The sequence below is a fragment of the Leiobunum rupestre genome, chromosome 8, assembly GCF_980474605.1.
Source record: "Leiobunum rupestre chromosome 8, qqLeiRupe1.1.hap1, whole genome shotgun sequence".
NCBI lineage: Eukaryota > Metazoa > Arthropoda > Arachnida > Opiliones > Sclerosomatidae > Leiobunum > Leiobunum rupestre.
Genome location: NC_143391.1, coordinates 34,825,486 through 34,969,664, shown reverse-complemented (window position 1 = coordinate 34,969,664; position 144,179 = coordinate 34,825,486). Strand labels below are relative to the sequence as shown.

At 37.4% G+C, this 144,179-nt stretch overlaps 3 protein-coding genes across 3 annotated transcripts; 2 read left to right on the top strand and 1 right to left on the bottom strand.

Moving 5' to 3' along the window:
- The first annotated feature begins 1,895 nt into the window (after positions 1 to 1,895).
- On the top strand, positions 1,896 to 18,769 carry LOC149933279 (uncharacterized). Its single transcript, XM_090156471.1, has 11 exons — positions 1,896 to 2,470; positions 11,296 to 11,347; positions 11,427 to 11,501; positions 11,581 to 11,720; positions 11,801 to 11,942; positions 11,996 to 12,084; positions 13,468 to 13,516; positions 14,535 to 14,606; positions 15,446 to 15,594; positions 15,667 to 15,824; positions 17,539 to 18,769. Exons 1-11 carry the CDS (start codon positions 2,408 to 2,410, stop codon positions 17,582 to 17,584), a joined length of 1,035 nt encoding a protein of 344 aa, XP_090012597.1. The 5' UTR covers positions 1,896 to 2,407; the 3' UTR covers positions 17,585 to 18,769.
- Positions 18,770 to 29,337: 10,568 nt separating this feature from the next.
- On the bottom strand, positions 29,338 to 135,429 carry LOC149933277 (midasin). Its single transcript, XM_090156633.1, has 71 exons — positions 135,282 to 135,429; positions 131,443 to 131,702; positions 131,115 to 131,363; positions 129,771 to 129,875; positions 128,344 to 128,548; positions 117,712 to 118,169; positions 117,395 to 117,625; positions 117,143 to 117,320; positions 116,072 to 116,336; positions 115,927 to 115,987; positions 115,506 to 115,620; positions 111,976 to 112,066; positions 111,089 to 111,353; positions 110,231 to 110,518; positions 108,811 to 109,170; positions 105,837 to 106,015; positions 104,690 to 104,898; positions 104,478 to 104,624; positions 104,244 to 104,391; positions 103,829 to 104,138; positions 103,611 to 103,740; positions 103,085 to 103,536; positions 102,461 to 102,753; positions 102,186 to 102,388; positions 101,743 to 102,110; positions 101,442 to 101,676; positions 101,148 to 101,378; positions 98,123 to 98,251; positions 48,874 to 49,165; positions 44,349 to 44,523; positions 44,166 to 44,282; positions 43,899 to 43,983; positions 43,658 to 43,778; positions 43,429 to 43,586; positions 42,666 to 43,203; positions 42,414 to 42,540; positions 41,897 to 42,328; positions 41,664 to 41,834; positions 41,464 to 41,597; positions 41,034 to 41,392; positions 40,601 to 40,977; positions 40,183 to 40,412; positions 39,959 to 40,113; positions 37,699 to 37,890; positions 37,391 to 37,633; positions 37,254 to 37,325; positions 36,725 to 37,195; positions 36,183 to 36,656; positions 36,017 to 36,112; positions 35,849 to 35,943; positions 35,477 to 35,742; positions 35,287 to 35,396; positions 34,977 to 35,210; positions 34,749 to 34,917; positions 34,631 to 34,686; positions 34,476 to 34,572; positions 34,285 to 34,387; positions 34,114 to 34,222; positions 33,936 to 34,051; positions 33,513 to 33,880; positions 32,768 to 33,453; positions 32,375 to 32,593; positions 32,134 to 32,304; positions 31,547 to 32,066; positions 31,297 to 31,470; positions 30,896 to 31,228; positions 30,369 to 30,829; positions 29,992 to 30,305; positions 29,697 to 29,916; positions 29,583 to 29,621; positions 29,338 to 29,512 (listed from the first exon to the last, which is right to left on the bottom strand). Exons 1-71 carry the CDS (start codon positions 135,378 to 135,380, stop codon positions 29,369 to 29,371), a joined length of 16,287 nt encoding a protein of 5,428 aa, XP_090012759.1. The 5' UTR covers positions 135,381 to 135,429; the 3' UTR covers positions 29,338 to 29,368.
- On the top strand, positions 65,620 to 90,027 carry LOC149933278 (uncharacterized). Its single transcript, XM_090156634.1, has 5 exons — positions 65,620 to 65,785; positions 80,253 to 80,663; positions 80,873 to 82,441; positions 89,521 to 89,609; positions 89,905 to 90,027. The coding sequence occupies exons 2-4, from the start codon at positions 80,485 to 80,487 to the stop codon at positions 89,534 to 89,536; spliced, it is 1,764 nt and encodes a 587-aa protein (XP_090012760.1). The 5' UTR covers positions 65,620 to 65,785; positions 80,253 to 80,484; the 3' UTR covers positions 89,537 to 89,609; positions 89,905 to 90,027.
- Positions 135,430 to 144,179: the final 8,750 nt, after the last annotated feature.

The window sequence follows — 144,179 nt, the reverse complement described above, 5'->3', positions numbered from 1 at the left end:
GTCCTTTTAAAATGTTTTATAACGTATTTTCGCAATGCTGTCGCATTTTTAACGTCTCTTTCATTTGGTTTTCAAATTGTTCTTTCAATAAATTAACTTGACCTTCTGGTTTTAATGTTTCTTTTACGTCACCGTCTCTTAGTTTTACAAGGCTACTACGCGTGATGAAGTCACGAGGAATTTCGGATTTTTACTAATAAAGCTCTGTTTTGTGACGCAACAGCAACATATTTTCTTTGTTTTTGTTAATTTTTTTAATTATATTTTATAGAAACATCTATTATTCGATCTCAAAATTACGTTTCACGCGTGACACTACCTCTACATGTTTGGGCTTAGCAGGCTTTTTTATCCAAACATGCATCGGTAATTTCAAGCGCAATAAATTTTAGAATCGTAAAATTGTTTCGTTTTGTAAATTTATTTCCCGTAAGAAAGGTAAAACAGGCGACGAACCCCACTTTTCCCCCATTGAACCCCAAAGTTATTGGTCTTTTGTAAATAGCTCTTTCTGTAAAATAATATATACGCATACATGTATAAAAAGTGTTATTTTTGGAGCGCGCGCTTCCTAATATTTCCGTGTAGAGTGTCTCGTGCGTTTTCGCGTGAGCTCGACAAAATCAAAAATATGCGCGCGCTCTCTATAACTTTAACTGCATGATGAATCTAACGTAATCATGTGACCTCTCGTATTTTATATAAAGAGCTATTTCAAAGTCCTCCCTTTGGAGACCAGCGGTGGCTCTCTTTCTTGTAATTTAGTACTCAAAGGTCCACAGAATCGTTTGGAAATTTCGGGGCGAATTACAGCTAGCTAACCCCCTTTAGTGACCTGACCCGGGCCCCACCCTCAATATTCAAACGACTCTGCTCAACCTTTGAAACTGGAAATTTGACCAATTTGGGGCGTATTTACGAAGATAAAACGCGAACTTTCCGTTACGTGAATAACCTTACCGTCGCATTGAATTAAAATTATGATACTTCCAACCAAGCACGAAATCGCGTGACAACATACCGACGCAACACATGAAATTACTAAGGTAATCCATCCGCTGATATAACAGCGCGTGTCTAGAAAAAATGTTTTCCCTTTGCGTCAAACAAATCGAGGTATTTCCCGGAGATCATGAAAAAAACATCCGAGAATAGACGATACGAAGGGCCAAACATTCGCCGACTTTCCGGGAATCGATAAAATAACCTTTTAAGTATGCGTTATTCGAGATTGGCCGCAAAACGCGACTGTAATCCATTTGTTTATTCGAAAATCGATAGAAACGGAATGGGTCAAGGGTAAAAGCCTTCATCGCGGCTGACATGTTATTTTCCAATCAATAGCCTGCAGACCATCGGAATCTAAACGGAGTAAGATGGAGATCAATATTTCCAATATTTCGAAGGACGACGGTGCTAAATTGAAAACGCAATGTTTAAATGAATACGATCACAACGAAGCGATCGATACCAAAAAGTGGAAGAAACGATACGAAACATGGAAATGATTTTTAAATCTTGTTCAAAATCCTTTCTCCTTAACCACATAATGTTACAACTGCTATAACCTCATTTCATCCATGTTCACGCCCGGGGGGGGGTAAATTCTTCCGCCGCGGATTCGTTGGTCCGAGAATGGAGTTTCCAAAAGGGCGCTGGCATCCTAAAGACCTTGAGGATGATTACGAGGCGAAATTCGAAAGAAAAATCTGAAAAAGGGTCTCCGGCTAGCCGAATCATTTCCGGGAAATGCGCAGACAGCTCAGCGAAGCTTCGTTCGGCGAACACTGCGACGCCGCGAACCGATGTTTGAAGAGAATGGAAAAAACTTTTGTCAATTCACGCCAAAAGACATACACGATTGATATATGGTAAAATTAATATATTTCAATCGTAGGATAGTGATAATTTTATACGCGAAACGGGTGACTGCCGATATTTTTTCCCATACGTCATTGGAGCGCGCTCGTACGAATAACGAGTGTCACGCGAAATTGGCATCGTAATTTCGGTGGAAGCGCGCGCAAAAATCAATAAAGTCCGTGGTGGTGGCAAAAAGGGGTGGTTTACTGCGCCACTATCGGCTTCCTTCCTCGGCGCTCTATTTTCGTCTCCCGAGCACGCCACGTGAAAGGCTCCCTTCCCGCGCCGCCAGACTGCCATCCGCTTCGAGCCAAAATCGAGGTAAAAGTCTAGGTTAGAAAGGCGACGTCTCTCCCAGCACCGCTCGTTCTCGGCGCCTGTCTCTCTATTCCGCGCGATCATCTTCCTGGCGAAAGGGCATCAGTACCTACACTGCGGAGTTCCACCGGAGGAGACACGGCCGGCCTCGAAGCGGGTTCTCTTCTGACCCACATTTTCCGCCATTCCACTGTCCTTCGTCTCTCATCAACTTCGCTCGTCGAAAATGGCGTACACCGTCAGAAAAGCCACCGTTGACGATTGTCATACTCTCGCCGCGTTTCTCCAGGTATTGTGCTCGCTTTTTTTTCTTCATTTAAATATTCATTTTAGAATTAGCCATTTTGACGTTCAGTTGGTCAAATTTTTAAAACCATTACCATTCTGATACATTCAAATTATTTTTTTATATTTCCCAACCCGAGATAACGGTCATTTCCATATTTTGAATACTCAATTTTGAATCGCTCACCGATTTTCAAAATATCGAGATCGATTTTTAAGATTTTTAGTACTATCTTCATAAAAACAATTTTTTTTAATAATATTTTGTAATTTGCCGGTCGATTTTACATCGACTATTGGGACTAGTTATTACTACAACTATATTTTCTTCAATCTGAAGGCTAGATCATTCGGTGAAATTATTGCAATAGTAATGGTTATTCATCTCATATCGCTATCCCATTTTGAAAGTAAAGCCTTTTACACCGTTTCGTGACTACGTCATATTTGATGAAAAACCTCTTTTGACGCACTATGCTTCGCGTGTTGCCAAACTATCGTGAAACGGTGAAGGGGCAGTGGAATGGTTTACCGGGAATACTTCCTTTTGGTATATCTTTACAAATATTACCTTTTTCCCCGGGATGTTACCAGAGGGCGGGCCCGGGGCCCAGTCAAATCAATAATTCCGGGCCATAATAGAAATCTGTTATTATTGAAGATAAAAATAGGGAAAAGGGTACCTAGTTTGTTCAAAATCGGGCCCCGGTAATTCATAAAGGTGCACCCTCATTTTCGTCGGGCCTGGAGATTAACGAAACATTGTCTGTAAACGAAATCTATCTTAACGAAACTTTATAAAAATAATTTTTAAGTAATGACGAGTGGACCAAAAATTGGTCATTAGGGAACATAAAACAAGAAAGCCAAGCTACTTAAAGGGCCACACCGACATTGGAATTTATAATAGTTTCCCTCGCGAGCTCCGGTAATAGGGCCAGTCTATCCGGAGGCACAGAAGAGCAGCTAATTGATTTAATCTTAGGTTTTTCAAACGTCGGTGTGGCATATTAAATGAGCACCGTAGTTCTAGAATTATGAGTCAGTTAGTAGAAAGAATTGCTGATAGCTACGAAAGGGAGTGACGTAGATTTGACATCAAACACCAATAAGGAATAAGCACCTCTGACGAGAATATTAAGCAACTTAAAAAGGAATTATCAGGCTCCAGTTCTACTTTTCGGAACGGATCACTATGATGAGTGGGCATTCCAAAAATGGCTCTAAAAATCATTTCAGAGGTGGAAGATTGGCAATTGGCACACTTACGTGAAACGCGATTATAAGCTTATGGAAGTAGTATTTCAGGTTCGCCTTTTGTTGGGAAGAGCTATGAGTTTCAGCAACTAAATTCAAACGCTGTTGCTTATCTTTTCTCAACTTTAAAGAAAATAAAATGAAATTGGATTATTTTTTAGTCCTCCATCGTAAAGCGGATTAATAAGAAAAGAAATTCAGAGTCCACCATATATAACATTACAACTTCAGAGCCCAACAGCTTACCCCTTTCTGTGCACGGATTACGTAATTACAAACGAAGGCTAATGAGAAAGCATTGTTTCGAAAATAATATTGGAAATATGATAATACAGCTACAGTGAACTTTTGCCCACGCCACCCACCAGAACGTTATGACGTGGGGAAGATGATTTTCAGCATCCAACAGAGAACAGAGGCGAGATTCGAAATTTTCCATCCCTCTCGTTGGCGCGATTAAGGTTTCTAAAGAAAGGATTAATTGAAATTAGGATGTTATAGTCAGGTAGACCTAGTTATCCGCATTTATTGAATTTGGTGATTCATCCTCAAAATTTCAACATCATATATGCTTTCTAAAAAAGAAAACATCCATAACCAGCGTAATTTTTACATTTTACATCCTTAGGCGGAGTAATACACTCGGTAATTTTAAGTTGTGATGCGGTGTATGCTTCCGCGATTTGGTATGAAAACTACTCCATTATGTTTAATTTTTACGTCCTAGATGGATACTTTTCTCATAGGAGATATATTATATACTTCTTATATTAATAATAAGAAACAGCTAAAACGTGAATCTTGGAGGAGGTAGGTAGAAAGGATTAAGTTGAAAACAAGTTTTTAAGGCAAATAAAGGCGGGGGAGAGGGTGAATTAGAAGAGATCAGGCAGTCATATCAGTAACCTCTCACCGTTCGTTGCCCGTATGTCGTCATGGAGACAGAGCCAACAAAACGTGCCCCCCCCCCCCCTCCACCCTCTCCCTAAGGCGAAAATGGCGAAAATTTAACGGTTGGCTCCAACCGGAGGGAGGACGCTGGCTTCCTAATAGAGTAATATAAGACAGACTAGAGCACGATCCCAGATCAATATTCCGCCCACCAAAATAGATCGCTCCCTTTGTGAGGCGCGTGGGATTGGAAAATAAGCCGCGCGGAAAGCTTAAAGACTATCGGCGAATAACCTTTAAATAACGCGCACATACTGCTACCATTTCCGCCTAGATTTGTTTTAAAGAAATTATTTCCCGAGTAATAGGCGTTTCAATAAAACCCATTCAACGATTCGCTAGAATTTAGACGTGCAAGCTACTCTTTAAATGGTTTTTGTAAGTGCCTATTTTCGAAAGGGCAAAAATGCCGCGATGGTCGGAGCATCGACGCCATAAACCTGTGTTAGGCCTGACGGAAATTTTTAGGTCAACGCGAAAACATTATGTTAGGCCTAACCAAGATTTTTGGCGTCAACGCACGCCATTTTGAAAAATTGAAACCAGCAAAAAGGAAATAAATGCGTTTTTTAAAGTGAATGACGAACCTATTTGACTTGGGTTGACTTGATTGTATTTCGCTTCCTAGGCTAGACCGACGAATCTGGTAACCGACCAACAGGAAATATTTCATACAGTGATCCCCTTTTCGCCACGTAAAGGAAAGTACTAAAAAGAGATGGTATTTCATTAAAACACCTATTCCGTAAACAAAACTCTTGTGACACGTAAATAGCATCACTGTTTGTAAAAATGTTCCAGGCATCGAAATAAGTAAAACCAGAAGTTAAGAAAAAACGTCCCTATGACTTTTTAATTTGTCTGTAGCAGACGCTATCATATTAGCTACCTCGGAGAAGCTAAGGCTGTTACGCCACCTAGACTCGTTTCGGTCGTGAATCGATAAGAAAAATATGGTTTATAAATCTTTAAGTTTCCTATGAATTGTAATTTTTTCACTTTACATTGACAAGTGGAGTAGTAAATTTTAAGCCGTGGTTCGGTGTCCATATCCGCGTTTTTAGCAGTAAATTCGCGTCCAATGAAAATTGAAAATTCCTCTCGAGCCAGCGAAGGTACATGTATTATTTTTGATGTCCTAGATGAATACTTATCTCGTAGAGACATATTATAAACTTCTGGTATAACAATGTGTTAAGAATATCTCGCATTTTAAAGTAACAATGAACCATTTTTCTCAATCACCCTGTCTATTATTAAATAATAAAAAAGTAATTGAAATGTGTAGACAATTTTATGAATCATGCTGTTCCTTATTAAACACACCAAAACTATAATACCGCTAATCACCATGATAAAATCGTAACATTATAGACTGTCACTAAAATTATTTCGTAATTCAGGTATCGAGTTGTCGACAATATCAGACAACCTCCAACATTCGTGAAATTACATAATTCCGATGCAAACATGCCGGTTATAATTATAGAATTTTATCTAACAAACTGGTCAAGATGGCGGCCGTAGCTCAATCGCGTCGCGTGATTCCGCAAAACCTTCCGCTTTAGCGATGATGACGTATATTATCGAGTTTGTTTAATTGAGCATTCGTTTAAAAAGTTGCCTGATTGAAATATTGATGTGACCAGGAAACTATATATACTTGGAATGTCTAAGGAAGACTACGGTGACCCTGATTAATCTCAAAGAAGTAGGCGTGGTTTATAAGGAAGATTTTTGCTCGTGATGGGCTAAGCCGAACTCGGCGCCTAGTCGACATTAAGCCTTGTCTTGAAGATAAATTTTCTTACTCTCTGTGCTCTTACGTGATTTTACGCGGAACTAGATCAGTTTTATGAAGAACATGACAAATTCTACAAGGGATTCTAACCGGGGTTTCTTAAATTAGTTTTCTTGTAAGTTTATTTTCCAAATGAGTGTCCTTCGTTTTCTTTCCGCGGCGCGTCGTCCTAGCCAATAGTTTCGAAAAAACGCTTTACGTCTTACATTCGACGTAGTTTAAGCCACGCCCGTTTCTGGAGCCGCTTTTACAACACGATGGCAATGGACTCTTAAACATTGTAAGTGTATACATGCATAGTTTTTTTAAGTGTCTTATTTTGCACATTTTGCAACAATAATTAGTATATTTTTCAGTTTTTCGATGCAAGTACTATTTAAGTTTTATAGCACCGGGAGAAACTAAATATATAATTCCTAAGCTTTTCTTTTTTATAATAAAGGATGCAGACAGTATTACCATGAATGTATTCCTTCCAACAATAAATATATCTATCTATATCATTACCCTTTCTACCATCTGGGGCCTTTCTGCGTTTTACGTAATCACTTGAGCCAATCAGGAGAGAGCCGTTTGTCGTTGACTCGATCGACAAAAAGTTTCCGGGATAGCGCGATTAAACCGGTGAAGAAAAGGACTCGTGGTTCTTAGAAAAATACCTGTACTTTTAGAAAATTACTTGATAATCATAAAGAAAGGAATTTATTATTAATATTCTTACCTATTTTTAAAAGATGTGTATTAAAATTTAAGAAACTAAATTTCGCCCCTAAGCCTTGGCACTGAAAGCTAGTCAAGTTTCAAAACGTTGCCTTTCAATATAATTTTTGAGTGGTGGCGCGGGACCAACGTCGTAATGCACTTCGATATTCATGGTTGAAATGAATAGATTCATGGTACTATTACCACCTTTTTTCTTTGAAGTTTGACGTTATTTTCCATAGGGATTGGTAACCCTAAAGATCTATCTCAGTAGTCGTCAAAACGGCACTTGACAATATAAGAAGCTTTAGTTTTTAAGATTGTGCTACGCGGATTTCATTATTTTCTTTGCCAATACTTTATCTCGAAGCGTTGCTTTTTCAATTGTTAGTGCAGTTCATTTCTTAGTGTCTTAAACTTGCGACTTTGTGTTAAATTTTAATTACACGGACTTGAGAATTTCAATGGTATAGGCGATCTACTTTGTTTTGTCACTAAGCCAGATATTTAATTATCAAATTGAATTTTGGAGATACCTGTTTCTGAAACCAAGCTAGAAATGAGTTTTTACCAACCGTCTCTTTCTTTTTACCATCAAAGACAAAATGACGAAGAACGATTCACCTTAAAAGACCCATAAACGTCTCTCAAACGAAAGAAAGTGGCGTTCGCTTGAAATATTTTTAGTTTAAGTCGCTTCTAAGCCAATATACCATCTAGTTAAAAAAAAGGTTTTATTCTTGAATTAAAATTTTTGAAACTCACTAATTCGTTTGAATATATTTCACGGTCAAGGTTGCGGATAAATGAGGAAAAACAAAACTGGTTTCATCACAATATGCCAGCTTCGAACTTCGGTACTTTTGCACAATCGTTTAATCAAAAGGTGGTTTGTTCTCGGACTAAAAATGTACTGTTTTTTACCCTAAAACGTTTTATTCTCTTGTTCCGGGGATGAAAATTACTTCGGCCCATAAACTATTCGCTTGTTCCGGAGTATTTGGGCTCCTCTTTTTATTCCTTCTGAAAAGGTGTAATAGAATAAATCGGATTTTGTCGTCTGCTAGCCAGAATTTATGTGCTAAAAATGCCACAGAGAGCCATTTTGGAAAAATGTTTTTACTCCGATTCAAACTATTCGCTACCACAGAATAGCAGTTAAATAACGTCATAGCGTTACTCTTCTTACCCTACACCGAAATCCCGGAACAAGCGAAAAGAAAACACGTATTATACCTTTTAAGAACAGGCTAGTATTGTCAACTTACGCTACCGTTCGTTATTGAAACTGATAATTGATATTTCAATCACGTTTCGAAATGTACGACATATCCCAAAGGAAGTGTGCCCAAGCTGTAGTTTTCAGTTCGTACAAAATAATGAGCTCTGCTTTAAAATGAATACCGCGGTAAGTAACTAAATTTGGAATGGTTTCAACTTAATTTAAAAGTAAAAAACCCCGTTACAGCCCAAGTTAACTGAAACTGCGCCAGATTTGAGGCGTTTAATTTCGCTGCATACAGCACTTATCATCCGCAATATTTTGATAAAATACATTTTCAGACATCCCATAACTTAATAGTTATGTTTAGAATAGGTTCGCCAGCTTGCAATCTTTCTCTTATGAATTGTTTTGTGATAGCCGTTTATGACATGACCACGCATTTGTGGCGGACTTCACACAAAGTCATAAGGCTTATTACGTGCTCTTTGTCTCATCGTTAAAGTGGGGGTGTGGGCCGAGTCGTACAAATGGGCGTACAACTCATTTTTGACTTAGCCCAAATACCACAAGTATTTGGTTCTACCAAGAACGTCACTTCATACATCGGTAAATATTTCGACTAAGTGGCACACTTATGGAAAGTAATTATAGACTTCTGCGCGTAGTAATCCAAAACTCGCTTAAGCAACTACTTTGTTTAAAATTAACTTTTCGAGGCGTCGGGGAAATATCTTTCAAACTTTTTTTAAATCATCTAATCCCTACAACCGACCTACTGGGAAAAGGTGTTTGAAGTTACTGATATGATCAATTCAAGGCTACGTAGACAATGTACAAAGCGTACCATCATCCTTTTCAGTCTCCTTACAGAGTTTCGACGCATACATGGTGTATATATAGTAGTAAGCGCATTAGTGAACCTTGGCACATATCCACGATTCTGTCCGCTGCTCGTACAAAGAAAAATATTCGCTCCTTTTTATTTTAAGCGGGTCATTGTGTCCTTAATTGCCACACGCGAAAATATCGCAATTAAAAATGTTCTTATTTTTATTTTAACCTAAGCACTACTTGCTTTGTGTCTGCTCTGTTAGCTGGAAAATGCTAGCCGTTTATTGATTTAAATTTTATATTAAATTTCAAATTATATTTATTTTTAAATTAAATTTCCATTTCGAATTCAATTTCCATTTCGAATTAAATTTCCATTTCGAATTGAAATTACTATTTCTAATTAAATTCCATTTAAAATTCAATTCTTTTTAATTTAGTTTTTAATTTCCCGCTAATGTCCAGTGCTTTGAATGGGTCATTTAACCCATTGCAAATGAATGGATTAAAACAGACATTTGGCTAATTAATTTTCACAGCAGAAAAATATACTAATGCCACTTCCAATTAGAAAGTACTCTGTGGCATGTATTTAAAGAAATCAAAGTGAAAATTCGACAGTATGAACGACCTTCGTTGAGCCCTCACCTCCATTTTGAAGCGGTAATTTTTTGTAATTTACGATTAGAATTAAAGACATAAGTTTAATTTATTTTATCATTTATAAATGTCACAAATCGCTACAACTCGAAAAAATTTATTTAGAATTTTTCCTGAAGCACGAAATAAATATTTTATTTATTTTAGATTATTTAAAATTTCTACGTTTTAGACTGTTAGCGCCATCTGGTAACACTTGGAGTTTTAAAAAGTCAACCTCTAATGGCACTATCTCTGTGAAAGTATCTTCTCAATTGTTCACGGTCGCAATTAATGTATTCAAAAATAAAATTGAACTTTTTGTGAAACGGTATGATCAAAGGTTAGTCTATAAGGACAATTATCTAAAATACCTTTTTCCTGGAGACGGAAATGAGATCTAGAAACTCATGGCAGAAAATGTAAATCTAATAATTAGAGAGGAAGTTATTAATTAATCTGTCGTTTTCACTCCCTAAAGGACTGAAGGAAGCAAGTTAGGCCCCTAAGCAATTTTTTCCGCCAATTTCTTTTCAATTAGAAACATACAAAAGGCCATTTCTTTGGCAATTTTGTCTTTTACCCAATTTGTTTTTATATATCGCCTGTACTAGAAAGTCAAACTGTGCACCAAGATCAGAAGAACTGAATCGGTGGGTGCTAGAGATGTTTTAACAAAATTAGTTAAATAATCATTATTTACAGTCAACTATCTTACAAGACAGTTAACCAATTTTACCAAAATTTCTATTTCGCTAAAGATAACTTATACGTTATATAATTAACTACAGAGCTACACCGGAGTAAAGACCGAATGAGTATATCTTCATCTATTCCCCCAATGCAACAACCTTTGCCCTTAAATATATCGGCCTTCAAGAGTTTAATTTTCGAATTCAGTTTTCAGTCATCACAAAGGATGCTTAAATTGTTTATTTGTAGAAAAATTAGCAAGTTAAAGAAATTCCCTTTAAAACTATAAAACTATTTGACTTCAAATATCCTGGGGTGAATTTTGTTCTTAGTTCGCTCTTGGTACGTGTATGATAATTGTAATTAATTGGGTAATTAGTTACTCACTAAACAGGTTTTCAAAGTTTAAAATTTACGTCAGCGGTTCGAATATTTAAACTATTATGTTTAATGATGTAACTATACACATTTTTAAAACAGACCACTTGAATAATTTCATTACACAATGGGCAATTAACGATGTTACTAACGCAGTACATAGAACAGATGACTTGGATAATTTAATTATACAATATACAATTAAAGAATGCTAGATGTTTCAAAGAATTACTTATTAAAGCAAAACTACACGTTTACAATTTCCCCAATTTGATACTTATACATAGAGAAATGTGCCTACAAGATTACTGAACACGTATATATGTAAACTTTTTAAATAATCTCATTTCAGAGACTAGTGCATTTGAGGAATGAGCCAGGTCTTATTACTCAAAATTCCAGTGGTAAGATCTAGATAGAAACCGTTTTCAGCTAATTGTTCAAGTAGTGGTATAGAGACTAAAACATGTCCCTCTTTGTCAGATCTTAAGAAAGATGGCTTTGGTCGATCAAGCAAATTTGCGGCTTTCTTGGCCGAAGTCAAAGAAAATAACAAAGGTATACATTAACATAATCCTACGTTCTTCCAAATAAATTACACCTCAGAAACTAAGATTAATTTCTTGTCTGCAAATAGTGGAAACGGTTGGGATAGCGATCTACTCGTATCGGTACTTCAGCTTTGTTGGGACAGGATTGCTTCTCAACAACCTTTTTGTGTTGGAACACCACCGAGGACGCGGAATCGCCTCCAAGCTGCTACGCACGATGTCTAAAGTAGGGCTGTTACCGTCGAAACATAAATATCGAATTAATAAATCGTAATTTCCGTAACGATCTTCGTTGTCGAATTCCAGGAAGGTCTCAACCACGGCATTCACAACATGTGCTTCATGTCCAATTCGTGGAATACGGTTGCCAAAAGCCTCTACTCGAAAATGGACGCCATCGATTTGACTGAGTCCAAGGGTCTTCACGCCTTTGAATTAGTCGGCAAAAGTAGGCGTTTAACCGGTTGTTGAGCGGTCCGTTACTGATTCTTATTATCGCAGGCGTGTGCAAGAGTAACCACGGGATTCAGGACATTCTGGTACGACGTGCGATTGAAGAGGACGTACCCAAGATCACCAAACTTCTTCGCGTAAGTTTGACGAACATCGTCGCGGGGCTCCCTTTCAATACTTGAAGCCTTCTTCGTTTCTTATATGATTTCTACATAGGCCTGATATTGTTCAAAAGTGTTGCCTATAGGTGCATGAACGTTTCGATTTTAACCGTTTCGCGTATTAAGAAATGCCATTTGCGATGGTGTAAAGTGAGATAAATACACAATCCATAAACGTTCATGTATTGTGGATTTTTAATGGAATTATTTTCAGGTATTGTGATGGTGTAAGTATACATTCCATATTGGATGAAAGACAAACGTTTTACGGAATGTCCATCTTTCTGTAATAGTAGACCTACTAAACCTACTATACTTTAAAAAACACTCATTTCTTTTTACGTTATACGAGATCATACACGAATATGTTGAATAATTAGTTATTCAGGCAACACGCCCGAATCTTTTATTTTAGAAAATGTAGGCATACGGAAACGATATAGATTTCTTAGAGATAAATTTAATATGATCAGTTTAGCCAAAAAATGTAAGAGAAAATCGACATTAATTGCTTTTGTTTCTTGTGAAATGCTCTTAAAAATCCTCTGTTTGTGGTGTGCTTTAGGCTCTCCATGTAACCCTTTCAAACGTATTTTTGACAAATCTCGCCAATTTTGTTTCATACATTTTTGATGGTTAAAAAAATCAGTAATCAATTCGTATTTCGTCGCCTTAAAGCAAACTAAAAGTTACTTTCAGACCTTTTTTTACTTAAAAGTGAAACTAAGTTTATACAATGATTTATATACATGGATATCTGCTTGGATTAATAATTAAAGGTGTCGTTTTGTGAATATTTAACCTAAATCGTGGGTATCAAATCTTTTCTAAACATTTGAATTTACGGTGAAATCGTCCCTACGCTTTCAGTCTTCGGAGTTTGAATCAACTCGACTAGACATGGACATCGGAGCAGAGTCGGTTTATTGGACACTGGGAGACATCGTAAGCAAGACACGTTTAATATTAATCCAAGATTGCATAAAGCAAAATGTTCGTATTTTTAACTTAGAAAAGATCCTAAATTAACTGACTTTGATATTAGCTTTCAGGCGACTTCTTTGATATTTTTCTTTATTTCTGAGCCAGTGGCGAAGATGTCATACTTCTAATCCCAACCAGTCTCAATCTTAAAAAGCCCATAGAGCCATCAGAGATTCCAATTCCTTTTCGATCAACGCCACTGGCGTTAAAAATTTAAACGATTATTACGGTTTGGAAATTAAGTTTTTTAGTTCGAATACTTTTTAAATTTGTAACTACGAGAGACCGTTTGAAAGGGTTAATTCATCTCTTTTATAATGAAACTGCGCATGGGGTGCGTTTTTTACACCTTAAAAATTGGTGCCCTTTTTATAGGAGTTCACCAAAAGCCAGAACTGCTTGGTCAAGAACGTGAGCGAAGACGGTGGGTGAAAAACTATCCGTATGAATAACAAAAAACTAAATATTCTTTGGGCCCCCCATTTTTACTAACTAGTAATGATTTTTACTAACACTTGACCAAGTCAATAATTTCCTCTATTTTATTTCACCTTCAAACCCTTTTCTTTTAATTTTTCTTTTAGACATGATAAAATTTTATAATTAGGAAATAAATTTTAACATCGCCTAAACTTACTAAAATAAATGTGTCTCTCTCTTAGGCGATACGATTCTAGTATAATTTAAAAAAATTATCTCTAACATTTTCTTTTACTAATATTATTTGTCCTTAAAGAACGGCAAATCCAATACTAGTAAATTAAAAGGTTATCTCGAATTTGGTATTCCATTCTTTAAGAATTTTCTTAATTAAAATCGGTTTTTGGATTTACCGAACTTTTTTAGTATTGATTTTCTCAGTTGGTTTTATTTGTTTAAATCCAATCCGGGTTGAAAATTGCGAGTTAGTATAAAATGGGTAAATGGCCTCGAATATCGGTTAAATGGATTTTACACCCCAATTTCAATAAACTGTATACGTTTCGTAAATTTAAAATTAGTTGATAAAACTATAAGCGGCGGAATAGAACGAGATCTTATAGATTTAGTTAGCTCGTTTATTTATATAGTGGTTAGTAAATAATATTTTATTTCTGCTTAGGAAACATTTTTTAATAATTTCCGCGTTGTAATGTGTATCGCGTTCAACAATACTAGTTCGCGTTCTTACCAGTATATACCGCGTTTCTGCTCCAAATGGTTTAATTTAAAAACTTCTTAACTAACGGTATAATTGGAATTTCCATCTAACTCGTTGAGTTTCCAGTCCTCACAATTCTGAAAAAAAAAAAATAGGTAGCCCTCTTTATAGAAACTAAAAATTTTAGATATAAATTTAAATTGGAAATTCTTCGTTTCGTAGAAACTCAACTAATTAGAGTGGAAGACAATTGTGGTTTTACAATATTAAAATTTCTCTCTTATTCAACCATTCGTTTCAGTAATCAGAGAGGATGGATTTCGTTCCAAGCCAAAGTTCAAAGCGTTGGTGGCAGTTACTACTGATGTTTCTGGTAAATATAGTTATATGAACTTAACTTATCAGAGGCGATGTTAGCACAAATAAGAAAAACACAAATCTATGTTCCTTAAAAACAGCCGCTTTTTGAAGAGTTATGCTATAGAATAAACTTCAATATTTTTAGTTCCAGATATTATAACTCAGATAGTGTAAACTGCTTTATAAAGATATTACAATGCAACAGATGTTGACATTACTATAGGCTTCGTGCGTCACAAGTAACCCCGCCTACTGATCGAGTTTTATGTTGAATCTATGAAAGCTGTCCACAGTGGCGTAGTGAGGGAGAACAGCCGCTCCGGGCGCCGGTGGCCAGTGTGGTGCCAAATTATTACTATTCATGATTAGGTTTTGTTTGAAAACCAGGTATATAACTGTGCGATTAGGGAAGCCACGGAGGTCGCAAATTTGGGTGTTTTGCCCTGGATGCCAAATATCCTCGCAAACTAACCGTAAAAATATTAAATGGTAATCGGTTAATTGAATGATAATACAACTGTAACTAGCAAATATGACCGTAGGTCCGTAGTTCGTTGTCGTGTAAAAATTACAAGCAAATTATCCTGACTAATAGCAGTTGTTACCTAAGCGTCGTAGGAACTACTAGGTATAAACTAGGCTTGAAACCGAATTTAACCGTTTCAGCCCAAGTTTTGTTAAAGTTAAAAAAAATTAAATGGCGATGACACAGACTGTTGCAGTGTGAAATATTTAGGCAACTCTTTGATTTTGCGTTTGATTTCGATCACGATTTTCACCCAATTGTCGTAAATGTACTTCTTTTATAAAGTCGATTTGGCACTATTTTAAAGAAGGATTTTTTTTTTGCAGAAAATGGGCCGGAAGTTGTGGGAGTCCTCACATACAGCTACTCATACTGTAGTCATTCCAGCACCACAATCTTTATAGACAGCATTTTCGTCAAAGAAGATTACAGGAGGCAAGGCGTCGCGTGCGCCCTCTTCAACTCTTGCCAAGAGGTACTTCCTCAGATATCCATTAACCTTCCTGGGTTTAAACACTTTACGTAAAAGCATTGTTTGCGTTTTAAGATTGAGGTTCCGAAGGGTCGATCCAAAATGCGGACAATCATCGACTGTCGATCTCTTCCTTTAGTTCGATTCTTAAACCACCTCGGAGCTATAGACCAATCAGCGAATGCTCAGTGGGTTTGGTTCTGGGTTGACGAAGAAGATCTAAAGAGCTACGTGTAAGTAGAAATAACCATCTAAGACGGAAAAATGTAACATATACCTTCGTAGCATCGAGGAAGTTTTCAGTGGAAGTCTAAAACATATTTTCCCGATGAAAATCAATTGATGACTATTTTGCTACGAAGAATTTGGTTTTGAAAAAAAAAACAGTGGGAGCCTACGAAGGTACATGTTTCAAACGAATAGCTTTAGCAGTATAGGAAGATGAATACTTCTCTCTCTATATACCTTTGGTGTAAGTTACCAATAAATAGTTAGGTATAGTATAGTAATATTAATTTATTAAAAATATTTAGTTGATTCAATTAGTGTAACTGCTTATTTACCGTACGTTAAAACCAATTAAAAATCTATTATCATGTCAAGTTTACAGTTTTTGTCTTCTCAGGTATATTCTCCTTCACCGCAAACTTTAGCTATTGAGTAATAATTATTGATTTGAACCACCTTAACGGTGTTTCACAGTTTGGCTTTTCCCTGTTTTTTCGTTATTTTATAGTTTTGTAGCTTTATATTTACAATAAGGCGAACGAGAAAACTGCACTACCCCCTTTTAACCCCATCCCCGACTGGATTTTTCCGGGGTTAAGCCTTACCAACAAATAAAAAATTGTTTCCGTTAAACTAGAATCGCTGTCCATATTGGGATTCGATGTTACAACTCGTACAACAATTAGCTAACAGATGCATAAACCAGGACCCTCAAGGTATTAATTTCTGCCATGAATATAGAACTGTATCATTACCATTGGTATCATCTGGATCTAGGTTGAATATACAAGCGATTATAGTTGATTCGTTTAAAGAAGTCATATAAAAAATAACTGTACAAGTATAAAATGTTAATTTTCATGAATATAGAGATGTGCTATTAATACTTTTACTTAGAGATCGGCGTTTGAATAAGAAATTATCCAATTATTTATTTTTATTCATAACCGCAAATCATCCGAAAAATATACGAAAAAACCGAATATTTCTGCATGTTAAATCGTTGTTTATTCGTATAAAATGTTCATAAAAAACAGTTAACCAAACTTTTTATTGTTAATCGAAATTTGGCCGGTTAATTTATTCGTTCCGCCCCCCTTACTTTTACTTCGTTTAGTTCAGTCGACCAGATTATAATTTTGCGAAAGAAAATTTGGCGAGAAGCCTTTAAGTTAAAAATACCAAAGTTTCGGAACGTTTCCCAACGAAACTGTGTTTGAAGCGCAGAGCGTGACCATCGTCATAAGATCGAAGCCACTCCCATCTCTGATGCAATTTAATATTCATGGTAGAAATCAAAACATTCATGTCGCCATGGAATCCGATGATATAAATCATTCAAATAAATAAAAAAGTAAAGTCTAATAATTAAATTAAAAACAATCAAAGCTATTACATTAAATATTTTTCAGAGCGTACAACAGTGTACCACGGTTTGAATGATACTGTAAATTGACCAATCGCAAATCGGTACTAAACTGAGTCCCCGATTCTTAAGGGCCGCATTTTGCCCACTCAAGGGGGTGGATTGCAAAACAAAATTGGTGTAACATTTTTATTAAATCTAGAAGGGGTGCAAAACAAGCCCCAAAATCACATGACGCCTAGGGTTATAAATGCGCCCCTACTGGCTCCTTTCAAAGTGGATTTTTGGTCCAATTTTTACGTAGCTCAATGTTAAAATTTAAATAATTTAATCACGTGAAATTATAATTTCAGTTGTACAACGAACGACCAACCGAATCCAGTTCCAGAAAGCATCTAGCATCCTAAAAGCGGCGAAACATTCTCCTTTACTCTAAAACAAGCGTGACATATATAGGCCTACAACGGAACATCTTATAACTTCTTCAAATATCCACAGAGATTTATCCATAGGAAATGCGTGTATTTTACTAATATATATCTAACGAATTTTTCACTTCCGTTCAGAATCGTATAACGTTTAAGAGAGTAGATATTACGTATATAGTTAATACAAATCGAAGAAGTATCATCATTTCAATACCTCTGAGTTTACGTCCGACAAAAGAAAAAAATCTTTTTTATTAGAACTACTATTTTGAGGAAGATACTTTATAAGTTGGGAACTTGTTCAGAGAGACCATCATTCTCGGCCTTTTTAACACTATTGCAGGCCTGGTTTCATTAGTGTATTCAACCAACTCGTAATGCATTAATATATAGGGCCCCGATAGCTATATATATATATAACCCCCATTTCAGGGAGATTCATTTGACTCCGAGAGTCAAGTTTTCTAGTTTAGAACTATTTGTAAATACAATCCTAAAACATCAAATCATAACACAGTGTATTCGTTATAACGATATGTAGTAGCAATTTCAAACTTTAGTTATAAACGGATTCAAAGAAAATTCACTATCTTATCTCTAAATTATAAATTAAAACACGTCATAATGTTATAGATAAAAGATCCAGCCTTCAAATTATTATACCACGTAGACAACCTATAATCTACGATAGGAATCTTTTCCATATACAGTATTTTCAATACCACAACTCAATCGAAGAATCTGTCATTTTGACAACGTCAAATGTGAAAGTTACGTGTGTGTAAACCGAGCCTCCGACGAGGTCTCCAAAAACATTCGAAAGCCTGTCGCCGTTTTGTCTAAGACTGTTCATTTTTAGCGAATTTAATTTTGTACTTAAGTATTTTAAATGATAAGTTTCTATATAAGTCTTCCGTTTTTTAGTAAAAAATACATTTGTTTATGTATAAAGATGGTCAGGGGGAGCAATTAATTATGTTACATAAATAATTTAAAAACGTCGCGCGTAAATAACCCGTCACTCTTAATTTCGCTTCAATCAACAATGTGGTGTAAATGACGGTTGATGATAAAAAATGATGAATGGAAAATTATGGTTTATATACCAGTTTATGAACTTTTAAATATGAAAAAAGATACGAATGAATAAAATGATATTGGTACAATTTGTCTCAGTTACTTTTTTCAAACACAGAAATTTGAGAATACTCGAGCATTTTGGGCATTTTGACTAAACCACGGTACACCACAACAATGTGTGTTGCACAATTTCTAAAACACGCCATTTGTATTGCTACGATCATTCTCTAGACACGTAGTTGTCATGTATTCTGGTTGTTCTTGTGTACTGTACTGATTTCGTCTTAGTTGTACAAGCCTTATAAGAATTTACATTTAAAACCTTTTTAACACGCGGTTATGATGTGTATCTTCTTTAATTTCTGTTTTCCCTGTAAAACTTTAATTAATGAGCAGGGCCGTAGCAATATGGGGAGGGGCGGGAGAAATCCACCAATTGATTGGAGAGTTAGACAAGTTGGCAAGCCAAAATATACCTCTCCTCGGAAGAATTGTCCCTAGTGGTATTAATTTCTCTAGATAACCCTTAAAGATAAATCTCCGCAATTTAGAGTTATTTGTTAAAAATGTTATCCCAGTTCTATCCCGCCCGGTATAAAATTTTAATTATAATTAAAATAATTGAGACGAAACGACCAATTTTAATTAATTCAGAATATCATAATTTAAGTAGTTACAATAGTGAGTTAGACGTACTATAACAATGCACAATTGAATTAAACCCTTTTTACAGTACAAGTTTATCAGTTGAATATAATACGAAGCAAATTTTAATGAAAGAAATATCTACAGAGGGTATTATAACGACCGTTCGCTTTTTGGTTTATAATTTTAACGGAATCGGGCCGATTTTAATTAAACGATAGTTTATCGAAATTTTGTTAAAAGAATATTCCGCGCGATAAATTTACGAGAATAATTTCCCGTCGCCGTTATATCGAAAATTTATTTGATTCGGGATTGCCAGAACTGTAATGTTGTGGGCGAGTGATTAGAAAATAAAATGGCAACCAGAATTATGCAAAATTATAAATGTTTATTTTTATTCAGAACAGTCTATGGAACGTTCTAGATTTAACTTTAATCAATAACCCAACAATATATATCCCTTCTATGTAATTGTACAGAACTGGTACTCAAGTGTCTAAGACTAGATTTGTCTTAGTTCATAAATTATACTGAGTCATTTTAACTAAATTCAAACTACCTAACTATAAACTGTCTTAATTAACAGCTGAGAGCTGTTCGCTACTAATTACTTCCAATCTACTTAATTAGCCTCACAGGTTGAGTTGATAATTTCAAGGGTATAATTAGGTTATTCCAATTCAAAATATAATAACAATCAATTTTATCTTACAGCTGACTTGAGTTAGTTCACAATTACTTTAACACTTTACGTCTTAAACACGCACTGTTCATACACTTAAGTCCATTCACTCACGTTCCAAACGCGAAACACAATTTAACTCTTTTCTTGACCGAAGACCGAACATACTAATTAAAACCGCAAAGTTACTTCGTAACGTTTGACCGACACCAGGACCCCGTCCTGTAGCAGTTCGTCTGACAGCCAAGAACTAAGAAAGACTATATCTTCTATATTGACGGCAACGGCCTTATATACTTTTAATTTATGTTTTTTTTTGACCTGTCGAGATTTGACTAAAGTTCGAAAAATTGAAGAGATTATATTTTTTACCCGGTTTGATTGATAGTTCTCCACACGGTGGCGCTATATTATTACTTGGATATAGTTTCCGCGGGAGTTTTGAATAATTATCCTTTTTCTAAGCGTTATTAAAAGGTAACAATGAACTACGTTTTGTGTTTTAACGAAATTTTGTTAACAATTAAACAAAAAATTTAAAACAAAACAAAAAACCGTACCAAAGAATAAACAAACAAAGTTCAATAAACAATATATACAGATATTGTAATCCGTTTAGTAAAAAAACCCGTCTTATCATAATGGTTCCTTTACATTAATATTTTCCCTAAGGAAGTCAATGGCTCGCCGGTGAACTATCCGCATTGTTACAATGCGACCCGAGTTCAATTCCTGATCGCGATCAAATTTTACATTAAAATACTAAAATTTTTAATTAAATATAAGATTAATATAATCTATAAATATTTAATTAAATATAAGATTAATATAATTTATAAATATTTAATTAAATATAAGATTAATATAATTTACAAATATTTAAAATGATGTAGAATAAATTATAGTACCTAACGTTATAACTTTGTAAAGGACATTCGCCAAAGCTGTTTTTTAGAAAAACACCGTAACTTAGCAAGCATTGGTGGCTGAGTGGTTAAAGTAAATCTCTTGCACGAGGCAGACCCGGGTTCGATTCCCGGCCGGTGCTAATGAATCGCAAATTGATACTAAGACGTATACCGTGTACAATTGGTGGAAACCCTGCCATTTTACGTTGAGAGGTCCGTCCCAAAGTAATTTAGAAGAAGTTGAAGAGAAAACGCCCGTACAAACACAACATCCACAACCATCATCGCACAAACACAACAAACTCAACACCCACAACCGTCATAACACGAACTCAACATCCATAACACAAACACAAGATTCACAACACGAGCTCAACATTCAAAACCTACACATAAACATTACGATAACGAAATATCCAATCAAACTGAATTAAAACTGTCGCGTTGACGAAAAAAAGACAAACCAAACCCAACCGCAAATCAATCCGTTAACGCTCACTGTCACACGGTGGTTTTACCAACCCTTCGAGAAACTGCGTACGCAATGATTACCCTTTGCCCCGAAAATGCGAACGCGTTCGCAGGCCTGACAGACAGACCCACCCACAGACAGACAGTCATACACGGTGATTGTATAGCCCCTCCTAGGGAGGTAAAAATTGTAATTTACGGAATCGAAATTTGAACTACCTGTTTTAAACTCAGTAATGTTTTGAGTTTCCGATTCCGAAAACCCCAGCACCCGTTTCTTGGGTTGGTGAAAAGGTTATTTCTGTCCTCCCATTTCAATTACAAACTTGTCGCTACGCATAAGATTTTCATTCCGGCCCTTACCTAACGGAAGTCGGAGGTGAGGATTGGACCATTTGACAAAATGTAACATCCCCCAGTGCACCACTGCCCATATTGGTTACAAGTGCTGGACGGTCCTGGACCCCGACACCTTGGTAAAGTCACCAGTAATTGCACTCCTAGGCCGGGAAGGACCAAATTAATGTGACCAAATTATCAGGAAAATTCTACTCCCACCTATATGAAAATTTTAAAATAACTTCTAAAGAAAATTAACATTTGTTTGGGTTTCTATTTTGAATTGCTGATTTTCCGTTCAATCTTTCTTAAAATACTTACTGATCAAATTTTATACAATTTTGGTCAATTATTTGTTTAAACTTCAAATATTTATTTATTTCATAAAGAGGTACATTATAATACGCCTAAGCCAATAAAAGCTTCTGTGCACCCTCTTAAAAAGAAACACACAAAACAAAAATAAACAATAAATTATCATTTTGAAAAAAAAACCCCTCATGCTTCCTATCACACAAATATACATATATATATATATACACACACACACACATACATACACATATATGACAAGAAACATGAGGAAATAGTTAATTATCCTATCCAATCAATCTATTAATTTAACACGAAAAGAACCCCTTGAATGACAGTTGAGGATATCTGGAGGTAGGGAGTTCCAGTCACTTAGAGCCCGAATTGTGAGGTGATGTTGTCTCACGGCGGAGTTCACACGCGGTTTGAAAAGTTTCGCAGAATGACCACGCGTACGGCTGGTATTATTCGGAGTAAATTTTTTTTGAAAAGTTTAGGGAAACGTTGCCTTCCAAAATTTCGAAAATATATACAAGGTCATTAACCCTATGACGGTCAACTGGGTCAAGGAGATTAAGTGAAGAGTTACGGTCACGTGGGGGGAAAACTGTAAGGCCTGGCATAAACTTAGTGAACCGGTTATGAACTTTCGATAGGATTTCACGGTCACCAGAGACTTAGGAGACTTTTTGTTCATAGTTGATGAAAATTGACTGATTTTACACTCAATATTACGATAATTTGTTCATAGGTAGTTGGTTTTCTGATCGGTTATTAATCATACTTGAACAATTTCCTGCTCAATCTTACGAAACGATCTGGGGATTGACTAATTTGCTGAATTTCTGGACGTCTGGACCGCTGAATTTTGAAGGATTTCTCCTACATAGAAGCTACTATCTTATAAACAGTCTGGACAAAATTGACTAATTTGCTGAAGTGCTGAATTTCTGGACCGGAAAATTTTACTTTATTTTCGAATAGTTTCTTTAATTTTCAAACCGTCTGGACCAAATTGACTAATTTGCTTGCTAAAGTGCTGAATTTCTGGACCGGAAAATTTTACTTTATTTTCGAATAGTTTCTTAATTTTCAAACAGTCTGGACCAAATTGACTAATTTGCTGAATTTCTGGACCGGAAAATTTTACTTTATTTTCGAATAGTTTCTTAATTTTCAAACCGTCTGGACCAAATTGACTAATTTGCTGAATTTCTGGACCGGAAAATTTTACTTTATTTTCGAATAGTTTCTTAATTTTCAAACCGTCTGGACCAAATCGACTAATTTGCTCAAGTACTGAATTTCTGGACCGAAAACTTTTACTTTATTTTCCAATAGTTTCTTTAATTTTCAAACCGTCTGGACCAAATTGACTAATTTGCTGAAGTGCTGAATTTCTGGACCGAAATATTTTACTTATTTTCGAATAGTTTCTTTAATTTTCAAACGGTCTGGACCAAATTGACTAATTTACTGAAGTACTGAATTTCTGGACCGGAAAATTTTACTTTATTTTCGAAAAGTTTGTTTTAATTTTCAAACCGTCTGGACAAAATTGACTAATTTGCTGAAGTGCTAAATTTCCGGTCCAGAAATTCAGCACTTCAGCAAATTAGTCAATATTGGAGGGTTGGATAGCTTACGTTAATGAGGCGACTGTCGACAGAAGAGTTTCTACTGACCCAATATGTGGCCCTTCAGAGTGTGCAATAACTGGTGGCTTTACCGGGGAGTCGGGGTCCGGCTCTTGTAACCCATAAGGGCGGTGGCGCACTGGGAGATGTTAGCTCTGGTCAAATGGTCCTATCTCCACCTCCAACTTCGGTCAGGTAGGGGCTGGAAACTGAGTTTCGGCTCAGGAGAGGGTCCGTGCAAACTGGCCGCCTCGGCGGATTGGGTAGCCTGCTGTGGGGCGGCGGGCCTCCGTATGAGGGCACGGCGGTCCTGTTTCCCGGCCTTTTGGAGTCACACCGGGATCTCTGGTGCCAACTGTGCCGGGTTACTTGGACTGCTGTGTGCTCGTCGTTCCACTTTAGGAGCTCTCTCCAATGGGTTTAACTCTTTACCTACGTAGGTATGGTGTTGGCTGGAGTTGCTACAGCATCCACTCTTAATCCCACTCCTGTGTGCGAAGTGGGAAATGGTCCACCCATTGCTGCACCTTCTGCTGGGTTGAGTGGCTTGCGTCAAAGGTAGGGTACTACTACTACCCATGCTGGATTTGTCACCTGTCCGGGCTAGGTGGACGCTGGCGTAGGGCATTATGATGATAGACCTCCGGTGGTATGGCCTTTGTTACTAGGTACACCGTTCTATAAATTCTGACACACTGACCCAATATGTAGAATCAGAAGCCTATAATAAGAGAAGCCTGTAACCCGCCCAAAATCGTGAAACGTCTCGTTTTGGAACTAGAGGTATTTGGAGGGATACAGATTTGTTAAGGCGAGAATATAGTCCTCTCGATATATTCATACCGAGGAACTTCAGGTGTACAAATCAGCAGTGAAATCACTTGAAATCACGTAAATTTAGTATTTTTAATTGGATTTTAAGGGTCTTGATTAAATTTAATTTGTAAAATCAATTTAAATGTATTTTTAACAGTTTTAAATTTTTTTCATTTTTTAAAAGGTTTCCTTAATATCCTTCAGATTCCCATGTTATTTTCAATGGAAAAATCCCAAATCATGTTGTCAAAAACGTTTTCGGTTGCCATGGCAATACGAAAGCCCGTCGCAACTTTTCCCTTGCATGTTTTTCAAGTTACATGGAGGTGTACACTATACCCGAGTTTGAACAAAATCGGGTCGTCTCCTTGTTAGTGCTGATTCGACACCTGACGTATCACACATTGACCAACTGACTGTTGTTCTTAGATATGTTGGATTGTCAGATGGTGAAGTGGTAGAACGTTTTCTCACATTTATACCCATAATGAGATCTACCTACTACGAGTTAATTGATAAATTTACATTAGAAATGAAATCTAGATTTTTTTGAAAACACTGGATTTTTCAAAGGAATAATCGCCTCTGATCCTCAGTCGCAAACCTTCCTTGACGAAAATGACGTTATATCTCATTGTAAAACATAGAAGCGGTTCAATTTTGATATAAATGCTTTAAAAAGGCAGATCGGAATAGCCAGAAATTTTATTAAATCCAAAAACCTGAGCACCGTTTCAGACTGCTTTCTGTATTTAATAACGTTGGAAGATGGCTTTCCAGATTTAGTCAAGTACTATAAAACTGTTCTGCGCATTCCCGTGGCAAATACAATTTCAGAAAGAAGTTTTAGTACTCTCAACAGAATTGAACCGCGTCTACGGACAACAATGGGCGAGGACAGACTTTCAAATCTGGCCATACTTTCGATTAATGTAAAAACATCTAACCGTAGCGTATCGTTTTCGATTAAGAAACCTATAATCAAAAAAAATTTACTCTTGTCAATAAGAGTATAAAGAATGAAGACAGAATATTTTTAAGGAGGTAAAAATGAGGGGGGGGGGGTGTATTTATGTGACGCAAAATTTTATTTCCATATATATCATATCACTTAAAACCAGAAGTACTTAGTATCCTATAATAAAATATATTGTATAATTTTATAAGGAAAAAATTAAGTTAAAAGGGGGCCTCCAAATTATAACGTGCCTACTGTCGAAAAAATCCTGGTGGCGCTACTGTATTTGAACGGTCAATTAGATCAAAGATACTTAGCTTACAAAAAACCCTTTTAGTTACCACACTTCGTAAAAACTCTTCTTGTCCGACCCAAAGGAATAAGAGAAAGTTTAACCACATTCGTTAAGTAATACCATAAGGTTATAGTCCTAATTAAGTTTTTCGCCTTGAAGGCCTATCGGCCGAAGTACCGCATATTTTTCCCCAATAAAGCTTAGTTTTCTCCCCCACTTCTTGGTCTCTTTACTTGTTCGCGTTTTTACTCTTATAGTATAGTAACTCCCTGTAAGTTAAAATCGTACATAGGCTGTGCGTTAACAACGATTTATCCCAAGACGTCAAAGTCGCGGAGGTTCGCCATCTGATGGTCAAAAAATCTAAATATGAGCTTGCCTGTGAAATCCGGTTTCGTTTCATTTTGGATTAATAATAGTTTTACCTGGATATATCATTCTACAGTAACGCGTGCATTTCGCCGCGCCGATGCGCATTTTCGGGAGGGTGGGGGGAGAGGAATGAGAAAGCGAAGTCGTTGGAAATCAGTTTCCTCTTGCGATAGGGATTATGAAAATAACGGCGGTTAGGCTTGACGACTTTGATCTTCTCACATTATCACTTATACAAGTAAATTTATTTGATTAATAGAAGTTTCACACTATTGACCTTTGCATTTACCTGCTTTTATACCCTAACATGGCGGCGTATTTTCACGCGCAAATGAATTTTAAGACCCACCAATTATTAATCCAAGGTTTCAACGACGGGATCGAATGTCGTTAATCCTAAAGTTAATACAAAAGCACCTATGGACTAAAATGCAGTTAGATTACCCGAAAAGGTAGAAAAGTCCATAATAAAAGAAAGCTAATTTGTTAGTGTTTAGCTTTTTTGTCATCTTTTTTGTTATGCACTTTTCTACTTTTTCGTTAAGCCTAACGCGAGTTGTCGTGAAGAGATTTAAACTACGAATATTTTACGACAATACCGGTTCATATTGAAATGAATAAAATATTTTTCAAAAATGTTGACACATTAGTTGTTTCGTTTAAATTTCCTCCAAATCATGTCCATGTTCCACTAAACCTTACAATGGATTAGATAATACTGTTATCGAACTCTCTATCGTGCCTATCCCGTTCCTTGTTGCGTGCATTTACCGCTCACCTTCTTTTAATAACAAACTACACCTACTCAAAAACATTGATGATTATGCAGCAACCAACAATCTTTGTCCGCTTATAGCGGGCGATCTAAATTATATCTACATTAACTGGACTTCTTTGGAGCACCCAATCGCTAGTAAGGATGAGGATGACGATTTTCTCTCTAAATTGGCCCTTTATGGACTTCACCAGTTTGTCTCTGGACCCACTCGCCTATCCAAACAGCGGGATAGCACTTTTGATCTTGTGCTTTCGACTGATCCATTATTTATATACGACATCACATACCTACCACCCAAGGTTCGTAAAAATGCTCGCCGCACTATAAGGTTGGCTCACGCGGACGCGTCGGGTTCTTGTTTTTAGGGGAAACCTTTGGGGCGGGAAGAAGAGACGTGCCTCGAACTTTTGACGTCCCAAGTTCCAGAGAGATAAGAAACAAGGCACCCCGCGTACGGAAAATCCCTGTCACTTTCGGCGCAAAGCAAGGCGTGCAAAACTATATTAAAGTGACTCACACTTTTTATTTGAAAAGAAATATAATAATTGAAATAAATGATTATTTATAAATTAATTATAATTTACTAATTAACAGTAAAAGACAACGAAGATTAAGAGTACACAATTTTTTTTAAATTATAAAATTAAACCTGACTAATTTCGGTCGCGTTATTGGACCTTCATTAGGAGAATAACCCGTTTACAGTCGTATCATTTATTTAAAACCTCGTTTTTTAGTTTTAAAGATAACAATTTTTTCCATTTATCAAGTTTATCAATTAGATTTTTTAATAAAATAAGATTCCAAGTGTACTTCTGTTGGGTTTTGACACTGTTTTTAAGCCGCGTTCACAAAGACGTTTTGTTGAGGAGAATTCTAAAGTAAAAGGGGGAAGAGCATTCCACTTTCGCCGGGGTGATCCGACTTCAGCCTTTCTCTTTCTCCTTCTGCACAAGGTCAGCAGTTCATAACTTCACAAAGACTTCCTTTACTCGCGCTAACAGTATTTGTGGCAGCCATAGCGCACCGAAACCAAGAGGTAAACAAAGGCTTTCGTTCCCTCGGGCCTCGGACTCCACTCTATCTCGAGAAAGCCGGTGTTTGTGTAACACATGACCGACACGACGTCATAACCGCTTCTCTATTGGCCAAAACTGGCACGTGATTTTCAGCCGAAGGTCGAAATATCAAACTGGAGTAGATACGGGTTGACCGCCGATTTCCCTCTCGTCTTGAGAAGTTTTCTCTCCCCTCTCGACGGGTTTTGTGAACCGCCGATTTCTAACTTCGTCTTCTCATTTCCCCAACCGCGCATTTCACCAAACAATTTTTTTACGAAGTTGGTGTAACGAACAGTTGGGGAAATGAGTTACCCATAAGTCCAATAAGGCATCTTATAATCTTAATAATTTTTACATTTTCCACATGCGAATTTTCATACTCTTGAAAGTGTCAAAAATAACCAGCAGAATAAACAATAGCCCTATGTGACCGAAAATATAGTGCAAAAAAGATACGTTATGAATTAACCCTGTAGTAGTTTTACCTTTGCCACTTCCTACTAGAATTGAGAACTAGGGAGTTGGGGAAATGAGTCGCCCATTTCCCCATCTGCTCATTACGAAAAAAATTGGATGGAAAAATGCTTGGTTGGTGAAATGCACGGTTGGAGGTATGATAAGTTGGGGAAATGAACCCCACCCGCACGAGACAGCACGTGCAATAAATATAAAAAAAAGTTGGTTCATAGAAAATCGAGGGAAGATTTGGTCCCCTAGTATTGCCCCTCCTTTAATCAAAAATCATCTCAAAAACCTCATTAAAGGGCAGCACCGGCGTTTGAAAAATCTGGGTGAAAATTGAGTACCTCCTCCTCTTCCATACCTCGTGATAGAAGATCTAACGAATCATATTCAGGTATTTTTTAAAGTACATGTCGCATTTTCCCCAGGTCCGCGTGGGAAACTAGTACTAGGTAGGTTTGCTTATGATCATTTTCGATTCACTGGGTACTTCGGTGAGAAATCAAACCTCAGTTACTTAAATGCATTTACTGGTGTATTCATTTTCCGAGCCTACGTCGCCTTTTTCGTCGGCGGTGCTGGCGATTGCGGCAGGACAATCAATCGAAAATTAAAGCTGCAATGTCACATAGTTTTATGTCAATAGCCAATACTCACTAAGTTTATAAAAATATTGACACTATATGCAATGTCGAATGTTTGTCAAAACATTTAAAATAGTGCATCTTTTTTATATAAGCCAATATAAAAACCTTGAGCCACTGTTTACGCAAGCGATAAAAAATCATGCGGGGATGTGTGCCACAAAGTTATGTAGCAAAAGAAGTTCCTAACCAAATACTTCAGTTAAACTATTTACACACCTAGGAGATGTTGCATATGGACTTTAAGAAAGTAGTCAAATAGAAACACTAGATATAAAATTTATTTCTAAAATTATTGTCGTTCGGAAGAAGTTACCAACTCAAACCATTGCCTGAGAGCTTCTCCCAAAACCACTGGCATTGATTTAATTTCGCGCAATATGACATAGAATGGAAATGGAAAATCTTCCAGATACGAATGAAAAGTAACTCGTCCCTGTGAATTTTTAAAACATATAAATTTAATAATATTATAGTATAACATTCATGCAACTAAAATTACTTGCCTCAGAAAATCTTGGCATTTTTATATCCAAAATTGAATCCTGTAAGAAAATTGGTTATTATGACATTCAAATCTTTTTAAAAGGTTTTTTTACCCCCAAAATTTAACTATTTACTTTATTAGATGGATTATCCAAAACAATGAACACTATAAAAATGTTGTTGGCCCTTGCATTTCTCATGGCATTTTTCACTACATCTTCACCTTCATTGAAAACCCCTCGTCCATCCGACACAATAATTAGTAATTGTGTGAATTCTATTCCCAAATTCAAAGAAGACAGTCTTTGAGAAGTGGTCAACAGTTTCGTACTTGCATTTAACAGTTCCGCTATCCTGTTAGAAAATGGTGATGAAGTTATTTAAGCATTAATTTTCCACGGCAAATGACAGATGAAGTAAATGGAATACCTAGTTTTGGTTTGTTGGAAAGAAAATGACTGAAGAATTTTGGCCCCTGAAATGTCGGAGAAAGTCTCCCCAAGAGAATGTAGCACATTGACATCTTCCCCAAATTTCATTATAGATAATTCGCCAGCTTCTAATAACGACAATGCTTTTCCCAGTAGAGCAATAGACTCAAAGGCCATTTGACGTGTTTGATTATCAGCCATACTTGAAGAATCATCCACAGCTATGACAATTTGATACTGACGTTTGCTAGGCTTGGTTCTTCTTAACCAAATTTTATCTTTTCGAAACTGACTAGCAATGTATGGTATAATCTGCAGATATTGGTTTTAACAAATTTTGCAAAAAATTTAAGTTTTAAAGTTTAGATGGGCTACCTTTTTCATATTCAGACGTTTTCCAGTTCTGTAGTCGCCTTTAAGTTTAGCAGTCTTTGTAGGTTCCAAAACTAGTCGCAACTGTTCACAAAGTTCTTGCACTAATGGAGCTACAGATCGATCGCAAAATCTCCAACAGTTATGAGCCTGCTCACCGACGTCAAATGGTTCCACAGCATTTAGTGATGGAAACTCTTGCATAGTTTGCGAAATTAGACTAGAAGTTGACCACAAATCATGTTTTGTATGGATAGTGGAATCTGGGCCTCTTGCAGCTCCATACGTGGGCAATATATCTCCCACAATTTCCATTGCTTCTCCTACTTGTTCCATATTATCACGTCTCTCATCCAAATGTTTGGAATTTCCATGTTGAGATTTTTTATTAACTGACATTGGCCTTTCTACAATATTTGGGTCTTTGTCCTTCTCCACAATTTCAATGGATTCCATAGGCATATCTGCAATACATAAAGAAAAAAATCCTTAAAAGTGAATAAATAAATAAATATCCATTATGTCAATACCATTATTTGAATCTTCATTTTTATTTGTTGAATTTTCGTTAGAAGGTTGAGTCTTGGAAGCCTCTTCTTCAGATGCAAGATCCAAAATTTCTGTATCAAATTTCTCACCTTCCCGAATATGTTGATAAAGGCTGGAATTCTTGTTTTTTAATTCAGATTTTTCTTTATCATCTGAATCCACAGTGCTTTTCCTTTCAAGTGGTTTTTCCATGGAATCCTTAATGGCTAGACTTCTATCTTTATCCATAGTCTTTGAAGAATTATACTTTTCTTTCGGTTGTATAACATCATCTGCACATCCACTAATGCTCATACTGGCAATTTCTTCTTGCCCTAAATGTTATAAAAAGTTTATTACTTTAGCCCAACTGAAATCTAATTTATAACTTGAGCAACAATACCTTCCATTGAATTTGCTCCTTCACCTAGATTAGATTTTCCGTTACCCTCTAGCTTGCTTTCCAAATTTTGTCCATGCTCTTGCATTTGATCCTTTTCCAGTTCATTACTTTCATTAGCATTATCCCCAGTTCCTTGCACAGTAGTTTCTGTGGAGCTGCTTGCCTTAGTTTCAGCTAGAGCAAAAACCGTAAGCTCTGATTAATTTCCTTTTATAGACTATGCTATAGGTTTAAAAAAGATTTAACTCACCAGAATTACTTAAAGGTTTCATTTCCGTCTCATTTTCATCCGTACTTTCAACCTTATCTATTTCTCCACTTTCTTTCCCATCTTCACTGTTTTCATTAAGCATATTTTCATCTAGATTTCCTTCTCTTTCATCTTCATCATCTTCATCATTTTCACTAACAGGTTGACCATCATCCTCATCCATCTTACTTTCATTTTCATTGACTTCTTCTTCTTGTTTATCAACACCATCCTCTACATCCATATCAATTTGAATATCATCTGGAAGTTCTATGTCACCACATTCTTCAGGCTCATTGGGTTGTCTCTGTGACTCTTCAACATTGTCCTCATAATCGTCTATTTGCCCAAGTTCATTAATTTCCTTATCTTGATCAGATTTATTTTGGTTGTTAGGATCCTGTTCTTCTTCTTTACCATCCGATTTAGCAACTATTTCAGACTTGGACTTTTCACTTCCATCGCCATATTCTTCTTCATTGTCAGCCTTATCTTCATCTTCACTTTCACTACCCCAAAGCTATTAAGAGAAAAGAAAATTAATATACTATAATTGTTAGAAACTTAAAGACATTATTGGGAATTACTTTTTCGTCTAATTTCTCAGATTGTTCATTGTCAATATCTCCCATCTGCTTATCAAGTTCTCGCTCCTCTGAGCTGTCAACTAAATCATCATTTTCATTTTCAGTTTCTTTCTCAGGATCTAAGGCTTCACCTTCAAAATCTTCAGACATTTCAATCCCTTTACTTTCATCCTAGTTTGAAATATAAATTATTAACAACTTGAAAATAATAAGGCTAAGAATGTTAAATCAATTTTGTTACTGCTTTATTTTCTTTATCTTCATCATCATTATTTTCATTTTGTTTTAGTTCACCTTCCTTAAGGGTATCTTCTAATTGATCCTCAGATTCAATTTTCTCACTGATGTCTTTGGCACCTTTACCATCACCCAATCCACCATCTTCAATTTCATTGAACTTGGTACCTGGGTTTATATCATCTAAAATTTCATCTTGAAGCTCCTCTGGTATACAAAAACCCTGAAAAAACCAACAATGTTTAATTGGTTTACTAACTCTTTAACTCAAAATGTTGTCAAGAACCATAGAAATGAGTAGAATCAAAACTTATTAGCAATTTTAAAGGGTTTCTATTTCTAATGAACAGCCCTAGACTCATTTCTGCGGTACCAGCTTATAATAATAAGCAATTACTTTTTGTGCCAATTCCAAAAATATTGTGGTTAACAAGAATAATAATTTACAAGACACTCTATGCGTAGCTAATGCAGATGTAAAGTAAAAGAGGACTAGATTGGAATACTGTTCAATTAATGGCAAAGTTTTCAATGCAAAGAAAACCAAATGATTCATAACACTTGGATTAACATTGGTCTCCCATATGGTAGTAACATAAGAAGTTATTAAGTTGGTAATGAGTTTTCCAATCTCACTTAGCCGGAGAATATCAAATATTTTACTGTGATAGCCAATCAATACTTTCGTTAGATGGAATTTTTCAAGAGGATCACTTTCGAAATCACAATCAATATCTACACTTTCATCCTCAGAAGATGCTTTTATCACAGCCTGAGTTGCAAGCAAAATAGTTCTGGTAACACTGTCAAGCAATAGCTCAACATTAGTTGAAATTTGTTGACTACGATCTCTAACAATTGTCCTATTAGAATCACCACTGATTTTGACTTCCTTCTCAAATTCGGTTTCAAATTCCAGAGAAGCTTGTTTAATTTTTTTAACACAATCACAAATCGCTTCCATTATAGGTCCATTTGAGCCACAAATATCACAAATTTCAGACAATTCCTTAGTGATTTCGTTAAATATTTTAAAACAAATCTTCAAATTTTCAACATCCTTCCAAGTGAACAAGTTTAGCCCTTAAATTGCAAAAAACATTAATACTTGAACAAGGCAACAAAAAAATGTGATGGAATACCTTGTTCAGGTGGATGTTTGGCCAGAGCACTTTTTATGTCTTGCAGTTTTTTTAAACATGATCCTAGTTTTGAGTTCACACTGATCCAATTAGCATCGCTATAAACTATATTTTCCAAAGACGAATATCTTGGTAAATCGCTTTGGATTATTATAGGGAGCACTTCAGAAGACATTTTTGCAGGACAAGCATCAAAAAGACACTTAAAATGATGAATGTTCGTTTCAGTTCCAATAACAATATTTTCTAATTGGCTCTGCCACTTTTGAGAACACAGTTGGGGGGGTAATATCTTTTTCCAATTTTTTTCTTCATTTGCCTTAGACTGATATTCTTCAGAGAGCCTTTTCAGATTCTGAAGATCAGACCTTAGAAACCATTCAACATTATTATGGGAATGTGAATAATATTTACAAAATTTACTTTAATCGACAATATGTTTTGCAAACAAAATGAAGTTCCTTCTGATTTTCTGATATTAGTGACATCAAGTGATTACAAAATCCACTACACCTATGAATGCTTCCCAGATCAACTTCCTTCAATAGGAAAATATGGTAAAAATTACAAAAAAGGGAATAATAGTCATAAAGCAACTTACTTTAGGGGCTGACTGTATTTTATTTAACAAAAGTGAAAGTTGAGCAACTGCTTTGTGAAAATATTTTTCACGCCCTTCATTTGAATTGAGCACATACTTTTCAAGTTTGCTAGAAATTTAAAACTTTGTGTAAATTTGTTTCTTAAATTTTATTGTAATTATTTAACATACTCTTCAGGGCTGAAATTCTCTGAGATGGGTAATGGAGGCAATTTCAATTCATCCATGGTTTTCCATTGCTTTGATATATTTAAGCCTTTCTTGAAGGACAAACCTATTAAAGTAAAAAAATAACTTAGTTAATACTAGTTATACAAAAAATTTAGAAAATATTTTTCATTAATCTTATAAACTTTACTTACCTAACTCAGCAAGATGTTTGAAGAGATCTGCTAAAGCTTTTTTCTTCAATGTATATTGAAATTTGACAAATTTCTTTCTTTCATCTTTATCTTGCTTCTGTTAAAGTTTTTAATGGTTATAAAATTTAACATTATAAGTGCTGAGCAAATTCTACCTGATTGATTCCCTGGTCCATTATCTGAATTTGTTTTAAGCTTTCTACAATATGTCCTACAAATAGTTTTGTGATTATTTATACGGTATCACATTAGTAAGTATGCGAGAATTCTTACCACAAGAACTATCAAGAGCAACTATTCTATTTGGCACTTTTGATTTGTAAAGTACAGAATCTGCAAACTTGCATAGTTTCCTAGAAAGTCTCCGAAGGCAGTGAAGAGGCGAGTCTGATCTAACAGATAGAGCCTTTGGCGCGTTTTTCTTTTTAAATAATTCATTATCCTACCAAGTGCAAATGTTATTATTAAAATTACACTGAAAATGAAAACTAGTGTACATACCCAATTAAATAAAACAAAATCCTTTGATATAACTGAAAAACTCCATCTACTATCTTTGTTATTAAATAATTTATCTGGACTACTTTGTTGAGGAACTAGTAATAGATTCACTGGTTGCAATAAGCCATTTTCAAATTCTTTGGTATATTTGTGAACAGTACGATGGGATTTTTCAACAGCAGCTTTAATTCTATAGAAATTTATATCATTCCACTGTGCTATTTTAACAAATTCCTGTATTACATAAAATTAAAAAAAGAATAAATTAACTTGGAATTCACAGAATCAAATAAAATCTTTCAATAAACACCTTTAGTTTCTCTTCAATGGGTTTTCTGATTGACTGAATGTGGTTGAGAATGTTATTTGAAAACTGTTCATAAAAACAATGAATATTGCGTAACATCCAATACAGCGTTTCTAAAAAATAATTTAGATAAGAGATAGAAAGAAATATTTATTACTACTTATCTAACAAAATGCGAAAGTATGATAGATACCATGGTCACTTGAAACCAATTTCCTTCTTTTTATATCAGTTGAGAATTTTGTTAAAAGAAAGTACTGTTTAGAAAACAGCAAAATCAACTGCAAACGACATTGAAACTGCCCAATAGTAGATCCCTCGATGAAATGAATGAGAGTATGAAGAAGAGTATTCCAATCTTTCTCCTGGGATAAAAATAAACTGTATAATCTTGCCCACCAATGTGAAGCTTTAAGGTATTGGTTTTCAACTACAGAATCCAAAGCAGAAGACCAACATCTGTAAATATAGCAACATGTTGTAATAAAGTCAAAATTAAGAAAAAAAGTGGTTAGAAATTATTAACAATATTATAGATTGAAGATAATAATGAAATAGGTCGTACTTAAGTTCCATCTTTCTCCATTCAATAATTAAATTTGAAATTGCTGAAAGGTGGGATTTTAAAGAAATACCTCTGTGAGCAATTTGCTCCCAATCCTGTAAACCACATAAGTTAACAACCCTATAATTCATGTAAAAGTAAAATATAACAAAATCTCAAAAGATTTACCTGTGAAATTTCAAGGACAATCTCAAGACCAGTAATGAACTTCATCAAAGGAACTGATACAGGAAATCCAAAAATTCTCTTTATAACTGATAGAATCTAAAAAAGGAGATTGCCTTTCTCGGTTAATATCAAAAATTTTTATAAGTTATCCAAAATGTGGGTTTACCCTTTTTAAGGCTGGATGCTGTGGAAATTCTTTTAACAACTGATAAATCTGTTCTTTTAAATCATCCAAAACCTTTCGGCACTTTACAGATTCACTTGGTAATGAAGAATGGTAAACATCAAATCTATTTTTTCTTAACATTTCAAATACATTTTCATCTTGGGAGGAAGAAACATAATGGCTGGCTAATATATGAGCACTGAGAATATTCGGATCATGGTCAAGAATATGGCTTCCAGCATTTAAAACTTTGGTAAGTATTTTATAACGTAACATAAATGGCTCTGTGAAATTCAATTGAAGTTCATCAATTTTAACTGAGTTTTCCAATGATTTTATCAGCATTTCATGAACATTCCAAAGGTACAAGAGCTGTTTTTCATCCATATGCGTTTCTAGCTTTTTTTCTCTAGCTACAGGCGGTACTTTGCCAATAGGATCTTCTGTTCCTAAATTATGTATATCTGAAAATTCCTTAAAAATTCAAAGAAAGATAAATATGACTTGTTCATTATAATCCTTTTAAATGATAAATTATTTACTTTTAAATAATCAGGAAATTTTTCCATAATCTCCAGCTCTGATCTTTCATCATCTGGTAATTCAGTATCATAAGTTTTCATCTCATACATTTGACTTTCCTCCTCCTTTCTAAGCTTATCAGCTTCAATCTCTTTTTCCCAAAGGTTTATAAATAGAGCAAAAACTGAACTGATTATCTCAAAGGTGTCTTCACTAATACCCTTGAACCCTGAGCGCATTTTTGTGTTATTAAGTAGTTCAAGAAGGGCTGATCTTATGATGATTATTGCATTAGAAACATAAATTGTTTCAGATTGTTTCTCCATATCTACATCTTCTTTATGAGGTCTCACATCTAGGACTTTTGAGATGTCTTCTAGAAAATCTGGTCTTATAAGTTCTTTAGCAAATGAAGATGGATCTGGATTTGCTTCATTAATGTAGGAAAATACTCCTAGACTAGTCGACAAGTTAGTCAGAGTCTCACAGCTCTAAAGTAACGAAGATAATATAGTTCCCTCACTGTTAAGTGAATCACATGATAATTACTTTTAGTTGAAGCAAAAAATTTGAATAGTTTGATGAAGATTGTTTCCATAACAGCTTGAATCCATGAATCATCTGAAAAAATGTTCAAAATTTTCGTAAATGTATTATTGGTAGGCATTGTCCATTTCCAATCTTACTTGTACAATCCCTAAAGCAAAAGGAACTACAAGATCTTGATAGAAAAGAAAATTGTTCATAAGCTTTTTGTGAAAATTTACAAGGGACTGAAGCCAAACATCAACTTCTTGTAAGACTTGGGATGCTCTTGGACCACAATTTCCGGGTTTAATTTGACTGAGGTTGTAATACATGTCATTAACTTTTGATACAGTTGCCAAATTAGTGAAAAATCTTTTAACTTCTAATGACAAAGCTGAAAACTAAAAGGAAAAAATTTTAATTTGAGCTGTTAATAATGGTAATGATAAAAATACAGGCTACATACTTGACTACTATCTGGTCTATATGCTACTTTACTTTCCAATAATGTAACTTTTTCATAAAAATGTTTTCTTTTGTCCATTTCCTCGAGTACCCACTTTGGCAAATCAGATGCATTTCGCTCACTTAGGGGAATCCCTACATTGGCTCTTGAGAGCCAATCTCTTAATTCCAAACTTCTGCTCAGCTCTCCAAGCTACCCAAAATATAAGTTAAAAAGTTATAGGCAACAAATCAAAGTTGAAATCAAGACTTTTTATTTCATATGGAATTGTGGGCATTTTCACGATGCCACCTTTCAAACAAAATAGTCTCTAAGGGGCGATGGTAAAGCTTAGCTTTGGGGTAATTATTTCTGAAATCATCAGACTTTGCTGCATGATAGTAACAGATTTTAACCAAACTTTTTTTGTGCGTTCATCTACCTCTACAATGAAGATTTCCGAAGTTTACCGGAAATATTTGAAAAATTTTAAAAGTTATAATTTTCTGAAATTTGAGTTTTTTGGCTTAATTTTGGTATGTTATTGACATTACTTTTAATATCGCGTTTGCTAAAGGTTCGGAAAACATAAAAAAGGGTATCCTAAGGTAAAACTGTATGCTGAAACAGAATTTGAAATCTATTTCATTGTAACTGCTATAAATTTTGATATACGAGCCAAAACGTGGGGTGACACTTAATATTTTACTCACTAGGCGGCACACCTCCAATATCAAGAAGACCTTTTTCAGTGCATCATCTTATACACAGAAACGTTCTTGTAAAATATCGTTTTGGTCTAAGCATTATTTTTATATAAAAATAATATTAAATTGTTCTAATTTTTGACCAATTATTTATTGCAATTTTTTTGAAGTAATATAAAAAAACCACTAATGGTTATACTAAACAATTTCTATGCAATTTATTCCATTTTTAAGAACCGTGCTTTGGTCTTTTTCAAACATTCGTTCGCAAAGTAGTAATGTCTTCACCTTGGTGATATGGGACTTTTAACTACACAAAGAATTTCAAATTTCGAAATCCAGTGTCATCTTTTCTATTTGGCCAGTTGTAAGAGCTCAATATTCCGTGCGGGTGAGCAAACTAATAAGTGATTCTCTGCATTCTTCATTTGTTTCTCTAACAACTCAGAAATATAACTTACGGTCCAAAATTGTGGCAACGTATTGGCCAGGCAAGAAGTCAGATCGTGGTTGCAACGTTTCATCGCAGATTTTAACTTTCAAATCATTTTTGAAAGTTAAAATCTGCGATGAAACGTTGCATCCACGGTCCGACTTCTTGCCTGGCCAATACGTTGCCACAATTTTGGACCGTAAATTATATTTCTGAGTTGTTAGAGAAACAAATGAAGAATGCAGAGAATCACTTATTAGTTTACTCACCCGCACGGAATATTGAGCTCTTACAATTGGCCAAATAGAAAAGATGAACACTGGATTTTGAAATTTGAAATTCTTTGTGTAGTTAAAAGTCCCACATCACCAAGGTGAAGACATTACTACTTTGCGAACGAATGTTTGAAAAAGACCAAAGCACGGTTCTTAAAAATGGAATAAATTGCATAGAAATTGTTTAGTATAACCATTAATAGTTTGTTTTATATTACTTCAAAAAAATTGCAATAAATAATTGGTAAAAAATTAGAACAATTTAATATTATTTTTATATAGAAATAATGCTTAGACCAAAACGATATTTTACAAGAACGTTTCTGTGTATAAGATGATGCACTGAAAAAGTCTTCTTGTTATTGGAGGTGTGCCGCCTAGTGAGTAAAATATTAAGTGTCACCCCACGTTTTGGCTCGTATATCAAAATTTATAGCAGATACAATGAAATAGATTTCAAATTCTGTTTCAGCATACAGTTTTACCTTAGGATACAATTTTTTATGTTTTCCCAACCTTTAGCAAACGCGATATTAAAATTAATGTCAATAACATACACCAAAATTAAGCCAAAAAACTCAAATTTCAGAAAATCATAACTTTTAAAAATTTTTGAAATATTTCCGGTAAACTTCGGAAATCTTCATTGTCGAGGTAGATGAACGCACACAAAAAGTTTGGTTAAAATCTGTTACTATCATGCAGCAAAGTCTGATGATTTCAGAAATAATTACCCTTTGGTGAAATTTTAAAAAAGATATTAATGGGGCATGACATAAGGAAAATTCCTCCAGTATGTGAACTACAACTTTCTGAAACTTTTAGTTAATTTACTTCTGGTGATATAAAATATGAGTTACACTTACATATCGTTTATGAAACTCAAGTTTGTGAATATGTTTTTGGACAGGATCAATACTATCCCAAGGTGCAAAGAAAGTCGCAGTAATATAGCCAACATTGATCCAAGCAACACCAGTTGTACATTCAATGTCTTTAATATTACTTTGAATGTTATTTTCTAAAATAATTGCAAATAATAATCTTAAAGATATGCACTCATTTAAAAAAATAAAAAGATATTATTTACGTGTTAAGGAACGCAAATGTTTTATTGCAAAATTTGCCGTGTGTAAGAACTCCCCATATTCTCCTCCAGGTAAGCCTGCTTTTAGGGATAAATCAACCAAGCTCTGAAGGGTAAGATTATCCAACATGCTGTCCAAAATGGATTCCTCTTGCACTGAAGACCAATTATTGGCAATGCTATGTAAAGCAATCATTAAAAGTCTGAACCACTGTCTGACAATGTTAACATCACTGAAAAAAAATTTACAAACATATAAATTATTAATAATAAATCAACTAATAGAGTAATGGCACTCCGTAGCTTTGACCATGGTCGCCGTTTTGGTCGCAATTTTTTATCTATAGGAAAAAGCATGAGTGACGCGCCGTGACGTCACACTGCCATTACTCTATACTAGGTATTGATAAAAATGCCTTACTCTAAAACCATTTTGCTGTTTTCTAACAAAGATAAGTTTCTCCATAGTGACAACTTTAATGCCTGTAATTGTTCAATCTTCTCATCATAAACTCCAAGAGGAAAATGGCATTTCAGATTTTCTCCTTTAGTTATAAATTCTTTCTTTGAAGAAAGACTCTCAATCTTGTTATCACTCATAGGATCCAAAAAGCTCTCATTTACTAGACAACACATTAATGATAGTGGCATGATTTGATGTCCTTCAATTTTGAGTGAAGTAGTGTCTTGGTGATATTTCTGGCTCACATTGAGAAAGCATTTGAAATTAAAGCTACTTGGAGATCCTTGTACATTATCAAAATATTTCAGAAATAGAGGCAGAGTTAATTTTTTAAGCTAAAAAAAAATAATAATAAATCACCATATTAGAGCTGATAACAACTAATTCTTACTTGTTTAGGTGTTGACGTTTTTGCTTGTAAAATGAGGTTAATTAAAGATGGTGAGAGTACCAAAGAACAAATTTCCGTATTACCCAAGAAAGATTTTATCAATGGTGTAATAGAACTGCTTGAACTGGTTGATACTTTTATTGACTGATTCCCGAGTACTGATGATACAATTTTCGCCATGATTCTTGAGAACATGTATTCTCCAATTGGAAGCAGTTCAAGATTAACTTTAGCTTTTGGATTCAATATTAAATAGTCATCAGCAGATGTTTCATCTTCATTTTCCATTTTTACTGCATTAGATTGTTTTTGGGAGAGTAAATGCACCTCATCCATTGCTGATTTTATGATGTTCAAATCTGTGTCAATAATTGTTAGGGTCAACTGAATAAAAAATTGCAAATAATTATTTCAAAATATATTTATCTACCCTTTTCAGGTTCCGGGCTGTTTAATCCAATCAAAAGCTTCTTCATTATGACAGGCTTATTTTCAGTAAATTCTAGCCATTGTTTGACATTTTTTAGAGCTAAAACAGTATTCCAGGATAATAGATCTTGAAGACTAGATTCACAAAATAATAACAATAACATACACATCCATGAAAAAACAACCAAACAATTACTATACCTGTTTATAACAAAATAAGTATTAGCAGTCTGAGCAGATGAGAATGGTTCTGGAATAAGAATCAATGACGCTATCTTTGCTCTAAGTTTGTGATATTCCGGTACAATTGGAAAAATCTCAGCTGTAATTTGTTTAGACGCTATGTCTAGGTCATTAGTTTTAATATTTGTTCTAAAAAAATAATTAATTAATTAAATTTACTTTAAAAATTCCAAAGAAGACACAACATTTACTTTTTAAAAAAATCAAGCAATATAGGCAATGCATGCTTATTGGTCCAACTCCATTGAAGTTTCAATGTACTAAGTATTTGATCAGATTTAATAAGTTTGTGGTCCCTCTGATCGCAGAGAATCCATAACTGATTCAAAAACCACACAGATTCAAACAAGGCATTAGCCACTGAGGATGGAAATGGTTGGGTCACGTCTTCGGCAGCTTTCATGGTTGCTTTCTCTAGTTCTTCAAAGAACCTAGCTAGGCTAGAGCGAGAAGAATTTGACCTTAAATTTCTCGCAGACAGTGGAACGGGTGATTCACAAGATAATGACTGCATGTGAAACAGGCATGTTACGCAATTTCCAATTTTTCGTGTTTGGCATGAAGAGACGCAATGACTAGGTTTACTCCATTTATACTGGCAAATAACCATTGAGAACCGCAATCTAGGTTATTAGAGATAACATTTCCTCACAGGTGAAAAACAATTTAGAGTAGATCCAAATGTAGGCAATGAGATAAATTATTTACCTGTTACACAACCATTCCAGTTTGTCCGACTCTCCTTTACTGAGTTTAATAGTAATAAATCGTAAAAGCACTGGACAAGAATACAAATTCAATGGCAAGAGATCAAATTCTTTGAAAATTCTAGCAGCTAAAAAAACGCATCAAATATACTATAGCATTTACATTCTCTAGTATGCAATTGTAAAACAAAGCTACAATGAAGGACCATTAAAAAATTATTTATAGCATTGCAACTATAATACCCAAACTTACAGAATCTTGTGGATATTGTTCTACTGAAATCAAGAAGTTCCTTCACTATAAGCGACTCTGACATTTGAGACACAAGAGTTCCCACAGAATCATCTTCAAATATGTCCAAGGAATTCTTTGCCCACTTTAATCTCAAAGACATATCAGAAAAAGATGAAGATTCCAAAAAAATTGTGACTGTTTGACGAATTACAGATGGCCAATTAACAGGATCAGCCAAAAAATTTAGAGTCCACATGTCATTTTTTTCGTAACTTTCATCTAACTTGTTGTGAAATTTGGAAATATTTGTATTTTCAGACCCAGCAAGTTTTGCTTGTAAATACCGAAGCAAGTAGGTCACAAGTTGACCTTCACGCCTAACATTAGTTAACAAACTACTTAATGAATAATCATGGTCTGAAAAGTATGGTAAAGTATTAGATAATGGTTGGTTGTGAATTTGTTCAGTTCGATGATCATTCTCAGGTGAGATTAAATCTTTTGCTTCTTGCAAAAATTTGGATTTTATGACTTCATCTATCTTGCTTTCAAGTTCCTTAAAAAGTTAAAATGAATAAGTTTTCTTAGACAAATCAAATATTTATGGAAATATAATTTATAACTTAGTCTTTTCAGTAAACAGTGCCATGAGAAGTTCACTTAGAAGATGTTTAGCACATGAAAATCCAGCAGCTAAGTGAATTTCTCACATTGGAAGCCACAGAGGTTGTTTACTGAAAAAGCTAATAGCAGTAATTTATGTAAAAAAGAGGAACCATACCAATTTTATTTCGGGATTTATCAACATTTGGTGTAAATAAACATGTTTGGAACTTTTGCACAATGAATAGTAAAATGGTAAACCTTCATGAACATTTGCAATTGCCATTTTGGCAGTCTGTATAAGGTAAGATATGGAAGGTTTTTCAACAATGGTTTCTAAAAAAAATTTAAACATACAATATGAAGTATTCTGAAAAAAGTAAAGATCATAAAGTTAATCAACCTACTTTCTTCTAACATCATTTTGTGAAGGGTGAGTAAAGCATCAATAGCTAGTGTCTGCCCTTGGTATCCCAATGATCGTAATATTACTCTATTATCCCAGTCATCTAAAGGACCATAAGCAGGCTATATAAAATGTAAAACATTAATTTTAGTCCCTATTAATACTAAAAAGAAATCATTGACAATCTAATGATTTACAATCTTTCATTTTAATTTACGTCATAAAACAATGGTCATACTCACTTCATCTAAAATGAAAATTTCAATCCCTCTATTTCTCATTGCTCTAGATATTTCACCATTCTTAGGATCCATCGTTAGAAATAGTCTAAGAAGTTACATAAAATAAACGTCACTGTTTTTCAAAAAGCTGATAAAATTTTGCAACTCTTCGATAACTTTTTCAGAGGTACACCAATTTTCAAATAATGTATTCTAACTTTCTAAGATGTCCCCAACAAACGAATCGCGCATGAATTGTACTTAGAAAACACAAATATATATACAAACCGAAATTCAGGATGGGGAACTATTGTTCGAACAGAACCATCTATAAACCCTTGTTCAGTAATCGAAAGTACTCCATTAGGCTCCAATAATGGATTTAGTCTATCTAAAACTGAAGCACTGTTGGCGAAAGAAAAATAATGACTTTTGGAAAGTACAAAATTGGAAATAAATTAAGTTTGTTACCTGCATAAATTGGCATTGTCTATAAGTAGCCATTGTCCCTCCATGACAGCAGTCACCAGTTGACTATCAACCCATTCAAATCTTCCACCATCGCAAGAGCTTTGTTTACTATTAAACTTTGATTCTATCTCAACTAATTCACTTTCAATACTTTGTGCAGTGACGTTTTCCATTCCTATAAATAAAGGGAACCATGAAGAAAAATGGCCACTATTTTTTAACATATATGATGTTGGTTTCTCCCTAAACAGTGTGCTGCTAGAATGACTATAAAAGGCGAATTGTCTGGGTCAACGTTTTAGAAACGAGAAGCAGGAAATATCTCAGTTGAATTCGTTACACAGAGTTCTCGCGTGGTGCACGAGACGGACTTACACACATACTTGACAACAAACATCACGTATGGATCGACTGCCTCTAGAGATGGTGTCAGCACCATGTAATGTGGTTGAAAATGTGCGATAGAAAATTCGGTTTGAGTAAGATTGGCTCAGGGTGGAAGAGTAATAGCGCCTTCCATACTAATAGCAGCCACTTTGACCTTGAAAGCTCTATTGTTTAGTAAATTCTATGGATGGCTCTCGGAACAAAATGTTCATTAAACTCATGGTCATTTTGAAGTGATACATGAGGAGGTCTCATCTTTTACTCGAGCTGTTCTATAATAATAACCATTGGCCGAAGTCACTTGTACTCAGGGACGTACTAAATGGGGTCATATTCCAGGTGTGATTCTAGTGGTGACCATGGGTTCCGGTCGAAAACGTTTCTCCTCCTCCTCACTACTATTGCCTGAAGCCACCCAAAATATTATCTTGAAATATGCCTCATTCTTGCAAAGAGATGGCAAGCGCGCTCTCACTAGCCAGTCGTCGAGTGAGTGTTTTTCGGTTCAGCCTTGAATGCCTTTTTTCGACTACTCGATAACGAAATAGTATTTATCTTTTAATGACGCGCTGCCGAAAGGCAATTTTCCTAAGATGTCTAAGATCTTAAGAACCTAAGCCTGTGGACACACGACAGTTAAGGCCCATATCAACTAATTTTTAAATTAACCGAGCTCAATGGGATCAGGTTGCTTGTTCCAAAATAAAAAACTTTTACATAAAGGGCCTTATAACAAAATCGCGACTAGGGCGTCTAAGGACCATAATCCGCTCTTCGATGAAGCTACGGTCGGTAACCGATAAAGCGTTTTTAATTAGAAGTTTAGTTTAAGAGAAGCTATACGTTATAGTGTGTGATAGCTTTTTCGCGTTCTTTTAGTAGTTTTTGAACTCACAAACTGAGACTGTTGTGATAGCTTAGAATAGTACATGTACATTTGATCTTTAAATCGGAAATTAGGAAATTAATAAATTACACTAGATTTGCTGACAGATATATTAACCACTATACATCGTAGAAAAATGATAAAACCAATAACGGTTTCTTGACTTTTAATTTTAATTATTAAATCAATAAATTAAAGAGAAGAGATAATTTCGAAAACCGCCCGTAAACCTTTCGGGTCGGCGGTAAAGGCAGTTGGGGAAGGACACGTTAGGTAAAACAGAGGCATTCAGAGATAAAAATTTGGGCAAGGCAACGCGGGTGTACCAGCGCGAGTCAGGGAGATATAATACACCCTGACACTGTAAAACTTTCTCAGGATAGCCGGAACCGCTACACTTTTCATAACCACGAAAATTAATTTTCGTTCTTGTTTGAGTACACGAAGAAAAAACAAAAAGAATCTAGACGGGCTAGCCGCCCATAGTACACTTTCATTGGGCAACAACACACAGCGTTTTCTATTTTTACCTCTCCGAGGGGACTTTGTACCCTAGGAAGGGTTATACAACCACCGTGTCTGACTGTCTGTCTGTGGCTCTGTCTGTCAGGCCTACGAACGCGTTCGCATTTTCGGGGCAAAGCGTAATCACTGCGTACCCAGTTTCTTAGAATCAGGGAAAAGGTTTTTCCAAAAGCGCCCTCTTTTTGCCATTGGGTGTAGTATAATTTTTTAATCGGCCGGGATTCGAACCCGAGCCCTCTTGAACGACAGGTGAGCGTTCTACCGCAGAACCACGGATACAGTTACGCTTCACTGAAAATTAAAAACTCTTCCGAGGAGAGGTATATTTTGGCTTGCCAACTTGTTCTATTTGACAGCTATCTATCAACACTTCACGCTCCGATTGAGAGCTCGGATCTACTGAGATCATGTTTTTCGTATTCCATTTACTGCTCTTGAGCGTTCTGAGATCGCTCGAAATTGGTCTGCGGTTTCAGCAGATTCAGATCTTTCACAGAGCAATTTATTTACGAATTTCAAATCACTGACTGCTCGCGTGTTTCGTTTCAAATTCGGAAACATGTAGCATTTCTGTTTCGATGGTATTCGATAATAAATTTTTAACATTTTACATTTATAGTACAGTATATATAGTCATATGTCTTTAATATTATGTATCTATGTAACATTGGACAGTTACGTATTGCGAAATAATAGATGGACGATACAAAATAAGATAAGAGCTACTAACGATAAAAAAATTTGACTTCAAAACAAAAGGTACGGCCCTTGGACCTTGCTCCCTACACGCTGCTACCGCATATCCGTATTAGGCGGTATTGAACCAAACATCTTTGACTGCATTCAACATGACTGAGAAATTTTGAAGGACGATTTCAATAGCGTAGCCTTAACCTGTAGAATTCAGTATTGTTTAGCACTATGACAACAGTCGTAGAGGTCACCCCCCCCCCCCCCCCGCATGTTATCTGGAAATCTGGCCGGCCGAAAGACACGCGCTTTAGGTTTTTTTATGACCTTGAGCGACTCCCGTCAGCCTGGTCGGTGAACGGGGCGTTAAATCACGGACTGTAAATTTTAGAGGACCGGTATTCCCGAGGTATTTTACGCCCCGTTCACCGATCAGTCTGACGGGAGTCGCTCAAGGTCATATAAAAAAACTAAAGCGCGTGTCTTTCGGTCGGCCAGATTTCGAGATAAGATGCGGGGGGGGTCTATCTCTATGCCTGTACAAATGACCTTGACGGACTCTCTCTCTCTCTCTCTCTCTCTCTAGTTCGAAGTGATTGATGCTCGGGGAAACTAAAATACTACAGGGGAAGGCTACGCTTTACTCGTCCTCTAAAATTTAAAGTCCGTGGTTAAATACCTCGGGAATACCGGTCCTCTAAAATTTACAGTCCGTGATTCAACAATATAAGTTTCAGTAAAAATTTAAAAAGGCGAAAATAGGGAACTTACAAACTTACGTTTAATACAATTAACAGCCTACGATATTGCATAGTTCTAATAGTCGGCATATCTATATAATAAAAAGCTGTTGGTTGGGTGATAGGTAGGTAGGTTCGTTCGTCAACAGATTTTGGAGATTTATTTTTTTTTCGCGTTTTCGCATCGAGTCGGCTTCGATTTCCGATTTGGTTTTTAAATTATTTATTACAAATTTTCAAAAGTGACGCAAATGTCATTTTCTAAAAATGCTCCTGAGAGTTCGGCCGTGTTTGTCCCAACCCGCAATTGACGGCTTTTAAAATTCATTTTGCGCGTGAAAATACCTCTACATGTTATGGTCAAAGAAGGCTGTGTGCCCAAGACATGTACCTGTAGTGTCGCGCGCTAAAACGTCATTTCAAAATCCGTCAATACACCTGATATTATCTCTCTTTCCGCCGCGAATTTCGGAAGGGGGGGGGGGATCATATCGGGTAGTTTCATAGAAAAGGGGGAGAGGGTACCACGGTAATTATCACATGGAAAAAAGGGGGAGAGGATACCACGGTAATTATCACATGGAAAAAAGGGGGAGAGGGTACCACGGTAATTATCACATGGAAAAAAGGGGGAGAGGGTACCACGGTAATTATCACATGGAAAAAAGGGGGAGAGGGTACCACGGTAATTATCACATGGAAAAAAGGGGGAGGTGGGTACCACGGTAATTATCACGAGGGAAAAAGGGGGAGGTGGGTACCACGGTATTTATAACATGGGGGAAAAGGGGAGGAACGATAATTATCATATGGGGAAAAGGGGGAGGAAGGGCCTTACTGGGGTGGTTCTAATATGGGGAAAAGGGTACCACGGTAATTATAACATGGGGAAAAGAGGGAGGTGGGTACTACGGTAATTAAAACATGGGAAAAAATGGGAGGAATGGTAATTATCACATGGGAAAAATGGTTAGGGGGTACCCCGGTAATTATCACATGGGGAAAAAGGGGAGAAAGGGCCTTACTGCGGTGGTTCGACTATAGGGTAAATGGTGCCTAGGATATTCTCGCATGGGTAAAAGGGGGAGAGTGCCTTATTGCGGTGGATCGACTATGGGGAAAAAGGGTGCCACGGAAATTATCCCACGGGAAAAAGGGGTTGGGGGGGGGGCTACTGGAGTGGAGTGCATCGAAACACACAACTAGCTGAGGGCCCGCCTGTAAGGCGGGCTTCTCGGCTAGTAATATATATATATATATACAAAACAAAGACACTCGTATAAATAATGTAACCTACCGGTTTTAATTAGAACGGAAAGCAAGCTCCTAATAGTCTCGGCGAATGCAAGAAACGGACTCTGAGAGCCGTCCGGTTGGGGATTGGATTGAGTGGATATAAGCTGCGATGCATTTTCGTTCTTACGACACTCTTGCCACTTCTCGAGAAGAGTTTCCAAAATTTCACTCCGCAAAGCTTGTTGTTCGACGGATTGCTCCTTACTACGCGAGCAAACGAGTTCCCAACATCTCGCCCTCACGAGTTCATCAGTTGCTTTCCACAAACGTTCCAAATTTCTGCTGAGATCAGCCTGTTAAAAAAGACGCATTAAAGGCTTCATGTATTTTAAACGCGTACTAAGTATACACAGAAAAGTTCCCTTTCTTTTAGTAAACGTATAAGTAACATAATTAGAACAAAAACAGTTCTTCGAACTGAAAAAAAAAACAGTTTAGAGCTCGTTAAATGTGCAGCCTTAAAGGGACATATATTATTTTTTTGTTGATTAATATGTCAAATTCATTTAAAGTATTAAAAAATATTCCTGTGAACAACAGAATGACGTCATTCCGCCTTTCAAATCACAGTCCACTGCTCCTCCAATTTTTAACACAAAATCTTTGATCCAATTTTGCCCACAAAGGTATCCATATTTATATTTATTTTCTTCCCTACACATTTAACATTAAAATATTAAAATTTATTCTTATTATTATTTTATTTTTGTTGCAGCTTATTGCAATAAATAAATAATAATAAATTAATTAACTTAACAGCCGTCAAAAAATTAAACATTGAAAAATACTGATAGTTTAGTTTAACCAAAGATAATACGTATCCTGTATTCGATATCACGGTGCTTTTACATTGACTATACACCATGAAGCTGTTACCGAATTCCAGGCGAAATTCCGAAAAGTCGGGCTGCTAAATTATGGCCCAAAATTTTAACCTAACTTTTATTTCAATCGATATAGAATTACCAAATACCGTAAAGTGACAAAACTTAGGTTGAAATGAAAGCCAACTATATTATTTACCTTTTATCATCGAAGATTTGTTCGTTTTAAATCATTATGTTTAAACATGTTAGAATATGAAAATTAACATTTCACGCGGGCAGCCGGGCACGGGGCATTAAAACCGCCCTCAAAACGAAGCCGTGTCGGCAAGTTGGAAACTTTTTCTGACTTCCACCCGTTCCCGTTGCGCATGCGCGCCAATCTGAAACTTAAAAGGGAAAATGGATGCCTCGAAACCGTAATTTCCTGGCTTCAAAAACTTATGTTTTCTCGGCGTTATTGATTAAATTATAAATCGTGAAAAGACGGGCCTCTGAAGTGAAACACGCTGATTTTAAATCCGTTTACAGAATTTAAATACGAGAAGTGGTTGAGGTTAGAGCGCGACCCAAAAAAGGCCTAAAAGTCACTCAAGCTGACTTGACGTCTTCCACGACCAAACCGGTAAATTGCCAATATACGCGCAGCAAAGGTGGAAATGGGGAAAAAAGATGAGCTCTAAATATACTCCGCGGCCGCGGAGTATAATAATAATAAGTACGACACTTCCTATTGTTTTTAAGTTAATTCTCTAACTACACGACACTCTCGCCCAGCTCCAACTTCGGCTTGCAAGCGAACTGTGTAGAATATTATCGTGTTTATATTAACAAACACAGCACCCCACACAAGAACGCAACCCGTCAAAAGTCGTGGATTTTCTTGTCTACAATTTCATTGGTTAGACGCTTTAGCACCTACTGCCGTCGGAAGGGGAAAATTCGGAAATTGTCTTGCCCCCCACCCGTAAAACGTAAAGGCTCGTCCAATGAAATTTGTACACAACACTGCATTAGCGTGTTAAAGGGCTAGTTGCGTTCTCCTTGTGTTTGTTGCTGCGAGATGTCATAATTTTGATCAAATAAGAATTAAGTTTAATTTTCTACATTACAATTGGATCAAATATAAAACATTTTGGATAGTAACATCCAAATAATAATAATCAGCTAGGCTAATACCCAAGGCACCACCTTAGGCCCAAGTCATCAAGCGACTATTAAAAGCCATTAATTTGGGTGGCCGGGTTACAATGCGTAATATGGTGGTGGCAAGCCCTTCATGCCACGCGAGCCAACAGCTCCCTACACTCACTATTACCGTTAACCTCTACAAGTTTTTATGGAAAGGGGAAACCGAAGAGCTCGAGGGAAAACCCCTTAAACCAGTGGGGAGCGAACTTGAAAACTCTACGCAGGAGTTGTTCCGAGTTTTCACCCAGTGCCTCAAGTTGGGATCGAACCCGGCTCCTCTCGCTGCGATGCGAAAGTGCTAACCACTCCGCCACCATACTTAAATAGTCATATGGATCTGCCCAATTTTGGATATAGATTTGGAATCAAATTTGATCCACTACTTTCGTAAGCCTTGGGTATATTTAGACACTAGGGGGGCTCTGCAACGCGCAATAACCGTGAAAATCCGATCGGTGAGAATATTTGTTAATAATAATAATAATCAGCTAGGCTAATACCCAAGGCACCACCTTAGGCCTAAGTCATCATGCGACTTTTGAAGCCCTTAATTCAGGTGGCCGGGTTACAATGCGTAGGAGGGTGGTGGCAAGCCCTGCATGCCACGAGATCGAGCCAACAGCTCCCTACACTAACTATTACCGTTAACCTAGACAAGTTTTTATGGAAGGGGAAACGGAAGAACTCGGGGGAAAACCCCTTAAACTAGTGGGGAGAGAACTTGCAAACTCAACGCGGAAGGAGTTCTTCCGAGTTTTCACCCAGTGCCACAAGCTGGGATCAAACCCGGCTCCTCTTGCTGCGAGGCGAAAGTGCTAACCACTCCGCCACCCCACCGATTGTCATACTTATTGTTATTACGTTACTTACGGTAAAAGTGAGTCTAAGATTGTACTTGAGGGTCGAATAGGCGCACCACTTTAAGAACCCAGACAACAAAACAGGGGGGGGGGGGAATTGACAAGTTGATTCTTAAATTATAGTTATTTGCTGGCTTATCTGTGAAACAACATTTCGGGCTGGCGATATAAATAAAATTAAAAAGAAAGAACCCATTAATGCAGCGGGCTCGTTAACAACACAAACAATCACGTTTTATCAGGACATCACGCCTCCTTACTTCCTTTGCACTGGGGTTTCTCCTAACTAGTCACTCATCTTTGCCGTTTGCGTGTGGGAAAAGCAAAAAGGGGGCGGGGCCGCGAAAGAGAGCCAAGTTATAATATAAGTTCCCACGCGCGCGAGCCCCAACATCTTCCGGGGCCGGACAGGCGCTCCAAGTTCCGGGTTCTACCGCCAGAGCCCCTTACGTGGCAATCAAATTAGAGCGCCTTCGTTGTTATGGCAACGACAGAGTGGGCTAAACGTAGAGCGGCACGTAGAATAAAGGAACGGTCCCGGAATAAAGCCTGTTTGCTTTTTATATCGCTTCCCTTCCGCAAAGGAGACTCGCAACGGCGCTGAGGTAGGAAAGAGAATCGAGCGCCACGCCGCCTAGCGAGCGTGGACAAAAAAGAGTAAGCCGCTATAGCAACAATGACATATATACGCTCGGGTTCAGCCAGCGCTTCCCCGTAACACGCGGGTGTATCGTAAGTTTGGGGGAATACGTAGAATACGACTGAAGGGGCAAACGAGTGAGTGGGAGCCGAAGGTTCGTTCGCCTCCTTGTATTCCCTCAAATGTACAATACAGCCGCGTGCTGCTGGGAAGCGGAGTCTGTTCCGAGGGGCGACGCGGCGCCCTGTACTAGCATAAGCATGCGAGGAGATGGTATTGGCAAGCGGAGCAAAAAATTTCGAGTTCTCGCTGTCCAAGGAGGCATTATCAGAACACCAAAGGCTTATTTCCCAGGAAAGTTTTTACCGAGTAAAAGCGGAAATAACTGGCATCTTCTTAGCGCTAAGATATATGACCACAGCCTCGTCGCTTATCCGATTCTTCCGGGTGATAACGACAGATACACCAAGCATAAGTCATCCACTCGGTTATGTACGGTTCTATTATACTCCCAAAATAAATATTCAGATGCCAAGAACAAAGAGAGGTTGACGCTGTGGTGGTGATCGTGAAACTGATATTAGTGTTGATCCAGTACGATTTACTAAATTTCACGCGTTGCAATACCCTCGATTCATGCCGACACGGGCAATGTTCCGTCGTAAATTCTTGCTCAGGTGTCAAATCAATTAGAGGTCGGCGGAACGAATAAATTAACCGGCAAAATTTCGATTAACAATAAAAAGTTTGGTTAACTGTTTATTTATGAACATTTTATACGAATAAAAAACGATTTAACATGCAAAAATATTCGGTTTTTCGTATATTTATCGGTTATGAATAAAAATAAATAATTGGATAATTTCTTATTCAAACGCCGATCTCTAAAATCAATGAAGGAACAAATCGTTTCAGACTTTCAGCCAGGGGTTGAAGCCTTATTTTGACAAATCTATCTTTTTTTTTAGTTTTTAATTTTCTATAACAAAAGGTCGTCCAAAGTTTCATTTTTCCAACTGGACTTCAGTTTGTCAACTGACCAAAATCTCTGTTGGCGACACATAAGCCACAATAAGCTGAAATATTACATGGTCATCTCCTTTGACTGTGGTAATTACCCCTCTTGAAAACTACTACTTTCAACTCTAAGCGAGTAACGGGAAATTCAACTACTTTGAATTAATAATGACCAACAATTAAAATGAGTGATTCTTTGCAGGGTTGTCATAGATTTTCCATTTTCAAATTCGCTGACTTTTCCCTGACTGTCTAGCATCGTTTTCCGTGACCAATATTCGGCATGGCAATCAGATTACTCATAAAAACGATTGGAAATAGCACCGAAAAAGTAAACATTTTTAACTATAAATCAGAAGGAAATTACATTCCGCGGGACTGATGAGCTAGCTCCAAATAGGGCGATGGCGGTCTATCGCTGGTAATTCTGGCTATTTTAATTCATGACTCTAAGATCTATTCGGTACGAGTTTCGCGATTTTATTTTATTCTCGACGACCAGTTGGTCCGAGAATTTCGTAAGATTTATCATTACTTTAAATATTTTATTGTTTAGCTTTTTTGCCCCATTTTTATTATACACCTTTTCGCGTAATTTAGCTACATTCGCTGATTTAATTCCCTGACTTTTAAATCCATTTCCAAATTCTCCAACTTTTTGAGGAATTCATAATCCCTAAATAGCCTTAGAATGATCTCAAAATAGCCTTAATATAGTATCAAAATAGCCTCAAAATATACCAAAATGGCCTTAAAATAGTCCCAAAATTACCCAAAATGGCCGAAATATATCCCAAAATATTCGGATTCCAAAAAGACCTTATAATTGTCCCAAAATAGCCTTAGAATGATCTCAAAATATCCCAAAATGGCCTTTAGTCTCAAAATATCCCAAAATCGCCTTAATAGTCTCAAAATATCTCAAAACAACCTTAGAATGATCTCAAAATATCCCAAAATCGCCTTAATATAGACTTAAATACCCCAAAATGGCCTTAGTCTCAAAATATCCCAAAATTGCCTTAAGTCTCAAAATATCCCAAAATAGCCTTAATAGTATCAAAATAGCCTCAAAATATACCAAAATGCCCATAGAATGATTACAAAATATCACAAAATGGCCTTAATAGTCTCAAAATAACCTTAGAATGATCTCAAAATATCTCAAAATCGCCTTGATATAGTATCAAAATGAATGACAATCGAACTCCCTGATATTTCGGGGTTTTCAAAATATCCTAAGAAATCGCTATAATTTGCAAAATAAGTAATTAATTCCTTAAATAGTAGAAGGATGACCATCGCTAATTACAAAAATTTTAGCGATGCCACTGGATAATAAAGAGCTTGCTAAATTCTACAATTATCAAATCGTGTTTTAAATCCAACATTTAATTAAGCGTAACGTAATATAAATTATGCCTAAATTCATATTTTGCCAAGATTTATTCCCAGATAAAGACGGTTTGATTGCCAGTTTTGAGAAATTTAAAGAAACTCGCCATGAAATCTGCTTTCGAGCAATTGTACGATCGTGGCTAAAAAGGCCACAGAATCGTTTCAATTCTGAGAATGGGGCTTCGTAATTACACGTTTCTACGGGCAATTTTATGTCTCGGGCCCCCGAATTTTAGGGGCCCCATTTGGCCTAATTGAGAGCGGGGAGTAACATAATGGCGTTACATCTTGAGGGGCGCAAAATGGGTCCCAAAATCACATTGTTCCAACTAGCCTCGAGTGGAAAGAGGTAATGTTCGCTCGGGTCACGTGACGAACCTTTAAGCGAGCGATTTCCAACGTTATTAAAAACCTACGGTACCCAAAGGAACCTTAAAAATTACGTCAATATTAAAAATATTTGCAAAAGATAAATTTAGAGAGAAAGTCTCGAGGGAGGGAGAATTTCCGATTGTAAGGATGAAACGACGGGGGGGGGGGGGGGCAGCTTCGTTTTACGATCGGGGAGCTCGCATCCTTTTATTTTCACGAGCGCGCGTGCCCATGTTCGGTGAGAAATCGTTAATCTCCCCCGCCGACAGGTAGCGTGCACAGCGTTTGGCCACCCTTCCTCGTAAAATATGCACTATAGAGCGGGGCTTTTTCGTGAGCTACGCACTAACTACCTCCCTTTCCGGGCACACTACATCCAGATATAAATACGCTCCGGAAAAGGATTAAGCGGCCATACGATTGTACTGGCTCGTAAGACTTACGGAGTATTCGAGGAAGGCCGAACTCGCGGAGAAAGATTCCAAGGAGTCCCGAAGAGCCATGTGGACCGAGGAAAAGAAGTGGCATCTTTACCTATTGGACGAATATAGGTCACGTGACCAGACAAAACGTATGACGTTCCCTTCGCGGGCCCCGTTCATACCCGAGACACTCACGGAATAATTCAGCAGCGGTCACGGATTCAATACCTAATCCATTAATTAAAAATGTGGCTTTAAGGTAAGGTATTGTCGATCAAATTTCCGGGGTTTACCAAGTGGGAGCGCGAAATGTCAAATCATAGCGAAGGATTTGAAACGTTTTCTACCGGGTAGTAGCGAGTTTGAAAATGGTTTTCTTAAGCCAACAACGATCGGTTTCAAACTTGAAAGGGACCGCGTAGCTTGACGGTAATTAGGTTGACAGGGGAGTACCGTATTGTTTTCAAAGAATGCATCCGCCAGCCTGTTTCGACTGGACGGTAAGTTTAAGATTTCGTTCGGTTTCGTAAAAATGGTTCGTCTGGACTGGGAACGCAGCCAAAGGCATTCCACGCTTAAATACGCGTGAGCCCGCGGTCCTTCTCGGAAGGATCCGGGAAAGGAATAAAGAGAAATGCCAGTCGTTGCTCGAAAAAATACTCCGCAGCCCAAACGATTTCCGATTTATTTTCGAGTCTGCTCGATGGCTCTCCTTTGAAACGGCGCCGCCGAATCATAACAAGAGAAAAGAAAATAAGAAAGCCGATCCATTTCTACTTCTTTTTTGTATATATTTCGCCACCGGTATCGAAAATTTCTCCTGACACCCCCCCCCCCCCTTCTATCTGACTGCGGGACAGGGAGGACGGCCGCTTGATTCAATAACGGTCGTGCCTATAAAGAGGTGTTGTCTTCCTTCGTCTCGTAAATGGGCAGCGAGTGCTGACCGATGGTGCGCGAAAGGTGAATCTATATCACCTCCGCGTTCGAGCATTCGCCACACGGACATTACAAGGGGCCAGCCCAAAAACAAAACGCGTCGGACATCGGATGAACACTCCTCCCTTCGTATAGTACTATTTCAGATGTGGAAACTCCCATTTCATCGATGTTCAGGTGAAGAAACCAGATACGAGCCTACATACTCCGATATTAAATTGGTGGGTCCAAAGAACCCTAAGAATTCGTTTGAAGACTAATTTCCGGTCTTTACTTTCTTTTGGAATAAGTTGTCTGAAACGCCGGCGATTTTAAGCCGGAAACAAAGAACTGCCTCTGACATTTTCCAAATACCAATTCAGCGGCGTGGGTCGAAATATTTCATTTAGTTCTATAAATATCGCGTTTGCCAAATTGCTGGAAATAGCTTTCAAAAACTTTCAAAGTTCCAATAATAATAATTCTGGTTTATTAAGACATTCGGGGAAAGGATATTTGGTTTCGTCTCTTGTTTTGGCAGAAGCGTGCTGGATTTTAAATTAATGAATATGCCAGTGCCACTTTTCAAGATGATAAGATTGGAAACGCGTTGCCTTACAGTCAAAAGCGGTTATCTTCTAAATACATTTTTCTTTAGGCAATTTAAGTATTAAAAAAAACGGTTACCAATATCGCGATTTTAAGATAATATTACAGATTTTGTTTCGATTAAACGGTATTTGATACCGTTTTTTACCTGATTCTTTAGAAGTTGTTTATTCTCCTGATTGAGAAAATTATCTGTTTCGAGAGAAACGACAACCTTAAACTTTGACGTAGATATTTCAGATTAAAAAGCAATTGATAACTGGTTTAAAATCGATAAAAATCGTTATCGGTTAAATTACAATATCAAACATCACAACTTATTAAAAATGATTAAAAAATCTATAATTTTGAAACTATTAGTAGTATTTCAAATATTTTTCTTATAAATGAAAGTCAATATGCTTTTTCGAAAATCCGAAAAAAATAAAGACCAAAATTGGCCGCCATTTTGTCTGTTTTTGGCTTACGGCGATTTTTTTTATCGTTTTCGGGTTCCGAATTTAATGTTGGTCACGCCAAGCGGATAAGACTCGTTATTATGGTTTTGAAATGCGACGCCATCTTGGAAAATGGTAGCTCCCACATACGCAATAGCCGCGGTAATTTCTTACCGATTTGATTGAAATTCCAAAGCATCCTAGAAAAGGAAAACTGACCCAAGACGACGGAGTCTACTAAACCCCGAGTGAGTGAAATAAGCGTATCTAGGCACCGTACAGTAATATCATAGGGGGAAAAAGACAAATAATTAAAAGTTTTAGAAGCTGTTGAAAGCCTTAAAGCGCAGACCGGGAGCGCAAACAAAGGATCGAGTAAACCGGTCGAGAGTTACTTCAATATTTAACGCACTGGCAAGAAAGCCGACGAAGGTAGCTTGGGCTTACTCGAGTCGCCCCTCGGAAGCTTTACCGGACATTACCTACGAATGCTGAAATAATCTCCCATTTCGCCTTTTCGTGTATTAATTAAAATGGAAGTGGGTGGCAGCGCGACATCGGCGGCCATTTCGCGGGGACCATCTTCTCGGCTTTCAATAAAACAAATCTGCCCGCGCACGACGCGGCCATTCCGTCTCATAAATCAACAAGCCGGACGAATTCGCCGCCTAAAATAAACAGCAAAGCCCGCCCCGACTAATTACGGCAGGATCAGCGGACTCGTTTCCAAGCCGCCACACTTTTATCGGCACGGTATTCCCGCGATCAGTTCAAGGAGACACTAAATCGTTTTAAAATTTCGACCCGAATTCCAGTTAGCTCCTCCTCTTGCATCAAGACACTCGGATATACCGTGATTCGATAGCCCCACCCCTCAAAACGTAAACTACTCCGCGGCCATTAAAAATTTACGAGATACAAAGTTAGAGTTTAGGCAAAATGTATATTTCTTAAAATGACATTTTCACAAAATAATTAGTGAATTAAATTAAGGAGCAAATCAAATGAAAGTAGGCCTAATTAAAGAACAAATTAAATGAAGTATTTAAAGAACAAATTAAATGAAGTATTTAAAGAACAAATTAAAAGAAAGTATTTAAAGAACAAATTAAATGAAGTATTTAAAGAACAAATTAAAAGAAAGTATTTAAAGAACAAATTAAATGAAGTATTTAAAGAACAAATTAAAAGAAAGTATTTAAAGAACAAATTAAAAGAAAGTATTTAAAGAACAAATTAAAAGAAAGTATTTTAAGAACAAATTAAATGAAGTATTTAAAGAACAAATTAAAAGAAATTATTTAAAGAACAAATTAAATGAAGTATTTAAAGAACAAATTAAAAGAAGTATTTAAAGAACAAATTAAAAGAAAGTATTTAAAGAACAAATTAAAAAAAGTAATTAAAGAACCAATTAAAAGAAAGAAATTAAAGAACCAATTAAAAGAAAGAAATTAAAGAACCAATTAAAAGAAAGTAATTAAAGAACAAATTAAAATAACAAGATAAGTCAATTTAATTTAATATTGATAAAAATTAAAATAAATTAAAAACAAGTTAAATTTAATATTGGTAAAAATTAAAATAAATTAAAAACAAATTAAATTTAACATTGGTAAAAATTAAAATAAATTAAAAAACAAATTAAATTTAATATTGGTAAAAATTAAAATAAATTAAAAACAAAATAAATTAATTTAATTATAGTACCAATTAAAATAAATTAATTATAGTATCAATTAAAATTAATTAATTATAGTATCAATTAAAATAAATTAATTAAAGTACCAATTAAAATAAATAAATTAAAGTACCAATTAAAATAAATAAATTAAAGTACCAATTAAAATAAATAAATTAAAGTACCAATTAAAATAAATAAATTAAAGTACCAATTAAAATAAATTAATTAAAGTACCAATTAAAATAATATTGAAATAAATTAATTAAAGTACCAATTAAAATAAATATTGAAATAAATTAATTATAGTACAAATTTAATTAAATTGACAAAGTATAAATTAAATTAAATGAAATCAGCATAAAGATCTGAGATATGACTTTACCAGAGATGGGCGTTGCTCAGTTTTTTGGTATCAACTTACTGCTCAACTTTAAAAATACCAGCTATTATCTCACGAATTCATATCAATATCAGCGTCGCTTTAATAAATTCACGATGAATGATAGTGACCGCCTTAAACTGATATCAAAGCTTTTGTTCTATGTTTCACTTCAAAACGTAGACACCTTTCATTCAATAGACGATTTATCAAAGTAAACTAGAAATATGTTTTATTCTAGATTGAATTATCTTGACGGAACTAATTAAAGCTTAAACTTTAGGACGATATTGCGTAGATAACACTCGCTCTTTTTTCACAAATTAAGGTTTTTTCAGTTTTTCCCTTCCAGATTGGTTTCATAGATTGAACAAATATTACAAGTTTGACGTAAATTTGCTATCGCTGGTATCTGATTTTTTACGAATATTCTTTATCGAAGAGTGAATTAGTTTTTTAAATAATGTGCTGTTCGTGACCCCTAACATCAATATTTTTATTTTCAAAGGAGGATCGGCTCATTAATATGATCATAAAAAACCAAACCTCAAGTTTTAATAAATTAATCTAAAGATAATTTCGCACACCGGCATTCATCAAATGTACGAAGCAAAATTGTGGGAGAAGGGTTGATTTTTTTTGGTGGGTTCCAACTTCAAAATATTGTCGGGAGTAACCTTGGAAAACGTTTCAAAAGCGTAAGAATTACTTATCCGTTTCGATTTAATTCATCTTAGTCACTAATTAAGGTTATTGTTTAGCTTCCCAATAACAATATTAAAATAAATATGTAGCATTAAAATTGATAAGCATAAAATTTAATACGAAAAATTGTACCAATGAAAAGTCTGAAAAGATACGCGAGCAGAATCTGAAGCTCCAATACTCAATATTATTTATTTTACTATTTCCAGAGAAAACCCATTGTAAGACGTTTCAGTTTTCTTCCGTTGTCTTTTTGCTGGTGTTTAAGTACAATATTTTATATTTGCGGTCTCCCGTGTTCCTGGTATATTAAACAGTCTTGGACTAAATCAATACCAAACCTTGCTTTGTTGGGACCCGAGACATTGGTACCAGAAAAAGGGACTTCACCCGCGTATACATAATAACTATTTAAATTATACTTTCCGAAACACCTTGAATTAAACTTTGCAGTTAAAGACGGGTATTTAATTTCCCTGGGTTGTTGCAGTCGTGAAATATCGCCTACCGTCTCTGTTCTCGAACCGGAATCTCCCGTCGTTAATGAAAAACTAATGCAAGCTTCTTACGATTAAAGGGAATATAACCTCAGGTTTTACGTGTGGAACACCAAACGTCGAATATTTCCCGCTCCCTCCTGTGACTTAAGATATTTTTGGCGCTGTTTAGTGACTTCCCGCCAAAATTGCTTACATAAAAAAGCATAAAAACTACTTGAGGTTATATTCCCTTTAACCGCTATTTATTAGTTCGTACGTTTAACGTTAAGCTTTTTTTAAATAGCGAAAACAAAATTCCTCAGCTGATAATGCATAAAGCGGTGAGAATATTTTTACCTAGGCCCCGTGACTATGTAGCGCATTAGATTTTTCTTAATTCAAAAATGATTACCGATATTTGTGTTAAAATATATTATTCTTAAAAGTTCATATCTTCGGCCCTTTTTATATGCGCAGAAAATACTAGTTTGACAGATAAAAAAGGATTTTTCCCCCTAATATCATTTGAAGTGATAGCTCGTGAACGCCGTTAACGAGGTAACTAAAATTAATTCGCGGTAGTAATTTATCGGAATATTCTTTTCCTATTCTCCTCACAAAATTGAAATCTTCTGGAAATTATTTTTAGATAGATCTAGAATTAAACATCATGTGGCGAAATAATATTGGAAAAAATAGTCGTTAAATCTCGTATCTTGATGCATTCATTCATCATTAAGTTTTTAACTACTTTATATAGTACATAGTTTCGATGCGAAATTTAATTTTCTAGAGTTATCAGATATTTGGTGAGCAGATACTATTCTTCGACAGTGAGTGAAATATTTCCAAAGTACCATATTTAAAACACCATTTAAAAACTGTAATGTTAATACTAATTATTTCAAAAGAAATATTCGTAGAATGATATTTTCGCGGGGAGTTCAGATTGAAGGTATGGCTGGCATTAATTCTCATTTTATATATTAATATATATTTCTTATAATATATATTATCTTAAAGGGGAATTGTCAACACTCTAAAATTAGTTAAAAACCATTTAAATGGATAGAGGACGTCCGAAAATGGTTATACAAAAAATTTCATGTTAATATTTCCAGTATTTGATTTATTATTAACAACCAAATTTCGTGTTTTATCCCCCCCGACTCGAGAATCTCAGAACCACTTGGTTGAACCTACCTGCAGCGCCATCTCGTGAACGAAATATTATTTTCCCCGGTTTTATCTTTTTTCGGTCGGAACTGTCGTCTGCTACGACATTCTCCTTGGCTTTTTAACTGAGTTATATTCGTAGATTGTAGTTTATCGTGTTTTTAAAATGCCTTACACGCCACCTTTTCTAAAATTTTTGCCGCTTCATTCTTTTGGCGCTGCACGTAGGTTCAACCGCGATTTCTGAAATTTTTGGAGCCGTTTGATGTAGGTTGCGGAAAAAGTAGCGTAACTTCTTAAATACTTTTCCAATAACTATAAAAATTCAGGGAAATAATCATTTATTTATTTTCTATCGTTCTGTAAAAAAACCTCGTAATTTTTTGTTTTGGTGACAATTCCCCTTTAAGTATAAGTAAATTAGTAAACACGAGTACGAGCGATTGACTAACCGGATTCTATAAATTTATTAAACAAGTAATTCATCCACTAATATTTCTTCGTAATTGAATTTTTTTAAATCCTACGCGGTCTTATAAAATGGTAAATCACACATACGCAATAGCTGCATTTAATTAAATGATCCAAAGAGTGCTAGTGCAGGCGAGATAAGAAAAAAAAATAGGGCTGTGCGAGTAGTGGTTTTAGGCAATCGAGTCAGTTATCGAGTATCAAATATTTTTCATCGAGTATTCGAGTCGAGTTATATTGAACTTGATTAAGGGGAAACTTTCTCTTATTCCAGTCGAGTAACTAAAAAAATCTCGAGTAATAATTTTAACGAGTCGGGTTATCGAGTACTTGATTAGGAGCTGGTTTTATTCAAGTAATTATGAAATTAAACTAAATTTAAATGGAGTATAAAGAAACTTTCAATGCTGAAAAATATTCCTTTAATTTAAATGAACCACAGTTTCCACAACTTTGTAGCTACCGTTTATTGCCCCCCAAAAAGTTGTAAAAACCCCTCTTTGAACTTTGAAGCAACGAGGATAGAAAAAACTAATACTCGACGAGTTTAGAGAGCAGCTTGCCGGGTATTTTGCCAACCCTGCAGGGTGACCACTGAAAAACTCCAAAATATTTATAGGAACATAGAAAATTCCACAGTTGATTTATAGGATAATATAGGAGAATTTTCTTTGATAATATAGGAACATATAGGAGTATTATGTTTGATAATATAGGAACATAAAGGAAAATTTCCATAAATAAAATTTAAATTTGTTTTAATATAAAAGGAACTTTTTTAAGCAGCCGATGATATTTTTAATTCCGTTCAGTGCAGTTCTTTAGAGAAGCAGTTTAAATTTTATCAAAGGGATTTAGTACATCTGTATTACGAAAAGTGAACTAGGCACGCGGAAAATTCGAAAAACCGCGCGAAATACAAAATAATATCGAATTATAGGAAAATATAGGAAAAATGGTTAAATTATAGGAAAATAAAGGAAAGCATTGAAATATAGGAAAAATTATAAAATAAAGGAAGAATGGTCACCCTGCAACCCTGATAAAAATACATTTGTACATCCAACAAATTAAAAGATAATATTTAATTTTTTTTCTAGATGAAAAAAATGCGCTGATTTCCTTAAAAAAAAAGTTTACCGGTCTACCTCACTTCCTTCCCTCGCCCCCCCCCCCCCCTTTTTTTTGGCGGAAAATGCCGTTAAGCCTATGTGATCGATGTGCAAAATGCATACATATTTGAAAAGCTTATGCTCTGTTTTATAATCAAAGTCCTATAGGAATTTACAATACGACTAACCATTAACAAGTTGCTTAAGCCCAAAGTGTACCCCACGCTCAAGATAAAATGTTTCCTCGCCAGTTTTTCCAAAATGACATTTGTCAAAAATATATACTGGGGAGTTTTTGCACATGCTTTTACAATTTGTACTTGTTACGTTGCATTCCAAATAAGTTTTCCTGAATGAACGTCATCTATTATTAGAACAGCCTAGTCTGTTTTACAGTCACATCGAATAGCTCTTTATATAAAATACGAGAGGTCACGTGATTACGTTAGATTCATCGTGCAGTTAAAGTTAGAGAGCGCGCGCATATTTTTGTTTTTGTTGAGCTCGCGCGAAAACGCACGAGACCCTCTACACGGAAATATTAGGAAGAGCGCACTACAAAAAATAACACTTTTTATACATGTATGCGTATATTATTTTATAGAAAGAGCTATTATGTTTAAATGGTAACTTGGGGCTGGTGGTTGTCCGTTTGAATTGGCATCAAGACGCCATTATCGTGTTTCCAACCGCAATCGTAGCTTATACAGTACTTGCAAATGCACTAGAAAGCTATGATACTTGAGATAATTTATTGTTGGTGGCAAGTATTCGGAAAAAAACCGCGGAAAAAAACTAGTTTTTCCACCCTTGACAAAATCGTGCCAACCCTGGAGGTGGGGCGTTAATTTTTTTTAATGAAATCAGCGCATTTTTTTTCATCTACATGAAAATAAATAATTATCTTGCAATTTGTTTGATGTCAAACCTTATATCGACTGCTCTATGCTTCAAATATTGTCCAAAAAGGATTTCAAAGCTTGGTTAAAAAAAGAATAATGCAGCAAAAGGCTATAAAGCTTAATATACTACCAAGGATATATTTCCTCATACTGGCGGGAGAATGAGCGTGTTGAGACAATCCGCGGCCAATAGCCCTCATGGTCTAGTTCCCCGCAGGCACGAGAGGGGGGCGGGAAAATGTCACCGACGTGTGCTTCAATCCCGTCGGAAGACGTCATTTTCAGCTAGGAGCAACCAACACAGCACTGCCCACACAAGGAGAACGCAACCCGTCTAAATTCAAGTCGTGCATTTTCTTGCGTACTTTTTCATTGGTTAGACGCTTTAGCTGGTGCCGTCGGAAGGAAAAATTCGGAAATTGTCCCCCCCCCCCCCCGCCCGTAAAACGTGCAGCGTAAAGATTCATCCAATGAAATTTGTACACAACCCTGTGTTTAAAAGCTAGTTGCGTTCTACTTGTGTTTGTTGCTCCTAGGTTTCAGGGACATTTTAATGTTTCAGGGAGAAGGAGCTTGCTCTTTGAGCATGAGTAACTCTAAAAATTGTCACAACACGAATTCTCCCCACCGCTAAAATAAATACACCCTTTGTACCACATTCTCTTATTTATATAATACATTAACTGGAAAATGGTTTATGGGTTCTTGATTGTTACATAAATACGGAATACAAAGTTATACCGAGCGCGTGGGAGGGGAACTACGGCCACTACAACAACCACCACTCTTATCACGACGTTCGTACCCGCGTACTCCACCTACAGTCGGTCAAGTAAAAATGAAAAACAAAATATATTTCCCCTTATTCTCTGGTAACGGTATATACGTAATACGTACACGCTTCGTTTTCCCCATACGTTGTGCCCCCCCCCCCCCCCGGCTGATATAATTCGCTTCCTCACTCTGCCGCCACTGCACCCCCCCCCCCTTCAGCCTTCACAGGCCTTCTTCCCTTCCAGCATTCCAATGCCCGGTCCGGCTTCCTCATCATCCTCATCCGGAGAGGATCCACACGCCCCCCTTCCATCCCTCTCTGGCTGGCTGGCTGGCTGGCGGGCGGCGGCGGCGAAGGGATTCTAAGAGACGGGAGAGCGCGCGAGAGAGAAGGTTCCTCAGCCGCAGCGAGGTAGGCCTAGCGCCAACGGGAAAAACCAAGTCGGGTCCTCGCTTGATATCGGAGATTTTTAAGCCTAAAAACAAAGAGAAGCCCGTGTTTCCTGGGGATGGCTAGCCGTCAATATTCATTCTTTAATAAAGGTAAGAGTGACGAAATAGACCGGGTACTCCCTTCTCCATCCGTGAAATATTCTTCCGCGCGAAATCAAACAACCCCCCCCCCCTTCCCTAACTTGCCCTCTATCGGTCCTTTTTCACGGTTCCTCCACTTTTTTGTTAAATCCCCCGATGTACTTTTTGTCTATCTATTTTCGCCCGTTCGGGGAAGAAAAAGAGACCTTATAGATAACCGTGTTTGAAGCTAAGGCCTACTAAATTTCCGTTCTCTCTATCTGTAGAGAAGTCGGGGAGGAAATTCGGTGGCGCGCGCGTTAGGCTGCTTCTTGAAATATAAACGAGCCAGTTTCGTTGAAAATTCCCTCAATCGAAGGCGAATGGCGAAGAGCGCGCCGAGATCATCTATTATTTATTTCTCCTTCTCTAGATTACGTTTCCGTGACGTCTGTTTTTCGGTAGTTAAAACTCTCCCAAATTGGAATATTTCACGGGTGCCGAACATTCATAAATAATAACGAGCGTACGCGAAAATATCAGCGAAAAGGTTTTTACCGCAATGCAACATTAAGCGGCGTGTGTATGAAAAGCCTTTGCCGGAACAAACGAGACGAAATATCGTACGAATGGGAGGATTAAACGTATAAACGCTATTAAAAAGGGATATAATATGACCGCGTAACACGTTTATATTATAGATTTATAAAAGACCGTAGAGTTTGAAAATTAGGGTTTTCAAATTCGTTCTCAACGTAGATTAGTGATTCGAAGCCCGCCTCGGATCATTTCAATATATAATAAATTACATAAAGATGTCGACGTTTGAGTTACACTCGGAAGCGGTTGGGCGTAAGAGGGCGGCACTTCATCAACAGTATCGGCGACGTTTAACCACCTTCGGAATAACAAGGCAGTTAAAGTTTAAAGGGATTTGCGAGAGGTGGTTAGTGGTTAAAAGCAACGATTTATTTATTACTTATTTCGTAAACAGAATCTAATCGTACTATTTTAATGGACGCTTCTAACATACGGGTTGAATTTTCAAATTAGATTAAACCACCACTGATCACGTCCGCGCGCCCAGAGCCTGATTAGGACTCGTGCTAAAAAATACTTTAGGCTTATAGTTTTATGGAAAAATACTTAGGCTCGTCTCTGGCTTATAGTTCTACGGAAAAAAAACTTTTGGCTTGCCTAGCGCTCATAGGTTTGTGACGAAAATACTTTTGGCTCATAGGTTTATGGAAGAAAAATACTTTTCGCTCGTCTATATTTCATAGGTTTATGACGAAAATACGTTTGGCTCATCTAGGGCGCAAAGGTTTATGGAAAAATACTTTTGCGTCGTCTGAGACTCATTCGTTTGAAATTCAGATAAAACTCTGAAATTTAACTCTAAACTAGTATCGGTCCCATAGGGTTTTACGGATCGTTTAAGATTTCGTCTCAAATGTGAGACACGAGCCGAGCTCAGATCGAGTAGTATCGGTCACTATCGAAGATAAAATATTTTGGAGTCGTCTCACATACTGCAAAATTAAAATGGAGCCAACTCGAAAGTTTTTCCATTTACAAATAAAAAAATTCCCCTCAAATCTGGAATTCAATTATTAGGTACGGATCGAAACTATACAATCCGCAATAAGGGGAAAACTAGTAGTCCATCTGTAAAATGGGATTAAAATTAATTAGCTTAAAAAATCGATTTCTAAATTTAAAAAGGCGAAAACGATAGGAGGCAAAAAAATAAGATAGATGGCGTCTAATTTTTATCAGCCATTGAAGTAGTGAGAGAGCGGCCTGAAATTAAAGAAAGCCTTCTAGGAATTATCTCCCGTACAAAGACGCCTGATTGGTTGTAAAAATTTTAACTCCCCGGAGCGTCAAGTCCTCGCAATTTGCGTATGAAAACACACACACAGCGCCCAGAGAGAGAGAATAGAACAGACGCGTAGAACGTAATAAACGAAGATTGGGGGGTACAGTCGCGGGGTATCGCGAGCCTCGGAAGCGATCTCGAGGGGCTTCTCTCCGGCAAGAAGGATAGCGCTCTAATCATATATTTCGGGACAAAAAATAGGCGAGTCAAAATGCAATATTCAGGACTCGAGGGACAGGACGGATGTCTCGGGTCACGTACCGGCGTTCTACTTTTATCTCGAGGCATCCGCGGGGTTATTAAGACGCATTTGGCCGAAGGAAAAGCCAATGAAAAAACATTAAGCGAACTCTCGAACGGCGATCGTCATCGGATAGACGGTCGCGTATACGGATAAGATAAATTAGCGAAGAAAGAGACCTTTCGTCTGTGGCACGCTACGGAAATACATCAGCGCGGAAAGTATTATACGCGCCGGAGAAAGATACGCGGCACTAACTATTCAACAAATCTCTTCATTAAGAATGAATCTAATTATTAGAAAATATTTACGCGACTTAAAATTGAGATAACATTTGTCGAACCACGTCGTGCTTTTCTTCCATTTTTTAATATAAATTACACTCTAGAAGATTGCAGCGCGGATTTTAAAAAATAAGGTCTATTTTTGGTCTATAGACGCCTGTAGAAGTGTTCGACCCGCGATACACCGGTGTTTGGGGAGAAGCCGACGTCGTTCATTCGAAGTTTCTCTCGCCGTTTGTTCTTCTCCGAAGTATAAACTAACTAGACTTAAAAAAAACCACCTAGATCCCAGGCTTAGGTTTTGGGGAGGGCGGAGGGCAAATTCACCTTTTTTTACCGAGAAATTCGCGCAAAGTCAAAAGGTCAACATCTCAACCCAGAGAAAGACAAAAAGTCCAAATGGAGGTTTTTTTTCGTGATTGCCCTTTTTAGCCCACAATTCCAATGAAGCAAAAAACACGACGTCGGTCCCCACCTGTCGACTTGTTTGGCTTTGAGGACTACAGCCGCCTGATAGGCCTCCCTCCCCCCTACCTCCACCGCGGCCCACCAGCGAAATGTCGAAACGGCTCTTCACGATCTATACCGGTACCGGATCTAATCGAACACCCACACCCACCTCCGTCTCGAAAAAAGGCAGAGAGAAAAAACGCAAGGATGGTTCGCGCGCATGTCTGAAGGACTTTATTCCCGGTGTCCCTTTTTCCCTTTGGTTCGAGTTATTTTTCGATTTAAGTCCTCCAGCGAGAAGATCATTTTCATTTCCAGAGCGGCGGATTGCGACGAGAAAGAACGAAGATGGAGGTGCGGGGATCGGCCTAAAATGAAGGGCAATTTATTTTTCACGCATCTGCGGAGAATAACAGCAGAGGCTAGGGTAAAGAAGCGGACGCCAAAGGGATATACGTATTCCCGGGTTTCTTCTCCTCTCGCGCGGTTGGTGCGGCGCCTCCGAATGGATTATTTCGGAAGAGTTCTGCTCGTATTAGCCCGGCCAAATCCGCCTTCATCCGAGTACGAGCGCGCCCTCCTTTTTACTCGCGAATAAAAACGAGCCCCAAAATTGGTACTCTCCAAAAAATATTACTCGCGCGATGAAAATTAATAAGTATATAACTTCATCTGACGATATCGGTAACGCTATTCGCTCGAAACAACGTACCTTCGAAGATTCCTAACAAAAAGCTCGTCACTAAATATCAAATTTAACGTTTAAACAGTTTTCGCGTATAACCGGAAGCCATACATTTTGAGCCACGATGCGGTTTAAACATCCGCCTTTTTGGCGAAGGCGCTTTAATTTTTACGGCCTAGATGGATATTAAGTCCTCTCGTAAGATGATTCGTGATTTACTTCTCGTATTAAATATTTAATGAAATATACACGGAGGTTTGTGTATCTCGTCAATGAGTTATTTGGAATTTAAATGAATTCTATCAAATAATTAATCATAAAGCTTAGTAAGCTTTTGGATTTTCATATCCGTATTATGTACAATTTAAGTTAAGTATTTAAAATACTTAGTGCTTAATTTGAATCACGCGCGTGAATTCCAGATAATTTTATGTTAAAAAAACCAAGAGCTCTAGAAATATTTTCAAGTAACCTACAATAAACACTCGGGAATAATTCCAGACGTTAGCGCTCCCCGAAACCTATCGTTCGCTCAATCTCCTCCAAGCTTTCTCAGCAAAATTGTAAGAGACAATGGACGCGGCATAAGTCCCCCTAGTACCGTTCCTGAATCTCCGATCACGTCACGTGATAGTTCGAAAAAGACGATAAAAAATTAGGAAAACGAAGTTGCGACAAGTTCAAAAGATGGCGCTGGCAAGAATTTCCATCTTAATCTTTCGTCGGCACGCGCTCCTGGAATTCAGGCTCGGTGATAATGGTCATTCCATAGAGCGTGAAATTGGTCCATTTTTAAACCAGCCCTGTCTCCCCCATTCACTCTCTCTCTGGGCCACCGGTGGCGCCCTCTAGATATTTACTTCCGAGTTACGGCTAGATAGGCCCCGGCGGACTGGCCAGATAATGGCGCTTCTCGGGCCCACGCCTCCTTAAAAAAAGGCCACAATTGCGCGGGGGGGGGAGGAAGAGAGGGGAAACCCATTTCGCGAGCGGAGTGGAATACCAAGTTAGAGAAAGCCCACCAAAACGAAACTAGGTATACATCCTCTTCTTCGAGAGCGACCCACGTCTACTTTTTCAACGTCACTCGGGATCTATTACATTCGGACATCTTCTCGGGAAAGATTTCTCACGGTTACTTACATAAATTAAACTTAAGTAAGAAATGAAACTATTTTCGTGTAATTTACTAGGTTTTCTTTTGGTTAGACAAAATTTTCAAAGAAGTAGTCCGTTTAGCAGTTTAGCCCCAATTCTGTTTCGATAAAATAGTAAAATTCTTAATTTCATACATTATACAACTGAGTTGCCTTTTGCAATAGTTGTGAATAATTTAATTAATAGTGGCGTTAGACCATTCGCATTTAGAGCAACTCAGATATATAGGTGTTAAGAGCGAAAGTCTATGGATTGTAGAGGTCATTTAGAATCGAAAGTGTTCTATGGCATTTTGTCCTACGGGCCGCCGTTTCGGAGTTGTGACACAATTCCTGTATGAACGTGCAATATTTAAACAACGTAACTAACAAAATAACTCCATCAATGAGATTTTATTTTATTCTAAACGATTTACGGAAGACCCTACTATCAGTACCAGACGAGTCGGTCGAATTCGAAACACGGGCGTTTGGCATATTTTACACGACGACCTATTGCACCCCTATCAACAATCGTGACCACAGGACTTTCCACAACAACAAATTATCTGCCCGTGGCTTCAAGAGCAGCACGAGGTTGACGAGTCTTTTCATCGACGTATTCTCTGACTAGAAAGGGTGTACTAAACTTGCGTAACACGCACCAATGGGCTCGTGTAATCCCTCACGTTATTCGAAACGAGAGTTTCCAAGAAGAATGGATATGAAATGTATGGGCAGGCATGTTAGGCGACACTGTCCTAAGTCCTTTCGTCCTTCCATTTCGACTGAGTTCTGATCGCTACCTAAAACGAGCTTCAAGATGTTCTGGACGACATGCAGCTATAACATCGCGTTATATCTTCGTGTTGGATTTCACGTTACTTGATCAATCAAGTGTCAGCTTTTTACAAGGATATTCAAAGTCGAACTGGTCAACGTGGATTGTAATTTTTTATCAAAGCCGAATTTGGATCTTTCCAATTTTGAAGATAATTTCGGAATCCAATTTGATCCGCCATTTTCGTAAGGGACGCAAAGCGACTTTAAATGGGATTTTTGAAAATATTAAAACCGTTCAAGTTTGATTATATTTTTCAAAAATGTTCGCAATTATTTCTTATAATTAATTTTTGACGGTTAACTTTAGGACCTGTTTGAGTCATTTCCTGAAATAGTTATAATTCTATAAATAAGCTTAGTTGTTGTCTAAATGTACGGGAAATATAGTTTAAACGCTTCTAAAACGTTAATTAAACATTAACTATCGAAAAGAAACCATTTCGAAAGCAAATAAAAATGAGACGTCGGAGGAGAGGGGTGCTGACAATCAGCGGGCAATTAGCTTGAAAATAGATCCAAAGGGAAACAACGCCATTACTCGCCTTTCACTGACAGATAAAACGGGCCAAATTGGTTTCCAGCTAACGCGTATCTGGCTCCATTAATTGACGTGGCTTAATTGTCGGCCGCCTCTGCAGAATGTCCGGACGCGTCATCTTTCTCAATCTTCCGTCGCAGTCAATAAGTAACATAACACGCTTCTACTCCGAATTCGCCCAACGAAATAGCTCTATATCGGGACTGTTACGGATATCTCACTCTCAGATTTGGACTACGCGAGATTTTTTGCGCTATCTAATGAGGCTTTTCGGTTTAGCTAGAGCCACGTGGCGGCCAACGCGAGAAGTTCATAATCCGCTGGATTTTCGTTCGTTAAGCGGACGATTTTTCATTATAAAACGCGAAAGAGTCCGCTTACATTCTTGCCTCTGTGACGTATTAGCGGAGTGACTTAACCCATCTACTATACGAAATTTCATTTTTAAACTGAAACCCGCATTATTTGACGAGCGTGACTGACGGCATTTCTCATTCCTTTGTACGGCATGAATCGTACCGAAAAGGCAATTGTTTGTCAACGAGTATCCTAGATCACGTCGCGGTTGACCCGAGACTTAATTTGGTCGTAAAGGGCCATCGATCGGCATATATCGACGAAGGAAGCCGTTTCTCGGGAAAGTCTCGCCTAATCGAAAGGCCTCTAGTTACAGGGCCCGCCGAATTACGCTAATTTCAAGAACATACTATATATACGCTAAACCTAGGGATTCGCTCCGTCGCGTCGCGTTCTTAGAATGGAGAAATTAAATTTATCCTTTGAAGGAATCTTAGTGGAACCTAATGAGGCCATTTAACGAAAATTTACAAACATCGCCAACGCCTAACTTCGAATTTACCGTCGAAGTTGATTAGTAAAATCTGCATTGACGGATGAAACCTACAAAACCATCATTTCCGCCTCGCTAAAACCTACAAACAGGTTTCAATATCGATTATTTACGTTAGTAAATTACGTTATATTCTTAAGAATTTAATTATAGTCGGCGGAACTTTCGAAATGTTGACTTTTCCGAACCTCCATTTGAAAAATAATCACTCTTTATTGGTCCAACCGCGCGCCTGACAAGCCATCGTACTTACGGCGCATCAGTGTTTCGGGGAAAAGTTAATTTACGGGAGTTTGGTCTACTAAGGTGATCGCTAGAGCAAAGCGCGAGGCGGGAAAAGGAGAGGGGGAGGGGGAGGGGGAGCATTGCGCGATCAAACGGATCAATTGTAAAGTAAAACGTATACTTTTAGACCTGGGGGAATGGCGGGAGTATCGGAACTTCGGGGTCAATAAATCGAGGCGCGCTTTTTAGGCTGCAAACTGAACGAGCGAGCGTTCGATTGAAGAAAGAGCCGGGATAAATGACGAGGACGAAAAGAAAGCTACACCTACAATGGGAAGACGAATGGAAGGGGCCCGGCGCGTAGGCAAACGGTGGCTAATTAGACGCGCTCGATCGGCATCCTTCCGACGCGGCCACGGCGAGACGCCAGCGAATGGCCAGGAAGTATACACTCCATCTATAGAGGTCGCGAATGAAGTACGCGGCTTAATAGGACGATTATTCGAGATAGAGTAAAAAAAGCGGCGTCAGGATGAGCCTCGCTCTCTTCGATTCGGCGCTAATCGGACGATTTCTTCGGAACTTCTAATGAATTTGTTCCCGCGAGTCGATCCCTCCTGAAAAAGACAATTCCTAATTTGGGGAAAATCGACTTTTCCCCGCGCGCGATCAACGTGTACGCGTAGCGCCACCGAAGCCGCGAGCTCTACATTCCGCGTCTACGGTCTAGCTGCGAAGTAACGTTGTTACCTGGCGCGGATTAGCGAGCGAAAGATGGATAAATTAAAAAGAGCGCGAACAATATGGGTCTAGGCCCGATTAGATTTTGCGCGTATCGCGAGTAGTTCATTACAGTCGCGGCTACATTCAGACTATATTTTGGATAAATTGACATTTAACAAGTATGAGATATACGACCCCGCAAAATTTATTATCGTCCAAATAGTTTGCAGATTTAAGAATGAAGGAGAGCATTCTTAAAAATACCAAGATTCTTAACTAATGGTCACCTAGGAACAACAACAGCACCCCACACAAGGAGAACGCAACCCGTCAAAAGTCATGCATTTTCTCGCGTACAATTTTCATTGGTTAGACGCTTTAGCGCCTGCTGCCGTCGGAAGGGTAAAATTTGGAAATTGTCCCCCCCCCCCCCCCTGTAAAACGTGCAGCCTTAAGGTTCGTCCAATGAAATTTGTACGCAACACTGCGTTAGCGTGTTTAAAGGCTAGCTGGCGTTCTCCTTGTGTTTCTTGCTCCTAGATGGTCACGAACTAAATTTCCGAAAATGGTGGATAAAAATGGACCAATCCCAATTTGAACCAAAATGTGTTCTATTGGTTCAATTACAAAGCGTTAAATTTAAAAAGAATTGAATGTTGACATTGTATCAAGTTATTTTCGTTAAAATATTGGGTAATAAACTTACCACAGTTAACTTTTCTTTAGGCTTTATAGCTTTCTTTATTACTGGCTTACAAGGAAGTAATTTATTGGTTTTGAGCCGATAAACTAGTGATATTTATAGCCTGTCATTTTTAAGTATATTTCAAAATATAGTCCGCAGATAATCAGACGATATTTCGAAGGTTCAGATATGTAATTTAAATCCCAAAACTCAATAAGAAAAGCGATTTTAGAAATACCAGTAACAATAATTAAATATCCAAAAGATTTCAAAAAAATACAAATGTAAATGATAAAATGGCATTACTTAAAAGAAGGGAAAACAAAATCAATAGATTCTATATATTTGTTTCGTAGCAATTTACGAGAGGGGAGCGAGTATGCAAATGGCGCGCGAAACTAAATGGATTAAAACGAGAGGCTTATACGAAGGAGGAAACGGCCGGGATGGTCGGCGAAAGTAGGCTCGCAGCGGGGGGCCAATCTGGGAAGGGCCGTTCAGCGAGAGGATCATCTGGCCCCCGGGGGTCGAACCCCTTCGAAGCTGTCGCTAATAAGAGGATCAGTCGTAGCGCCCTTTGTATTAAATTAAACGTGATTAAAGAATAACACATAGTGTAATTCCCATTTCACGCGATGAACTAACTCGATATAATTAAACTCAACGGGTGTTCTGTCCACCGTCGTAACTCTTATACGACGTCGCGACAACGTTTTCTAAAGGTTCTCACGAAAAAAGGGGTTCACACTGCTCAACAATACATTTTGCTACATTAACATAAGGATATATAAGGCAAGAGATTTATCAAAACGTTTCGTGTTTAGAGGTAGTTATCCTCGGGTAACGCTGCTAACGCATTACTATATAAGAGACGTAGTATATCTAGAATTCGCAATGGCTCCTCCCCAATTTGAAGCGCTGGATTTGCAAAGCTCAGCTTCAACCTGACGCGCACGAAAACCGCCGCTAATAATCCCAGATTGTCCTATCAATTGTCACGTAGTATTTCTGAAACCTATTATTAAACGACACATGATTTAATTCGTATATATTTAATTTCCACCACAAAGAACTTTCCCAAACGGGTTTAGCGTAACTAAACAGGTTTAGAGTAACCAAATGTCCTATTTTAAGGGTTCCCACAAGCGAGTCTTTGATATTTCCTATCAAATGTGGCATCATAAACCCTATTTTTCCACAGTTCTTCAAAGAAATTCAATGCCCTATTTTAATGGGTACCCAATGGCACAAATTGATATTTCTACTAGATAGAGGTAACTAATACCAAACGAAGGACGTCTCACTCAATTATATTTATATCGAATATCGTTGAGAAGAAAACTGTGAATCGCGGGAAACTATTCGGAACTAGCGCCGCGGTATATTTAACACCATCACATCATAGAAAGTAATAGCCCTTACATTCCTACAGAGCGGATTAAGCTAAAAATCGCCAAAAAGGTTTATTAAACAGTAATTAAATTTAATTAGGATTAAATAAAATTTTAATTTTAAAAGCAAAATCATCAATTAAATAGTCAATAAAAGAGTCATTAATCGTATAAAAATGAATAAATTCCAAAAACTGATTTAAATAAAAAAATCGATTATTTTACATTTTAAATAAAAACCCAAAAAATGTCAACGCTGAGTCTGAGATAGAGAGGGAAGGCAGCGGCTTAGTAGACCAACGCGCCCAAACCAAAAAAGCTTAACGATACGCTCAACGGCGTAAAATAGGAGAAAGACTTCGCGGAAGAACCCGTCAATTTGGAGTATTTCGCGCCACTTACTCGCTCCAGGTATTAGAGGCAGCCCGAAAAAGAAGAGACTCTCGTAATGAAATTAAGGGACAGAAATGTAAATAAGGCCCGGAAAAAAGGCGAAATGGCGCAAAGGCTTAAGTACGAATGGATAAGTTTAATTAAGGCAGACTTCCAAAATGGTTATAGGCTCTCCGAGCGGAAAATTCACAATAAATTCGGGCGATTTGGCGGCTCTGAGTCGGAAGCCCGCTTGGGCCGAGGGTCGGAGGCGCTTCGTTATTGCGCTATAAAAATCTGGCTTCGTACAGCGGGCAGATAGCGGACTCAGCCGTACATTAGCGGCTTCACCGACGAACGAGGCGGATAGAAGCGGCGAAGTTGAAGCTCGACGTTAAAACTAACGAATCGTTAAATTGTAAAAAGGACGATTTTAAAATTAGCTCGACTGAAAAGAAACCTTTTAATTAAAACTTTTTTAAATGTCTCGCGAGAAGTTATCGAGTTATCAGTTTTCTAAAGGGATTAGACGAGGTAATTTTCAAGCACGGTACTGCGCGTAAACCAGTTCTGATAGTAGCTTGAGCTCTCTCTAACAATGTAACAGTCGTTATAGAAAACAACTCTATCAAAAGACGTTTGAACGAAAGTGTTTAAACTTCCTTTTCATCATAGATGACGCTCGAATTATACTTTGATAGAGGGACAAATTTAATCAATTTAGGTTTAGTTGACACCGTTGTCAAAGGTAGAGGGAGAGTTGTCTGTTCTAGTTAAAGTGGGGTTCGCGGTTAAAGTTAAAAGCGTAAATTTAGAACTCAATTCATATTAAATTAGGAATTAGTGATTAAATTGAAGATAAATTAATATAAAATTAAAATATAATTAAAAGTGTAAGATTAAATTGAAATCAAATTAAGAAAAGATGGTTTAATTGAAATTAAATTAAAATGGAAAATAAAATTAAATCAATATTCAATATTGAAATTAATAATCGAATATTATTACAAAACTATTCTCGCCAAATGTTAGTTATAAGTAGATGGCGACTTAGACGTCGGACTATATTTGGGCTCTTGACAACTTGTTTTTCTCAAGTACAAGATGGAAAAGGAAGTGAGAATATTTCCGATGGTTTATTTTTCTTCGCAACATTTCCTTAAGGATTATGTCCGTCTGTATTAAGGCAACACTATTATTATCTTTTTGTTTTTAATAGTTCCTAAAAACTAAACTTTCGTCGAACGAGATTCTCCCCGAAATTATACTTTTTCTCACGGTCATAACGCGCGAAGATGCTGCACTTGTAATACGATATTTTAGCTAAGGCCAGTGTTGTCTCTTTCCCCGCGATGGCCAAATTTCGCGTAAGCCCTTCAAACAGCTTTCCTTTTGAAAGCGTCAACTAGCGTAAGGCCACGACTACTTTCGTTCGCCGAACAAAATTACACCCGCAAATACAAACCGGAGGGAAATGCACGCGATTTGTAAAATAATTTAAAATACGGGGCATCTCGCGCACATGCCGGGGGAATACAATTCCGATTTGCAGGCGCAAAAGGAGAACGAAGCGACGCTGTGACTACCGTTGCCTAGCGACTGGGATGGGGATCCCGGAGTCTTATCGCGAATGGAAGAGGGATGTGGGCGCTGGGGGGGGGGGGGGGGGGTTGGGGGGGGGCGAGAAGACTGTTACACAGTCTGTATTCTTCCGCGATACTCTCTTACGATAACGACAATAACGCGCCGTTGAAGTACATTTTCGCAATTTTATTCCAAATAACATTTTGGAAATATTTAATAAGTATAGTGTATAAGTTCCAAAACTCCCCGTTACGTCATTAGCTATATAGCGTACCCCTAAATTTACGTCATAAGATGAAACCAGTACTGAACAACAGTCTTCCTATACTTTACCCGTCGTCTTGTTACGGCGTAAAAAGGTGAAAACTATTCGCCTGCCATAACCTATACCACTACTTTATACTTTATACGTACAATCCTAGCTGAAGCGTAGCTCGAGATTGGCCGTACTTTCTCCAAAGGTATTCGCCGTAATGCCAGCCCATTTAGCCACTCTTGTTGCTGGCATAGCGCTAGTTTTCCCTATGAGAGATTCGCGGTAGCTTCACGCGTACGGTAAAGGGTAACTGAAATAACTTGACCACCCCTATGAAATCATTTAGGAATGAAAAATTAATTTATAATCCCAGCCATCAATTGTAGATAGAAGGAAGTGTTGCGATAACAAAAAACGGCGCAGCCACAACTCGTTACGGACGAAATATGAAGATATTACATAGACTTGGCTTGTCCAATATTTTTCGAACGTCGTTTATTTTTCCTTCTCCTCGGAGACTCCCTTGGCAAAGCGCCGCCTATTGGCCGCAATCGGAAGTTTACATCATACAAAGCGAAAAAATGAAAACGAACGTTGAGAGTTCTTTAGCCGTAACAAGGAGATGGCCGAGATAGGAAAGAAACCCGTGAAGTAAAGCCAAAACCACGTATTCCCAGTTACAAGGTTTACGCTTTCAAGAAATTTCTTGAAATTCGCTGGCATTTTATTTCGACGCCGTTATACTTCATTTTTTTTTACTATTTTTTTTAATAAAATATTTCCAAATGGCGGTTAACTAGTTCAAAATATTAATAACCATTTATCAGTGTCCTAACTATCCAGGTCCCGGTCTTATTCGAAAGCTCTATTTCACATCGCGAAGAATATCGGGTCTACCACGAGGGGCTAACTACTTCCTTAAATTCTGTACAATGATTACAGCGTGTGCAGCCTTTGATAGTGCTAAATCTGTAATTGATAACGTAATCGCTTTAGTACAGTCAAAGCTACGGGCTCGTACACCGATTACGGATAGTACTACGGGCTCGTACACCGATTACGGATAGAACTACGGGCTTGTACACCGATTACGGATAGTACTACGGGCTTGTACACCGATTACGGATAGTACTACGGGCTTGTACACCGATTACGGATAATGAACAACCCCTCGATCTACCAGTTACCTTCGAATGTAACGTCGTGTTCCGGCATTTTAAAGGGTATCCGAGAACCGCCCCTTGATGACGAAAACGCTTTCTAAGATTGTGAATTTATCCATTAGAAATGAGCGCGATGTAGTTACGTAGTTTGGTCATTGATGGGTTCGAATGGTGAAGCGAAGGAGAGCGCCCGAAAAGGGTCAAGAAAGAGAGAGAGAGAGAGAGAGAGAGACGGCGTACAAAGCGAAGAGTGGCGCGTGGGCGTTTGGTGAGCGCGAACCAGTCGAAAGGATTCTCGAGTCGATACCGGAGAGAAAGAGCTCTTTCGGGCGGCGTGACCAGAATTTAAAGGAGAGACGGAGAGAAGCCGGCCAAACTTGAGGGGAATTCGACGGGAATGTTAAGTCGTTCTCTTTTGACTAATACTCGTCTTTCGGCAAACGGAAAATTATTATCGAACTGAGAGCGGACCTTAAAAAAAGAAAGGAGCGGGCGAGAATCGCGGCCAATTAAGAGGCAATCCCCATGGCAACGGGATACTTTCAAAATTGGATTACGGCGCCTGGGACGGAGCGGGCCGCCTCAAGCGCCGCCGTTTGAAAAAGGTAGCCCACCGTCTTCGCGATAGAGCTCATTTAACCTGGCGATGACCACTTTGTACCGTGTTTCAAATTCGAGGCTCGATTTCATTTTTAAATTATACGCCAGAGGGTTTGCCTCGCGAGACTTAATAAAATGTCTACACTTTGAAGACGACACCCTATTAGCGAACTGAGACGGGGCGACGTTTTTACACGCGCCCCTCGTGGCCGCTGATCGCCGAAAGAAGACATTCGACAGGAGCGGGCTGCTCTTTACGCTCGACTTTAAGATCGTTAGACACCGTCATTACATTCGCGAAGGACAAATTTTTGTACTATTTATTCTCTTGATCTTGCAAAATAAGCTTTTATAGAGGCCATGTCTTCTTTTTTTTTTGAACGACTGAGTCCTTCTTAGCGTAGATTTTGGCTCGTTAGCGGTCAACTACAAACGGATATTTAATCGTAAAAACATCGGGCGGTTTCGCAAAGAGTTAGAACCCAAAATGACGTACTATCGAAGTACGCGAATAAAATTGAAACAAAAACGTTGTTCGACAAGTACGGCTCCGCAATAACAGATCCAATGTCTCGTTTGTACTTTTCAGGGATAATCATCGGGTGAAAGATGGATTTTGGACGGCCACTTCGATCGCGGCTTTAGGCGGCGAGGCTCGAAGGCAAGGTTAACAGCAACATCCGTCTCGGCGACCAACGCCGAAGAAGCGAGTCCGAGCTTGGGCCCAAGCGACGTGGAAACCCCGAGAGGGGTAGCCGTGAGCCAGCGCAACAGCCGGGCGGAAGAGAGTGCTCCAGGCGCCAGAAGACGTTGGTCGCCCGATGAACGTCATCCGTTTCGCTGGAGTGCCAAACGGCAGCGTAAGCACCAACCAATCCCAGCCTAATTGTCACCCGGCCCACACGACGGAAGCGGTGGTCCTCTTCACCCTCGCGGGCTTAGGCATGGGCGCCAACATCCTACTGATGGCCCTCATACTCATCAAGAGACCCCTCCGAAGGTAACTCCCCATTACCATTCCCGTTACGTTCGTGGAAGGAATTACGCGAAGAGGTCGGTAATTAAATTAACGACGCCGATAAGTTAGACATTGCAAACGGATGTTTTCTAATTTATACTAAATCTCGATAATTTCCGAGCTTTACGTGAGAATTCCGATAATTAATTGTTCATCGTCATTGACGTTAGTTTTCATTTTCTTTCGCGTAGATGGTCTCAAGGACTTTTGTTCCATCAAGGCCTAGTGGACTGCGCTAGAGCGAGTTTATTAGTACCTTTAGGTATCAGCGTGATAGTGTGTCAGCGGTTCCCAAAGTGCTCTTCAATCGAAACTGTCTTTCTGCTGCTGGTGACCGTTTCCACCGTCAACATGCTCACTTCCGTCATCAACGACGCTCCTCTACTGCCCGATCACCCGGGAGAGTCGACGGGACGCGGGGGTGGTTCGCGCCACCACCAGCACCGCCACAACCCGCCTCCCCCGCCGCCGCCCCACCACCACTACGCCGCCGCCCAGCATCACTCGAGGGCCCATCACAACGACGACTACGCCGACTCCGAAGAAGAGGAAGAGATCGTCGGCCGCCGGGGATTCCGCGCCGGACACGCGCCGCCTCGAGCCAGACGCGCCTCCTACGCTTCCTCCTTCTCTTCGTCCACGACGACATCCGGAGGAAGAAGCCGTCGCAGCGGCGGGGACAGGGGCGCTTCGGCCGCCAACAACAACGGCGGGAATCTGCTGGACAGTCCGCAGTGCATCATCTTCGGCTTGTTCATCATTTGGTTCGCTAGCGTCACCATCAATCTCGGACCAACTTTCCTATCGGGGGCGCTGGCCAGTTCCTTCGTGGCTCATCACATTGACGCGTGCCCGATGGTCGTGGCTCCGGTGCGCCATTACGTGCTCAACGCCCTCTGGGTTACGGTAAATTTACTCTGCGTGGTGTTAACCGGCATCCATTTGAGGAAATTGTACCGAGACTTGAGTCGCTCCAACTTGGAGGCGGTGCGAATCGCCGGAATGGTGACGACGATGATCGCGGTCAGCACGGAACCGCAGAGAGGTCACGGCGGCTCATGCTGCGACCGGCATCGCGGCTGTTACGAGAACAGCCCCGGATATCAGCAGCACCACCATATCCACAACTACATCCACCGCCTGGAACGGGAAGGCATTCGCAGGGTTAAAATGTTCGTGATTATTTTGGTGGCGTACGTTCTGTTTTGGGGTCCCCTTTACACCTTGACCTTGATCCACCCGGCCATAGTCTCGATGACCTCGTCGAGCGGGGCGATGTCCGCTGACGCCGGAAAGAGCGAGGGGGTCGGCGGAGCCACCTTGACGTACCAAGTGACCTTGCACGTGGCCTTTGTGCACGCTTTCGTCAACCCGACGTTGTTGCTGGTGCTCCACCGAGACCTGAGGGAAGCGGCCGGAGACCTGGCCCGTTGCAAGAATTGGGTGTCCCACGAGCGGCCCGACGGAGGCCCGCCTTACGAGAGCGCCACCGAGGCCCCCCCTTACTGCTCCTCCTCCTCCTCCCTGCCGCCCTCTCGCGCCGGCAGCCTGGCCAGAACGCACAGGGGCCACGGTGACCAGTCTTACCAGCAGTACCCGCCACACCACCCGCACCTGCACCACCAACCTCCGGGAGGCGTGCCCGTGTACGACCGAGGGGATCCGATGGCGGCCGAGGAGGTGGAAGAGGAGGAAGAAGAGGAGAGAGGCAGTGGATTCGGAGGTTCATACCACTCTCTGGCCTTCAGGGGAGGATACATGTGAGTCTAGCTATATACGACACGACTGCTCGTGTCAAATAAGAAGCTAATTATACACAAAAAACCAGGAGTATAAAAATTTTAAGAAAACTCTTTCTGGATTAGTCGAGTCTCTAAATACCACCCTAGTAGCCCCAATTACGTCTTGTCCTTCTTAGAACGGGTCAGTTATTTTAAAACGGCTTCCAGAAAGGATTTTCTTCACAATTTACGTACGAACCAAAAAATAACGCGAGCAACTCACTTGACCCCTGATTATTATAGTCCTGGTTTTAGGCGCGTTACTTTGAAAGAGAAGTAGCCGGAATCGAGGGCCTAAAAACGACCTTTATCCGTTGACGACACCGAAGTCAGTATTAAAAAAACTATCGAATTGACGCGTTTAACGTTGATCGCGTTTGACAATCCTTTAATTGTTAATGAAGTTAAATGGTCGAGATTACTCCCCGAACTTAGAATATTTAGCCTCCTTTTCCGAAGTAGACATCGGGAAATAACTCTCAAGTACTACGAGCGCTCTTTAAACCACGTCCGTTGGCATTGAACCTCGAACCTCGCCCTCAAATTTAAAGCTACCATCATTGGCGTTCAAAGGGAGCGTTACGTAATACTTGAATGGCATAGAGTCGATTTAGCGAGATACCCGGTAATAGTGAAATTTCAGCGTCTAAGTGTTATACTAAGTCTAAATAGATGTGACTAATAAACGAGTAGAGTAGTCATTGTCGATAGCGACCCTCTTTCAGAAATAATGACGACACCCTCGTGATTCCTCCCTCAAAAATGCTCAAAAAGATAATTGGGACAAAAGAAAAACCTGCATGTGGAAAAAATGCCTAGCTTATATCGCTAAACAATAACCTCACACACTTATATATAAATATACTAGGAGTTGTTAATTTTCATAAATTCCAAGCCCTCATACTTTGACGGAATTTGATTAGGGCCGAGAAATTGCGAATTTAGAAACTGTTGTCAGTTTTAAATATGGAAAAAAATCTTGTATACACAAAACAGCCATAACGAAAATAGGCGAAAATTTTTGTTGAAGCCTCTTGTTAATGTTTCCTAAAAATGGCATCAAATAAATGTTTGTCGAAAAGCAATGCGATCTATTTTCCAATTCCTTTATCTGGATATTTCCATCCACGATGTTTCAATTACTAATACCAAGAATGTTATTAAGGTTAAAGGCGAGGAGTCCGACATACGAAAAAATCCAATACACGCTAGAGAAAAATTATTTAAATTCTTGAAATCAACTTGAAAATCCCGGAATCTGGGAGAAAATCTGTTCCAAAATCTCTAAATCAGCCTAAAACAACAGAAATCCACACGAGAATCGTACTCTGAAATCTCAAATTCAGTTTCTGATTTCTGAAATCACTGAGATTCAAAATCCCGTACGCTTAATTTGCAAATGGCGGACCCATCGGTTAACGGAGAGTAGGTGGTCGACACCCCTTTTAGAAAAACCCACGCCCCTCTACTTTTCCTCGAGTCATTCTTTTACCTTTGTTGGGGGGGGGCACGGGGGGAACCACCACGAATTTCTATCAAGAAGCATGAAAACAGAGGATATGAGTCGCGGCTACGCGGCCACGTATTCTCCGCTAACTTGAAACTCTTGCCGTGTGAACTAACATTAAAGTGGCGAAAATATTCACGGAATTTTTCGAAGACTTCGTTAGCAAATATTTTAAGTCTTCAATAAATATTCATCGCGAATCCATAAACGTAAAGGTTTCACGATTCTAACACGGAATTTTATTAAATATTAATATTATATGTCGTCACCTGAATTCGTCAACCGACCAAACAGTATATGAATTTATTATAAGCTTTGACTGAAGGCGGGCGAGCTTAAAGAATTTTTTGTAAAGGCCTTTCAACAGATTCCAAGATACGACTTTGTGGTCATCAATCAATCAAATTAATAGGTGTCATAATTAAATCTTTAGCTCGCGCGAGTCGCTCAAAAACAGTATAAATAAGGCACTCAAAATACGGTACACGAAGGGGCAAAAGCCTAGTGAAAAATTCAATTTCGAGATGCTATATTAAACCAAGCCGTATTCGTTTTCAGGCGAGCGTTGGATCAATAAAAGTGGCGCAAAGCCGCAACGGCGCAGCTTCGGAAGGTTCCACAAAAACAAACCCGATGCAGAAAATGCACCATTTTCCCACAACAAAAGCGCGGATAAAAACCTTATCGAAAAGTAGCGTTTCTTGAAAAAGAAACAAAAGACGGCTAATTTTATATTTATTTTCCTATATGGTAAATACCAGCCTTATCACTATGCAGGGCCTTCCATTTTATTTTCCACGTGGGAGGTTTTTTTTTGGAGGGGGAATATTTTATCTAGAAATTTCCTCTATTTTTTCTATTTCTGTTAACTAAACAAAGGAGCGCGAATGAAGTCCATACCCACTGTAAGCCCATTTAATTGACAGCTAGCGTCATCTCGTGACCCAAATTATTAGTTGTATTCTTTGTAGGTTTTCGTAATACTCACTGATAAATAAATGCATTCGAAGCAAACCAAAAAAAAGGAGATTAATATACATTTTATTTACGAGTTAGTAAAGGAGTTTGAACTATTAGTTACAATTTATGCCCAAAAAGAAAAAACATCAGGCAAACGGTTAAAGCGCCATTTTCAAAAATAATCAATACTTGGATCTATAGCGATTAGTTCCGTTTAAAATTTGAACGGAATAATAAACGCTTTACGCAACTTTTAGAGCGCCCATAAACTGGCTTAAGCCAAAATAAAACTCTTGAAAAAAATATTTCGTTAGGCAAAATAACGGGATAGGGTTAACTTTAAAGGTACACCATTCGCGGAGTTATTAATGTTCGAATCTCAATTGATACGGCTTCTGGCCGACAAAGAACAATTTTGACTCCTCGTCGGTGGCCCAGTTCGGCGAGATTAAAGAACAAATATTTCGCCTGTCACGGTTTCTTAACACGGATAAAAAAACGCGCCGCTCGGAGCCAGCCCGCTTTAGGGGTGAAAGGAATGGAAGGTGTTAGATGTCCGTTCGCCGTAAGTAATTCAAACTGACAGAGATAAAACGCATTACCCTAGAATCTTTGGCCACGGGAAAGAGGGCCACGGAACCGGAGAGTGCAGGGCGGAGAAAAAATCGCGTTTCTTTCGGCGCGTTCTCTTTACGCGGGCACTTTAACCCCATTTCGGCCGAGGCTTACGTACGCGCGGAAGATGGAGTCCGAAATTCTTTGGGTCAAGACGTAAGAGTCGCTCTCTCGTTAACGAGATGAAGGCGAGGGTTAAGTAAAGGTTTCGACTGACGGCGACTGAATAGACGGACCCAATGGTTCGGCGCGTCCTTCCTAATAAGCCATTCGGCGAAGGTCTCGGAGTCCCCGTTCGCTCGCTATAGAGGCGTTTGTCCGACCACGGATCACCGTCACCCCGACATACACCGAGTCGGCCTCCCATTGATAAACTAAGTCACTACTACGCGTCATTCCGTCAGCGAGGGCCGCCGAGACACGAAATTCGGAGAGAGAGCGATGGAAAAACTTGACAAAGAGAGGGAGGGCGCCGAAGGTGTTTTCCGGATGGAAGGCCAACTCGTCACTGGCGGGCGGAAAACAATATAAGGAGCTCCTCGCCCACCCGCGATGGGAACCCAAGATAGACAAACGACGGAGGCCGACCAAAATAATAAATTTAGCCCCGGGACACCGTACGTAGAATGGGCTCCCCTCTTGAAGAACGATGACTTCCGGTAAAAAGCAAAATCATCATCTCAAATTAAAAGATCACCTCTGGCGGAACTAACAAATTTTTACCATTAATAAAAAGGTCGTTACGCGCGTCATCCTGAGGTTTTTATCAACTTTTTTCAAACGCTTACTCAACTATTTAAAAAATATATTTTTCAAAATGTCGGCCTAAACGTTTCTTTTTACTACGAACGTTTGAGACGAAACTATAGTAAAGCAGTTGTTAATTAATATAAATAAACTCAAAAAAATTAATAAATTAAAAAGCAAGAGTCATTGAAGGTACCGTTAGTGTCGTGTTTAAAAATTGGGGTCTAGTGACTCGCGTCACTTTTACGATTTAGCCTTCGCGCGAGAAAGCGCTTCCGTAACAAACTACCTCCATAAATCAAATTTTTACGTTCGCTTTCTTCAATTATTTATATTGAGCACGTATGGCCGAGGGGTGGAATAAGCCGCTTTTGCCGTACCATATATTTATATGACGCAAAGCCCAAATAAATTCAAAAATATTTTAACGGCCATTAAAGGAAAACAAAAGGCGACGAAAGCGCGTCAAGCGGCTTAACTGTGAATGTAAATAAAGCGCGCGAGAGCGATAGAAACGGCCACTCCAGAAAGGTTCTCCGTGAAAAGCACCCGCGACTGGGACCGCCAACCAAGCGCTCATAATATGGAAATTTAAAGCCACTTTAATACCATCATATACCCTCATATTTTCCCGAGAAAATAACATCTTTTTTTTGGACGCCGAAAACCCGCTTAGGACATTCTTCGCGTTAAAGATCACAAAAAATATATATTTTTCCTCCGCTGTTGGAAAGAAGAAACGGCTCTATAACTTAAAAACTCCCCGAGATCCCGAGAAAAGTTAATGGTTCTTACGTAACTAAGCCGAACTTTCGCGTTAAAAACGACCGCCTTCGACACTTCGACTAAAAGGTCGAAATTTAACCCTAAATCTTTAAAGCTTTAAATGGTTCACGACGTTAATGTATTTTATTCACTCTAACTTGTCTAAAAACATTGAGATTATTTATCATCTAAAGCCTTCATAGATTTTTTAAATTTTTCCAAAAATAGGTCGCTTCCAACGCATTTATAAATCCGCGAATGCCCGCCAATCTAAAAAAAAGTATTTATAGCTAATTTAATAATAATAATAATAATAATAATAATAATCAGCTACGCTAATACCTAAGGCACCACCTTAGGCCTAAGTCATTAATTATCACGAATATTGTCTTAAATTAATTTTTAAATTATATATTTAAAATGTATACCCGTAAATAAACTTCTCCGTGAACAGCGTGAGAAACGATTTTCCGGGGTCGCGTAGTAGGCCAAAATGATACATCGCCTTCCACTTAATTTCCAAATTACGACGGAATTACTGGCCACTGTTGGAGGCCGGATTTCCCGCTTCTAAAGGCTGAACATCACTTATCATTCGGGCTAAAACTATCGACTCGGAAGAAGAAAACGGGGGGGGGGGAATCACAGCGGGATAAAGAGGAGAACTTTGACCTTTCCAAAAGCGAGAAAATTTCATATAAAAAATCTATATCCATCGGTTTGGCGTCCTGCCAATAAAAAATATTAAAAAAAGCCAAAAAAGGGGGTGAGGCGCGAATGAGTGTGTACAGATATATCGGAAGCCGAACCAAAAGAGAGAGTTAACCTCTAACAGCGGTATTTAATGGCTTTTTGACTTCTCAAATTTTGGGGTCGACCGTAAGGTCCTTTTATATCGCAATAAAGACCTATTGACAAAAAGGCCCATCGTTTGAAGTACACCCTCAACTGCGAAACTATATTTTATAGATACTTCAATTGGAGAATTCTCTATAATTATTTTCTCTAAATGGTTTCAGAAAGTGGATTTTAATATCATTAAAAAGTTAATACTTAATTAACGTTTAGCGTTATCTGAATAATATTAGTAAAAGATTGTAAATTTAGTAGGTAAATTTCAATTTCATTATTTCTTAATGCTATAATGGAAAAATAAAATTGGAATGATTGATTTCGCGAGGTGAGTTATTAGTCGAAGTTCTCGTGAACTCTAGACATTTTGAAACTGTTTTTATGGCAACCACCCTGACACATAAATACAAGTCGCTCCCCCATTCGCGGTATTAACTAAAAAATGAAACCTTAAGGGGTTAAAGTGAAAGGTAGAAATGTTTCGCTGGGTGCCTTTAAAGTACCGTGAAAAACAGGCGGCTATTACCGCTTAAAATGATGGATTTCCACGCGCGAATGTAACGTACACGAAGAAGACTTTAAGAACAAAGAAAAGTCGTCTTAGGAACGGGAGGAAGGAACGAGAGCCGGGTGGCGATAGGGAGAAGCCGTAAAGTTGGGTAATAGGGCCATGCGTCAAAAGAAGCGCGCGACAAGACACACGGCGCTGAATTCGGGATTAGGAGACGGACCCTCGCTTCGCCCTGTTTTTCAGAACGCCTCCCTCCCCCTCGATTACCTTTAAGGCCCCAGTTCCCATATCTTCAAACCGGACTGGACAATGTCTAGGCCTGAAAAATGCCCTTCAGTTCCTTTAGTGTCAATGAACAACTGCTGCTGGGGATGAAACATTTCCCCAAATCTAAGGCTCGGGTTATCAAGTTCTCCTGATGCAGACTAGAAAAAAAAACCCCCACGGAAAAACGACCACGCTCGCGAATTATAAATACATATATTATATACATCGATTTACTTTATAAAATGGCGAATTGTCATCACGGAAAAATAAAACTTGAGATTTCAACCTCTAAGGGGCAATATTTTCATATTAAATTTGGTTCTGCATAAACGAATTCTCCAAAATTAATTGGTCAACTTGTATATTGAATTATAAAATACCTGAAATCTAGCTAGATTGAAACGCTTATAAATAATTGTTGACAAAAATCATGTTGCGTAAATTATCCGCTCATAATTAATACATACTTAAACGTATCAACGGTTTTTGCGTAGAGCCAGAAGTTTATAGTTCATTTACTGATCCCGCTAATTTTTTTTGAAACATGTACCATCGCAGGATCATTCAAAAGGCGTTTCGATTTTTCTACAAGAATTACATCAAAAATGGTTTTTATATATGTAACTTTTACATCGTAATAATAAAGTAATACACGTGGTAAATTTTAATCCGTGATGCGACGTTTGTCGAGAAAAGAGTACCCATTCGAAACAGCCTCAAAACCCGCGACGGTACACGTTTCATTTTAATGGCCGTATAAACTTTCGGCATAACCTCTAATCCTATTACAGTGTACTGCCAATTAGACACTAACGCTTGAATTCTCGTTGACAGGGAAACCACTTTATGATGAAAACAATCCGCGCTTACACTCCTATTACTCGTACCTGTGAAGGATTCATTTCCGCAAGTTTACTCAAACGGTATGTTATCATTGGTACCTTTTTCTCTCTTTGGGAAGACTTCGAAAGAACCAAGCTTCCCCGAGTACTTTCAAAATGTCCTTATAATACAGGTTTTCACCTTGATAAGTAAGTAAAAACCTCACGGAGGAAAAAATCCACCATCGCGAGTAGTTTTATATTAACGGATGATTCTAATTAACCGAAATGAGTGTCCAATTGGTTGATTAATTAATATTTTGAGAGTACTCTCTTTTCTGACTAGTTTACTCCAAATTTTATTTCTTTCATCTAATACCAAATTTTCCTTACACAGGCAAACAATATCGAGAGAACTTATAAATAAAAATTAAAGTTAAGGATTTTCACCTTTTTTGATATTATATACATAAATTATGTACTAAGTGATTTTTCTTCCCCACCCCTTAAAATCAAATTGTATCGGGTATTAAAAGAAAGTTTCAAACTGTCTCTTTTATTTAAAGCGGTGATCTTCTGTATTATAAGTGACATTTTCAATAGTGGAAAAGAAATTGGTAGCAATGAGACGCGTATTACGTTACGGGGGTAAATCTAGTTCGCCTTAAGCGCTTCAATATTAAAGAACAAAAACCAACGATAAAAGTATCCGTCACAAGATTAATTCCTAGGTCTATTTTTGACCTACAAACGCCTGTTCGACTGGCTACGATGAATGGATGCATTTTTTATTTCCTTTCTCAAATTGGGTCCCTTTTACATCAGGGAGGAGCTCGTGGACAAGCCGACATCCAGGTAAAGTATGATTACTAACAAAGGTTTTCAATCGCAATCTGGCCAATATTGGTCTACAAGATTCTTGGCTACTATCAGCGCTACCGAGCGGAACAAAACCTAATTGAAGTGGATTTAACGCTGGCTTCACACTAGACGGAAAAATAGCAACGTTAAGTTTATTCGACGGCCCTAAATCGGGAACAATTCTTAGCTCGGTAGCTAGCTGTATTTTGAGTAAATGTTAATTTTCGGACGAACGCTGGAGTGGCGATGAGTGCACAGTCAATATTTGCGAGGTCTTTGTTACTCAATGTCAAATCGGGCGATCGGGAAATACCCTTCGAGTAAGAGATCAGGTACTATAAACGTACAAGAACATACATAAGGCTCCGGTAAAACAATAAGTTCGGGCCCCCAAGATAGCAGTTATTATTGGGAATAGATTTAGGTGGTCGGGGAGAAACATGAGCGAACGCTTCCAAACCGGGCCCCGGTAATCAGAAAGCGCAATAAGTAACTTTTTTCTGTACTACCTAATTTTTTTGTACGGAAAGTTAATACATTGATCCCAGCTTTAATGTCATTACACGAATCTACCGTCTGCTAAACACGGTTCAGTTCGGTATCTAGAGAAAACCCGAAAATAACGATGAAATATCGTCTGCGGCGATAATAGGTGGGATTCCATTATTTTGTGCTCACACTCTTACGAAATTAACTTTAGCTTTACTGATCCCTTAAAATAATCTTAATTTCAAATTACGGTTACAGTCTACCAAAACTAGGTATGACGCGAAAATATAACATCGCGAAATTATAAAGCCAGCATCTATCAGTTCCTTTTCATGAATAAAATACCAATTATAAGCCAACGATTATACAGAACTAAAATTAATATAAACAAATTATTTTGGCCCAAAGCGAGGGGTAAGACACTCTGCGAACTCGGTGTACACTGCCGTACCTTTGACAGTGCTAAATGGAACTCGCGAACTCTTGAAAATATGTACCTTTAATAGTGCTAAATGCACGAACTCGGTGTACAGATTATCTGAGACTGTCTTACCACTCCGCCCAAAGGTCGACCAGGTAACTTTATAGCGTAAGTATATAACATAACTCTTAAAAGAGAAGTATCCCATTCCCTATACGGCTAATTTTATTATCTTGAAACCTACAAATTCGAAGATTCCCGATACGTTTCGGAATAACAAATGGTGCTGCACGAACCAACTTTCAAATATGGTTTATACTTACGTTCGTATCATTACGCATCGTTACATTTTACGAGTCGCCGATTGAAAATGCCCTCTTAGGTACGTTTAATTTTTAAGGCCTGGATGGATACTTCTCTGGAAAGAGATCTTATAAGCTTCTGGTGATATTAGTTTTGAAGTATAAGGGAAATTCCGAACAGTACGGGTGTAAATAAAAAGGTAAGGCGCTTCTAGAACGAATTGCGATATGAAGAATGAAAATGAATGTAGCCAAATATTCGGAGTCTTTCGGGAAGAAGGTCGTTTATCACGGAGCACCTCATTCCGAGATCGACGATTTTCATCGGCCGAGAGAGAAAAGTCAAGAGCTCCTATTTTTCCACGAAATGGTACGTACCAGAAGAACGCTAATCGTCCAATCCAAGATGGAACCTATTAATCAAGTGAGAGGTGCCGAGGAAATACAAAGGCAGCCCGGGGGGAGGCAGGACACGGTAAAAAAAGGGCGACCACGAATCAGTGTCATGGCGCGATGAGATTTAAAAAGGAATACAGGCTGGGGCTGGAAGCTATCCGCTAATACCTATAGTTCTAGCCTCGATTTTCGGAATGAGAAGATTACTCGCGGAGAAAAGTTCCAAATCAGAGAAAAGGAAACCTATTCCAGTAGTATTTTCTTGTTCATTTGGATAATTGAAAGCGCAAGTTTAAATTATATTTCTTACGAAAGAAATATCTATTCTCATATCCTGTTAATGATATTGGCTCGAAACATACATCTTCGAGGGCTCCCGTTGCACTTTTCAAAATAGTTTTTAAAGATATGTTATATATTTATTTCCTAGAACGGGGAACGTAAGTAAATATTTATACGAAGTAAAGTTTTTATTTTACATCGTTGGGTGAAGTAATAAAAGCGGTAAATTATTAGCCGTGATGCGATGCGATTTGGAGATAAATTAACTGCCATGAAACGTGTTTGGAGCCAACAAAGGTGCGTGTTTAGCCAACATTTAACGACCTCGGTAGATTCTCATCTCTTAAATGTAAGCCGAGTATAAAATAATGTTCACGTGGGAAGGAAGGTTGTTGAAAGTTCGTACCGATAACATTTATTGCAATTGGACGCGATTTGAAAGTTAAAATAATCAAAAGAATAATCATCGTTAAAATAATAAAGATTCTGTTATGAAAATACTTAATCGATCCAGTAAAATTGCGTCAACTGGCATCAGTTGATTTTAGTTCAAGTTTCATGAATATTCTAAAAGCTCAAGAGGACGCGTTGTTCCCCGGGTTTTGGGGGAAAACCTTCGGGGTAGGATGAAACGCGCTCTTGACGTCACAAGCTGCCGAAAGAGAGGGATACACCCTTTGACGCGTATATAATTTCCCTTGATTATAAGGTACAGCGCGCGCTAAACAGAAAGTTTGAAAAAAACTCCCTGAGACTCGAAAAACGTTAACCCCGCTTCGATATTCGCAACGCGTGGAAACGAAGCTTTCATCCGAGCTCTATCGCTGGCGTCAGTTGGATTCCAAATTTCGTTCGATAATCTGAGAAAGGAGCTTAAACGCGAAGTAGGGATGAAATTTGAGCATCCACTCCGCTGTTTACAGGCGGGGCCGAGGCTAATGTCCTTCCTCGGGGAATGAGTGCGGACCGTTTTAACCCTAGTTTTAACATTATCGAATTTCAAAATGCGAGCCGACCTTTCCTTCCCCGGAGTGCGCGATTCCGATAGGCTGCTAATAAAGAGTGCCCCAAAACGACATTTTTCATCTATCAAGCGTTTAAAATCCGCTTCACACCCTCCGTTTAAAACGTTATCCGTAAACAATTAACTTTCGGAGCGGAAAAATGACATTCGACGATCTACGAGGAAAGTGGAATTTGAGGGGAACGAAACAATTATATTTGGCGGAAATAATGGAAAATCGTGTCAGCTTCCACCGAGGGGTAGTCACATAAGTAATTACGTGTACAAATAATAGGTAACCACGGGAATTCACTTAAAATATCACCGGAAATTTCTGAAAAATTGTGAGTAATCACTGGTAATCACCGAATATTTTACGAAAATCAGAAATCAGGTGTACAAAATATTTACGAGTAACTACCCCCTCGACTTCCACACTTCAAATTATGGGATCAGAGATTAGGTTATATCACGATTTCATCTCGTACCGAAAGATCACGGGGCATTAGTTTTAGGGAAAACAACCGATGTTTCTACAAAATAAAATTAATAAAACCTATTTTCAAGAATGTATTTATTATTAGGGGTCTAAGTTACCACCGGAACTAGAGATGGAACCTTCGCGGAAAAAGTCATCGGAATACGTTCCAGTCGCTTGGGAACTAATGAGATACGGGGCTCATTAAATTTTTAGGGGGAAGCATTGAGCGTGAGGGGGATTGAGAGCAACTCTAAAAATCGTCTCAAAATATTCATTATCTCCAAGTATAAATAATCCATTCTTTTAGATGCGATCTAGATCTTCATTCATATGCAGAGATTCATCAGTATAGTTTTCCTACGAGCTATTTGCACACGCTCGTGGACTTGTAAAAGTAAAGACCTTTTCACACGAGCCAACTTTTCAAATCAAAATGCTGAGTCAGCAAAAATGGATCAGTGATCCATTTTTTTCTCGCGTACTTTTTGGTGGATCAACTCATCGAACTTTTATTCACACGAACCAACTAGTTTACTCAACTCAAAGTTGACTCATCTAGTTGGATCAAAAAGTTGGCTCGTGTGAATAGACCTTAAGAGAGAGTGACGTAAAAGCTATATTGAAACAAGAGAGTCACGTTACTTTAGAGAAAGGCTGAGTGCTAAACATTTTCTAAAATTCGGTACACCGATTACAGTTACGCGCAGCCTCTGGTAATGCTAAATATGTAATTAGTTACTTAATAACTTTAGGACGGGTTCGTACAATGATCATCCCCTCCAAAAAGGTGTATTAAGATTATCTCAGTTTTCCTGTAAATCTCATTTCAGTCGCGTAGGGATACGCGGTGTAACATCTTACCCAAAGACGCTCAAAAAGCAACTACCCAAAATTTCGGCTTGAATTTCTCGTTCGATTTGCGTCAGTGGAGGTAAACAAAACGTGATTGACAGTGAACTACAACGGCACCATTATGGGGGTTCGAACAAATAATATCAAGCGAAAACGGAAAAAATGGATCAAACGAGAAAATCCGTACGGAGGGAGGGGGGAGAATGACAGCGAGGGGCGTATCCGAAGATTCGAGCGTCCTTAAGAAATGAAAAAAGAGACGCGCCCCAGAACCCCTCATCAATCGAGTTTAAGATGGAAGAATAACTATGGTATTCGAGATGAGAAAAAGGCCAGATGATGCTGGCTGATATTAAAGTACGAAAGAGAGTTCCAGGCAGATTACGAGAGTTCCAGGCAGATTTAGAATATTTACCGTGAGAATAAAAATTCTTCCAACTCCATTCCAAAACCGTTAGCCAGCGGGAAACGCAGATTTCGTTTACGACTATTCTCTTTTTTTAACGCGTGTTACAAGGCGATCTGTGTAAGAAATACCACCTTTAATATTAAGACCTGTTTTGGTCGAAATAAAATGAGATTAGTCGTCAATTTTAGAACTCCATGAAAAAGTTCCGTGATCCACGAGAAAAAATCTGGTGTATGCAACCTGGCCCCCGCAACAAAAACTAAATAATTTCAGAAAGAATGTTTTTATTTATACTTAGAGGGAATCACTTTTTTGAAAAAATCCGCCGGAATAATGGTCGAATTTTTTCCTCGCACGAGAAGGGAAGACGTCAGTTTTAGGGAACTAATTAGATGCCGCGCTGATTTGATTTTTTTAAGGGGGTAGAAAGTAGATACTGACTCTTGTAGAAATAAATACATTCTTGATTTCAGTGGTAAAGGTGTGGTCGACAACAGCCACGTTGGTTTCGAAAGATTCTTGTTTAATATCAAAATCGTTTACCCTCTTTTTAGACTACTAGCTAAATAATCATTTGATTTAACATAAACTTTGTATTTGGGTGGCAACGTTTCGCGATTCTCGCGGTACGAGCGCTGGCGGACGATGTAATTTCACCTATAGTTTTGGTCCAGCAATTTAATGGTTCAAGGCAGATTAGCTTAAGCCCTACGCAATAGCGTGAATGTATTTGTTTCTACCATGAATAACTAAATAATAATAATAATAAATTCGGGGTTTTTTAACTTTTTACACGCTTGCTTATGGCGGAAATAAATATCGTTAAATCTTATTTATTTTATATATTTTAAAGAAAGTTTTCGTTTTCATTTCTAACTTAAAATAATCAATTATTTTAAGTTAGAAATGAAAACGAAAACTTTCTTTAAAATATATAAAATAAATAAGATTTAACGATATTTATAAAATCAAAAGGTTTATTAACAAAGCTAAGCCTTGTCGGGTGTTGGCTTTCAGTTACCAGTTGCGTTAAACATTTCACGTGTATAACCATGAAATTTACTAATTATGATCATTTGGATAAATGAAAACATTTAATTAAAGTTAAAATTCAAGAGCCGCTGACACCTGACGATTTTATATTATTTCCGGCGGGTAAAAAAAATTTTGAAAGTGATTGACTTATAAAAATAGTGGTTCTACCTTTCATTTCCTTGAAAATGTCGATTAATTCTCGATCTTTTTCATAATGAATTAAAAACCAACATATCTCCGTAGGATTCAATGTTAAAGAGGGGTCATATGTGATCAGGGGCTAGAGACCAATTTGAAGGGCTATTAACTCGAAAAGTACTCATGCTAGAGTATAAAAATTTGCTAGACATACTCATCTAGTAGGAAGTCTTTAGAATTTGCAAACTCGTCGTTCAAGGTTTATCTCTAGAACTAATGTATTTAGAGAAATGGTTCTAATTTAAGAAGTGTGTAAATTGAAATTTAAAGTATATTATGTCTTGAACCCGATGCAGACCACCATGATGAAAAATTTTCAAATTGGAACCATTTCTCTAAATCCATTTGTTTTTCCTTGAACCATGAGTTAAACGTCATTGAGTTTGCAAATTCTAAAGGTGCCCTACCAGATGAGTATGTCTAGCAAATTTTGATACGGTAGCATGAGTATTATTCCAGTTATTAGCCCTTCAACATGGTCTCTGGTAAGTTATTTTCATCACAACCTTCATGTTTTTGTCTAAATTTTTTTTAACTTGGTACTGGTCAAATAAGGTAGGATCCAAGTTATTTACACCTAAAATGTGATGGGGAACACTTTTCTAGTTGAAACCAACTTTGTATCTCTAATCGATCTAGAGATAAATTTTAAATGTACTTGAAGACCTGGTTCAAGGTCATGGAAATTTCCGTTGACAAGTGACCCCCTGCAAGTTCTATGTGTGCTGAAAGTTTGAAATTCCTAGCTAAAATACATTCGGAGTTAATGTCCTTGTATCGTTTTTTAGTTAACACCCTGTATATATAAGTTTGGTAGACATTGAAATTGTAACTTGAGCTGCAGTTGTTCCTTAAAAGAATATACCTATTTTTTGAGATTTTACTATAATTTAAATTAAAATGGTGTATAAACCATCAGCTCTTTCTAACCAAGCAGTTTATGTTTTTAATTATTTACACAAAAAAGAGAGCCTATATTCGAAGAGATAATGTAATTTGCGTATTTCTATGTAAATTCATGATCAAGTCTTAATATATGATACTTTTTTGAAATCTGAATAAATTTTACTTCCATGTTCCTGAAAAAAATTCCGAAATACTCTGGGTAATACCATCACAAATTTTACAAAGTCTACTCTAATCATGGAGTTTGCTCAAAACTTGGTTTAAGGGTAATGTATTATCTAGAAACCAAATTTCCTATCTTCAAAAAGATATGGAGCTGATAATGAGATACATATGTGGTGCAATAACAGATGCTATGTAATTTCCCGTCCACCTGTTTCTACAAAACATGGCTTCAAATACAATAAATTCAAAAGTGGAATATTTAACAAGTGGTTTTAAGTCATAAAAAGGTAGTAATTTTTTAAATTGCGTAGTCTAAAAAAATTATTGTTCATCTACCTCATCTACTCCATCAAGAAATACAGGAGTTTAGTTTTCAACTAACTTTATAGAAAGTTATTAAACTTAATTTATAATATGGATGAGGTCAAAGTATAAGTTAATTTAAAAATAATAGTTGTAAACTGAAACAAAAAATGTATAAACTTTGTAAAAAATCGCTTTAGCACTGCTGATAGCATCTAATGCCCCTTAATTAAGTATGGTAGCTTTTTGAATTTGTACATAGTGGAACAAGCTAAATTCCAGGTTGAAACAAGACAACATTTAAAAAATTTCATTGGAGGTCTATCGCTTTGAATTAAATTTTTAATAAAACTAAACAACTGCTATATCAACGTGTAAAAAGTATTTTATGTGCCATTTGTAATCATTCAAATTCTCAAAAAAACGTTTAAAAGAATTTAAATCCCAAAAAACATTTTGCATTTAAGCTTGTTTGCAAAAATTAAAAATCACGGAAAATCAAAACATCCTACCTGTTCAAAGCCTCCAAGTAGTTCCGTTGTATCCATTTCTGAATTAACATGAAGAACACTCAAACGATGATTAGCCAATGAACTTAGTAGCTTTATCATAGATGTTTTTCCAGTTCCCGAATGCCCTACCTAGAAAATTAATTGTGATATTAACAAACTCAAAGAACATTGAAATACTATAAGTAGCCTATCTAACAGTGAATTACTATGAAACATTCTATTTTTCCAATACTATTTTTTTCAAATGATCAAAGCTAATAAATAAACTATGAACAGCCAGTCTTTGTAGCTAAACAGAGAAAAACACATTTTCCAGATTAAGTTAATATTTACTTTCACAAAATGATGAGGAGTTATGGAAGCAGAAGATAAAAATATTATTAACACTAGTTTCGTTCTGAAGGTAGTTACTTCTAAATTAGAGGCTGAAAAAGAGTTTTCGACTCAAATTAAGATCCTTGTCAAACTAACCTTACCAGCAAAGAATCTAAAATTATCACCAGCAAGTAGGGAGTGACAACTGGTATTAACCAATATCATTTTTTGTTAAAGTTAACTACAGCAACCTCATCTTGTTTTATAATTATTTTCGGCGGATACGATAGAGTTTGTCACGTAGATTGCGTGGGTTTTTTTATTTCGGCCACATGATTATTTAATTTTTTAATTTAATTTAAAAATTAGAACTTTTTTGGGTATTTTCACGTTTTTTGGTGTTATTATTTTCGTCGTGTGATAGACCTTGTCACGTAAATAGCGTGTGTATTTTTTATTTTGGCCGCAAATGATTATTTAACTTTTTAAATTAATTATAAAAATTGAACATCTTTGGGTATTTAAATTTTTTTATGTGTTTATTATTTTCGTCGTGTGTTCGCCGACACCACGTGTTTTTCAGTCCGTGGTATTGTGGTAGTTTGTTAAAAAAAAATACTTTCCACGTGGTTTTCAGGTTGTTTGTTAAATAAATTACAAGTTTCCTTAATTTTGAGAATTTTGGGATATTTCTAGCTGTGCTGCCTTTTGTTGGCCGCAACCGCTTGGGCCTTTTCACGATTTTTGTAATTATTTTCGTCGTGTGTTCGCCGACACTTGCAGTTTCGGTAGCCCACACCACGCGTTGTTCACAGTGTTTCCACTTTGCGGCGAAAAAGGGCGTTTTCGGCGAAAACTGTCTCGGTGGGCACCATAAATTTTAAAACCGGCGAAAAGGCGAAAAAGCGGCGAAAACCATTGAAAACGGCGCAAATTGCGGCGAAATATCAGTCAGAAAAACTAAAAAATCGTCGTCTCTGTAGTCCCTCTATTTTGCCCCCTATGTCCACCCCATAGAAATCTCATAGGTAACTAGAATGCTGCCGCCTACGGCCGAGCTTGACGCCAGTTCGCCTTGAACCTTCAGCCAATGAGAGGCCGTAGAGTGGTTCCGCCAAGGAGGATAATAATCCTCCTTGGATCCGCTACTATAGCGGGAGATAGGTGACGTCATTCTCTCTGGTGACATTAAATTCTTGGCAGAACCACTCTTTGAGCTCTGATTGGCTGAGATCTGGCAATCGTCTGCCACGGCGTTTGACCCATTTGCCAGTTACACGGCAGCATTCTAGTTACCTATGAGATTTCTATGGTCCACCCATTCAATTTTTATATATACCAATAAAAAATGTATAACATTTGAAGAAATAAAATGTATTTTTTTTATATAAAAAAATATTGCCCAAATCTAAGATTTGAAATAAAGATAAGTAAAATATGCAGTGACACTCACTAAAAAAATAAGGAAAATGTATGGGGGGAAATTGCGGCGAAAATCGACTATAGAACCGGCGAAAACTGGTAAAATTGCCCCTAAAATAGGCGAAAATCTCTACCGCAGAGTGGAAACACTGGTTGTTCACTCCGAATAATTTCCACGTGATATTGCGCTACTTACTTGTTGTTATTTGCGTTGTTGATTCGCATGATTTTGGGTTGAAATTCTTTTTGTCGTGTGTTCGCCGACACCAGACTGTTTTAAAAAATTGCTAAAGAACAGTTTTTCGTGTTCGTATAAGTATTGGCGCCGCACCGCACGTTCACTATGCTCTCGTGTTGGGGGCGCGCGGCGCCACCCCAGCCCCATACTAAAATAAACGATGGGCCTTCTATAACGCAACCTAGGCATACCCTACCAAGTATTGTCGGGCGTGGGAAAAATTGGGCGTATATTGCAACTTTCGCAAGACCAATTATTCGGAGTGAACAACACGTGGTGTGGGCTACCGAAACTGCAAGTGTCGACGAACACACGACGAAAATAATAACAAAAATTGTGAAAAGGCCCAAGCGGTTGCGGCCAAAAAAAGGCAGCAAAGTTAGAAATATCTCAAAATTCCCAAAATTATTTTAACAAACAACCTGAATACCACGTGAAAATTATTTTTTTTAACTAACTACCGGCTAAGGGCTGAAAAACACGTGGTGTCGTCGAAAATAATAACCAAAAAAAACTTTAAAATACCCAAAGAAGTACCATTTTTAAAATTAAATTAAATTAAAAAATTTAAAATTAAATTAAATTAAAAAATTAAATAATCATTTGTGGCCAAAATAAAAATACACACGCTATTTACGTGAAAAGGTCTATCACACGACGAAAATAATAACACCAAAAAACGTGAAAATACCCAAAAATGTTCAATTTTTTAAATTAAATTAAAAAATTAAATAATCATTTGCGGCCAAAATAAAAATACCCACGCTATCTACGTGACAAACTCTATCGTATCCGCCGAAAATAATTATAAAACAAGATGAGGTTGCTGTTGTTAACTTCACCCAATGGTTTTGTCATGGTTAAAGATAAATGGCACAAACATTTCTTTTCAATCATAATACCATCCCATGTTTTAACCCCCAAAACTCTAGATTCATCTACAAAATTAATTTTACTTGCATTCAAATATACCCTAAACAGTATATTATCGAAGGTTCTGCACCACCACCACCCATCTGAACTGCTAATATATTAGAAAAACCTACATACCAATATAGTCATCCAGTTCTGTTCCACACATTTTGCAATACTTTGTAATGTTTTAAGTTGACGGTTAAGTATCAATAACTTCAGATTTTCTTCATTAATTTTAATAAGACTGGGTGAAATTTGCCTCTTGATGAAAGAATGGCCAATTTGCAAGTAGCTTTTATTTAACATTAGTTTTGGAGCAGGTGTTGAGGAAGTTGTTTCAAATACAGAGGAAAAAATTTCGAGAACCTAAAAACCAACCTTATTTTAACCACAAAGCTAATGAAATCACTATTAAATTAAATTCTATACCTTCTCTTTGTCTGCCTTAGTTCTCATTCTATCTGCATAAATAAGTTGAACAAAATCTCCAATCCCAGAGAAATTGTGCGCTTGTAATAGTTCAAACCAGCGCATTAGGTCCCTTAAGTTGAACTCCCATGGTCCACCAGTAGTAAAAGAATTTGAAGAGGTAGCATCATCTAATTCCATAGAAAACTGAACCATTTTTTCTATCTTAGAGTGGTTGATTGATGGGAAAATAGATCTAATTGAAAATAAAATAATCAATGTAGAATTGGAATGAAAATGAAAACATCCTAAAATTATTTACCTCAATATGATTTGAAGATCTAATGATGTAAGCGGTTTGATATAGACTTGAATAAATCTGTTTAGGAACGAACGAGGTAATCCTTTTCTAGCACCTCCTTGCATTTGTGGATTCTGACAAGCAAATAATCTAGTTTGTTCACATGGAACTTTAAAGGTTCTATCTAGTTCAGGAATGTATATTTCTCCTCTATGATCTAAGCAAGCATTCAATCCTTCCAAAACAGACTGAGATGCAAGGTTTAGTTCATCTAGCAACAACCAGTGGCCACTTTTCAAAGCCCCTAACAAAGGGCCATCACGCCACTCAAAATGACCTGGTTTACCACCTTCAACTGGTAAGTCTGCACCAAAAAGTTCGGAAATATCCTTGAAAATGAATAAAAATTTACAACCTATTGCATTTGTTACTTTTATATCATTATTAAAAAGAGTAACAATTACCGTTTGCTCTGATAAATTAATTCTGACAACATGGTGTCTAGACAATCTCGCAAGAGATGAAACCAGCGCAGTTTTACCAACACCTGGTGAACCTTCTAATAAAATGGGTTTTGGAACCTGCATTGCACGTAACAATCGAAATGCATTTCCATTTGTGGTTGGGGCATCAAAGCAATATACTTCTTCAGCTATATCTTCAGAACCTACATTCATAAAATATATAATACTAAATAGGAAAAGCCATGTAAAATCTACCTTATATGCATTCTGCTTACCTTTTTTAATGTAGAAAGGATGAATTCCAAATTGATCACTTTTAAGTGATATTTTAGGTATTACTTCTTGATTAAACGTTATTTTCATTTGTTGGTACAGGAATTTCAAGCTCTGCTCCCTTAGATTAGCTATTTCTTTATGAGAACCACAAGATGTTAAACATGCACCCAAGGAATCTATGAATGTCATTTGAGCCCCATGAATATAAGCATCTGCGGGGCTCACTCCTATTTCACAACAACAGTTCATAAACTGGGCCCAAGATAATAAATCTCGTACTGTTACAATACACCTATAGGAATAAAATGAAAATTTCCTAAACGTTGAATTTGTTTACTGGTTTTTCTTTCAATATTTGTCAATAGCAAACAACTTTAGCTTTTAATGCTTGCTTTGAAACCATACATATTTGTATTTAATTTTTGGTTTTTGATTTTGACCAGTTAAAAAAATTTTCTAACATTTTTAAAGCTTAAAATTTAACGAATTACAAAATGTTAAACACACAAAAGTTTAGTGGTTCACCAATGAAAATTGATGTATCTGTAATTTTCTTCAAACAGCAAGCTTTTTGAAGAATTTACTAATTACCCAAATTAAATTTTCACTTATAAAAAAAATACCTTTGTGACAAAGGAAATCTGGTAAACCAATCTAAGAATTCCATCATATTCCTTCCAAATTCATGATTCCCATCATTGTTACCCGTACTGGAAAGTACTAAATTCTCATCCACTATTCTTTGTAAATCAGAGGTAGAAGAGACACTAGGGCACCATATTTCAGTGAATCTATTTCTCAGAGCTGGTGAAAGTTCCTTTTTTCCATAATCACCTCCCGGGTTCATTGTTGCCACAAATCTGAAACCTTCAGAAGCTACAATATGCATGCTCAATTCATCAGGATAATTTCCTTTTTCAGCTAATAATAAGGTTCCTTCAGGTTCCAGAACACTATTCAGCCTTTCCAAGACTGAATCATCCGCTAATGATATTTCATCAGCTAAGAACATTTCACCTTCACTCATAGCTTTAACAAGAGGTCCATCAGTCCATTCAAATAATTTATCATTTTCCTATAAGCAAATGAGGTATGTATATGAAACACATCTAATGGTGTAAAAACTAATCAATTATCATTTAGTCCTACCAGTTTATTTCTCACTGGTCTCAAGGACCCCAAGAAATCAGCACTCTCAGAATGCATATGACAATTAACCGAGTATAGCTTTTTATCATACAAATTCGCCAGAATTTCACAAATAGTTGTTTTTCCACATCTTAAAACCCCAAAAAGAATATAGTGCTTAATTACTGAAAAAGGTTTATGGAAATATGGTGTAACAAAAATTATTCAAAAACACTCACCCAGTTTCTCCAACAAGCAACACAGGTTCACCAAATCTTAAAGCTTGGCTAACTAGAATGGCTAATCTCGAAAAACTTTTAGTCCAAACAATTTTTTGAATTTTGCCATGATTTTCTATTTCTACATTAGCACCAGTTTGTGAGAACACAGTAGTTCTCAACACTTCTGCGGTTGTTTCCGAGAATGGTACACCAATTGGATAGAACAAAGATGTAGGATTGACTGTTCTCTTCAAGTGCTTTTGGAGAACTTCGATAATAACTTTCTCTTCTTCAAGGCGTCTCACTCGGCCAGCCAGAAGGAGATAGCCTATGTTAGTACAATATATGGTGATTTTATCATGACTTGGTTGTGGTATACCAACATTTAATTAAAATAATTTGCCTGTATAAATAAGATATACTCAGTAAATACCTTCATCTGCTAGATGCTGATCCCAATCATAGAACCGATGGCTTTCAGGTGCATAAGCTCTCTTGTAACGTTCACCCCATCTGAAAAGATCTCTCAGTGTGATGAAACCTCGCTTACCAGCAAATACACCACTCTCACGTCTTCTTAACTGCAAGAAGATTAAATTTACTATAATAAATTTAATTAAAACTAAATTAAAATTAATTAAATTTTTCTACAAAAAGAAAGTAGTACCTGAAGCTCAAGCATAACACCAACAAGTTTGGCACAATATGAACGAGGAAGATAACAACGTTTTCCCAAAATTTCTTCAAGCTCTTTTGATGGAATTTCATCAAAATGTAATTCAACAAAACGATTTCTAAAGGCTCGTGACAACACCTATGGTTAAAGCAATATTATAATATCCATCTGGGAAACAAAATACGGTCTATATGTAGACTTACTTTTCTTCCCCCATACAACCCAGGTGGATTTTGAGTCGCAAACAATAAAAATTGAGGGTGAGCTTTTACAACTTTTTGAGTTTCTGCTATAAAAAGCTCCCTATTGTCATCAAGAACGCGGTTAAGAGCTTCTAACACTTCAGTTGGAGCCAAATTTAATTCATCCAAAATAATCCAATATCCTTGTCTCATGGCCTCAACAAGAACACCTTAAAAATTTATGATTAACTATCACATTAAGTATTTGAAATGTAGGTTTATTCTGTTAAGCAATTGTGTGTACTTTTTATTTAAGAAATAGCATAAGGTCCCCATAATTAAAGGTCTACCATAGGGGCCCATGGTAACGGCGTTGTCCTGGAGAGAAGAAAATTAACGTACGACGATAGGGCAGTAGGGACATCTTCTTTTTCAAAATTTCTACACCTAAAATATTCTCTTACTTGGTAGAGCAGCCATGCTCGGGTTGATAAATGCCACACAAAAAGCGTCTTAATATCAAATTTGAAAAATAAATACCTTCAGAAACCCAATTAATCTTATTTCTAATAGCCAGTTTTAGGTTCTGATGAATCATCTTGCAAAGATAAGTGTTAGTTTTAAGTTTTAAAGCGATAAAATTGCGAATAAGCCTTGGCTACGGTGCAAAGAGCTTGCGGCAGAGATTTCTCCCGCGTGGTCCTAAGTTTAAAAACGTTTGCGCACGCCTTCCCCGCATTCATCATGCATTTCGCTAAATGTTTTTAGAAGTGCATAGTTGAGGACGTAGCCTCTAGGAGGTGCAGATTTTGAATACCTACCTCTTAATAACGGGTATGTCAAAAATTTCGCCTAGACCTTTGCATATGGGGACCTTATGATAGGCTTATGGAAATGGTGATAGTGAAAACAAATTTATTTTGCAGCTTAGAGATTATTATGGCAGACAATGCCTTTAACAGATATGTTAATATGGTATTTTGTTTTCAGTATTTAACTTTATTTTTCATTTTAGAGAAATTTTATACTCAACTCAAAATAAAATAATAAACAAACCATAGTAACATATATAGTTGAAATTATTATTCAGTTTGTTTGTCTGCCACACCAGAAAATCAAATTTTTAAACAAATTGTGAGTGAATAAATAGATAATTTAACTTGTTTACCTTCTTTAAAGACAAGTTTTCCATTTTCATCAGCTACATAATTTCCTACATACTCTTGTAAATCTGTATGTTCATGGTTATTTACTCTAATGCAAACATTTCCAGTGATTTGGGCCAACCATTCTATTAGACTAGTTTTTCCAACTGATGTTTCGCCTTGAATTAAAACTGGAAACCTCCTATTTCATAAAAATATTTAAATTCAAAAGATTATTTTGTACATATATTAAACAATTCAAGAAATAAATAGGGTGAAGCAGTGGGAAAAGTTCTTTAACCCTTCTTATAGTAGCTTGTAGGAATTATAATATGGTTTTTCTGTTAAGGTTTATTTGCTGGTTTTTAAAAAATTTGTACTTAAGTTTTTAGGGTTTTTTAAAGAAAAATACATGAAGATTTGGTTTTGTTAAAATACTATTTGTAAGATCTGGGAAGGTCTTCTTCAAATACAAGACTCAGTGACTTAAGCAAATATAGTTATCCAAAAAAACCAGAAAAAGGATCATTACATTAAGTTTGAAAATATGCACCTATCTGCTCATAAAGTCCGAAATTGGTAAGTCTGTTGGGTAATTATTTCTGAAATCGACAGGGTTTGTTGCTTGATAGTGGCGGATTTCAACCAAACTTTTTTTGTTGGTTTATATAGCACTCATATGGAAATGTATGAAGCACGCGGGCCCTAATTGAAAAATTTCAAAAGTTATGAATTTTTCAAATTTGACTTTTTTGAATAGATTTTGCGCACTGTCTTCATATTATATTGAATATCTCAATTGGTATTTTAAATACGAAATTTGGTATCCCAGGCTAAAAGGACCATCTAAAGTCGATATTGCGGTAAATTTTTTTATAATGTTATAGTTTTTGCAATATGAGCTCATTAGGGGGGTAGTACTTGATGTTTGATTCGGAAAAAAGGGTCAACTGGAAATTCATTAAATATTTTAGCTAAAAGCCTACTTATAGAGAGAAAATATACGTTAAAATAAAATTGATGGTATCTCAATTATTAAGGTCAAAATAATTTTTTTGAAATTTTAAGGTTTATTCATTTTCACACAAAATATTGCTAATAAATTAAACACAAGGTAGGACTTGTCATTTATTTACACAAAAAGGGTGTGCTCCAACATTGATGAAATTTTATATTAAACATCTTGGCGCACGTATATTGCTTACCGAAAAATTTTGTGGAGGTGAAATAAAAATTACTGAAAAATTATTAAAGGTGAAATAATACATTCAATAAATATTCTTTTAAGATGGTAAAAAACTAAAGTTTTTTTTTTCTATTTTGAGAAAACCGATAAGACTTTCTTCAAACATTCTTCATCAAAATAATAGTGTGTTCCCCTAGGGCACGTTGGACGTTTAACCTCGCACAGAATTTGACCCTTTGGAATATAGTGTTCGTCTTTTCTATTTGGCCAAAAATAGGAACTCTGAAAATTTTTTACCAGGGACTCTTCGTATTCTTCATTTGTTTCCAGAATTAACCCAAAATATAACTTATCGTCTAAAGTAGTCGCGACATACTGCCCAGGGAGGAAGTCTGGTCGTACATCTGATTCGAAGATTTCATCGGAAACCTGAACTATAACACGGAATTAATCGCCAGAGAGACGTGATATTTTTTGTTCTGTTTTACTAATTGGAATGAAAGAGTGATGGCCACGGGTTCCTTGAACAGTTTTAGCCTTCTCCATTCGGGTTTTAATTTTTTCTGCATGTAAATCGATGTCAGCTTTTGAAGATTATCGTAAAATTTCATCAATTTTGGAGCACACCCTTTTTGTGTAAATAAATGATAAGTCCTACCTTGTGTTTAATTTATTAGCAATATTTTGTGTGAAAATGAATAAAACTTAAAAATTTCAAAAAATTATTTTGACCTTAATAATCGAGATACCACCAATTTTATTTTAACGTATATTTTCTCTCTATAAGTAGGCTTTTAGCTAAAATATTTAATGAATTTCCAGTTGACCCTTTTTCCGAATCAAACATCAAGTACTACCCCCCTAATGAGCTCATATTGCAAAAACTATAACATTATAAAAAAATTGACCTCAATATCGACTTTAGATGGTCCTTTTAGCCTGGGATACCAAATTTCGTATTTAAAAAACCAATACCAATTGAGATATTCAATATAATATGAAGACCATGCGCAAAATCTATTCAAAAAAGTCAAATTTGAAAAATTCATAACTTTTGAAATTTTTTAATTAGGGCCCGCGTGCTTCATACATTTCCATACGAGTGCTATATAAACCCACAAAAAAAGTTTGGTTGAAATCCACTACTATCGAGCAACAAACCCTGTCGATTTCAGAAATAATTACCCTGTTGTCAGTTGAATAGTTGCAACAGCTGAGCAAGAGTTAATTTGTTTACTAACTTCATTATTGGTCTGCGATGGCTACCAGTCTTAACTTTAAACCTTTTACTAATCTTATTTTACAGCAACTTGTATGTAAGCCCAGATACACATTTTAAATCTACAAACTATACACCTCATGAGTAAAAAGAAACCCATTATTTTTATTTAAATCAAGTACAATGTATCAGTTTAGATTTATTATTAGCCCTAACAGTTTCAGTGTCACTACTTGTTACTGAAATTATTACTGTTTGTTACTGTGTAAGAAATTTTCCTTTCAAGTAAACACGCCCAAGATGTTTACTTCACTTCCTTGGTGTCTGTGATTCTTATGCGGCTCAAAGGTTTGAGCATCTTGGTATGCATAGGCTGGAAACGAGCGATCCTTCCAAAATTTCGGCGAAGCAAATCTTGCACTTTGTTTCAGAGCCTGCCCTTTTTCATGTTTAAATGGCTTGGGCTGCACAATGGACCTCTGGTCAAAGTGCTAGGTTGGGTCTAACCCAACCACCCCAACTCTCACTAATCACTAATCAATCACTACTTCACCATTTTTACTCCTGTTAATTTTAATATTAAGAAACTTACATAGCTGAAACAATTCGAGATAAATCAGAAATATTCCTTTTAATAGTCGCAGTGAGAATATAATTAGGTGGAGAATGAGAGTCATTTGACCCCTTACGAATCCAGTATCCTTCAATTTTGCAGAAGGTTGCGGACGGTTTGACATTGGTCAAATGTGTCGGCACAGGTAATTTTTGTTTCAAAATCGATTGTTTTTCCTTGCCCAAAATGTTAATTGATACCATAGTCTCAACAACTGAATGAGACTTCCTATCAAGCTGGGTAAGAAAACTTAGACAGAAGGACTCGTACAATGAGCGATGCACATTTAGACAAGGATTTGAAGACGCATAATTTAATGCTCTGCACAATGTCCTCAAGCTAAAACAATAAATGAAAAGATAAATAAAAATTATATGATGAAAACCAAGTATCCCTTAATTTCCATTCTCAACCTTTTTTTTTGGTCAACTTTTTTTTTAAAGCGGGGGGGGGGGGGGTTTATTGTATCATAAACCTATCCAAAGTTTCACTAATGTTTATTGTCATGAAAATGGTATTCTTTCATCACTTTGTACTAATTTAACTGAAGTACCAGCTCACATATTACTTGCCTTTATAATAATTATATCAGACCTATTTGGGAATATGGTAGTTCAATGTCGAATCCACATCTTAAATTAGATAAGAGCCAGTTAAAAAGTAATCAGGCTTTCACCTATAGTAGGTGCTAGAATGATCCAGGAAACATTGCAAAATAGTTTTATCTAAAGGTATACATGGCGTTTGAAATGTTAAAATTCAACAAAAAAAAACACATTTTTAAACATGAAAGTCGTTGCTATAAGGGGTATAGTGTTAATCATCAAAATTCACAAATTTTTTTTATCAATAATCAGATGTACAATATGATTCATAGTGTCATTTGATAGATTTTGTATGATATTGAACAACTGCTTTCCATCAATATATGTACTAGCCAAACTAGTTATGTTAGATGTGAGACTTAGCTCTGACTCACTAGGGGGCGATTCATAGATTTCTAGCCAGATGAGACGTTCTGTAATGGTACATGGCATTCGCAATTGCGCAATCAAGAGCTACAGTATTTGAATAAAAGTCTTTTTTTAATCCCATCACATCGTGATCACTAATGACTTAATAACAACTGACTAAACCAAGATAGAACGTTATATTTCAGAGAAAAATAATTAACTGGGGTTACTATCTACAATTTGAATAGTTTTATAAATATGCTATGCAAAAAGTACATTAAAATAACAACTTGCTTGGAAACTAATTGTCCCCAAACCTAAACTTGACTTTTTTATACTTTTTAAATCAACTCCAAACTAACCACCAATAATCACAAGATATTAATAAAAGAAATTGGTTCATTATCAACAAGCCAAAAATTAAAATGAGGAGATAAATTACCAACCTGTAATGTGGTGCATGTCCAGTTCCATCAGTTAGCTTTTTACTAGCGGTTTGTTTTAAATTAAGATACAAGGTTACCACCCCTTCTAACACAGTTTTTGGCAAGTTCAAACCACGCAAATATCCCCGACACAAAATGGACAGATCTTCTCTGTTATTCAATTCTTCCATGTATATTTCAGTGAAACGATTTCTTATTCCAGCAGGAAGGTCCTTTTTCCCAACATCAGTTGCTGGATTCATACAAGCAAATAAACGAAAATTTGGGTGTTTCTTGATAGTTTCATCACTGTTGAATAAAAGATTTTAACCTTCATGAATTTCAGTTAAAAAAGTTATTTTTAGTTATCTTGAATTTTTTTTAATTTATTTTTTTAAATGCGTTGTCAGAAACAACTTAAAAAATCAGAAGGAACTTTAGAGTTAAGCAACATTGAAAAATATTGAGTTAGGATTTAGGAGTTGTGCACGTAATGGACAAGGTCAAGTTAGATATTGGAAGAACTCTCGAGATTAAAGCACTATGTATTTTAAAAAGGAAATGAAGGCAAGTTTACAATGAGTCAGATTGAATCTGAAATGGAAACCACCATTTTAGTGCATTTAAACCTAGTTGGTTATTGTTTGTAATATAAGTAAGACGCCCTCCCAGTGTAGAAGACAGAACTAAGGGTATGTTTATAAATTTTTCATGATTCCCCTTAAAATAAAATTGATAATTTGTTTAATGCTTCTCGAAAACTAAAAATTGGGAAAGATAAATTCTTATATCATATCATACAAATTCTTAAACCATTCCAAACAAATGACATTCAGGCATAGTTATTATTTTAATTATAGTTAATTAAAATGCACTTACCCACTCTCAAAAACGTTAATTACATCATTTTCCAAAATCTTTCCTAAACATTCTAATGTCTCAGTTTCAGCTAAGTTAATTTCATCCAATAATATCCAATTGCCCTCCTTTATGGCCTTCATGAGAGAACCAGGGATGAATGAAAAAAACAATGACTTTTCCACTTGTTTCAATTTAAGCCTCAAATTGTTGAGCCTTTGGCCAAGAGCTGACCATTTAACTTGAAGTTCTTCACTGGTATGCCTAGGAGAGGCATCTTCTAAGCCTGTATTAAACAATTTAAAATTACACAAGCGTAAGTCTGTCATTCTTTTTACAAATAATATAATAATTTTTGGAGGAGTAAGGGATTGGTACTTGGCGCCATAATAAGAAAAGTGTCAAAAAATTAATGATAAGAAATGGTTAGAAATAATATATTAATTTTTGGAGGAGTAAGGGATTGGTACTTGGCGCCATAATAAGAAAAGTGTCAAAAAATTAATGATAAGAAATGGTTAGAAATTGTTCAATATTTAAATGATTACCCTCAGATTTATCAGATTTGAATTAAGCCTGCTGCATAGGCAACTAGTCTAAATCTACTCAAATACAAATGATTAATTTTTTAATTAAATAGATACAGAAAAAACTCTAGTGGTAATCATTAATGTTTGGTGTAATTTTCCAGTAAGTGCTTTAAGACATAAGATTTTAAGCAGGATTTCAAGAGATTTGAAATTTCAAAGATTTCATGCGTTTTAAAATTTTTAAGTTTTAAGATTTGTTATCAAATTAAAAAATTTCAATCAAATCAGTAGCAGAAATGATTATTACTTCCCATCACAAAAAAAAACAATTATTAGATAAATTTTAAATGGTCAAGAAATAATAATTAAAAGTCATACTTGGTTTAGATTTGAGAAATAACAAAGCTTGTTTTTGAACATGAATCATTAAATCCACTAGGTCGGGCCACCTTCCAAGGATGAAACAATCCTAAAAAGAGTTTAGAAATAAGTATGGAGGAATAAAGTCTGCAGGTGAAACAAACGACTGTGAAGTTTGGTGAGTCAAGGTCATTTTTGCTCCGCGACATCTATATATTAGAAAGATAACTAAGATAAAACAGTAGCATAACTCTATCATCTGCGTACAGGTGATATCAAGTGAATGTCTACCTGGCAGCCACTGATGACTGTAAACTTTATTTCTCCCCCTACCTACTTTGATTTGCTTTTTGTATTCCACATGAATTTAGGTTTAGTAACTCTCTAAATGTACCCACTTTTAACGCAAAATTACAAATTGATAAGAAAAATCTGTTTCAAACTGGATGATTATTTTGAAAGTCTAAAATTTCAACCAAAAATTCATAAAAATTAATTACACATATCCTATTTCATTTAATCTCTTGCCTCCTAGCCAATGGACTAAACAGACTAGTTAAATAAAATTTTTGAATGTCAATCTGAATCACTGATTTATTTTGAATATTTCTGGGAAAATTTGTATAAACCCCTTAACGTAAGCAAGCGTCAGGGCACTGCAAGTCATTTCTGCAGCAAGAACAATTTCCATGGCATCCGCTCCTTCAGCAACATTCACCCAATTTCCTGGCTTCTGGGACCGGAAGGTCAAACAATATAATTGCTTTGTAGCTGTTAGTTTTTCCTTTTTTTGTCCATTCAAACTCTTGAGGGAAGGGACAGTTTGGACATGCTAAGGTAATGAGCCCACAATATATGTGGCCTCCTGGCACCTCTCATCAAGGGAAAATTATCAGTTACCAACAAAAATCTTCAAGACTCTTTTCATTCTTAGCATGATACAGCTTGCATAGATACCGTAAAAGATTTTTTTCATGTTCTAAATTCGATACAGCTGATGAAGGGTTTTTATTTCCGCCTTAGTACGAGCTTCTGTAGCAGACGATCTCTTTTTAGCCTGAGTTATCATCCTAGCTGTAGAGTTTTGTAGAATTTGCAATTTTTTAAGTTCATTTTTGCTGGCTTGGTAGTAAAAAATATCCCCCCCCCCCCCCATTAAATACGCCCTTGCCCTTCATTAACAGGGTTAATTATTTCAGTTTCATCCCCTGCAGTCAGTTGTCTAACAGTGTTCGGGATAACTTTTACTAGGTTTTCCACCATATTGACAAAGTGATTATTCAGTGTTTCTGTGAATTCTTGCGGTGTGGAGCAAGTAGTGTCTTGTTAAAATTCTTGATTTCTTTGATTTCTTTTATCAGCTTTGGGCAGCTCCTTTTCCTGATCATCAGAGTCATATCATGATCCGATACACTAAGGTCGATTACTTTAGACGTCAAAACTCTACCTGACATATTTAGCGTCGTACGGGTAGGCTCCATAATTAGGAGATTTTGTATTAGAAATTTTGTCTTCGCACATAATTTTTCTCGGATTGTTTCATTTTTGGATTTCACGTTTAAATTTGGTTATACAAGAAAAGTGATATTTTAAATCAAAGCTACTGCCACAAGAGGGTTGTTCGATGTTCAAAGGCAACTCAGCCAGGATCTCATAAGGTCATCCTCAATTTTTGTACCTATATTCTTCATTGCACTCCCACATTGGCTGTAGTACCTAAGTGTTAAGCTTCCTTTTCTTCCTTTTATCACATCCTTCATTTCCACATACACATTTTACTTTCGATGCCATCAGTGATATTAATAAATGATAGCATAGTATGTTTCAGATTTACAACATTTTAAACTAACTAGTATTGGGCTCTTGACAGTTCAAATATCACACTATGCCAAAAGTAAGTAAATTTACTGGTATTTGTTTTTAGAAAGAATTTCAACGATCATTTAAACAAAAACTATTAAATTTAGATTGAAAATTATCAATCATTTACTATAATTTTAAACAGTATTGCGTAATGAGATACCAGCTTTTTGAATTAAGGGGCCAAATTAGCAATTTTGAACTAAATACCTAGAACAAGTTTTTGAAAAACACACAAAATTTTCAACGAACAAAAAAAGGTTTCTTAAATCCACATTCTGATAGCTAAGCTCAGCTAATCCCTGGATTTGAGCAGTCTAAATTAACGCACTTTGGGGTCCAATTTTTTTGTTAGTTGAAGAGGCCTGGGTTCTATATCCAATAATTATCTATAAACCAATGAGAGTCCGCATACATTTCATATTTGCTCTTACTATTCATAAAATTAAACCTAAAATATATAAAGACATGAGAAATTAATAGTGATGTAAGTCGGGTAAATACCCAGTGGGTAGGGTATTTTTAAATAGGTATTTACCCCATGCACGGGTAAATACCCAAAACTAGGGTTTTTATGATTAGGGCGTTAGTTAGTATCGGGTCGAGTGGAGCTATCTGTTATCCTCCTTGTCTACATCTTTTGCTTGGTTTGGGCTTATTAGGTAGGGAAATTTGGGCAAACTACATTTTTAAAAGCAGTTTTATATTAGTCAATTTTATTTCTAGCCTGGGAGTTATTCAAAGATAAAAATAAAGGTGTTGCTTTCATATATATTGCTGTAAGGAATACAAACATTCTAATGTCAACAAAATGACAAAGTATATCAGGAAATGTTTTAATGGCCCACATGAAATGAATAAAATCCTTAATTGCTCATGTTACTGTTAGTGTTAAGCCTGGTAATAAAATAGTCATGATGAGGAGTCTGAGGAGAGCCAGGGGCAGCAGAGACTGAACTTTCAAGTGATCATCCAGATAATGAATAAATAATATTTAATAGTTATCTCATATGTAATGTTACTATGTAAAATTTGCAAAAAAAGTAAAAAAACCATAATTAATATTTAATATGAGAATAACTTGATGTGATTGTGGGTTTTTCAATTACCATATTCTTAATTGAATAAATTAAAAAATATTTAACAAAGAAATTAAAGGTGTTTATAAACACCTGGGTATTTATGTATTTTGGGTATTTACCCGGGTAAGTAACCAAGGTATTTACCCTGCGTTATAAATACCCGGGTATTTTAAATCACTAGAAATTAAGTTTTAAAATTTAATTACACAATATCAGAGGTAAATAAATAGAGTTATCAGAGTGCTATTTCCCATACTAGTAGCATTTTCCTTCAAACTCCTATCTTAAAATTTTGTACACTACAAGAACGCGGAAGCTAAACCTTGATATTACTACCTACTGTTTGTGAGAGAGCAGTGCTTTAAACTAGCACTATACTTCAATGCAATTTTGAACAAAAAAGGAGATTTAACTGGTTTTCCACATGTTGTAATTAGGGCTGTGCGAGTACTCGGGTTCAGACTCAAATATATTGTTATTTTATTGGTGAGTCCAATTTTTTAGGACTAGTACTCGATTTGAAATCCAAAAAAGAGGACTGACACAGCTATAATTATAATTGTGCACATACTTATCACATCCCAATCGAAGCCAGTATCACCTTACCATAATATTTTTTAGAAATTTGCTGTTTTTTTTGGCAGAGAATGTTTGATTAAATAGATCCTCAAATTCTTCACGAATTGGTGCTACCATCATTTTGAATTCAACAGGCTTGAAACTAAAAGTTAAAACAATAATGACCATTTAATTTCAATCTACATTTAAATAAATAAAACTTAACGAATTATTGTGCAAGTGTAAACAAGCAAAAATTTGTTAAGTTTTATTTTTAATTCAGGTGGCTGGGTTACAATGCAGGGAATGGGCAACGAAACTAGTTGTTAAGTTTTTATTTAACGTTTTATTGTATCTTCCTACTCAGTGTCATAACTAGGTAGTTTGACTATTCATAGAATGCATGATAAATTTGGATTTTTCTTTGGGTATATTTTAACAGGACTATTATTTATACCATGAAACTTACCCTCCTAGCAAGTCTGCACTATCACTTTGTTGATTCATATTTATAACTGATAGGTTTTGGCCTATTGTAAAAGACAGATTGAAACACCAACAAAATTAATACAACTCATAAACCATTTTATGGTAAAATAATTTGAAATATTTACCAGTAATATGAGCTAGGTACTGAACGATGGATGTTTTCCCTGTACCAGTTTCCCCCACTAGTAAAACTGGCTCATTGAAGAAAATGGCACTGGCTACAGTTTCCAAAACAGAAGAAGCTTGTCTTGTGAATGAAAACATTATCTTGGAAGATTTTGGAAATGAAGCAGATTGACATTTTTTAATAGGAATTGTAACTCTTCCAATAACAACTTCTAGTCCTTGTAACTTTATATCTGGTTTAGATCTTAAGCATAAATGATTGGTCTAAAAAATGGAAAATGTTCATTTGAAATTGTATCAAATATATCAAAATAATTTTCACTTTCCCTGTGAGAATCAGTCAATCAATCACTCTATTATTACATTAATTGTTTATGTCCTTTCACACCATTTTTTACTTTAAAAAACGGCGTTTTTTCAAATTTACATCTCCCCCTCCCCATTAAAACACACTGGGGTTTGTGTAAACCCAGACCACCTTATTATTATTATTATTATTATTATTATTATTATTATTAGTGAAAGGGGTGAAGGGCTAAGGACCCATTCGCGCACTTCGACCAGAGGTCCATTGTGCAACCCCGAACCTTAAGACTTAAAAAGCCCGATATCCAACACAAAACGGAGAATCCTTTTGGCCACCTTAAGTTTTCCAGCGCCCCCCACCCTTCTTGTAACAGGTGAAACTGCAGATTATATTGACATTATTTATCTTCAAGTAGAAGTACATACATTCATGATGTATACATATTATTATACATTTTGTATATCCCTGCCCTGTTTCGACCAATATTAATTTCATTTTCAAAGAAAACATTTTGTACATCACTGCATAATTACTTAATGAAATTTTAATCTTTTTAGGTAAAATTCTAATCCCTCAAATTTTATCGTAAGTCAATCAAAAAATGTTTAAAAAAAAAGTATGCTAACTTTTTTAGACTATGTATTTAGTTAATGCGTAGTTACAGAAATGGATATTTCCTTGAAAATTGGGAGTTCCTACTCCTAACTAAGCCCAACCGATTAATGCACATAATTTCTGGCTAAATATTTGTTTATGAAATTACCTTCTCTCTCGGAATATTTAAATGGGCTCCAATTTCTCCAGCTAAATTCAACTTGGTCTCTAGGTCTTGAATACACGAACAAAAACAGTCAAAGGCATGCAGAAATGCAGAGAGTGCTCCACCTTGGGATAGTAATGAAAAATTCCCAGCTAATCTGGTGCACCATTTAAAAAGATCTCTGTTCAAAAATTATAAAAATGTTAAGATTCAAAATCTAGCTTTAAATGTGGAAAGGCACAAACAAAAGCATACCTTGTAGAAAGTTTCCTTTCTCCTTTAACTTGAGGAATGTTGGAAACCGATTCAAAAACTTTAACTATTCTATCAGCAATTTTGCTTAAGTTTGGCCATCTTGTGTTTATGGCTTCCATCATTTCCGCCTCTGACATATTTGAAATAAATATTCGAGTCCAACTGTTGCTTAATAAATGTTGGCAGCCTCTAGAAGCACTATGCAAAACCCCATCAGCAGAAGTAATGAATCTTTAAAAGCAAAAATAAAAAAATGGCTATGAAAAATGAAGGAAATTGTAATAAAATATTGCAATGGGCAGACTGCTCTGACTTACCTTTGAGTAGCGAATATTTGGAACCCTGAAGCTGCTTTTATAGGTTTGATCATTCCAGGTATTTTCAGAGACCTACTTTCAACTACAGATGAAAGCATAGTAATAACATCAACTGATGCGTAATTTATATCTTCTAAAAGCAGCCATCCTCCTGATATCAGTGCTCTTGTTAGAGGACCAGGTTTCCACACAAATTCTCCAGGAATATCTGTACAGCAGTATACACCAACCAATAGTTTGGCATCAGTTTGGTCTCCAAGCTGCACAACTTCCATGTGTCCACCATTCAATGAATTATTTCTTCCCATTAAACCAGCTACAAAATTCACTAAAGATGTTTTTCCACAGCCAACTATTCCTTCCACTAAAATTGGTTGGTTCGATTTAATGGCCATCAACAAATCTCTAAGACATTGCCTTAATGAAGGCACAAGTACAAATGAGTTGCTAACTGAAGTCTAAAAAACAATACAATACAAAAATTAATGCAATGAAATCCTACGAGTCACTAGTAGAAATACCAAAAAAAATCTACTAATCATGGCTTGTGATAGGTTCAATTTGAATTTGTGATTAAGGTGACATTCTTAATAAAACTATTAGTATTAGGGAGAACATAACAAATTTTATGACCTTTAATTCTTAACCAATAACCGTGGGTTTTCGGTAGAAATATCAAGCATGGATATTAATATTATAAGATTACTATATATGGCCTTAATTAAAACATTATTTGACAACGGAAGTCTCTTCTACTGTAAAGATAAAAAAAACGACTCTTATTAAGTTAGATACAGTTGCCCTTCCATAAACTGTAACCTTGTACCTCTTTGTGGTGGAAGGGAGTAACAGGTGGAGGGGCAACCCTCCATGCTGGCCAACTAAGGCTCTGCTTCTTCCTTAAGCTAAGGTGTAAGGTATCGTGCCAAGGGCTGAATGGTACCGGGGAAGCGTAAATACGGTATCATGAACGATCCCCTCGGGGAACCAGGCGAAACCCTGTTGTAATTAGCCCTCCGCCCGGACAGAGGATTAAGGGCGGTGACCTTCTACTTTCCTCTTTTCTCGTGGGACCAAAAATGGATGCACAACAAAATAAACAAAAAAAACAAAAACCGGGCAAGGGTTCGAAAGAACCCGGCCTTGAGCAAGGGGAGGATTCGAAAGGGCCTAACCCCAAGCAGGGGGAGGATTCGGAAGGACCCAACCCAAAGCAGGGGGAGGGTTCGAAAGGACCCACCCCAAAGCAGGGGGAGGGTTCGAAAGGACCCAACCCAAAGCAGGGGGAGGGTTCGAAAGGACCCAACCCAAAGCAGGGGGAGGGCTCGAAAGAACCCACCCTTAAGCTAGAGGGACTCTCCCCGAATAGAACCCGGCCTAGCCTTCAAGGGTCTGCCACTGGCAAGACCCAGCTGGCGAAGCAAGGGATCGATGGGGAAGAGTCCCTCAATAAAAACCAAAAGTGAAATCGACGCCGCCGTGAAAAGCAAAGGTCAGGGGAGGTCTCCAATAAGGAAGACCCCCCTCCTACGCAAGGCAAGAGACCAAGGGGGGAGGAAACTCCGGACTCCCAGTCTCAGGTCTCCAAAAGGTCTAAGGTCCACGACCAGACCTAAGGTCCACGACCAGACCTAAGGTCCACGACCAGACCTAAGGTCCACGACCAGACCTAAGGTCCACGACCAGACCTAAGGTCCACGACCAGACCTAAGGTCCACGACCAGACCTAAGGTCCACGACCAGACCTAAGGTCCACGACCAGACCTAAGGTCCACGACCAGACCTAAGGTCCACGACCAGACCTAAGGTCCACGACCAGACCTAAGGTCCACGACCAGACCTAAGGTCCACGACCAGACCTAAGGTCCACGACCAGACCTAAGGTCCACGACCAGACCTAAGGTCCACGACCAGACCTATAGTGAGACCTTAAACTCTATAAAGATGGCCATCACTATTGATGGCTATCCCATGAAGACCATCTCTGAAGAAGAGATGGGCACCATCCAGCGAAGGATTCTGGAGAGGATAGATGGGATACCCTTGGGGGACCCTCTACCTCGATTCTGGAGTTTTAAGCTGGAAGGAGGCGCAGTACACTACCTGTGTAAGGATGTGTCTACTGCAGAGTGGTTGGGGAAGGAGTTTGACCAGAAGGAATTGGTTCATGGTGGGTCATTACTTTCAGTAATGAAGGTAACAGACCTGCCGAAACCATTCAAGGTCGCCTTCCACACTATGGATGTGTATACGAAGGATGCTAATGTCCTTCTACGCATACTCAAGACTTTCAACAGCGCGTTGAATACGCAATGCTGGAAGATAGTCAACAAGTCTGAGGTTCCGACTGCCATCCTCTGGATTTTTCAGATGGATGGAGTCAGTTAAGGCCATCAGGGAAGCAGGTTTTAGAGCTGAAACCGGCTTGGACAGGGGTTTTTTCAAGATACTCTTTGATCCAAGCACGGGAAGAATGTCGCAGATAAAATCAAGAACTGGCATGTGTCTAACGAACCGTCTTTGTCGGATCACAGACACATTTGCTTTAATATTCTGGTCAAACCTGTATGGGCTTGTACCGCTATTCGTAACCCTAGGGGCACAGATTGGTCCGGTTACAGGGAAGACTTAAGCTTCTTCCTTAAGGGTGATAAGTGTTCAACAGTCCATTATCGACTCCTATCACCGCAATTGTCCAGCAAAGCCTGCCAACCGGCCAAGGTTAGTGCCTTAGTGGAACAACAAGATTGGGAGGAAACTCGTAGGCTCTTCAATAGGGCAAAGAAGGGGGGTGATTGGGATGCCTATAAACGCACCCTCACCACCTACCACAAGTCTATCCGCAATGCCAAGAAGGCTTCGTGGAGGGACTTCTGTGAGAACTGTAACAGTTTTGGTACCTACTTACCAGTTCTATTATCTTTTGGTACCGTACTTTTTCCTGGAATCCTAAAATAAAATTCTGGCTGGGAAATACTCTCTGGCTGGTTATTTTACCCCCCTCGCGATGAGTGCGGTGGTAAAGTGCATGGATACAATGAAAGGATAGTTTCACAACGCGAAGAAACAGTTGCTGACCAATAAGGGTAAAAATTCAACTGGGGTTTCCCCCAAGAGGTTTCGCAATGTAACAACTCGAGAACGAAAAGAGGACACATTGGATTTTGGAGGAAAAAAGAAGAGAGTTCTCTCTGTGCCCACAACGAGCGATGGTCTCCAGATTCTTTCTGCCTGAATAGTTGACTGGAAGATAGAAGATGCGCGACCGCGTAAAACTAGTTGAACTCGCGCCTCGTTATGCTTTTAAAACCAAGCACTAATTGACTCATTAATTGGCATTCCATCCAAGAGTGACATCATTCATCTTTTTCATCAGCTAGCACGCGCAAAATAAATAACTGTAAGTCGAACGTTTTCATTTGGGGTATGACCAGCCAGTTTTACGATTTCACCTTGTGCACATAGGTACCCAATTTCAATATGTATATCAATTATGATTTATAATCTAATATTGTTTTGTCTTGGAAATATGCCACATGTTAATTATTAATTTTTAATCCTACTAATCTAACAAATAAACCTATTCACCGCTTAACCTTAATCTGAGTTTTTATATTTATGTAATACAATTTAATGATGACACTATTTCCTATTATTACACATAAACCCTTAGAATTAACAGCATAGCTACACGTGACCCATAAGCTAAAAAGGAATGTGTCTCAGAACATAGCAATGTTCCCAGTACAGCCAAATTAATGAAAATTCTGGCACATGATAATACTAAGCATCTTGACACCATTAAGTTGAAAGATGGTAGTTTTTCCACGTCCGGTAAGGATACTTTGACACATATGCTAGATGTACACTTTCCGGACTCTAAGCTCACCAGCAATGGTGGCAATGGCACTCGCCCTTAGAGGATCAATCGAACCAAAAGGGAACATTGGGCAGTGGCAAATAAGGTCGTCACGCATTCTAGACTTATATGGGCTGTAAAGTCATTTAAACCCTATAAGTCCCCGGGACCGGATGGGATTTTTCCTATCCTCTTACAGGAGGGCAGTGATATTCTATGCCCTCTGCTGCAGAGAATCTACAGGGCTTGTATTGCTCTAGGGCATTTACCTAGCACCTGGAAGCTGTCTCAAGCAATCTTCATACCCAAACCTGGTAAATCTGATTACCTGGAAGCTAAGGCATTTAGGCCAATTAGTCTTACCTCTTTTCTCCTAAAAATTCTGGAGAAAATGGTGGACAACTATATTAGAGAGGAGATTCTTTGCAACTCTCCTCTGTCGGCTGCGCAGCATGCCTATCAGAAAGGCAGGTCTACTGAGACCGCCCTACATGGTATCAGCAGCTGCCTAGAGAAGGCAATTGAGCACAAGGAAATTGCGCTAGCAGTTTTTCTTGATATTGAGGGAGCCTTTGATAAGGTCTCCAGCGCAGTTATACTTAAGGCTGCGAAAAGGTTTGGTATCAATGACACATTGTGCCTTTGGATCAAATCTATGTTAACGAACCGGAAAGTGACAACCTCCTTGCTGGGCGACTCCCTTATGGTCTCCACCAGTCATGGTGGTCCACAGGGGGGGGGGTTCTTTCTTTCCTTCTGTGGTGCCTGGTGGTGGATGAACTTGTTCGGAGGTTGAACAGGGGAGGATGCCGCTGTTACGGTTACGCTGATGATATTGCTATCATCATTACTGGGAAATTCCCGGCAACAGTGAAGGACGTAATGAGGAGGGCCCTAGTATCAGTTGAGAGCTGGTGCAGAGAGGTCAACCTCATGGTTAATCCTAGTAAAACTGTCTTGGTTCCTTTTACTCATAAAAGGATAAAAGGCATTTTTGAGGGAATTTCCTTATTTGGAAAGGACCTAGTGGAGAGCACCGAGGTGAAGTACCTCAGGGTTATCCTGGATAGCAAACTAACATGGAAGCCACACATTGACTTTATAGTCAAGAAGGGCAAAATGTTATTTTGGAGAACTAGAAGTGCAGTTAGCAAGACCTGGGGCCTAAGCCCCAGAGCTGTGCACTGGCTGTACACCATGATCATCAGACCTATCCTGTCTTATGCAGCTGTGGTCTGGTGGCCAAGAGTTACTTTAAGGACTGTGCAGTTTGATCTGCGCACTCTACAAAAGCTGGCTTGTGTCGGCATTACAGGAGCCATGAGAACAGCCCCAAGCGCTTCTCTGGAAATACTCCTGAACATGCTTCTTCTCCACCTTTTTATTGAGGAAGCTGTCTTTTTAGGTGCCTATAGGCTTAACCAAAATGGCTGGTGGAAGGCTAATAATTGGGAGCAAAGCCACACCAAGCTTTTTCGGGATATTTCCAATCAGATTCCGATTCTTACAATGGGTTCTGATATGATGGTTACTAAACTTCACTTTAGTAAACCTTTTGAGGTCAACTTCCCTAGCCGTGCGGAGTGGAGTAACATGACCCTCGGTACCAGAGGAGAGATCATCTGGTTCACTGATGGGTCTAAGGCCCACTATGGCCCTGGTGCGGGGATGTATTGCCTTACTAATAATTTTGGCTTTTATGAAAGCATAGGGATACACGCTAGTGTATTCCAGGCTGAAATTTTTGCCATTTGCTCCAGTGTTGCTTACTGTTTACATCAGGGGTATCAAGGGAAGGTTATCCAGATTTATTCGGATAGCCAGGCCGCTCTTAGAGCTCTCAGCCAGTATAGTATTCTTTCTAAACTGGTTCTTAGCTGCTTAGATTTCCTCTGTGCTCTTGGGTTGCATAATAAAGTTCAACTTTGTTGGGTACCTGGGCATAAGGGGCATCTTGGGAACGAAAGGGCCGACGCCTTGGCCAAGGAGAGTGCGAGGGCTGGGTTCATTGGACCAGAACCTGCTCTTCCCATCTCCCGGGGACTTGATCTCCAAGTTTATGTCAGATCGTCAACTCAGACAATGGTCTGAGATTGAGGGTCAAGGGCAGGCCAAAGAGTTTACTCTTGGCCCTTCTAGGGAGAGAGCCAGAGAATTACCCTCGCTCTCTAGGGCAAGTATTAGGATTGTTATTGGCCTACTTACAGGCCACTGCCATCTGAACAGACATTTAACTCTCATTGGGGTCAGTTATGACCCGATTTGCAGAGCTTGTCTAGCTGAGGAGGAAACTGCCTCACATGTACTCTGTAGCTGCGATTACTATGCAGCCCAGAGGTTTGAGCATTTGGGTATGCATCGGTTGGAGACGTATGACGTCTCTAACATCACGGCCAGGCAGATTTTAAGCTTTGTGTCAGCAATAGGACTTGTTTAAGTCACCCAGTTTGGGGATGCACAATGGACCTTAGGTCGAAGTGTTTGGCTTGCCAACCCACTCAATAATAATAATAATAATAATAGATACAGTTGTAAAACTAATTGCAAAAAACCAAAATATTCATCCTTAACAGAAGCGAAAACAAATAACCTGTATAAATAATTTATGGTATAACTACCTATATAACTTACTTCTATTCATGTATAAAGTTAAACAGCTAAATGTCCCGCAATACATTGTAAAATGGGTCTCCATTCCTGATCAGTCACCAATTACAAGAGGCCATAAAAATAATTTTATGTAGAAATACGCAAAACTTTTAGGATTAAGATTCAATGCTGTAGAACTTTGGAATCAACTCCCAAATGAACTTAAATCAAGTAATACTCTCAGTCTGTTTACAAGCTAGATCACTGAGTATTTGAATAAAAAGAGTTAATTTTAATTAATAATAATTCTAATTAGAATAATTTTACTGACCAGGCGGATCTTTTTGTAAATAAGTTTTTCTTCAAAGGTATTCCAATAAAGAAGCATTTTATTATTAATTTTGAGTTTCAAATTTGACTGCTCTTGGGAGCTTGAGATCACTTAAAATATTTAGGCTTTATAAACTTATTATGTTCCATTTGCAAGCACAGATGTGTACCGATTCATTTACTGCTATCAAGCGCTTTGAAATAACTTGAAACCGATTAGCCATTTATGGCAAAGTTTTTTTTAGTGTTCCAACAAGCTCAGTTCGCTCTGAGCAATTTTTTCATGCGTTCCTTTTTGTTGAAGATAACCGACGAAGATTGTTCAACAACACAGCGGGAAAGAAAACAAAACCAGGGAGAGGTGTTTTTTACTTTATCTCTCAGCTTTATTTTTATATTTGTTTAAATTTATTCCACTCGGGTTTTAATATAAAAACCCTTTACACTGCGTATCAGTGTGTCACTAATATACCAGCTTTCAACCATATAACTTGCTCTTATTATTTAAATAAATTAAATCAGTTTATCGTTTACTCAAGTTCTTGTTCATCACTGCGAAGCGCTGTTGCTATAAAACTTCAACAGGTTATGGGCCCAGTACGCTTCCACTGCGCCACATTACTGTCTATGATGATCAACTGAACTGGTTACCTGTCTTCATCGTATCCTGTTTCACAGCGTTCTAATTCCTGCGACAATGGATGGTCTTCTACGCCATGACGTCGAGAAGCTATCTGGTCCAGAGAATTGGGGAAGCTGGAAAAGACAAGTCTGTGACGTCTTGACGATATGAAGCGTTTACAACAATGTCAATGGAAGTCGTACGGAACCAGTACAAACCGATGAGACAGAGGCGGCGTTTTCTGCAGCCCTAGAGAAATACCAAGTTGTGTTCCGTACAGCCTGTACTGTCATCTGGTCAGCGTTATCCCGGAATTTCCAGAACATGACTGCTGATTGTGAAACACCAAGGGAAATGTGGAGTAAACTACTGGAAATCTTCGAACAAAAGTCGTCCAAATTGCTCCGGAAATTACTCGCCCAATTGATAAAAACGACGAAAGCTCCTGAAGATGACATGGCTACCCATCTTGCACAAATGCGTTCCCTATGGTCAGACATCCTGACAACAACGAAGATGGAAAAGGACGTTTCATTTGATGACTGATCGCCTGCATTTTTGAGTCATTACCCCAAGACGAATACCGAGTTTGGTATGCTCTGGGATACATTGCCCAAAGAAAAGCAGACTGTCGCTGAGTTGGTTATGAAGATAACATGGATGGATATCGAGTCTAGGTTCCAGAGCTTCATCCAATCTCGCTATGTCAAGTTCGATCCTGAGAAGTGTATACTCGAAACTAAACCTGGAGAATGTATGGATATCTCTAGTCAGGGAGAGCAGAGTTTCCGACGATTCGGATTCCCAAGACGTGACATCCGGATTCGTCACTGACATTTTCCCCAGCGTTTTCTAATTCATTCCTTACTGTGTATAAACGGCCAATAAACTCTGCCATGCCTTCCCCAGAATCATTAGTACTAAAAAACTGCTTTCTCAATGCAGCTATCCTTGCACTAGACTTGGGTTCAAAAACACTTGCTAGCGCTACCCATACTTCTACCGTAGTTGTCGCTTCCACTATAAGACTTCTTAGTTCTATTGCTATATTGGAAGTAATACAAGCAAAGGCCTTCGAGTCCCTTTCATTAAATCTGTCTATGGCAGTTTGAGCTGCTGGTGTAGTGGCAGTGGACACAGGTGCCTGTTCAGTCCCAGTGACAATTCCCCAATAGCCCTGCTGTCTTAACAGTATTTCTATTTCAAATTTCCATGACTTATAATTCGTTGAATTCAGCTTACTAATACATTGTCCTCCATACATCATCGATCCGCCCGCCGCCATATTGGGAAAACGTGGATGATGACCTTGACCTTGGAACTTGAAATGATACTTTGAGCCTCGTCAGCCACGCTCTGCTACCATATTGTAACTATTTTAAATCGGTGGAATAATAACTACTGACTTAATGCAAAGTAATAAATAATTTATTAGTTGAAGTTAATTAAAGTTTCAAGTTATTAAAGAGCGAACAACTGGGGCATTACTGTTCAGTTGAACATCTACTGGAGGTCTGCACTCCTACATAGTTGCCAGCAACGCCTACATTAATTGTTATATACACACCAATCTACCAACACTTCGATTATGCTAAAGTACACCACAATATAACAACACCCACTGCAGTCACCGGACCCGTCCTTCGAGATCATTCAAAACTGAGGGCGAGTGTGCACACTTGCTGTACCTGCATGCCTGTAGACAAAGTTTTCCTGATTGGTCACGATCTTCCAAAGACAGCCGAAGCAGCTCGTTCAAGCGCCGAATCCATGAAATGGCAAACGGCAATGTCTGAAGAGAACTTTTGCTCAACGGTCAGATTGATGTCACTTACGTACCAAGTGAAGAGCAGTTGACAGATATTTTCACGAAGCCTTATGTGCCGAGAATATTCACGCGCCTTCGCCAAAGCCTGAATATCCACGCATTTAACCATATCTTCGTCGAGGGAAAGTGTTGGAGATACAGGACGAAGATTGTTCAACGGGAAAGAAAACAAAACCACGGAGAGGTGTTTTTTACTTTATCTCTCCGCTTTATTTTTATATTTCTTTAAATTTATTCCGCTCGGGTTTTAATATAAAAGCCCTTTACACTGCATATCAGTGTGTCACTAATATACCAGCTTTCAACCATGTAACTTATTATTAAAATAAAATAAACCAGTTTATCATTTACTCAAGTTCTTGTTCATCACTGCGAAGCGCTGCTGCTATAAAACTTCAACACTTTTCAACTCAGAAATAAAGCCCTAGAATTTTCAAAACAAATACCATTTCTTTGTCGATCTGAATGAGATCAACAACAGATTTGAAGCAAATCTCGAGAAGTCCAATGGAAAACACTATTAGTGTTTCTTTGAGTAACTCTTCAAGCCTTGTTTACTGTTGTTGTTGGGTTTAAGTTACTCTGGTTAGTTTAAAAATTATTATTACCTAATTATGCTTAAAAAATATGAAAAAAATGGTTTTAACAATGGATTTCATTTTTCTTCATTGCTAAAACCGACGGGGTTGGTTCTTGCCAACTTTGACTCCCTGAGAAGTTACAATAATACTTGTTTTTCATGTTTATAACACTACAATTGCTTTTCTGATTATAAAAATAATTAAATAGACAGTTACAAATGTAATTAGGGTTAATGGCGCTATTAAAGTTCAGGGGGTCAGAAATACTTATGTAATCACTTTTGTTACATGTACAAGTGTCATCTAGCCATTGATATTAGTAGCAATTAAGGTTTATTCCTAGAATTAGTTATTTTATGCAATAGATTTTTAGGGAACCAGGGTGATATGGACGATTTATTTCACCAGTCCAGGGTTGATATGTGGGAAAAACTGGTAAAAACCATTTTCAGGCTAAATGAATCATTGATATATCTATGAAGTTACTATTTTGGTCATTGCAAATAGGAGAAATGAAGGAAAGCTAGAAGAAGAGTGAATAGAATAGAAGAATATCACTGCTTTTATTATTTATTTTTAATATAATTTTGCCACTAGATGTGGAAAAAACCATGGAAATACGTTTTCCACACGGTTTTTAACAGGAAAACAAGAGGTGGAAAAAAACAGGGAAAAAACTATTTATTTAAACCCAGTTTTTTTCGGGAATACACCCTCCACCTTTGGCAAATTTGAACCAAACCCTGTTCACTACTCCTTTCAAACACAAATGAAGTTTATTTAACTCTTACTCAGAACCCCACTTCAACAGCCAAACACTTACCTCAATATTTTGTAAGTTCAATGATCTGTCGGTAACTAAACTGGCGCCGCATAATGTAAAGAGCCCAAATTTATCATCAAGCTCTTTGTATGAAGACACTAGCTTCAAGCTATTTAAATACAGACAGTCACTCGAAGAGGACACTTCATTTAGAAATGGAATATTAAGATTTGATATATTGATGCTTTTAAAAATATCTTCATTTCTAAAATAAAAATAATGATAATTTTAATTTATTAATAGTTAATTTTGAATTATTTAGCAAGAACATAGGGTAAGATCCAGTCGTTTAGAAAGCGCCATTTCATTCTAGAAATTCGTAGCTAGCTCGTGGGAGTGGCTTGTGTTCATTGCCATAGTAATAATGCATATAGGTGGGCCATGACATTAAGTCGCCCAAGGTAGTCATGTGATTATTTCGCTGGATAGTGTGGCATTTTGCCTCATAATCTGTGACGTCAAATTAATATCATGGCCACAGTTTCCAGGCGGGGCTTGGCAACGATGTACACCTACAACGTTACGAGCAAGCACCCAAAATTTATGTTTTAAGGGAATTGAAACTAAATTGAAGAATCAACTGCTAACAAGCTCTATGAATTGTTTTTAACGTATCTAGCGCCAATTACTTCAAGCTTCTGTTAAGCCAAATGGCAGATATGTGAAATTAATTGTACTCCCTTTATTATAGGGTGCTAAATTTTTCAAAAGACAAAATATATAGTACAATCGGCGCAAGGATGCCTCAGATCGTTTCCGGTCATTCCACCGCGCGAAATTTGAATTTGGCCATTTTACGGTCAAATTCGAATTTTGCTCTTTTAGCGCCATCTAGAGACCGAAATTGGAATCTTTATTTTTTAATTTCATAATTGTGGTGGCGAGCAAATTTAAAAGATAAGGCATTCCTATCATTCTTAAATTTAAAATAGTATGTATAATTATTTAATTTTGTAAATTTATTTCTACGTCTTACCAGTTAAATCAGCAGTTTCTTTTAAAATAGTTACCACGCTTTCTTGGGGGTACCGTTGTCTTAATGAGCTATAGACGTTTAAAATTATATTTTTCTCTTTACTTGTTAACAATAAACATTTATCATGCTTTTCATAGTAACCTCTTGGGCTATTTAAAATATTTGGAGCTTCAATTATCGAACCTTCTTTAGCTGTATTCAGTAATTAAATTCGTGACAACATGAAATTAAAAAATAGATTCCAATTTCGGTTCCTAGATGGCGCGAAAAAACGATGAAACTCATGATATTTGAAATTGACCGTAAAGTGGTCAAATTTAAATTACTGGCCGGAAATGATCTGAGGTATCCTTGCACCAACTGTACTATATATTTTGTCTTTCTTAGCCTGCAACTCACTATAGCTACGTCTGCATTGTTATTAGGACACAAAATCAAAAAATTAACTTACTGCAGAGTGAATTCCAAAACTTCCTCTTTTGAAAGGTTAGATTTCACACTTTGTAAAAATATTTCAGGAAGACCTATAACTTTGCTCAGGCAGTGGTAAGCAAGGCTAAAAAATTCATTAATCACATTAATAAAAATTTAAACAAATTTATTCATGGAATGTCTAATGGTTCATTTCTACCATGTGAAACTCACAAGTCAGTGATGAGAGATTAAATTTATAGGCTTGTGATAAAAAACCACCACTGGGAAAAAGATCAATATAGTAAAATTTTCATAGCAGAAAATCAAATTTTAGGAACCCCAAATTAATCTCGTAAAGTAATTCGTGTGTTTAAAATAATCTTCAAAAATTTAAACCTTCTTCAGAGCCAAGGCAGATCAGATACTGAACATAGAATTGACCGATTTCCAAATTACTTTACCTGTTTTTATACATGGCACCATATTTTTAAGTCTCAAAATTAATTTAAAAATATTTACAGCAGTACTACAAACCCCATCAGTTTCTACGATAATAATCACTGCACTTACTAGAGTCTGGCCTAAACATTCAATGTGTATACTGAAATTTCCTAGTTTTAGCCTGGTTTTAGGTATAATGTTCATATTAGTAAAAAAATGTAGGGTGACATGATCCAAAAGAGGTGTATGAGGGGTTATAACGGCTGTTATTAAAAACTTCTATTAGAACTTAGAAACTATAAACTCTGAGCACCTATTATGATATTTATGACTAAAAATTAAGCAATAACTTTATAAATATTTCAACATATATTTCAGCAGAAACTCATATAATCAACCAAAACTCTATATTTATAGATGAAAATACAAATATTCAATTTTTGCAAAGCGTGAGATCGTTTATCTCAAAGATTATGCATAAGGCTTTCCAAAATTAAATTAAAAAACTTATATTTGAAAAGATTTTAAAAACTGCAAAAGGTTGTAAAATTTTAACTTTTAAAATCCAGAATAAAGATAAGCACCATAGCGATTAGTGGTTTAAATATTGCTCAGACGACAACAGTAAAATATAGCAAACTATTTCCGAGCTGCTTAATATTTAGAGTTAAAAATTAAGATTTTGAATTTACAGTTTTTAGAGAGTAAAATTTCCATATGATCAGTTGATTAATGGTAATATGATTGTTTGAACTGTAAAATAATGGCCAGGAAATGTTCAAAGTTTGTTGAAATAATGAACTTGACAGAAAGTCACTACATAGTGTTGAATCATAAAATTTATAGAAAAACCAATAGAAAGGCATCAGAGGAAAACTGCCTAAATAAAGGCGTTTTGAAATGGATAATCATTACACATCAATTTAGATATACATCTTACCATTTTATGTTAAGATTTGAATCCTCCAAAAGTGAAATTAGAAATCTCCAGTCCCAATTAATTTCAATATTTGATGGATCAGTATTATTGTGAAGCAAATTAAAATAAGCATGAAGAAGCGTAACTGGGGAAAAAGTCTTATTTGACTTCTTGACTTTTTTTGATTTTTTTTTAAGAGGTTCAAGAGACTGTACAGCTTCCAATTTAAACATAGAATTGGGATACTTATTTGTATACCATGAACACAGCCTGTAAAAGCAATAAAAAAAGTCACAAACTAACCAAAATAATACTTACGAGCTACATAAGAATGAAAAATTATACTAACTTTACTATGGCTGGAAATCTTCCATTCAACTGACTTAATACATACAAGAAACTTTCATGCAATTCTAATGTTGCATCAATTTCTTGTTGATTGTCACTTGCGGGTGCATGATAATCTGACAGTTTTTGAGCACAAATAAATAATAATTGTAGCAGTAAAGGATTTGGGCATTGTGAAGCGAGCCTGAGTGTATGCTGAGGTTTCAACAAAATTTGCGATAAGTTTCCCAAAATCACTTCTCTTTCTAATTCAGTCAGTTCCTGAAATTGAAATTATAAGGAAAGAGCTGTTTAAAGCGTTTAAAAAATGAACTATCACAATTTTATTTGAACTAAACATATTAGGGGTTTACCACTATTGAATTTGGAAATTTTAGAATTTAAAAACGTCATATATTTTAACAAAATATAGCAGAAGTACATGAACCAAAGCTATCAATAACAATAAACTAATCAGCAAGTTCCCAATTCATTCGTATTTTTTCGGCTTAAAACCCATTGTTTAAAAAAAAATTAATTCATATTAACACTAGGGAAGATTAAAAACATAGGATTATACGTTTTAAATTATTATCGAAATAAAGTAATTTTTGTTCCCCTTATCTGTCGCAGCCACCGTGTTAATGACCTTTGCTTACCCAATGATTTTTCTTATAACAATCTAACTCAAAATTTTGATGATTTCTTTTCTCTCAATTTCTCACAAACTAGAGGTCATTCCCTCAAGTTCTCCAAGCCCAGAGTTTGTTCCACGCAGTGCCAATATCACTTTTCATCAAGTGTCATCAATGATTTGAGCTCTCTTCCCCAAGCAATTATTTCTATCCTCAATAACCACACTTTTTGCGTCCATGTATCTTCCCTTTTTTGGTGAAATAGATTCCCCTCAAAATCATAATAAAATACAATAAATTTATATTTTATTACTGTCTTCGCGTCTCTAACTCAACTTGCATGTATCGATGCTCAAACAAAAGCCCATTTTAAGAGGCTTATTGAGCAGATGTTAAATAAATTAAAGAAATATTGATACAGCAATATTGTACTGTTTAATTACAGCTAATTCAGTGTTACCACGAATCTATACCCTGACCTAGGAATGCTTATAGTAGTAACATTATGCTTTAGCAAGAATACAACAAAATATAATTAAAAATGTACAAGTTGATTGCTAAGTCTTTAATCAAAATCTCGGATTCATAATTATCACTAACGTTTATAGTAAAACAATTATATTATACACTGTTTGCCTCATTCGCCAATTGATTTCAATAATAATAGTTTTAGAAATTAATTAATTTTAAATATTGTTTTTAATAGACCACACTTCAAAATGCCACATTCTGTATCTAATTCAGAAACATTTAATCAAAAAATAGTAGTAGATGGGTTTAAGCTTGTCTAAAAATCCTGTACTGAGTTTAAAATATTACTGGCAGTATAAAATGAAAGTTAACTAACAAGCGATCTGACCATTGTGATTTAAAGATGGTTTAAGTGTTACTTTTGATTTTCAATATGACTTTGTAAAATATTTTTATTATAAAATATTTTCGGCCCTAATTTTAAAATCTGCTCAAGTAACAAAAAAAACAATGAGTTTAAAAACTTAAAAAGTATGTTGCACAAATAGCGAGAAATCCAAATAAATAAGAATATTAGAAACGTTGAGGAATCCGAAAAATATTAGAAATCCACAAGAAATATAAAAATAAAACCCTGATATATATTAGAAAACTCAAGAAATTCCTAGAAGTATTTCAATAATTCCGAAATATTGTAAATATTTTCAAGAAATAGAAAAATCCAGGTGGCCAATAGTGTGGAAAATAAGTGGAAAATATCAACCTAGACAAAAATGACTTTAGTGGCTAATTTGGTCAATATTTTTTACTACAGGGAAGGTCAGATTCTGATTAGTCCGTTTTGTTCTTAAAGGCCTAGGTTTTCTTCTGCCTGTCCCCCTTTAAATTAGGCCAACATGTTAAGCGGTTGGCCTACCACCGGGGTATTTGTGCTCCACTAATAAGGAGACGACCCGAGGTGAGAACCACCGATTTGGTTCAAAGTCGGGTATAATGTACACCTCCATGTAACTTGAAAAATCTGCAAGGGGAAAGTTGCGACGGGCTTTCGTTTTGCCATGGCAACCAAAAACGTTTTTGACAACAGGATTTGGAATTATTTCCATTGAAAATAACATGAAACTCTGAAGGATTTAAAGGGTCCCCCCCAATTGACCAAATTGCATTTAAATTTGATTACATTAAATTTTTTAAATCAATTTATTTTTTTTAACGTTTTTGAAATTTTCAAAATTTTTCACTTTTTAAAAGGTTACACAGGGGGGGGGGGGGGGGACCCTTAAAATCCTTCAGATTCCCATGTTATTTTCAAGGGAAAAATCCCAAATCATGTTGTCAAAAACGTTTTCGGTTGCTATGGCAAAACGAAAGCCCGTCGCAACTTTTCCCTTGCAGGTTTATTAAGGTACATGGAGGTGTACGCTATACCCGAGTTTGAACCAAATCGGTGATTATCACCTCGGGTCGTCTCCTTGTAAGTTAATTTAAAGGGGGACAGGCAGAAAAAAACCTAGGCCTTTTAAGAAAATATTAATAATTGCATTTTTCAGTGTAAACTAAGAAATATTCACAGTTAAATTTGTTTAAAACTTCAATATAATTAGTTGTTTTAGCTTTTTAATGAAATTTTCCCCTACTAGCCATTATTTTCCACTTTTTACCGCTGGCCTGGACATTTCTACAAAAAAAATTGATTTTTAGGAACACTGTCCATTTTGTCCTATTTCTTCTTTGAGCAAAACAATGTTGGTGTCTTACCAAGTACTACTACCTAAAACACCTAATACAAAAAGTATTATACCTAGAATAATATTAGTGCTAGCGTTATATCATTTATAACCTAAATAATCCAAGATTAATGGTTTACAAATATTAGTACAATCATAACTCTACAATATTGTCCATAAGTTTGTCACTTTGGGGAATATTTTACTGAGAGCTAGTAACGAATTGACATCATCACCAGAAGAAAATCTCACCCTAGCAATGCGCTGTCAAAGGCTACGTGGGAGCAAGTGGATGCAAAATGGAGACAAAGCCCGTACTGCAGTCTGTCTTGTGAATAGCTCTCAGTAAAATTTTTGAATGTGAAGAATAGGAAGTGTCACACTTATGTAAAAATATTATACACTTATGGTACAATATAATTAACATTCCTTTGGGGTCTGGTAAGTCTGCTATAGGGAGCGACATCACTGCCATCTTTTACTGACATAATTTGGTAAAAGAGTAGTCTAGATAATACGTATTGTGAGTGCCACTAGAATAACGAATGACAGAGCCCAGATAAATTTTATTTTTAAATTTGAATTGTCCTCAATGCAACATCCCACTACCTCTGGGGTACTTGACAACTTTGGTTCATTTCCTTCTGATGTATAACTTTAATACTAGTATAAACTACTTGACAAACTCATAAAGGTTAACCAAAGACGTAATTGAAACCATACTAGCCATATGGGGATGTTTTTTGAATGCTATTTTACTGAATCTTCCCTTTGAAGGGAGCTCTGGTTAAGTAAAAAAGTTAGCTTCAAATAAAACGTGCTCGTTAGACAACTATTAACAGCCTTGATATCCGCAATTAATTCAAAGGTAGTGGATTTTACAGATATGCACATTCTTGATCTATATATTTCGTAACTGATACTTGGATAAATATATAGTATATCAGTTAGTTTAAACGCTATTTAGGCTCACGATGTAAAACATCTAAAATATTTAGTAGCATGCTTGTGGTCTACAAATTACTTACCTTTTTAGCAACCAAAGACTTCAGTCGTTTGAAGTCGGCGCTAGTAGGTAATGATTTAATAATATTTTTTATCGACAATTCAAACAAGTTAGCTTCCATTATTATAGTGTAATAAAATGACAAATTGATCTATACATAATTTAACATCATCGTTAACCTACGATTACAAACTAAAACCAGACGATATTTCAAAAACACGTGTATTCAATTATAGCTAGGACCTTGTTGAGCCCGAACACTAAAGGACCAAAAATATATTAGTGATTACTCCTTGGAGAAGATTTTTTTAGTGAACTCATGGTGTCAACAAAAAGCCTTAGACACCCAAACTCTGGAAGATTAAAGCCTTAAGAGCTTGGACTCAGTGCCCCCGCCAGCAGTAGGCACAAGTAGGCACGTGCCTATGTTCAAAAATTTTATGCCTATTTTAGGGGCCTCTAAAAGTTTAAAAAAATTGCCTCTGTGGCCTCCAAATGTGATTTTTAAATTTTATTTATTTTTAAAAATTGGTCATCTAGCCCCCTAAAAAAAGCACTCCCATTCCGCATTCAATTCCAATTTCCAAGAGTCCTAAATGGCCCTAACAAAACGTTCTCTTTTGAACCACCTATACTCGAAATAAATATTACTTGAGTACACAACCAAAGGCAGCGAACTCTGTGGTTTCTGCTTTTGGTAGTGTACTCTGTTAACATTGATATAGAGTATACGACAAAAGACTGGCCCGGGATGGGGAAGTCCGTCGTGCAAGGAAAGCAGCAAAAAAAACACCTGTTCGCCTCAGTGATAACTTAGCTCCAACCAACACAATAAACATAAGCTTAGTTTCTAGGAATTTTACAAAAGGGGGCATAAAGTGAGAAACTTGATTTCTTTAATACGACTTAAACCGTTGCAACGCTTAAACGAAGGGAAATCCCCGCGGAGCTGAAGTCTGTTATGTCCTGGCTTAGTGTACCAGAATATAAGAAGGAGAGAGAGTAACAACAAGGTTTAGATGCAACTTGAATGTGTTTTATTAGAACCAAGCGAATGAGTTTATATACAAATAAAATAGACCTCTTTTAGGTTTTGTTAAAACAAAGCATATATAAAAAACTAGATTATCAAAACAAAACATAACACGCCTTTTTGTGAGTGTGATTTTTTTCTTTAAATTTTCGTAAAACGAGGATATGCCGGTAAATACTTAGCGGACATAATCTTTAGCCCAAACCGGTGATTTACGGAGACGTTGAGAGCGCCGTAACCATAGATATAAGAAACGTATATAAAGGTCTAGATAAAATATTTCAAAGGGAGTGAATACGGAGGTGACAGCTAGCAGAAACGCGTAATTTCTGCAGGCTATCCTTATAAGGCGCTATCTATCGGTAAGAAAGCTCGTTCTATCGTCGCGAGAGCCATTGTCTCCTGCTTAAAAATGATACTAAAGGTCACCAACAGATGGTGTCTAAAGACTACGGCCTGCGGAAAGGTCAAGCACTTAGTACGAAAATGCTAAGAGAGCTCGCGCTCTTGGTCACGTGCCTTCTTCGGTGTCTGCTAGGTGTCAACTCCGTATTTTATGTTAGGCTTAGACGCCCCGAAATTTATCTAGACCTTTATATACATTTCTTATATCTATGGCCGTAACTCAGGAACTGGAGCTGCGTGGTGGATTGGTTCAGAAACGGGTGCTGGAGGTGTCTCTGAAGCTTTCGCAAGACCGGTTGGTGATTCTGGACCGGTGACTGAAACAGAAGTATGATCAACCGAATGGTAGTTTTCAACAGCAGAACGATCAGGGCGGACGTAAAAGCGATTCCGGGTGTAAATTGTTCCTTCGGTAGACTGTATTCCGTACGATCGCTTTTGCGGACCAACCCGGATGATGATTCCTTGCTTCCAACCTTCATTTAGACGTTTTCGAAACCATACTCGGTCGCCTTCGTTGAGCTGACTCAGCGGCTTGGACTTCTGATCACCCTGAGTTCTCTGATTAAGCTGACGGGTTTCCAATTCCTTGGTTGCTTCTGTGACATCGTAATGTGGAGTCAACTTTCCGGGAAGTGACGGCAACAGAGACCGGAGTCTTCGTCCCATTAACAGTTCGGCAGGTGAGGCCAGGCCATGCGTCGGTGTAATCCTGTAATCTAGAAGCACAAGGTGCAAATCTTTACCATCCTCTACGGCTTTAAGTAGACTCTTCTTAAGCGTTTGAACGGACCGCTCTACTCGCCCATTGGAACGGGGATAATACGGAGACGTGATGTTGTGATGAATACCCCATTGAGCGTGAAATTCCTTCATAGCCACAGAGTCATAAGGTGGACCGCCATCGCTGACGACTTCTTCGGGTATACCAAATCGTGCGTAGATGGTCTTCATGGCCATAATTACTGCTGGAGCGGTGGTGCTGTGCAGAAGCTGGACCTCTACAAATTTCGAAAAATAATCAACGAGTAGATAGTGTCTCCCTCTGATCTCAAAGAAATCGCAACCAACTTTCTCCCAAGGTCGACTGGGCAGCTCACGACTCAATAGGGGCTCATGCTGATTACTGTTCTGATACGCTTGGCAGATTTGGCATTGACTGACGGAATCCTCAACGTCCTGGTTCATGGTTGGCCAATAGAAGTATTCCCTGGCTTTGGCCTTTCCTGCTACGATCCCTCTGTGAGTGGAATGAATGACATCCAGAATGTTTTGGCGAGCTTCTTCAGGAACAACCAAGCGCTGACCTCTGTAAAGAAGTCCATTCGAGGACAAGTAGAGTTCATCTCGACAGTGAAAGTACGGCCTCGCTCTGACCCGAGCACTTGTCTTAGCATCTGGCCATCCATTAGAGACATGAAAAATTACGTCCTGAAGTGCCAAGCTGCGATCTGTCAAGATCTTCAACTCGTTCCATCTGGTATTAGACGCTGTTATCAACAGACAGACATGAACTGGCACTGGAATGGACTCTTCCATAAAATGGTTATCGATAAGTTGGGCTCGGGACAATGCGTCAGCAACGAGGAGTTGCTTCCCTGGAACATACGTCAAATGTACATTATATCGATTTAACTTCAACAATAGTCTCCGAAGTCTCGGAGAAATCGTATCATACGGCTTCAGACTTAACCCCAAAAGTGGCTTATGATCAGTCTGGACTTCAACGGGCACCCCATACGTGTAATAATGGAAATGTTGTAGCCCAAATATTACTGCCAGCAACTCCTTTTCAATTTGGGCGTATTTCTGCTGAGTTTCCGATAAAGATGCTGAAACCTAGGCCACTGTGACCATCATCTTGAAGCAGAACGGCTCCTAGCCCATATTGACTGGCATCCACTGATAGCAGGACTGGTTGACCAGGATTGAAGAACTTCAGACATGGCGCTTCAGACAAAGCGCCCTTGATTGCGTTGAAATCGCTCTGGACATTTGCGTCCCAGCACCATTCTGACGACTGCTTCAACAGTTGACGTAAAGAGTGGGTCAGCGTCGACAGGTTTGGGGTGAATTTGGTGATATATGTTATCATACCCAAAAATCTTCGCAGATCTTCTCTACTCGTTGGCTGGGTATACTTTACGACCGCTTTAATTTTCCCTGGATCTGGCTCTAGACCTTCTTTGGAAACGACATGACCAATATATTTCAATTTCGTCTTGGCCAACTGAACCTTCTGTGGGTTGAATTTAAGATTGACCTCTCTCGCAATGGACAGAGTCCTACGCAGCAATGTACAATGCTCAGCCATGTCTTTGGAACCAATGGCGATATCATCAAAATAGGGGTTGATTCTTGGCTCCTTCTCGAATATGTCATCCATGGCCTTTTGGAATTCCTCTGGCGCATTGTTTAGTCCAAATGGTAAGACCAGAAAGCGATATCTCCCCCATGGTGTTTCAAATGTCGTAAGATATGACGACTTCTCATCCAACGGCAGCTGCCAGAAGCCATCCTTCGCATCAAGCGACGTAAAGATACTGCAGCCTTGAAGTCCTGCAAACAGTTTATCTGGTTCTGGTATGGGATAATGCGGACGCATTATCCCTTCATTCAACTGCCTTGGATCTAAACAGATCCGTATCTTAATCGGCTTCTCGATCACCACCATGTTGTTGACCCATTCTGTCGGCTTGTCGACTCTTGTAATAACTTCCAACTCTTCCATTCGTTGCAGCTCGCGCTTTATTTTTTCTTGTTGAGCCAGCGGAATTTTTCTTGGCGCAGAAACGTGAGGGTTGGCGTCTTTCTTCATGTGGATGGTCACCACTCGCTTCAGACGGCCCATACCTGTGAAGACATCGGAAAAATCAGCAAGGACCCTTTCTGGCGTGTCGACTTCAGCTTGGCAAACGGATGCTGACTTTCTGACTCTTTCAACCAAACCCAGCTGAACGCAGGCATTAGCGCTCAGAACGGGTGTGGCCATCAGGTCTGTCACGATGAAACGGAATGTACCATCTCTCTTCATAGAGTCTGTGGAGCAGGCTAAATGACAGTCCCCAAGCACAGGAACTTAATTTCCGCTAAAGTCCAGGACTCTCTGATTGGTCTTTCGGACAACTGGACAATCTGACATCTTCAACAGCTCAGATTTCGTAATTACATTTACCTGAGCACCCGTGTCTAGCTTGAAATTGACTTTGCACCCATTGACAGATATTTCTTCATACCAAACGTCACTTTGATCTTGAGAATGTACTGATGCTCCGCACCCTTGGTCACATACGTCGACTGAACCAATGTAGACAACGTCATCCATGGATTGTGAAACAACATCAACTCTCTTATCTTTTGGCACATGTGGTTTGCTCTCTTTAGCGTTCTTGCGGTATTTGCAGCTGAAATGGTTTTTAATCCCACAGTTGTGGCAAATCTTACCATACGCCGGACAGTTGCTTGAAGCGTGACTTAAACCACAATATCCACAATTTTTAATTTCTCGGGAACTTGCCTTGCTGCGACCTGCTACGACCTTCTTTTTCCGTGTTACGGTGTGGACTTCGCTCTTTGGATCATTCAAAGCGATTGCCTGTGCTTTTGATAACTCTGCCGCTTTACAGTCGCTGATAACATCAGCTAGCGTCTTCTTTTTCCGACCGGCTTCCCTGAGAAGTCGTTCTTGTAAAGCTTTGTCTTGCAGCCCATGAACCAGCTTATCTCGCAACATCCTCTCCATGGCCGTGTCGTAGTTGCATTCTTCAATGGCCAGTCGCAGTCGAGAGTAAAATTCAGGAAAAGGTTCACCTTGCTTCTGCTTGATACCCAAGGCAAAAAACGACGCCGAAATCTCATTAGTATATGCATCATACTGTTTGTTGAATTCGTCAAGGATTTGAACCAACGTCACGTCTGTGTCTGGAGACAAAGGTTGTAATTGAAACGAACGATATTGCTGCTTCAATTCGTCCCCACAAACGTGTCTGAACAGCGCTGTCTTTGTCGACTCTTCCTCCGTATCGTATTTCAAGGCTGAGATGCAGTAGCGGCGCTAAGGTTTTTTCACGGGTGGGCTAAATATTTTGTGGCCCCTAAGAATTTTAAGGCCCTTACCATTTTAGTTACCCCTTATAATTTGGTGGCAGCTTGCCCTCCAATATGTTTCTTATAACTTCTACATGTTTAAAATTTTGAAAATTTAACTCAAAGTATAAATTGCACTCTTCTCTTTTTTTTACTAAACTCGTCAACAACCAACAAAGGATTGTCTCTTAACCTATTAGATAAATCTCTATTTATAGAGGGCAAGGCTAAATTTGTTAATCGATTTTCAGACATTGTTGTTCTTAAAAAATGATTCGAGTCTATTAAGTGTACTAAAACTACGCTCTGAAATAGTATTAGCAACAGGTATGCATAATACAATTTGGAAATATTTTACGAGATCTGGGAATGCCTGCTCGTATGTCAATAAATATTTATAGCAATCGGAAACATTTTGCCAATTTTGAGGTTTAAGATATTCATTGGTTTCAAGCTGCGTTTGCAAACTTTCTGTGTTTATGTTTTCACCGCTTTTGGTACTAAATAACATTTTAGCAAAAGTCTGATAAGACTTTATGAAGTCTTATCAGACTTTTGATTTTAGCAACGTTGACCTGATTTTTCAGAGACTCCATTTCAAAATTAAATCTTTTGTAGTTTTGACAAAACGCAGTAATTTTTTCAACGTTCAAAAACTCGCTCGAATTTGGGTCTGATGCGCAAAGTTCTTCATAAATAGAACAATTTTCTAACAATATTTTTTTCATTTCTAATACGAATCTATCTAAAATTTCAAAATAAGTTGCTTTAAGTTGGTCGCCAATAGTTTTGAACTCCGTTTCCCGACTTCCTATAGTACTCGTTATTATGGTACCTTTTAACCTTTTGTTTTGAATAATTTTTCTTTTCATGGGTACTTTGACGGAACTATTCTTTTCTGGTACTGGAATTGAGGCTGAGAGAGCTAATTGTTTCGCAACATCCCAAATTTGATCGAATCTTTCAGAATTTCGGTCTGTTTCTAACTTTTTTATTGTGGCACCGCAAATTGCTACGGCTTGAGTTATAACTACTTTTGGATTTTGCAAATATTCAGACAACACATTTGTTACGCCTAAAATCTCATCTAATGCTACGACCATTAATAAAATGCTGAAATTTTGAAGCTGGGAATGGTACCCTCTACATTCGGCTGCTTCCTCAGATTTGCCACTTTCAATTAAGTTTTCTAAAGCTAAAACTACACCATTATATCTAGTGTCACAACTCTGGGGTAATTTTAATATTATATCGTATTCAAGCTCTTTTTGGGCCTCTTGAAAATACTCACTTCGAAGTGACGAATTACTTTGAAATGTATAAATTGCCTGTAACAAACCAAGTGTTTCACGAATTATTGGTACATTCTTACAGGTATCCACCAAAACTAAATTTAGGCGATGGGCGTAACAGTGCACATATGGACACATCCCACCCACAGCATCCTTAATCCTAATGTTCACTCCCGACTTACTTCCACTCATTACACTCGCTCCGTCATATGTTTGCGCTACACAGTTTGATATTTTTAACCCATTTGATAAAAGAATATTAATAATCGCGGAAGATAAAGATTCAGCGTCAAATTTATGTAAATCAACAAAAGACAAAAACCTTTCAAGAACCTCTCCCTTAGTGGTGGTAAATCGAACACAAACACTTAGTTGTTCTACACCGCCTTTGTCCCTAGTTTCGTCAGCAATTATTGCGTAAAAACCACCCGAATCATTAATGTCCTGAATAATCATTCTTTGAACAAGTGCACCACTAGTGTTAATAAGCTCGTTTTGTATTGATCCGTGGGTATATTTTGCTACATTGGGCATGCTATCTACTTTTTTCTTTAAGTCAGGTGAAATACGCTTTAACAATTCTAGGATTTCAATGAAATTTCCACTAGGATGGGTGTGCGATTGTCCGTAGTAGCATAGAAGGGAAACTTAGAGGATGCAGTGTAGAATGTACAAGGAGCATCCAGTACACCCACCATCGACACGGGATGTAGGCCATTACGGTGTATATCGGCTTGCGCAACTTGAGCTTGGGAAGAAGAGACTCATAAAGTTTCAATGAGATGATGTTAACTTGGGCACTAGTATCTATTTTGAAATTTACAGGTTGGTTAAATAAATACACACAGTCATAAATTTCATAATCGTTAATAGTCTCAGACTTATGATAGCATGATTGTGTAAGTGGTTTAATTCACGGACAAGGGACAAACTGTAACAGTCATAATGTTGAGAGGAGTCGTACGGGTCATATACAGGATCATTCGAAGAAGCGTAATCCGTATGAAAATAGGAATCTTCGGTTTGAGATGGGTCGTGAAGATACTCCAATTCTTGGAGTGGATGGGCAGAACGGCAGACTACTGCCCAATGACCCGGACGGTGGCATTTGAGGCAGGTGGAGTAACGTGCGGGACACAGACGGGACTCATGAGGTGGGTGTCTGCAGTTAGGGCAAGAAGCCCTACGAGACGTTACCCGATAAGTACTAGTCGGTTGAAAAGGTGGGCGGTACACATACGTAGAGTGACGAGAGTCATTTGAAGAAAGAAACGGTCTTGGTTGAGAAGACTGCTCGTTCCCACGACGAAAAGCGTTGAATTTAAACCGCGGACGTAGGGACGGTGGTACTCGTTGTAGCGGAGGACGGTGACGATGGAGAATAGCTAGTGACACATCAGTAGCGGGAGCTTTAAAGGGAATATAACCTGCAAAGTAATCTTTATTGGACACCCCTTCAATTTTTCAAATTACCGTGTACAGTGGCGCCAAACATTTCTAAAGCCAAAGGCAAGAGCGGCCACAGCTGCAAACGTTGGTCTTCCACACCAAATACCTGAGGTTATATTCCTTTAAAGCGAACATTTTTCGTGATGTGTAAATGGATTAAATGATAAAAATAAATGGCTTTTAGCCAAAACTCTTTTTGATATTTGTTCGTTGATTTCTTGCTGAATTTATATGGTGTATATTGTTCTAAAACTAAAGTATGAACTATGACTGGTACTGTAACTGTTACTGCTGTAACAAATTTTCTACTAAATACACAATTCTTAACGGCACATTGGTTTATAAATAAATCGTACATTTAGATTCACTTTGGATAAAATTTGGTTTAAAAGGGTGCTTTAAGGTGTTTTATCCAAAGGACATCAATTATAAACTATAAATGAAAATATTTTTCTACAAACAGTTGAGATACTGATACGTGTAGGTTTCGCAATTGAATAACAGCCGCTGATGTTACACCTATATTATTTCCGCAACTGCCTTTTCCAATGTTAAACCTTGGGAACGGTGAATACTTATAACAGCGTAAGCAAGTTGAAGCGGAAACTGGAGGAATTGGTATAGCGTTATTGTAGAGCGTTGGACCCCCGTAGGT

Excerpts from the sequence above, each read along its gene's own strand:
- LOC149933279 (XM_090156471.1), top strand. The coding sequence starts at position 2,408 with ATGGCGTACACCGTCAGAAAAGCCACCGTTGACGATTGTCATACTCTC. Across the intron at positions 13,517-14,534 it reads CAAGAACGTGAGCGAAGACG|TAATCAGAGAGGATGGATTT; the intron begins GTGGGTGAAAAA and ends CATTCGTTTCAG. Across the intron at positions 14,607-15,445 it reads AGTTACTACTGATGTTTCTG|AAAATGGGCCGGAAGTTGTG; the intron begins GTAAATATAGTT and ends TTTTTTTTGCAG.
- LOC149933277 (XM_090156633.1), bottom strand. The coding sequence starts at position 135,380 with ATGGAAGCTAACTTGTTTGAATTGTCGATAAAAAATATTATTAAATCA. Across the intron at positions 41,393-41,463 it reads CAGCCCGGAACCTGAAAAGG|ATTTGAACATCATAAAATCA; the intron begins GTAGATAAATAT and ends TTATTGACACAG. Across the intron at positions 29,917-29,991 it reads TTCCAACAAACCAAAACTAG|GATAGCGGAACTGTTAAATG; the intron begins GTATTCCATTTA and ends ATTTTCTAACAG.
- LOC149933278 (XM_090156634.1), top strand. The coding sequence starts at position 80,485 with ATGAACGTCATCCGTTTCGCTGGAGTGCCAAACGGCAGCGTAAGCACC. Across the intron at positions 80,664-80,872 it reads ATCAAGAGACCCCTCCGAAG|ATGGTCTCAAGGACTTTTGT; the intron begins GTAACTCCCCAT and ends TCTTTCGCGTAG.